This window comes from Coregonus clupeaformis, unplaced genomic scaffold (assembly GCF_020615455.1).
Source record: "Coregonus clupeaformis isolate EN_2021a unplaced genomic scaffold, ASM2061545v1 scaf0073, whole genome shotgun sequence".
NCBI classification, from domain to species: Eukaryota; Metazoa; Chordata; class Actinopteri; order Salmoniformes; family Salmonidae; genus Coregonus; species Coregonus clupeaformis.
In genome coordinates, this window is record NW_025533528.1 from 92,049 (window position 1) to 236,227 (window position 144,179).

General features: G+C 43.1%; 3 protein-coding genes across 3 annotated transcripts in view; all 3 read right to left on the reverse strand.

Moving 5' to 3' along the window:
* Positions 1-20,345: 20,345 nt before the first annotated feature.
* On the reverse strand, positions 20,346-76,926 carry LOC121531196 (hyaluronidase-5-like). Its single transcript, XM_045213021.1, has 5 exons — positions 76,017-76,926; positions 75,676-75,797; positions 65,445-65,718; positions 20,691-20,734; positions 20,346-20,402 (listed from the first exon to the last, which is right to left on the reverse strand). The coding sequence occupies exons 1-5, from the start codon at positions 76,924-76,926 to the stop codon at positions 20,346-20,348; spliced, it is 1,407 nt and encodes a 468-aa protein (XP_045068956.1).
* Positions 76,927-87,683: 10,757 nt separating this feature from the next.
* LOC121531195 (hyaluronidase-4-like) lies at positions 87,684-99,358 on the reverse strand (the record flags this gene model as incomplete). Its single annotated transcript, XM_041836458.2, has 4 exons — positions 99,278-99,358; positions 90,728-91,724; positions 88,678-88,767; positions 87,684-88,019 (listed from the first exon to the last, which is right to left on the reverse strand). Coding segments are annotated over exons 2-4 (1,416 nt in total), but the record flags the coding sequence as incomplete, so codon positions are not given.
* Positions 99,359-142,637: 43,279 nt separating this feature from the next.
* The window catches only part of LOC121531379 (hyaluronidase-like), a 16,480-nt gene continuing 14,938 nt past the window's right edge, over positions 142,638-144,179 (reverse strand). The window contains exon 4 of the mRNA XM_041836616.2: positions 142,638-143,259. Coding sequence (XP_041692550.1) covers positions 142,801-143,259 — 459 coding nt within the window. The 3' untranslated portion in view covers positions 142,638-142,800. The remainder of the gene's footprint in view (positions 143,260-144,179) is intronic.

Below are 144,179 nucleotides of genomic sequence, written 5' to 3' on the forward strand. Positions count from 1 at the left end.
AGCGTCCTCTGAGTCAGGGCGTGACACTTGTAGCCCATTCCAGCCTTGTGTAGGTCTACAATCTTGTCCCTGACATCCTTGGAGAGCTCTTTGGTCTTGGCCATGCTGGAGAGTTTGGAATCTGATTGATTGATTGCTTCTGTGGACAGGTGTCTTTTATACAGGTAACAAACTGAGATTAGGAGCACTCCCTTTAAGAGTGTGCTCCTAATCTCAGCTCGTTACCTGTATAAAAGACACCTGGGAGCCAGAAATCTTTCTGATTGAGAGGGGGTCAAATTCTTATTCCCCTCATTAAAATGCAAATCAATTTTGTGTTTTTCTGGATTTTTTTGTTGTTATTCTGTCTCTCACTGTTCAAATAAACCTACCATTAAAATGATAGACTGATCATTTATTTGTCAGTGGGCAAACGTACAAAATCAGCAGGGGATCAAACACTTTTTTCCCTCACTGTATGTATGACAGCATAATTTCCGAACACAAAACAGGATATATTATAGGAATTATATTCACTGTTCTCCCTTGACTTACCCAGAGAGCATTCACTGCAAATATAGAGTTTTAATGCCCCCTACAGTTACTTTACACTATCAGCAGGAGTTTCATTTACGTTTCCTTTTTTCATGTTTTGTTCCGATCCATTCTGAAAGTCTGGCCAGGTGTGGCTACTTTTTTATGAATAAATATGTATTTTCAAATGCAGGAGCAACAGCCGGGCCTCAAAGACGTAACATAGTATACATAAATCTGTGACACTCAAGGCTAATACTAATTATGTTATGTTACGTTTTGAATGGTTAAGACAGAAGGTTACTTAAGCCAAAAATGAAAGGCGGGTGGTTGTTTGGTGAGGATGGATAGGCATATAACACAAACATCTAGCATATAACACGAACATCTAGCAACCTTAACCCTAACCTTAACCCCTAACCTTAACACCTAACCCTAACCCCTAGCCTAACTAACGTTAGCCACCTACTCGTAATATATCATACGTATTACAAATTCGTAACATATTGTACAAATTGCAATTCATAACATATCATATGAATTGTAATTTGTAACTTATCATACTAAATGGAGGGAGGCAGATTCAGTGGCGTACCGCAAGGTCTGAGCGAGGGACCAAATTTAGGACATTTTGGGATGGAAAACAGCTTCCTACAATTCTACATATTTTGTCATGGGGCACAGAGAAAAATGTGCAGTTTATAGCTAATGTCATACTATTCTACACATTTTGCAATGAGGCTGAGGGGATTATGCATTTTTAAAGCAAATGTTCTGCTATTCTACACATTTTGCCATGAGGGGAGAATATTTTGAAGTTTACAGCGAATTTCCTGTAATTGCCATGACATGTTCATATGCTATCTGGGGAGGGGGGCCGACCTTCTCGCCTCTCTTCCTGTGGAAGAATCCCTACGGCTCCTGAAGCGCTCATCCGCAAGACTAGAATATTTGTTTCCTACTTAACTGTTCTCAGGCGAACCATGAAGTTAACGCTCCAGTGGTAGCTAGTGTCACATGGCTAGCTATCGAGACTTGGTGAGCCCACGCTGAAAAGCGAGCTAGCCACATTCAATGTCAAACTCTAACACCACGTGGTTCACTCTGACTAGCACATTCTACCTGGAGAGGTAGAATTGCTAGCTCTTCTCTCGTCAAAAGATAGGGAAAACCCACGCATTCTCTGGATAGCTATGTGTTAGCTGGCTAGGCTATTAGCCCACAAAACGAATGCTAGCTAACTTAATAACACACTAGCTACCAATCTGCAATATTTAACAACATGGCTAGCTCTCTAGAAAGCAAACTAACCACGCTAGCATTCCTACCTGCACATTCTGTTGCATAAGCATTGCTTACCTGCCCAGAACCTACGTTCACTCATTTGTGCGGACTAGACTGACCGGTTTGGCCTCTCAGCATTACACTTGTGGAAGATTTCCTACATGAAGACGAATACCCATGCTGTTCCCTTCAGCTAGCACTGTGCTATCTAGCTAACACCTACACTAGCCCAACACGGCTATAGCGTTTATACACAGTGCTCCCTTCAGCTAGCCATTAGCCACGAGGCATCTAATAAGCTAGCTCACACCTGTCAAGGCTTATTCGCAGCAGGCACTACTGGGTTAGCAGGCCTTTTTTTCACAAGTTAGGGACATAGGAAGGGTAACCATGGCCCAACATGACTCCCCGGTTAAACAAATGATGGTCACTGCTACCCCGCCTGAGGCAGGCACTTGAATCCCCACACTCTTGAGCTGGTGGCTCAAGGATGCTGAGAAGCCAGCTGCTACTGGCTCTTCCACCTACATAGAAACGTTTACTTGTTTTATTGGCTAAACTAACAATTTACACCTCACGTGCTATGGTCAAAAGAGACTATCAAGACTGAAGAAGCAATTTATTCACGCTGTTTTCTTTGGCTAATGCGATGCTAGCTATAGCTAGGCTATTAGCCCACTGGGTGAACACTAGCTAGCTAACACAAAAGCCTCACGACTAAGCTTCAACTGGCACATACATAACCCGGTTATCAACACTTTTATCTCAGAGTTTTTATGGGCCCCGTACCACATGGGAAACAAACGTGCTCAGGCAGTTCTCGAACGAGTCCTGCAAGTTTTGTAAGGTTTTACCAGGTACCGGCCCGTGCTAGCTTAGGCTATGCTAGCTATTAGCCCTGACGGCGAACGCTAGCTAGCTAACCACAGTCTAGCATTGCTAGCTTAGAACTCGTATTTTGTTGATCTAGTATTAAGTTGCTTTGTGCCTACTAACCGAACCAGTCCCACCAGAAGAGGCGTGCATAACTATTCACCCCCCCAAAGTCAATACTGTGTAGAGCTACCTTTTGCAGCAATTACAGCTACAAGTCTCTTGGGGTATGTCTCTATAAGCATGGCACATCTTGCCACTGGGATTTTTTCCCATTCTTCAAGGCAAAACTGCTCCAGCTCCTTCAAGTTCGATGGGTTCCGCTGGTCTACAACAATCTTTAGTGATACCACAGACTCTCAGTTGGATTGAGGTCTGGGCTTTGACTAGGCCATTCCAAGACATTTAAATGTTTCCCCTTAACCCACTCCAGTGTTGCTTTAGCAGAATGGCGCCGGAGAAGATGGCTGCCGTTTTACAACCCTCTAACCAATTGTACTATTATGTGTGTTTTTCCGCGTTATTTGTAATTTATTTTGTACAAAATGTTTCTGCCATTGTCTCTTATAACCAAAAAGAGCTTCTGGATATCAGGACAGCGATTACTCACCTCGTATTGGACCAAAACATTTTCTTCAACAAGGTGGCAGCGAAGGATATCCTACAGACACCCGACAAGGCCCAAATCCCCGTCATTTCAATGAGAAAGAGACAGAGATATCGTGGACGTAGGTCGGGGTGCCTTGTAAGGATCCGATGTCGAGCGAGTAAACTGCCTCCCCCATCAATTATATTAGCCAATCTTCAATCATTTGAGAATAAATTGGATGACCTAAGATTACGGTTATCCTACCAACGGGACATTAAAAACTGTAATATCTTATGTTTCACCGAGTCGTGGCTGAACGACGACATGGACAACATACAGCTAGCGGGCTATACGCTACATCGGCAGGATAGAACGGCTGACTCTGGTAAGACAAGGTGTGGCGGTCTGTGTATTTTTGTAAACAACAGCTGGTGCACAAAATCAAATACTAAGGAAGTCTCTAGGTTTTGCTCACCTGAGGTAGAGTATCTTATGATAAGCTGTAGACCACACTATTTACCAAGAGAGTTTTCATCTATATTTTTCATAGTTGTCTATTTATCACCACAAACCAATGCTGGCATTAAGATTGCACTGAATGAGCTGTATAAGGCCATAAGTAAACAGGAAAACGCTCATCCAGAGGCAGCGCTCCTAGTGGCCGGGGACTTTAATGCAGGGAAACTTATATCCGTTCTACCTAAATTCTACCAGCATGTTAAATGTGCAACCAGAGGAAAAAAAAAACTCTAGACCACCTTTACTCCACACACAGAGACGCATACAAAGGTCTCCCTCGCACTCCATTTGGCAAATGTGACCATAACTCTATCATTTTGGGTGGCAGGTAGCTTAGTGGTTAAGAGCGTTGTGCCAGTAACCGAAAGGTCGCTGGTTCTAATCCCCGAGCCGACTAGGTGAAAAATCTGTCGATGTGCCCTTGAGCAAGGCACTTAACCCTAATTGCTCCTGTAAGTCGCTCTGGATAAGAGCGTCTGCTAAATGACCAATGTATGTAATGTATTTTTATTTTATTTTTATTTTATCCTGATTCCTGCTTATAAGCAAAAACTAAAGCAGGAAGCACCAGTGACTCGGTTAATAAAAAAGTGGTCAGATGACGCAGATGCTAAGCTACAGGACTGTTTTGCTAGCACAGACTGGAACATGTTCTGGGATTCTTCAGATAGCATTGAGGAGTACACCACATCAGTCACTGGCTTCATCAATAAGTGCATCGATGATGTCGTCCCCACAGTGACTGTATGTACATACCCCAACCAGAAACCATGGATTACAGGAAACATCCGCGCTGAGCTAAATGGTAGAGCTGCCGCTTTCAAGGAGCGGGACTCTAACCCGGACGCTTATAAGAAATCCCGCTATGCCCTCTGAAGAACCATCAAACAGGCAAAGAGTCAATACAGGACTAAGATTGAATCGTACTACACCGGCTCTGACGCTCGTCGGATGTGGCAGGGCTTGAAAACTATTACAGACTACAAAGGGAAGCACAGCCGCAAGCTGCCCAGTGACACGAGACTTCCAGACGAGCTAAACCACTTCTATGCTCGCTTCGAGGCAAGCAACACTGAAGCATGCATGAGAGCACCAGCTGCTCCGGATGACTATGTGATCACGCTGTCCATAGCCGATGTGAGTAAGACTTTTAAGCAGGTCAACATTCACAAGGCCGCAGGGCCAGACGGATTACCAGGACGTGTACTAACTTACGTTAGCCACCTACTCGTAATATATCATACGTATTACAAATTCGTAACATATTGTACAAATTGCAATTCATAACATATCAAATGAATTGTAATTTGTAACTTATCATACTAAATGGAGGGAGGCAAATTCAGTGGCGTACCGCAAGGTCTGAGCGAGGGACCAAATTTAGGACATTTTGGGATGGAAAACAGCTTCCTACAATTCTACATATTTTGTCATGGGGCACAGAGAAAAATGTGCAGTTTATAGCTAATGTCATACTATTCTACACATTTTGCAATGAGGCTGAGGGGATTATGCATTTTTAAAGCAAATGTTCTGCTATTCTACACATTTTGCCATGAGGGGAGAATATTTTGAAGTTTACAGCGAATTTCCTGTAATTGCCATGACATGTTCATATGCTATCTGGGGAGGGGGGCCGACCTTCTCGCCTCTCTTCCTGTGGAAGAATCCCTACGGCTCCTGAAGCGCTCATCCGCAAGACTAGAATATTTGTTTCCTACTTAACTGTTCTCAGGCGAACCATGAAGTTAACGCTCCAGTGGTAGCTAGTGTCACATGGCTAGCTATCGAGACTTGGTGAGCCCACGCTGAAAAGCGAGCTAGCCACATTCAATGTCAAACTCTAACACCACGTGGTTCACTCTGACTAGCACATTCTACCTGGAGAGGTAGAATTGCTAGCTCTTCTCTCGTCAAAAGATAGGAAAACCCACGCATTCTCCGGATAGCTATGTGTTAGCTGGCTAGGCTATTAGCCCACAAAACGAATGCTAGCTAACTTAATAACACACTAGCTACCAATCTGCAATATTTAACAACATGGCTAGCTCTCTAGAAAGCAAACTAACCACGCTAGCATTCCTACCTGCACATTCTGTTGCATAAGCATTGCTTACCTGCCCAGAACCTACGTTCACTCATTTGTGCGGACTAGACTGACCGGTTTGGCCTCTCAGCATTACACTTGTGGAAGATTTCCTACATGAAGACGAATACCCATGCTGTTCCCTTCAGCTAGCACTGTGCTATCTAGCTAACACCTACACTAGCCCAACACGGCTATAGCGTTTATACACAGTGCTCACTTCAGCTAGCCATTAGCCACGAGGCATCTAATAAGCTAGCTCACACCTGTCAAGGCTTATTCGCAGCAGGCACTACTGGGTTAGCAGGCCTTTTTTTCACAAGTTAGGGACATAGGAAGGGTAACCATGGCCCAACACGACTCCCGGTTAAACAAATGATGGTCACTGCTACCCGCCTGAGGCAGGCACTTGAATCCCCCACACTCTTGAGCTGGTGGCTCAAGGATGCTGAGAAGCCAGCTGCTACTGGCTCTTCCACCTACATAGAAACGTTTACTTGTTTTATTGGCTAAACTAACAATTTACACCTCACGTGCTATGGTCAAAAGAGACTATCAAGACTGAAGAAGCAATTTATTCACGCTGTTTTCTTTGGCTAATGCGATGCTAGCTATAGCTAGGCTATTAGCCCACTGGGTGAACACTAGCTAGCTAACACAAAAGCCTCACGACTAAGCTTCAACTGGCACATACATAACCCGGTTATCAACACTTTTATCTCAGAGTTTTTATGGGCCCCGTACCACATGGGAAACAAACGTGCTCAGGCAGTTCTCGAACGAGTCCTGCAAGTTTTGTAAGGTTTTACCAGGTACCGGCCCGTGCTAGCTTAGGCTATGCTAGCTATTAGCCCTGACGGCGAACGCTAGCTAGCTAACCACAGTCTAGCATTGCTAGCTTAGAACTCGTATTTTGTTGATCTAGTATTAAGTTGCTTTGTGCCTACTAACCGAACCAGTCCCACCAGAAGAGGCGTGCATAACTATTCACCCCCAAAGTCAATACTGTGTAGAGCTACCTTTTGCAGCAATTACAGCTACAAGTCTCTTGGGGTATGTCTCTATAAGCATGGCACATCTTGCCACTGGGATTTTTTCCCATTCTTCAAGGCAAAACTGCTCCAGCTCCTTCAAGTTCGATGGGTTCCGCTGGTCTACAACAATCTTTAGTGATACCACAGACTCTCAGTTGGATTGAGGTCTGGGCTTTGACTAGGCCATTCCAAGACATTTAAATGTTTCCCCTTAACCCACTCCAGTGTTGCTTTAGCAGAATGGCGCCGGAGAAGATGGCTGCCGTTTTACAACCCTCTAACCAATTGTACTATTATGTGTGTTTTTCCGCGTTATTTGTAATTTATTTTGTACAAAATGTTTCTGCCATTGTCTCTTATAACCAAAAAGAGCTTCTGGATATCAGGACAGCGATTACTCACCTCGTATTGGACAAAGATTTTTTCTTCAACAAGGTGGCAGCGAAGGATATCCTACAGACACCCGACAAGGCCCAAATCCCCGTCATTTCAATGAGAAAGAGACAGAGATATCGTGGACGTAGGTCGGGGTGCCTTGTAAGGATCCGATGTCGAGCGAGTAAACTGCCTCCCCCATCAATTATATTAGCCAATCTTCAATCATTTGAGAATAAATTGGATGACCTAAGATTACGGTTATCCTACCAACGGGACATTAAAAACTGTAATATCTTATGTTTCACCGAGTCGTGGCTGAGCAACGACATGGACAACATACAGCTAGCGGGCTATACGCTACATCGGCAGGATAGAACGGCTGACTCTGGTAAGACAAGGTGTGGCGGTCTGTGTATTTTTGTAAACAACAGCTGGTGCACAAAATCAAATACTAAGGAAGTCTCTAGATTTTGCTCACCTGAGGTAGAGTATCTTATGATAAGCTGTAGACCACACTATTTACCAAGAGAGTTTTCATCTATATTTTTCATAGTTGCCTATTTATCACCACAAACCAATGCTGGCATTAAGATTGCACTGAATGAGCTGTATAAGGCCATAAGTAAACAGGAAAACGCTCATCCAGAGGCAGCGCTCCTAGTGGCCGGGGACTTTAATGCAGGGAAACTTATATCCGTTCTACCTAATTTCTACCAGCATGTTAAATGTGCAACCAGAGGAAAAAAAAAACTCTAGACCACCTTTACTCCACACACAGAGACGCATACAAAGGTCTCCCTCCCACTCCATTTGGCAAATCTGACCATAACTCTATCATTTTTTTATTATTTTTTTTTATCCTGATTCCTGCTTATAAGCAAAAACTAAAGCAGGAAGCACCAGTGACTCGGTTAATAAAAAAGTGGTCAGATGACGCAGATGCTAAGCTACAGGACTGTTTTGCTAGCACAGACTGGAACATGTTCTGGGATTCTTCAGATAGCATTGAGGAGTACACCACATCAGTCACTGGCTTCATCAATAAGTGCATCGATGATGTCGTCCCCACAGTGACTGTATGTACATACCCCAACCAGAAACCATGGATTACAGGAAACATCCGCGCTGAGCTAAATGGTAGAGCTGCCGCTTTCAAGGAGCGGGACTCTAACCCGGACGCTTATAAGAAATCCCGCTATGCCCTCCGAAGAACCATCAAACAGGCAAAGAGTCAATACAGGACTAAGATTGAATCGTACTACACCGGCTCTGACGCTCGTCGGATGTGGCAGGGCTTGAAAACTATTACAGACTACAAAGGGAAGCACACCCGCAAGCTGCCCAGTGACACAAGACTTCCAGACGAGCTAAACCACTTCTATGCTCGCTTCGAGGCAAGCAACACTGAAGCATGCATGAGAGCACCAGCTGCTCCGGATGACTATGTGATCACGCTCTCCATAGCCGATGTGAGTAAGACTTTTAAGCAGGTCAACATTCACAAGGCCGCAGGGCCAGACGGATTACCAGGACGTGTACTCCGAGCATGTGCTGACCAACTGGCAAATGTCTTCACTGACATTTTCAACATGTCCCTGACTGAGTCTGTAATACCAACATGTTTCAAGCAGACCACCATAGGACACTAAGATAACCTGCCTAAATGACTACCGACCCGTAGCATTGACGTCTGTATCCATGAAGTGTTTTGAAAGGCTGGTCATGGCTCACATCAACACCATTATCCCAGAAACCCTAGACCCACTCCAATTTGCATACCGCCCCAACAGACCCACAGATGATGCAATCTCTGTTGCACTCCACACTGCCCTTTCCCACCTGGACAAGAGGAACACCAACGTGAGAATGCTATTCATTGACTACGGCTCAGCATTCAACACCATAGTGCCCTCAAAGCTCATCACTAAGCTAAGGATCCTGGGACTAAACACCTCCCTCTGCAACTGGATCCTGGACTTCCTGACGGTCCACCCCCAGGTGGTAAAGGTAGGTAACAACACATCTGCCACACTGATCCTCAACACGGGAGCCCCTCAGGGGTGCGTGCTCAGTCCCCTCCTGTAATCCCTGTTCACCCATGACTGCATGGCCAGGCACGACTCCAACACCATCATTAAGTTTGCCGACGACACAACAGTGGTAGGCCTGATCACCGACAATGATGAGACAGCCTATAGGGAGGAGGTCAGAGACCTGGCCATGTGGTGCCAGGATAACAACCTCTCCCTCAACGTGACCAAGACAAAGGAGATTATTGTGGGCTACAGGGAAAAAAAAGAGGACTGAGCACGCCCCCATTCTCATCGACGGGGCTGTAGTGGAACAGGTTGAGAGCTTCAAGTTCCTTGGTGTCCATATCACCAACAAAGTATCATGGTCCAAACACACCAAGACAGTCGTGAAGAAGGCACGGCAAAGCCTATTCCCCCTCAGGAGACTGAAAAGATTTGGCATGGGTCCTCATATCCTAAAAAAAATCTACAGCTGCACCATCGAGAGCATCCTGACTGGTTGCATCACCGCCTGCTATGGCAACTGTTCAGCCTCCGACCGCAAGGCACTACAGAGGGTAGTGCGTACGGCCCAGTACATCACTGGGGCCAAGCTTCCTGCCATCCAGGACCTCTATACCAGGCGGTGTCAGAGGAAGGCCCTCAAAATTGTCAAAGACTCCAGCCACCCTAGTCATAGACTGTTCTCTCTGCTACCACACGGCAAACGGTACCGGAGTGCCATGTCTAGGTCCAAAAGACTTCTCAACAGCTTCAACCCCCAAGCCATAAGACTCCTGAACAGCAAATCATGGCTACCCAGACTATTTGCACTGCCCCCCCACCCCATCTTTTTATGCTGCTGCTACTCTTTTAATTATTTATGCATAGTCACTTTAACTCTACCCTCATGTACATATTACTTCAACTACCTCAACTAGCCGGTGCCCCCGCACATTGACTCTGCACCGGTACCCCCCTGTATATATAGCCTCCCTACTGTTATTTTATTTTACTTCTGCTCTTTTTTTCTCAACACTTTTTTGTTGTTGTTTTATTTAACTTTTTATTAAAAATAAATGCACTGTTGGTTAAGGGCTGTAAGTAAGCATTTCACTGTAATGTCTGCACCTGTTGTATTCGGCGCATGTGGCCAATTCAATTTGATTTGATTTGATTTGATTTGAGCAGTATGCTTAGGGTCATTGTCCTGCTGGACAGACTGAAACAGGTTTCCCTCAAGAATTTCCCTGTATTTAGCGCTATCCATCATTCCTTCAATTCTGACCAGTTTCCCTGCCGATGAAAAACATTCCGATAGCATGATCCTACCACCACCATGCTTCACTGTGGGGATGGTGTTCTCGGGGTGTTGAGAGGTGTTGGGTTTGCGCCAGAAATAGTGTTTTCCTTGATGGTCAAAAAGCTAAATGTTTGTCTCATCTGACCAGAGTACCTTCTTCCATATGTTTGGGGAGTCTCCCACATGCCTTTTGGCAAACACCAAACATGTTTGATTATTTTTTTCTTAAAGTAATGGCTTTTTTCTGGCCACTCTTCCGTAAAACCCAGATATGTGGAGTGTACGGCTTAAAAGTGGTCCTATGGACAGATCCTCCAATCTCAGCTGTAGAGCTTTGCAGCTCCTTCAGGGTTATTTTTGGTCTCTTTGTTGCCTCTCTGATTAATGCCCTCCTTGCCTGGTCCGTGAGTTTTGGTGGGCGGCCCTCTCTTGGCAGGTTTGTTGTGGTGCCATATTCTTTCCATTTTTTAATAATGGATTTAATGGTGCTCCGTGGGATGTTCAAAGTTTCAGATAAAAAAATGTATAACCAACCCTGATCTGTACTTCTCCACAACTTTTTCCCTGACCTGTTTGGAGAGCTCCTTGGTCTTCATGGTGCTACTTGCTTGGTGGTGCCCCTTGCTTAGTGGTGTTGCAGACTCTGGGGTCTTTCAGAACAGGTGTATATATACTGAGATCATGTGACAGATCATGTGACACTTAGACAGACTTTATTTAACTAATTATGTGAGTTCTGAAAGTAATTGGTTGCACCAGATCTTTTTTAGGGGCTTCATAGCAAAGGGGGTGAATACATATTGTCACGCCCTGACTCTGGGGACTCTTATTTGTTGAGTCAGGGTGTGATTTTCTATGTTGTGTTGTTCTATGTTATAGGTTCTTGTATGGGTATTTCTATGTTGGCCGGTGTGGTTCCCAATCTGAGGCAGCTGTCGCTCGTTGTCTCTGATTGGGGACCATAATTAGGCAGCCTATTGGCACTAGTGGGTTGTGGGATCATGTTCTGTATGAGGTTTGTTGTATTACCTAAGGACTTCACGTGTCGTTACTTTATTGTTTTGTTGTGTGTTATTAGTGTAAATAAACATGTTTGCATATCACGCTGCGCCTTGGTCTGACCCGTTCATCAACGAACGTGACAGAAGATCCCACCAAACGAGGACCAAGCAGCGTGCCCAGGCGGAGCGAAGGGCCATGTCACAGGTGGGCAAGTTGTGGTCATGGGAAGAGATATTTGCGGGGAAAGGACCATGGGCTAAGGTAGATTCCCAGGCAGGAGAGGAGCAACGGCAACACGGAGGAGGCCGGTCAAGGAGGAAGCCCGAGAGGCAGCCCCAATAAAACAATTTGGGGGGGCACACGGGGTGGTTGGCGGAGCCTAGGGTTAGAGCAGAGCCAACTCCCCGTACTCACGCGAGAAGGCGTATGACTGGGCAAGCTCTGTGTTATGTGGAGCTACGTACTGTGTCACCAGTGCGCCGGCACAGTCAAGTACTTCCTGTGCTTGCACCACGCACGTGCCGTGCGAAGATGGGCATCCAGCCAGGACGGGGTGTGCCGGCTCAACGCTCCTGGTCTCCAGTACGCCTCCTCGGTCCCGCATATCCTGCGCCAGTTCTACGAGCTGTATCGCCAGTATGCGTGCACAGCCCAGTGCGTCCTGTGCCAGCGCCCCGCACGTGTAGTGCAAAAGTGGGTAGCCAGCCAGGACGGGTTGTGCCAGCTCTCCGCTCCAGACCTCCAGTCCGCCTTCGTAGTAGTCGGTCCGGCCCGTTCCTGCTCCTCGCACCAAGCCAGTGGTGCCGCGTCGCCAGCCCGGTCCGGCCTGTTCCTGTCCCTCGCACCAAGCCAGTGGTGCGCGTCGCCAGCCTGGCCCGGCACGTTCCTGCTCCTCGCACCAAGCCAGTGGTGCCGCGTCGCCAGCCCGGTCCGGCCTGTTCCTGTCCCTCGCACCAAGCCAGTGGTGCGCGTCGCCAGCCTGGCCCGGCCTGTTCCTGCCCCTCGCACCAAGACAGTGGTGCGCATCGCCAGCCCGGTCCGGCCTGTTCCTGCCCCTCGCACCAAGCCAGTGGTGCGCGTCGCCAGCCCGGCCCGGCCTGTTCCTGCTTCTCGCACAAAGCCAGTGGTGCGTGTCGCCAGTCCGGCCCGGCCTGTTCCTGCTCCTTGCACCAAGCCAGTGGTGCATGTTCCTAGTCCAGTTCGGCCCGTGCCTGCTCCTTGCACCAGACCAGTGGTGAGTGTGTCCAGTCCGGCACGGCCTGTGCCCGTTCCACCGGTGCCTAGTCCGGCACCAGTCAGCAGCTCCAGTCCGGAGCCAGAGCAGTCCGCTCCACCAGTGCCTGATCCAGCTCCGGTAAGCTGCTCCAGTCCGGAGCCAGAGCATCCGCTCCACCGGTGCCTGATCCAGCTCTGGTCAGCTGCTCCACTCTGGAGCCAGAGCAGTCCACTCCACGGGGGTCTAGTCCAGCTCCGGTCAGCAGCTCCACTCCGGAGCCAGAGCAGTCCGCTCCACCGGTGCCTGATCCAGCTCCGGTCAGCGGCTCCACTCCGGAGCCAGAGCAGTCCGCTCCACCGGGGTCCAGTCCAGATCCGGTCAGCGGCTCAACTCCGGAGCCAGAGCAGTCCACTCCACCGGTGCCCAGTCCAGCTCCGGTCAGCGGCTCCAGTCCGGAGCCTGAGTAGTCCGCTCCACCGGTGCCCGGTCCAGCTCCGGTCAGCGGCTCCAGTCCAGACCCAGACGTCAGCCCCTCTCCAGGTTTGGGATCTCCCACACCAGGGTCCAGACAGGGCTTGGAGTATAGTGGGAGGAAGGAGGGGGGAAGCAGCGCGCCGAGGTCCAGACCAGACCAGGGGCGCAACAAGGAGGCTGAGAATAGGTTGTTGTCACGCCCTGACTCTGGAGACTCTTATTTGTTGAGTCAGGGTGTGATTTTCTATGTTGTGTTGTTCTATGTTATAGGTTCTTGTATGGGTATTTCTATGTTGGCCGGTGTGGTTCCCAATCAGAGGCAGCTGTCGCTCGTTGTCTCTGATTGGGGACCATACTTAGGCAGCCTAGGTTGTGGGATCTTGTTCTGTATAAGGTTTGTTGTGTTACCTTAGGACTTCACGTGTCGTTAGTTTATTGTTTTGTCGTGTGTTTATTAGTGTAAATAAACATGTTTGCATATCACGCTGCGCCTTGGTCTGACCCGTTCATCAACGAACGAGACACATATTCACGCACCACTTTTCCGTTATCTATTTTTTTGAATTTTTTGAAACAAGTTATTTTTTTCATTTCACTTCACCAATTTTGACTATTTTGTGTATGTCCATGACATGAAATCCAAATAAAAATCCACTTAAATTACAGGTTGTAATGCAACAAAATAGGAAAAAATGCCAAGGGGGATGAATACTTTCGCAAGGCACTGTGTATTTTTATTAAGAGTAGCTTTAGTGTAGCTTAACTTCTTCCAGTGTGAAGTAATTGGTAGTTTGGTAAACTATGATTTTTGAGTAGCACTGGTAATTTGGCCATGATTACTACAAGGTTTAGATATCTGGCTAGACTAACTTACCTAGCAATCTATAAAATGTTAGATGATGGTTAATTGAGTACCTGTCAGTGACTGACATAACAAGAGGAAAACTGCTGATGCACTACCAAATTTGAAATTGCACGTTGTGTATTCTACTATCCTTATGCCCACAAATGGCACTGGGTTATCCGGGCCACGAAAAGGTCTAAAACAGGCTGTCTGTACCACTGCTAACCTAGCCTAGGTGAAATGTTCATGCGGCCTACCTCAGCTAGCACACCGCTAGTTTAGCACTCTTGCATAGTTCACATTACTTTCAGTCGTTTTTGTGCTTACTTACTTAACAGGCCCCACCTGCAAGGTTCTCCAGTCCAAGAGACTCAAAAGAACCAGGGCCCGGTTTCCCAAAAGCATCTCAAGGCTAAGTTCATCATTAGAACCATAGGATCATATGTTTCTTAGATTAACTTAGCCTTAAAGATGCACTCTTCAGAAATCACTTCGCCATTTCCTGGTTGGTAAAATTCTAAAAGTTCTCCTAATTTCAGTTTATGTGGCAAAACCAGCAAGTATAGTGTACAGAATCATTGTACCATCTAAACCGCTGTGAAATATATTTTCCATAACCAGAAATACTGTATTTTCAGCTGTTTGAAGCTGGTGTAAAAAAACAAAAGTAAAAGACGCAAAAACAAAACGTAAGATCAGGAAGCATAGAAATAGCGCACATAGAACGATCTACCGTTTCTTAGACTTGCTTTAAACGAGAATGACAGACCTATAACTCACATTTCTATGTGAATTTGGTCGGGTAGCCAAAAAGTTACATATTGGAGCTTTTTTTTATAAAAAGGGGTGACTCACCTTAAACACCACCAAAGGGCGCTTCGGCATCACTGGTGAGCGAGAGTCATCCAACATGTGGACGACTAGCCACAAGAGCAGAGAACTGGCGCACATACGCAGTCCAACCATGGGTCTTGTCCACAGTTACAAAGGGGTACAGACTGCAGTTTGAAGCCACCCGTTTTCAATGGGATAGCTTCAACAGCAAGTGGTGACTCAGTTTACATACTAGAGCAGGAAATCTCATCTCTATTGAGCAAGGAAGCAATCAGAGCTATACCTGTGGTAGAAAGCCAATCCGGCTTCTACTCCCTGTACTTCCTGATTCTCAAAAGGGGGAGAGGATGCGCATTCTGGACCTACGGGTGCTCAACAGCTATCTGAGAAAGCTCACATTCCTTATGCTTACGCTCAACATGCTGTCTCGCTCTATTCGTCAAGGCGGCTGGTTCACTTCAGTCGACCTACAGGACGCTTATTTTCACATAAGTATTCTGCAGCGCACAGGAAGTTTCTCAGGTTTGCCTTTCAAAAGGCACAGGTAAGAATACCTTGCTGTCCCCTTCGGGCTAGCACTAGCTCCCTGGACGTTCAGCAAGTGTGTGGAGGCGGCTCTAGCAACACAGAGTCAGGGGATTGGGAGCAAGACACAGCTTCCCTTGTAACCCACTAACCGAGTTAACGTTCAAGATCACACAGAAAATAGAATACCTGGAGTCCTCACACTAGATTCTCTATCGGACGGCGACATCACATCATTCCGACAGTGTCTCGGAGTGCTGGAGTTGATGGCGTCCACCATCTCAATAGTACTACTAGGACTACGGAGGATGAGAGACCTCCAGCATTGTGTATCTGCCCACCTCAATCAAAAGATACCAGTAACTACAGAATGTCTCTCTGCTCCCCGACATTGGAAGAACCTATCGATCTTTGTTTCAGGCACTCCTGTAGGGTTAGTATCAGCGAGGAAGGTGGTGACGACATACACATCATGCACAGGGTGGTGCACAGTTTTACGAGGAAAGAGCAGTAAATAGATTGTGGTCCCCACAGCTCCGCCACGCTCATATAAACTACCTCGAACTGCTGACAGTGTTCCTTTTATTGAAACACTTTCTGCCCTTCCTTTGGAATTGTCATATCCTGGTCAGGACAGACAATGACTGTGGTGGCATGCATCAACCGCCAGGGTGGCACTCGCTCCCCGCATCTACTGAAAGTGTTAGCGGACTTGTTGTTCAGAGTGAATCCCCTATACGGGGATTGGAGACTCCATCCACAAGTGGTGAGGGATGGACGCGTTGGCACACCCTTGGATGGTGCTGCTCTACGTTTTTCCTCCTCTATGTTTGCTGCTCACCACTCTACTCAGGAACAGGGCATATCCCTCATCTTGGTAGCCCCTCGATGGCCAGGAAAGTTCTGGCTAACGGAGATCACTCTCCTGCTTTACGACGAGTCCTGGCAGCTCCCATAACGCAGGGATCTTCTGACCCAAGCGAACAGGGATTCTGTAATAATTTTTTAACCCTAACCCTCATTCCACCCCTGGCCCGTGAGAGGTTGAATCTGAATGCAACTGGCTTGACTCTGAGTCATGGAGACTATCCAAAGTGCCAGAGTCCCTTCTACACGCTCAATGTATGAAAACAAGTGGATCCTTTTTGAGAAGTGGTGTGACCAAAAACAGATCAGTCCTAACCAATGCACTGTATCCGAGGTTCTATGCTTCTAGCAGGACCTTTTGGACAAAGGGAAGACTTTCTCCACTGTTAAGGTCTATTTAGATGCTATCTCAGCCCATCATATCGGCTTTGACAATAACACAGTTGGGAAACATGCTTTGTTATGTTGTTTCATGAAGAGAGCGCATCGCTTCCTCCCAGTCTCCAAGCCAATAGTCCCATCTTGGGACCTGTCTATTGTGCTTGATGCTATTTCACAGCAGCCTTTTGAGTCACTGGAAAGCGTGGAGATTAAATATCACTCCTTTAGGACCGCTTTACTGTTTGCCCTTACATCTGCATAGCGAGTGAGTGAGCTGCACGCCCTGTCAATTCACCATCCATGCCTACAGTTTTCGCGGGGTTATCCAAGGTGACCTTGTTACCTAACCCCACCTTTATGCCTAAGGTAGCGACAATTATAATTGCCTTCCACTCTTCACCTCTTCGGAAGAAGAGCGTCTCCACCGTGTATGTCCAGCAAGCACTTTGCACATTTACTTGGATAAAACAAGAGCTTTACACAAGAGCGGCCAACTCTTTGTTTCTGGGCACCTCCCTGCAAGGGGAGTCCCCTTTATCGTCTATGGCTATCCCACTGGATAGTGGAGGCTATTATATTCGCTTAAAATAGCAAGGGATTATAGCCCCCGGAGGGCTTGAGGGCTCATTCCACCTGAGGTATGGTTACCTCTTTAGCAATGTTCAAAGGCATCTCTTTACAAGAGATGTGCTTTGTTTGCTCTTTTCCACATTATGTATATCTCTGAAAGGGCTAAAAATAGCCCATATTAATATACAGTATGTAGCCTCATGAAATCAATAACTTGCTAACATCAGATTACAATATATTAGCCATTTTTGAGACTCACTTAGATCATTCATTTGAAAATGCAGCAGTAGTGACTGAAGAGTCAGGAATGCTTATGGGGACGGTGTTGCTGTATATATTCAGAGCCATATCCCTGTAATTCTTAGAGAAGATCTTATGTCAAGAGTTATTGAAATGTTGTGGTTGCAGGTTCACTTGGCACATCTAACGCCTTTTCTTTTGGGGTGTTGCTATAGGTCACCAAGTGCTAACAGACAGTATCTAAATAATATGTGTGAAATGCTTGATAGTGTATGTAATGTAAACAAAGAGGTCTACTTTCGTGGGGACCTGAGTATTGACTGGTTTTCATTAAGCTGTCTGCTCAAGAGGAAGCTTCTCACTGCTACCAGTGCCTGTAATCTGGTTCAGGTTATTAATCAACCTTCCAGGGTGTTTACAAACACTACAGGAACAAGATCATCCACATGTATTTTCACATTTATACTAATACTGTAGAACTTTGTTCTAAAGCTGTATACATACCCATTGCATACAGTAATCACAATATAGTGGCTATATACAGGAGAGCCAAAGTTCAGAAAGCTGGGCCCAAAACAGTGTATAAGAGATCATACAAAATATTTTGCTGTGACTCTTATGTGGATGATGTTAAACATATTTGTTGCTCTGATTAATAAAGAGCATCCAGACACTGCACTTGATGAATGTCACATACAGTGGGGAAAAAAAGTATTTAGTCAGCCACTAATTTAGTTCTCCCACTTAAAAAGATGAGAGAGGCCTGTAATTTTCATCATAGGTACACGTCAACTATGACAGACAAATTGAGAAAACAAAAGAAGAAAATCACATTGTAGGATTTTTAATGAATTTATTTGCAAATTATGGTGGAAAATAAGTATTTGGTCACCTACAAACAAGCAAGATTTCTGGCTCTCACAGACCTGTAACTTCTTCTTTAAGAGGCTCCACTGTCCTCCAGTCGTTACCTGTATTAATGGCACCTGTTTGAACTTGTTATCAGTATAAAAGACACCTGTCCACAACCTCAAACAGTCACACTCCAAATTCCACTATGGCCAAGACCAAAGAGCTGTCAAAGGACACCAGAAACAAAATTGTAGACCTGCACCAGGCTGGGAACACTGAATCTGCAATAGGTAAGCAGCTTGGTTTGAAGAAATCAACTGTGGGAGATATTATTAGGAAATGGAAGACATACAAGACCACTGATAATCTCCCTCGATCTGGGGCTCCACGCAAGATCTCACCCCGTGGGGTCAAAATGATCACAAGAATGGTGAGCAAAAATCATGAATGACATGCAGAGAGCTGGGACCAAAGTAACAAAGCCTACCATCAGTAACACACTACGCCGCCAGGGACTCAAATCCTGCAGTGCCAGACGTGTCCCCCTGCTTAAGCCAGTACATGTCCAGGCCCGTCTGAAGTGTGCTAGAGTGCATTTGGATGATCCAGAAGAGGATTGGGAGAATGTCATATGGTCAGATGAAACCAAAATAGAACTTTTTGGTAGAAACTCAACTCGTCGTGTTTGGAGGACAAAGAATGCTGAGTTGCATCCAAAGAACACCATACCTACTGTGAAGCATGGGGGTGGAAACATCATGCTTTGGGGCTGTTTTTCTGCAAAGGGACCAGGACGACTGATCCGTGTAAAGGAAAGAATGAATGGGGCCATGTATCATGAGATTTTGAGTAAAAACCTCCTTCCATCAGCAAGGGCATTGAAGATGAAACGTGGCTGGGTCTTTCAGCATGACAATGATCCCAAACACACCGCCCGGGCAACGAAGGAGTGGCTTCGTAAGAAGCATTTCAAGGTCCTGGAGTGGCCTAGCCAGTCTCCAGATCTCAACCCCATAGAAAATCTTTGGAGGGAGTTGAAAGTCCGTGTTGCCCAGCGACAGCCCCAAAACATCGCTGCTCTAGAGGAGATCTGCATGGAGGAATGGGCCAAAATACCAGCAACAGTGTGTGAAAACCTTGTGAAGACTTACAGAAAACGTTTGACCTGTGTCATTGTCAACAAAGGGTATATAACAAAGTATTTAGAAACTTTTGTTATTGACCAAATACTTATTTTCCGGGGGCTCAGCATCCGGTAGGGCAGGCAGAACGGGAGTTTCCTGGTGGAGAGCCAGACCCGATCACCAGGATGGAACACAGGAGCCTCACTGCGGTGGCGGTCTGCCTGATCCTTCTGACGGCGGACGACGAGCTGGAGCCTCACGTGGGAAGCGTTCCACACCTCCTCTGCCTGCCGGAACCACTCGTCCACTGCAGAAGCCTCGGTCTGGCTCGGAGTCCACTGAGCCAGGGACAGCTGATATCCCAGGACGCACTTGAAAGGAGTCAGCCCAATGGAGGAGTGACAAAGTGAGTTCTGGGCGTACTCCACCCAGGGAAGGATCCGGGCCCACTCCCCCTGTCGGTGACTCCTTAGGTGACTCCTTAGGTGACTCCTTCGGTGACTCCTTAGGAACCTCCCCAGGTCCTGGTTGGTCCTCTCCATCTGCCCGTTGGACTGCGGCCGGTACCCGGATGTGAGGCTGACCGTGGCCCCCAGCTTTTCCATGAAGGCTCTCCATACCCGCGATGTGAATTGGGGGCCACGGTCGGAGACGATGTCCTCCGGAAGGCCATAGTGCCGGAAGACCTGCTGTAACAGTGCCTCAGCGACCTGGAGAGTGGTAAGGAGACCAGTGAGAGGGATACAACTGCAGGATTTTGAGAATATGTCCACAACAACCATAACAGTGGTGAAACCATCAGATGTGGGAGATCAGTAACGAAGTCTATGGACAGATGGGACCAAGGCCGCTGAGGCAAGGGAAGGGGAAGAAGTTTTCCTGCTGGAATGTGCCAGGGAGAGTGCCGGGGAGATTTAGTTTGGGCACATATGGAGCAGGATTTGACGTAGCGGGCAACGTCCTGCGCCAAGGTGGGCCACCAGTACTTATCGGAGAGGGATTGGATAGTCCGGGTGATACCTGGGTGTCCAGTGAGAAGGGATATGTGTGCCCAGGTCAACATCTGATCTCTTACCCCCGTGGGGATGTAGATGTGTTCTGGAGGGCAGGTAGCAGGAGTGGGTTCCCTCTCCAGAGCCTGGCGGATGTCCACATCGGCCCATATCTCACCATCTGCTGGGACACTGCATTCTCCAACGTCTTACTCACCAACCCTCGGACACAGGGAACAAGACAACAACCACATAATACAAGCATACCCATACAGGCAATAACTGCCCCCAAAATTGTGGCTACTATGGTTTTCCATTTCCCAAACATTTCATCCAACCATCCGGTCACAGAGGTATTGATTCCAGAATTCTCAGCCCACTCCTCGCTTAAAGCTGTTAGCCCCGCCAGAGCTCTTGTCACAGAACCGTCTGGTGCTGTATTGTTGGGGATTAGTATGCAACAATGCCCCCCAACCATTCTACAGACACCGCCCTTCTCTGCCAGCAACACATCGAGAGCCAACCTATTTTGCCAAGTCATGAGTGAGGTGGCAGATAATTGATCTGAGATCCCCCTCACTGCATCTCTAGTCTGGTTCTGTCAGCGTCTGGGTGAAGTGGGGAAACGGAGTCAGGCGCAGGACACAGAACTGAGAGATAAATGGCTTTACTAGACTCAAAGTAAACCATAGCAAACCCTCCACGCAGGGAAGAGCAAAACAACAGCTCAACAGACGACGTAACAAAGAACAATCACGCACACACCCAGGAGGGAAAACAGAGGTAATATAGGGAAACTAATAAGCCTAATGAGTAACAGGTGTGAAAAATAAAGACAGAACTAGTGAGACACAGAAACATCGATCGGTGGCAGCTAGTACTCCGGTGACGACGACCGCCAAAGCCTGCCCGAGCGAGGAGGAGGGGCAGCCTCGGCCGTATCCATGACAGGTTCACAAATCGTTGTTGGTTGTAATATATATAATTAATCCAATCCTCATTTTTATTGATTGTTACCCACCAAAGGAACGTGGTAGTAAACCCTTCTCCTACTTGATTCATAGCTTTGTATTCATCCGGTACTCCCCTTGGTATCCCAATCGCATCAATCCAAATAGGGCTATTCTCCTTCTGGTCAAAACTCCTCCTATGTCTGTGTAACCCCTTCCTTGGTTTCTGGTGACTAATTCTGACTGGCTGAACCAGTAGAACTGGGGCGCAGATACCTCGCCACCCTTTTGGCAGTGTCTGCCTTATACGGCCTTTACTGGTACACGCCCACGATACATCGGTTACAGGGGCTGTGAGATTTAGTAGTTTCCCCTGTGCCTCTGAACCCAGATCATTAACATTAACTACTGATTTACATTCATTGAAATCTCCCAAATTCCTGGTGCCAATTCTTGTGTCTGTAACACTGGTACTCCCTCAGAGTTAGAGTGAACTGAGGTGGGTTAGCAGCATTTTTAAACTCGCCAACCCTATCCCTGTAAAGTTAACCTCTTTTTATTTAGATCCCAAATCCAACACACAAGAAAACATTGCCTGTGGCATTGGAGCAGTCAACATGGTTGGTCGCCCAAAAGCCCTGGCGGTGTAATTCGTCCCGTTCAACCAGAGGTTTTCATTAGGTGTGCCCTCTACTTCCCCTTGGTTTCTTTCTTGGAGGAGAAAATATTTCATGGTGGGCAGGTTAGTCGAATTGACTCCGTCAACCCTTGACTGATCTACTCAGTTTGGTGCTATTAATGGATTAACGACAGGACCTGGGGACTTCGTCTCTTTGGTTTATACCAATTGTAATCGCCGACAGGTATCCCGTCCGTATTCGTCCGCACAAGCCCAGTAAGTTATTTTCATGTCTTCTTTAGTGACTTTGTCTATTGTCACTACTATCTCCATTTTGGATGTCTTTATTCTTTTTTATCCCCCATCTGGACGTCCAGTCTCGCCCAGTTTCATATTCCCGTCCCCAAGTTTGTTTGAACACCTGAGCCCAGGAACAATCCATCGTGGAAGCTTAAATATAATGTGATGTTATCATCTAAAATTACTCGCTTACACGCGTCGATAAGATCCCTAACCTTCACTTTGAATCCTGCAGTCTGCCCTTCTCTGACTCCTATTTTGTAGGTCACTCGTCCTTTACTGTTGGTATGTTGGGTTGTTTCTCTTTTACTTCTTAACAATGATGGGGGCATAGTATAATTGGTGCCGGGAGGTGGTGGATCCTGATGTATCAAGAGAATTGCAGAGACTATGATGCAGCTCAGAGTCCCCCATATTCCCAAGAACCACCACCACTCTCCTGTCCTTAGTCGATCTGCTTGGTTCCACCCCATACTCACACCCCTAGGAACACACTACAGTGATGATAGGTTGGGGTAGGAGATCTTCGTTAACAGAGGTGATCCCCAGACCCTATCGGTTCAGTTCTTCTCTCTAACTCTGCGTGTGTTCAGTGGTGCTTGTGTGTGTTCCTACCTTTTTGCAGTGGTTATCTATTACCTGGTTAGAAAAATGGGACCCATTGTCGTAATAAATAGTTTCTGGTAATCCGAATCTTGGGATAATGTCTTGACATAATGCCTTAGCTACAGTTATGGCATCTGTCGAAGATGTAGAAAAAGCCTCTACCCATTTAGTATATTCGTCTATGATTGTTAAACACAATTTCTTCCCTTCACTCCGTGTTAATTCTATAAAATCAATTTCCAATTGTTGGAATGGGTATTTTGCTGGGGGATATCCCCCCTGGGCTGCTCTTTGTCTCCCTTGGTGATTATTCTGTGCACAAATGACACATCTTGAACAAAAATGTTTTAAGTCATTTGTTATTCCATATGCCACAAAGTGTTTTCTAATCTGTTCCACCATTCCCCCTGTTGACACATTCCTCTGCCCATGTGTCAATATTGCAGCATTTCTAAATAGTGCTTTAGGTCAGATTGGTACATTACCCTGGTGCCATATTCCGTCCTTGTACACTGCCCCTAGCTTCTTCTACTTCATTGTTTCTTTCAATGGTGCCCTAAAATGGCTATCTCGAAGCAAGTTCCTGTCTATTGTGGTTTCCTCTTTCAACTGTAACCTATCTATATGGTATGGCTTCAGGGCTACCTTTTTCGCTTCCTCATCTACTTTTCTGTTCCCTTTGCTGACACTGTATGAGCTTCACACTTACAGATTGGATTGGATTGACCTACACAACAGTAAAAAATGTGGACACACCTACTCATTCAAGGGTTTTTCTTTATTTTCACAATTTTTTACATTGTAGAATAATGGTGAATACATCAAAACTATGAAATTACACATTTGGAATCATGTAGTAACCACAAAAAGTGTTAAACATATATATGTTATATTTGAGTTTCTTCAAATAGCCACCCTTTACCTTGACAGCTATGCACACTCTTGGCATTCTCTCAACCAGCTTCATGAGGTAGTCACCTGGAATTCATTTCAATTAACAGGTGTGCCTTCTTAAAAGTTAATTTGTGGAATTTCTTTCCTTCTTAATGCGTTTGAGCCAATCAGTTGTTTTGTGACAAAGTAGGGGGGGTATACAGAAGATACCCCTATTTGTTAAAAGGCCAAGTCCATATTATGGCAAGAACAGCTCAAATAAGCAAAGAGAAATGACAGTCCATCATTACTTTAAGACATGAAGGTCAGTCAATACGGAAAATGTCAAGAACTTTTAAACTTTCTTCAAGTGCAGTCGCAAAAACCATCAACCAGAAACTGGCTCTCATGAGGCCCGCCACAGTAATGGAAGACCCAGAGTTACCTCTGCTGCAGAGGATAAGTTCATTAGTTACCAGCCTCAGAAATTGCAGCCCAAATAAATGCTTCACAGAGTTCAAGTAACAGACACATCTCAACATCAATTGTTCAGAGGGGACTGCGTAAATCAGGCCTTCATGGTCGAATTGCTGCAAAGAAACCACTACTAAAGGATGCCAATAAGAAGAAGAGACCTGCTTGGGCCAAGAAACACGAGCAATGGACATTAGACCGGTGGAAATGTGTCCTTTGGTCTGGAGTCCAAATTTGAGATTTTTGGTTCAAACCGCCGTGTCTTTGTGAGACACGTGTGGGTGAACGGATTATCTCTGCATGTGTAGTTCCCACCGTAAAGCATGGCTGGTAGTGTATGTTTTTCACTAACTGTCCCTGGGACATCAACTTAGTCAAAATATAAAACCCTGTTGTTTAACAATTCTCCTAAGACCTTCAAAAGTTTGGTGCTGGCTCATCAGCTCAGTGTTCCACATAATGTGAACAGGTTAATGGTTCAGATGACCTTACCCTCAACCTGTTAAACGAAACAACCTTCAATCATTACTCATTGTCCGTATCTACAGGGGGAAATGGGAGCTCATCCAGAGTTGGCAACTCATTAGTTTCACCATCCTCTGGAGGAGCAGAAAACATGATTGCTGCTGAAAATCTTATCAGCCAGAGAGGCACAGATCGCCTTACAGCATGTTAATAACATTTCACAGGGAAGAGAGAGAGAACACATGTTATAACCGTTTCACACCAACCTTAATAAGAATGAGATTGGGGCAAGGTTAGCCCAAGCTACAAACTAGTGGCTCTCCTCATATTTTAGGGGCATAAAAGCCTTGCCTTTCCAAATCATAATTATAACTATTTATAAATTATTCAACCCAAATGTAGAATGACAGTCCTTAGTGCTTCACGTTGGTTCTATCACTTTAATTTAAGACCCTCAACTTAGCACACACCGATACTGGCAGAATGTTCATTTTCTTTGTCATACAGTACATTAATCTAGCATTAACTTTTCTCATCACTTTTGGTAATGACAGATTGGTATCTCAATGCATTCTAAGTCTAAATTACTATACATTTCACAGTGTGCAGACCTCCACAATCAACCTGAGACAGTGTCTCCCGACCCCCCCCTGTCTCAGCCTCCAGTATCTATGCTGCAATAGTCTATGTGCCAGGGGGCTAGGGTCAGTCAGTTATATCTGGTGTTATTCTCCTGTCTTATCCGGTGTCCTGTGTGAATTTAAGTATTCTCCCTCAAATTCTCTCTCTCTCCCTCTCTCCCTCCCATCCCGGAGGACCTGAGCCCTTGGACAATGCCTCAGGACTACCTGACCTGATGACTCCTTGCTGTCCCCAGTCCAACTGGTCGTGCTGCTGCTCCAGTTTCCACTCTTCTGCCTGCGGCGATGGAACCCTGACCTGTTCACCGGACGTGCTACCTTGTGCCAAACCTGCTGTTTTCAACTCTCTCTCTCTACCGCACATGCCTCTAAATGCCCGGCTATGAAAAGCCAAGTGACATTTACTCCTGATGTACTGACCTGTTGCAACCTCTACAACCACTGTGATTATTATTTGACCCTGCTGGTCATCTATGAACATTTGAACATCTTGGAGAAAAATCTGTCCTTAATGGCCATGTACTGTTATAATCTCCACCCGGCACAGCCAGAAGGGGACTGGCCACCCCTCAGAGCCTGGTTCCTCTCTAGGTTTCTTCCTAGGTTTCCGCCTTTCTAGGGAGTTTTTCCTAGCCACTGTGCTTCTACATCTGCATTGCTTGCTGTTTGGGGTTTTAGGCTGGGTTTCTGTATAGCACTTTGAGACATCTGCTGATGTAAAAAGGGCCTCAGAAATAACATTTGATTGATTGATTGATTGATTGAGACCCCAAATAAACATTTTTGGATGAGCCTAAATCAATTATGGGCACGGTTGACCTCCCCCCTCCGTCCTGGCACAACCATCTGGTGTTTGTTCATGTTCTTCTTCACATAGCGTTTCAGTTCGTCCTCCTAATGGTACATGTTCAAAGTGGATGGCCCTTGATAATGTCTCTCACCTGAGCCGCCACTGTCCTTTACAGTCCATTATGTCTTTGTCCATTTTCCTACCAGTACACCAGCAAGTTTGGATGGGATCTCTCTCCATGCTCACTCCACGTGGACCCATGTCGCACTCCTTAGAGAAAAAGGCATGAGAGAAAAGGCAGTTGATAGCTTCAGTTGTAGCTCAGTTGGTAGAGTATGGTGCCTGCAACGCCAGGGTTGTGGGTTCGTTTCCCACGGGGGGCCAGTATGAAAATGTATGCACTCACTAACTGTAAGTCGCTCTGGATAAGAGCGTCTGCTATATGACTAAAATGTAAATCTAAATGCAGTGTACAGGTTGCTGGCTTAGACTCATGTCTCAAGGTAGAAATGATGAAGGACCATATTCGCCATTACTTCAGCCAGTTAGGGGTGGTGAGGTTCACACTGTTCTCGGCAGAATTATCTTCCATGCATCTAGATACCATCTGTGGCCACCTTCGCCATAACCTCGAGAGAGGACAGACCAGAAGAACAGCTTAGTTTAGGGCATATCTGATTCAGGAAATCCAGATTTCTAAAATAAATGTCAAAGAGAATAACAACACACAGTTGAAATATTTCTTTTTCAGAAATTGCCTTATACAGTGCCTTGCAAAAGTATTCATCCCCCTTGGCGTTTTTCCTATTTTGTGGCATTACAACCTATAATAGTTAAATAAAGTCCACCTGTGTGCAATCTAAGTGTCAAATGATCTGTCACATGATCTCAGTATATATACACCTGTTCTGAATGGCCCCAGAGTCTGCAACACCACTAAGCAAGGGGCACCACCAAGCAAATGGCACCAGGAAGACCAAGGAGCTCTCCAAACAGGTCAGAGACAAAGTTGTGGAGAAGTACAGATCAGGGTTGGGTTATAAAAAAAATATCAGAAACGTTTAACATCCCATGGAGCACCATTAAATCCATTATTAAAAAATGGAATGAATATGGCACCACAACAAACCTGCCAAGAGAGGGCCGCCCACCAAAACTCACGGACCAGGCAAGGAGGGCATTAATCAGAGAGGCAACAAAGAGACCAAAGACAACCCTGAAGGAGCTGCAAAGCTCCACAGCGGAGTTTTGAGTATCTGTCCATAGGACCTCTTTAAGCCGTACACTCCACAGAGCTGGGCTTTACTTTAAGAAAAAATAAGCAAACACGTTTGGTGTTCACCAAAAGGCATGTGGGAGACTCCCCAAACATATGGAAGAAGGTACTCTGGTCAGATGAGACAAAAATTGAGCTATGTCTGGCGCAAACCCAACACCTCTCATCACCCCGAGAACACCATCCCCACAGTGAAGCATGGTGGTGGCAGCATCATGCTGTGGGGATGTTTTTCATCGGTAGGGACTGGGAAACTGGTCAGAATTGAAGGAATGATGGATGGCGCTAAATTCAGGGAAATTCATGAGGGAAACCTGTTTCAGTCTTCAAGAGATTTGAGACTGGGACGGAGGTTCACCTTCCAGCAGGACAATGACCCTAAGCTTACTGCTAAAGCAACACTCGAGTGGTTTAAGGGGAAACATTTAAATGTCTTGGAATGGCTTAGTCAAAGCCCTGACCTCAATCCAATTGAGAATATGTGGTATGACTTAAAGATTGCTGTACACCAGCGGAACCCATCCAACTTGAAGGAGCTGGAGCAGTTTTGCCTTGAAGAATGGGCCTAAGTCCCAGTGGCTAGATGTGCCAAGCTTATAGAGACATACCCCCAAGAGACCAGCAGCTGTAATTGCTGCAAAAGGTGGCTCTACAAAGTATTGACTTTGGGTGGGGGAATAGTTATGCATGCTCAAGTTTTCTGTTTTTCTGTCTTATTTCTTGTTTGTTTCACAAAAAAAAATATTTTGCATCTTCAAAGTGGTAGGCATGTTGTGTAAATTAAATGATACAAACCCCCCAAAAATCCATTTTAATTCCAGGTTGTAAGGCAACAAAATAGGAAAAATGCCAAGGGGGGTGAATACTTTCGCATGCCACTGTACTCCCCTATCATCTTGGCGATCTCACTGCAGAGTTACAGGTCAGGGAGTTAGAGGGCTAATCCTCAGGGAGAAATTCCAACAATCTAGCAGACCCAATTTGGTGAGATTTGTTACACAACAATAGCAATTCTAATTCATATAAAACTAGCGGAGGGGAAAACTTCAATCCCTCTGTCTTACTTCTTCAAATTACTAAGATATTGCATTATTGGATTGCTATCTGAAAGCCAATTACCATTCACTTTGTTACTTTCACTAGTCTCCATATCTGTTTCCCTTAACTTGGACTTCATTCCATACAGGAAGACCTCAATCACTACTGCTTAAACACACAAATCACTCTCATACAACATTCTGATTTTCCCCCTATTTCAAGGTTTAAAACAAAACAAAACAAACATGATAACTTTCTCCATATTGGAAGGCATTGTTTTCATTATAGTATACCTTCAAAAAGTTACTCTATATTTTTATTACCAATCTCTGTTGGATATTCACTTTCTGCTTCAATATTTATTAAATGTCTTACATTTTAAGATTCATATGTAATGCTTTGGAGGGATCAATATATATTAACTGGGTTGCACTGTCTATCAGTCTCCTGTAGCTGGAACGCTCCGTACATAATAAGTCTGGCACCTGAGACAGCAGGGAAGCAGATGCAGTCTCCATTTTGCCTACTCACAAATTGGTTTAGAACATCATCATTTGAGATATCAATGAAAACTCCATCGGGAGTACAATACATTTGAGCCTTTTAAGTTTATTTAACAAAAAATCATGTTCAACACTCATCAGTTCTATTTAACAGGGTATGGGGTTTATTACTAAATGTATTACCAGGGTGGAGGAAATCTCATAATCGTTTATAGTTTTTATTGGTTAGGGGTAAGACAATTTCACAACATATACCCAATACACACAAAACTAGTAAGGAATGGAATTTAAGAATATATACATATATGGACAAGCAATGACAGAGTGGCATGGACTAAGATACAGTAGAATATTATAGAATAGAATACAGTATATACATATGCGATGAGTAGTGCAAGATATGTAAACATTATTAAAGTGACTAGTGTTCAATTTCTTAAAGTGGTCAGTGATTTCAATAGGCAGCAGCAGCCTCTAATGTGCTAGTGATGGCTATTTAACCGTCTGATGGCCTTGTGATAGAAGCTGTTTTTCATTCTCTCGGTCCCAGCTTTGATGCACCTGTACTGACCTCGCCTTCTGGATGATAGCGGGGTGAACAGGCAGTGGCTCGGGTGGTTGATGTCCTTGATGATCTTTTTGACCTTCCTGTGACATCGGGTGCTGTATGTGTCTTGGAGGGCGGGTAGTTTGCCCCCGGTCATGCGTTCGACAGACCGCATCACCCTCTGGAGATTCCTGCGGTTGCGGGCGGTGCAGTTGCCGTACAGGGGGCGGTGATACAGCCCGACAGGATTCTCTCAATTGTGCATCTGTAAAAGTTTGTGAGGGTTTTAGGTCCCAAACCTCCTGAGGTTGAAGAGGCTCTGTTGCGCCTTCTTCACCACACTGTCTGCGTGGGTGGACCATTTCAGTTTGTCGGTGATGTGTACGCCAAGGAACTTGAAGCTTATCACCTTCTCCACAGCGGTCCCGTTGATCTGGATAGGGGGGTGCACCCTCTGCTGTTTCCTGAAGTCCACGATCATCTCCTTTGTTTTGTTGACGTTGAGTGAGAGGTTATTTTCCTGGCACCACACTCCCAGAGCCCTCACCTCCTCCCTTTAGGCGGTCTCGTCATTGTTGGTAATCAAGCCTACTACTGCTGTGTTGTCTGAAAATTTGATGATTGAGTTCGAGGCGTGCTTGGCCACGCAGTCATGGGTGAACAGGGAGTATAGGAGTTTCCTAAGAGCTAGTCGCGAGGCCGCCGTCTTCGTTGGCGCCAGTAGAACAGTAGTACGTCTACGTGTGGGTGTGCAAGTTGTATATTATTATTATTATTTCTATTGTTACTTCATCAGATCCCTAGTAACGCATTATACAAATATTATGTTACTTTATCCCTAGTAACCCATTATACAAATATTATGTTACTTTATCTCTAGTAACCCATTATACATTTGTGCTACATCACAAATTCCTCCTCTACATCAGTGTTCTATCCATACAGGGGTTTAAATATTCCTTGCGTTCTATTTAACAGCATATTCGGAAATAGTACTCTCTTCTTTCATATCTCCATACAGAATCCCTATTTAACGTTATAAATCTTTAGGTTTTCACCTCCACACCGCAGCAGCAATCACAGCACAGCAGCCCGAGAGGTACACTGTCAGCGCGTGCTGTAGGTGGGTGCAGTGGTGGAATCAAACGCAGGACACAGACGGATAGTCCAACAGACTTTAGTGATCGCCAAACACGGCAATAGGTCAACTCTTGCCCGAAGGCGAAATACGCACGAAGGTGAACAAAACAAAAGCGCACAAACAGGTGCGTAAATACTCCAACAGTGGAGGGAAGCTCAACCGAGCGAAATACAGGAAATCACGCCCTATACACGAATGACAAAAATCAATAACACACAACACTAGACAAACACAACGAGAAACTTATAGAACACTAATTAGGCTAAACAAGAACAGGTGTGACAACAAACAGACAAAAGCAAACGAACATGAAACATACAACGGTGGCAGCTAGTATTCCGGAGACAACGAACGCCGAAGCCTGCCCGAACAAGGGAGAGAGGCAGCCTCGGCCGAAACCGTGACAGTACCCCCGCCTTGACGCGCGGCTCCAGACGTGCGCCGACTCCGGCCTCGGGGACGACCCGGAGGACGCGGAGCAGGGTGCGTCGGGTGCCCACGATGGAATTCCGTCAGGAGAGAGGGGTCCAAGATGTCTCTCCTCGGCACCCAGCACCGCTCCTCCGGACCGTACCCCTCCCACTCCACTAGATACTGGAGACCCCCATCCGACGTCTCGAATCCAAGATGGACCTCACAGTGTACGCCGGTGCCCCTCGATGTCCAATGGGGGCGGAGGAGTCTCCCTGATCTCACTTTCTTGGAGTGGGCCAGCTACCACCCGGCCTGAGAAGGGACACATGGAACGAGGGGTTAATACTTTTATATTCAACAGGCAGTTGTAATTTGTAACACACCTCGTTCAACCTTCCCAGGACTTTAAATGGCCCTACAAACCGCCGACCCAGTTTCCGACAGGGCAGGCGGAGGGGCAGGTTTCTGGTAGAGAGCCAGACTCGATCACCAGGTGCGTACACCGGTCCCTCACTGCGGTGGAGATCGGGCGCTCGCCTTATGACGTCGGAGGGGCCCGCTGCAGGTGGACGTGTGCAGCGTTCCATGTCTCCTCCGAGCGCCGCGCCCACTCATCCACCGCAGGAGCCTCGATCTGGCTCTGCTGCCAAGGTGCCAGAACCGGCTGGTAACCCAGCACACATTGAAAAGGGGTTAGGTTAGTGGAGGAATGGCGTAGGGAATTCTGGGCCATCTCGGCCCAGGGAACGTACCTTGCCCACTCCTCCGGCCGGTCCTAGCAGTATGTTCTAAGAAACATACCCACATCCTGGTTCACGCGTTCCACCTGCCCATTACTCTCCGGGTGGTAACCCGAGGTGAGGCTCACCGAGACCCCCAACCGCTCCATAAAGGCTCTCCAGACCCTGGAGGTAAATTGGGGACCCCGATCAGACACAATATCCTCGGGTACCCCGTAGTGCCGGAACACATGGGTGAATAGTGCTTCGGCGGTTTGCAGGGCAGTAGGAAGGCCCGGCATGGGGAGCAAATGACAGGCCTTAGAAAACCGGTCCACAACGACCAGTATAGTGGTGTTCCCCTGTGAAGGAGGAAGATCAGTAATGAAATCCACCGAGAGGTGAGACCATGGTCGTTGTGGAACGGGCAGGGGTAGTAACTTACCCCTAGGCAGATGTCTAGGCGCCTTACACTGGGCGCACACCGAGCAGGAGGAAACATAAACCCTCACATCCTTCGCCAACGTGGGCCACCAGTACTTGGCACTAAGACAGTGCACTGTCCGGCCGATACCAGGATGTCCAGAGGAGGGTGACGTGTGAGCCCAATAGATCAATCGATCCCGAACCTCGACCGGAACGTACTTCCGACCCTCAGGGTATTGCGGTGGACTAGGGTCGGTGCGTAACGCCCGCTCGAGTTCAGCATCGACCTCCCACACTACCGGTGCCACCAGACACGACTCCGGCAGTATGGGAGTGGGCTCCACGGACCTCTCCTCCGTGTCATACCGCCGAGACAGCGCATCTGCCTTACCGTTCTGTGACCCAGGGATGTACGTGATCTTAAATGTAAACCTGGTCAAGAACATATTCCATCTTGCCTGGCGAAGGTTCAGCCTCCTCGCTGCCCGGATGTACTCCAGGTTACGGTGGTCCGTCAAAATGAGGAAAGGGTGTTGAGCCCCCTCAAGCCAGTGCCTCCACACCTTTAGGGCCTGTACCACGGCTAACAGCTCCCTGTCCCCTACGTCATAGTTCCGCTCCGCCGGACTGAGCTTCTTAGAATAAAAAGCACAGGGGCGGAGTTTAGGTGGCGCGCCAGACCGTTGTGAAAGCACGGCTCCTAGACCGGCCTCTGACGCGTCCACCTCTACCTGGAACGGCAAAGAGGGATCCAGATGCGCCAGCACCGGGGCCGAGGTAAACAGGTCCTTCAGCCTCCCAAACGCCCTGTCCGCCTCGGCCGACCACTGCAGACGCACCGGACCCCCCTTCAAAAGAGACGTGATGGGAGCTGCCACCTGTCCAAAACCCCAGATAAACCTCCTGTAGTAATTTGCAAACCCCAAAAACTGCTGCACCTCCTTCACAGTGGTTGGTGTTTGCCAATTACTGCACGGCCGACACCCGGTCTACCTCCATCTTCACCCCTGACGCAGACAACTGATACCCCAAAAAAGGAGACCGACTCCTGGAAAAACAGACACTTCTCTGCCTTAACATACAGGTTGTGCTCCACCAGCCTCCGCAACACTCGGCGCACCAGGGCCACATGCTCGACACGGGTAGGCGAGTACACGAGAATGTCATCTATGTACACAACCACCCCCTGCCCCTGCATGTCCCTGAAGATCTCATCCACGAATGATTGGAAAAATGACGGAGCGTTCATCAACCCGTATGGCATGACCAGATACTCGTAATGGCCCGAGGTGGTACTAAAGGCTGTCTTCCATTCATCGCCCTCCCTGATGCGCACCAAGTTGTACGCGCTCCTGAGATCTAATTTAGTGAAGAAGCGCGCCCCATGCAATGACTCAGTCATGGTCGCAATCAGCGGGAGTGGATAACTGTACTTCACCGTAATCTGATTGAGACCACGGTAATCGATGCACGGGCGCAAACCACCATCCTTCTTCTTCACAAAAAAGAAACTTGAGGACGCAGGGGAAGTGGAAGGCCGTATGTATCCTTGTCTCAGAGATTCGTCTATGTAGGTCTCCATAGCTTTTTTCTCCTCTTGAGACAGAGGATACACATGGCTCCGTGGGAGCGCAGCTCCTGCCTGGAGGTCTATCGCACAATCTCCCTGCCTATGGGGTGGCAACTGCGTCGCCCTCGACTTACTAAACGCAATAGCCAAATCCCCATACTCAGGGGGAACGTGCAATGCGGGCACCTGGTTTGGACTCTCCACCGAGGTAGCCCCTACGGAAACGCCTAAACATCTACCCACATACTGGGCAGACCACTCCATCAGAGCCCTCTCCTGCCACGAAATAGATGGGTTATGGGTACTCAACCAGGGCATGCCCAGCACCACCGGATACGCAGGAGAGTCAATCAGAAATAGCTGAATCATCTCCTGATGACCCCCCGCGCACACATCCTAAGTGGCGCAGTGACCTCCCTGATCAAGCCCGCACCCAACGGACGACTATCTAGGGCATGAACGGGGAAAGGGACATCAACAGGAAGAAGGGGAATCCCTAAAGCTAAACAAAACTTCTTATCAATAAAATTCCCAGCCGCGCCTGAATCTACCAGCGCCTTATGCTGGGAATGAGGTGCTACCTGTGGAAAACGCACAGGTATACAGAAATGTGCAACAGAGAGCTCTGGGTGAGTGGGGCGCCTACTCACCTGGAAGGAATCCCCAGTGCGGGACCTGTCGTCCTCTCCCCTAGGAGGCCATCCCCAGCACCTAGCCGCGGTGTGTCCTCCCCGACCACAGTTGGTGCAGGGGATGGACCCCTAGTAAGCCGAGCCCTCCTCTCTCTAGCGCCAGCGCCCCGAGCTCCATGGGGCACGGCTCGGAGGCGCTGGAGGGTGAAATGGACGGACCCCCCTCGGGACGTCCGCGGGTAGCTAGCAGGTTATCCAGCCTGATGGACATGTCGACCAATTGGTCGAACGTGAGGCTGGTGTCCCTACAGGCCAGCTCCCGCCGGACGTCCTCTCGTAGACTACATCTGTAGTGATCGACGAGAGCCCGATCATTCCACCCTGCATCTGCCGCTAGAGTCACGGATTCGAGGGCGAACTCCTGAGCACTCCTCCTCCCCTGCCGGAGGAAGACCAGACGCTCCCCCGCCGCTTTCCCCTCCGGGGGATGGTCAAACACCGCCCTGAAGCGGCGGGAGAACTCCTCGTAGGTCATGGTGTCCGCGTCGATCCTCCTCCACTCCGCGTTGGCCCATTCCAACGCCTTCCCGGACAGGCAGGAGATCAGGGCGGACACGCTCTCATGTCCCGAGGGCGCCGGGTGCACGGTGGCCAGGTACAGCTCCACCTGGAGAAGGAAACCCTGGCACCCAGCCGCGGTTCCATCGTAAGCCCTCGGGAGCGAGAGTCGGACTCCTCGGGGTTCCGGTGCGGGAATAGGCTGACTGGCCGATGGTGCTGGCAGGGCGGGTGGCGGTGGAGGCGTCCCCCAGCCTCTGATGGTGGTGATCACCTCCTGCAGTGCGGTCCCCATCTGCAGGATCTGGTCAACTTGTTCCCGGACCCTGTCCTCCAGCGTCGCCTGGGCTGCTGCGGCTCCTGCTGATTCCATTTAAAAGGTGTGTTATTCTGTCAGCGCGTGCTGTAGGTGGGTGCAGTGGTGGAATCAAACGCAGGACACAGACGGATAGTCCAACAGACTTTAGTGATCGCCAAACACGGCAATAGGTCAACTCTTGCCCGAAGGCGGAATACGCACGAAGGCGAACAAAACAAAAGCGCACAAACAGGTGCGTAAATACTCCAACAGTGGAGGGAAGCTCAACCGAGCGAAATACAGGAAATCACGCCCTATACACGAATGACAAAAATCAATAACACACAACACTAGACAAACACAACGAGAAACTTATAGAACACTAATTAGGCTAAACAAGAACAGGTGTGACAACAAACAGACAAAAGCAAACGAACATGAAACATACAACGGTGGCAGCTAGTATTCCGGAGACAACGAACGCCGAAGCCTGCCCGAACAAGGGAGAGAGGCAGCCTCGGCCGAAACCGTGACATACACATATCTTTCAATGGCTTCTCCTGTCAGTGTTCACTACCTGTAGATCGATGGGCAGTGGTGGACAGAACCCCTAGATAACGTTATAGATCTAAATACTCATCTCACAGAACTGGCTGGGGTATTCATTCTTTCATGCACTCAGTAATCTTCTTTCACACCGGAGATAGTCCCCTGACAGCTCTCATTCACTCAGTCATTTATAGCTACATTTCTCAATCAATCTATTATCCAAATTCCAATCTTAATAGCAATCATTTGATTCCATTTATTCTCCAAATTTAAATCAGCCAAATTTAAATCTTAATAGTAATCATTTCAAAATTTCAATCAATCTTTTTGTCCAATCAGCTTAATATCCAAAATTCAATCAGCTTAGTATGTCATATCTCACAATCACACAACTTTCACATCCACATTCACTCAGTACTATTCCCAAACACACTCGGTAATCTCCCTCAGTACCCCATGTGCATCGTCAACAATTATCTTGTCGTTACTTGCTATGCACCATATGTATCTTCATTTTACATATAAAATAGCACGAGTGCACCTTTTGCTATTCTCTACCAGTGGCTGCAGACCACATAGACATTTATCTTTTAAATGCCTACAGACAGCTGTCAGCAGGGCATGGTACCGTTACTTGCCCTCGCTGTTGTCTTCTCTCTAAGACTAGCTCTAGCCTTCTTCCACGTCATATGTATATATATATATATATATATATATATATATATATATATATATATATATATATACAGTGGGGAAAAAAAAGTATTTAGTCAGCCACCAATTGTGCAAGTTCTACCACTTAAAAAGATGAGAGAGGCCTGTAATTTTCATCATAGGTACACGTCAACTATGACAGACAAATTGAGAAAAAAAATCCAGAAAATCACATTGTAGGATTTTTAATGAATTTATTTGCAAATTATGGTGGAAAATAAGTATTTGGTCACCTACAAACAAGCAAGATTTCTGGCTCTCACAGACCTGTAACTTCTTCTTTAAGAGGCTCCTCTGTCCTCCACTCGTTACCTGTATTAATGGCACCTGTTTGAACTTGTTATCAGTATAAAAGACACCTGTCCACAACCTCAAACAGTCACACTCCAAACTCCACTATAGCCAAGACCAAAGAGCTGTCAAAGGACACCAGAAACAAAATTGTAGACCTGCACCAGGCTGGGAAGACTGAATCTGCAATAGGTAAGCAGCTTGGTTTGAAGAAATCAACTGTGGGAGCAATTATTAGGAAATGGAAGACATACAAGACCACTGATAATCTCCCTCGATCTGGGGCACCACGCAAGATCTCACCCCGTGGGGTCAAAATGATCACAAGAACGGTGAGCAAAAATCCCAGAACCACACGGGGGGACCTAGTGAATGACCTGCAGAGAGCTGGGACCAAAGTAACAAAGCCTACCATCAGTAACACACTACACCGCCAGGGACTTAAATCCTGCAGTGCCAGACGTGTCCCCCTGCTTAAGCCAGTACATGTCCAGGCCCGTCTGAAGTTTGCTAGAGTGCATTTGGATGATCCAGAAGAGGATTGGGAGAATGTCATATGGTCAGATGAAACCAAAATATAACTTTTTGGTAAAAACTCAACTCGTCGTGTTTGGAGGACAAAGAATGCTGAGTTGCATCCAAAGAACACCATACCTACTGTGAAGCATGGGGGTGGAAACATCATGCTTTGAGGCTGTTTTTCTGCAAAGGGACCAGGACGACTGATCCGTGTAAAGGAAAGAATGAATGGGGCCATGTATCGTGAGATTTTGAGTGAAAACCTCCTTCCATCAGCAAGGGCATTGAAGATGAAACGTGGCTGGGTCTTTCAGCATGACAATGATCCCAAACACACAGCCCGGACAACGAAGGAGTGGCTTCGTAAGAAGCATTTCAAGGTCCTGGAGTGGCCTAGCCAGTCTCCAGATCTCAACCCCATAGAAAATCTTTGGAGGGAGTTGAAAGTCTGTGTTGCCCAGCGACAGCCCCAAAACATCACTGCTCTAGAGGAGATCTGCATGGAGGAATGGGCCAAAATACCAGCAACAGTGTGTGAAAACCTTGTGAAGACTTACAGAAAACGTTTGACCTGTGTCATTGCCAACAAATGGTATATAACAAATTATTGAGAAACTTTTGTTATTGACCAAATACTTATTTTCCACCATAATTTGCAAATAAATTCATTAAAAATCCTACAATGTGATTTTCTGGATTTTTTTTTCTAATTTTGTCTGTCATAGTTGACGTGTACCTATGATGAAAATTACAGGCCTCTCTCATATTTTTAAGGGGGAGAACTTGCACAATTGGTGGCTGACTAAATACTTTTTTTCCCCACTGTATATTCCGCACACACTCTATATATATATATTTTCTGTTGTATTTTTGACTTTATGTTTTTTTTACCCAATATGTAACTCTGTGTTGTTGTTTTTATCGCACTGCTTTGCTTTATCTTGGCCAGGTCGCAGTTGTAAATGAGAACTTGTTCTCAACTGTCTTACCTGGTTAAATAAAGGTGAAATAAAAATAAAAATAAAAAATATGCATCTTCAACGTTCCTCTATACTCTTTACAGTCGCCATAGTCTACAGTATCTCTACAGTATCTATAGTTTCGCGTATCTATAGTCTCTCAGTGTCTGTAGTCTCAGTAGTTTATATAATCCTAAATGCTATGGTCTCTATAGGCTCTATTGCCGCTTCCCATACATATAGAATAGCACCTCGTGCTATTACTTAAGGCTTGTGGTACCCTCTTATATATCTTTATGTTTAGTTTAATTGGTTTAATAATTTATTTATTGTTTTATACAAATTCATTTAAATTGACTTACTGAAATTAGTTGCCGTCCCTCAATTGTTTGATGATGATGTGTCTCCTCCTGGGCAGCTTACAGTAGGGTCTGGGTGTGTCCTCGTCCTCTTTTGGGCGTGTCCTCGTCCTCACTTCATAAAATGCGACACTGGTTTTCCTCGCAGTTGCAGCAGATGTCTTATATACAAGTTATAATTGCATGATTTAGCATAATTAATTAATCATTACTGTTTTGTTTCATTCATGTGACCGACCAATACTGGTTCATAACATGTGACAGACCTCACGAGGATTCGTCTCTCTAAGCTGAGACCTTGGAACTGAGATATCTTCCGTTCTCAAAACAAAGGTATGGGTGTACTGCCAAATTGTAGCTACTGATAGTGAGGACTTGTTCAGTCAGTCACTTGCATGAACACAGAAATTGGTTTATAGAAAAGCACAAACATAGAACATAGAAATGTATAGAATAGAAAAGCACCAACATTAAAATCTCCATCACAATACTTCTGACAGACATGTTGCATTGGACTTTTTAACATTCCCTGAAGGCATGGATTATTATAACCTAATGAAAAATGAACCTGGTAATCTAATTTAATTTACTGCAGGCCTAAAACCTATGGGTTTAACCTTCTGAATGAATGGTTATATTGAGGATAGAAGCCGCCTCTTAATGAGTTCTGAGAGCCTATCCATTACCCAACTAAATAATATGAATTTATTTAGCCTAATTGTTTTATTGACTACAGACAGTAGGCTATTATTGCTAAAAAATTGAAAATTACAACAAATTAAATCCAAGTACTCCAATGTTTTACATTTCTAACTCAATATCACAGACCAGATTTGCCCTATAGAAAAATGCATTAATACAAATATATTAATAAATTATTAACCCTGCATTATACTTGTATAAAAGCCCACTTAGATATGAATTTAGAATCCTCAAAATTGTATTAGATCTACAAGGACATTTTATTGATCTGCCAGTATTTTAATTTAGTGATTCCGGTAAACTCTTTCATGTTTCCTTTTATGTGTCCTACCAGTTATTATTGGATTATTCACTATGGCAACCACTAGTTAGTATAAAAATGAAACTTATTTCTCAGTTCGGTTGTTTTTCGTGGAGATCAGACTGTTTTCATTTGCAGGGATATTTGTGAATTTTTGACCAAATGTAAGTCAAAACTGTTCTGTTATTCCAAGGATGTGTAACCGAAGAGAGATACCACGAGTGGACACAGAATACCAACTGGGATGATTCCCGAGGCAAATGTGGCTCTTTTTATATCGAATTCAATAATATATCTGTACCACTGTAGATGCTGTGTTTATATTTACAGTAAAGATGGACAGCTGGAGGCATTTTGAAAACATGTTTTCAAACACTTGTTTTTCACAAGTGTAGCAGGTTGTGAACTCTGAAAACAACGTTTCTACTCCGAGAATGAGAATGGTTAATGACTGTAATTAATACATTTATTCAATACATTGGAATACAAAAGAAGCCATCTACTCATGATGGGCTATTAGCAGGACAATAATTAATTTACAAAAGGATAGTCTAATAGCTAGGCTAGGTGTGAAGCATCCCCCAACTTGCAATGTATTCGATGCTTAAGTATGGCCCTGTCCATCGTCCCTTTGATGCGGTGAAGTTGTCCTGTCCCCTTAGCAGAAAAACACCCCCAAAGCATAATGTTTCCACCTCCATGTTTGACGGTGGGGATGGTGTTCTTGGGGTAATAGGCAGCATTCCTCCTCCTTCAAACACGGCGAGTTGAGTTGATGCCAAAGAGCTTGATTTTGGTCTCACCTGACCACAACACTTTCACCCAGTTCTCCTCTGAATCATTCAGATGTTCATTGGCAAACTTCAGATGGGCCTGTATATGTGCTTTCTTGAGCAGGGGGACCTTGCGGGCATTGCAGGATTTCAGTCCTTCACGGCGTAGTGTGTTACCAATTGTTTTCTTGGTGACTATGGTCCCAGCTGCCTTGAGATCATTGACAAGATCCTCCCATGTAGTTCTGGGCTGATTCCTCACTGTTCTCATGATCATTGCAACTCACGAGGTGAGATCTTGCATGGAGCCCCAGGCCAAAGGAGATTGACAGTTCTTTTGTGTTTCTTCCATTTGCGAATAATCGCACCAACTGTTGTCACCTTCTCACCAAGCTGCTTGGCGATGGTCTTGTAGCCCATTTCAGCCTTGTGTAGGTCTACAATCTTGTGGGTAGGTCACCCTCTACTGGGGACTGCGAAAGCATTACATGTTAATCTTTAAAATAATAGACATTTAATAATTGGAAGCAGAAAGTGAATATCTAACAGAAATTTGAAATAAATATATAGAGTAACATTGTTAGGGTAGACCACCATAGTCCCTGTGCCCAAGAACACTAAGGTAGCCTTTCTAAATGACTACCGACCCGTAGCACTCACGTCTGTAGCCATGAAGCGCTTTGAAAGGCTGGTCATGGCTCATGTCAACACCATTATCCCAGAAACCCTAGACCCACTCCAATTTGCATACCGCCCCAACAGATCCACAGTTTATGCAATCTCCATTGTGCTCCACACTGCCCTTTTACACCTGGACAAAAGGAACACCTATGTGAGAATGGCATTCATTGACTACAGCTCAGCGTTCAACACCATAGTGCCCTCTAAACTCATCACTAAGCTAAGGACCCTGGAACTAAACACCTCCCTCTGCAACTGGATCCTGGACTTCGTGACGGGCCGCCCCCAGGTGGTAAGGGTAGGTAACAACACTCAGTCTCCTCCTGTACTCCCTGTTCACTCATGACTGCATTGCCAGGCACGACTCCAACACCATCATTAAGTTAGCCGATGACACAACAGTGGTAGGCTTGATCACCGACAATGACGAGACAGCCTATAGGGAGGAGTTCAGAGACCTGGCCGTGTGGTGACAGGACAACAACCTCTCTCTCAACGTGATCAAGACAAAAGAGATGATTGTGGGCTACAGGAAAAAGAAGAGGACTGAGCACGTCCCCATTTTCATCGACGGGGCTGTAGTGGAGCAGGTTGTGAGCTTCAAGTTCCTTGGTGTCCACATCACCAAAAAACTAACATGGTCCAAGCACACCAAGACAGTTGTGAAGAGGGCACGACAAAACCTATTCCCCCTAAGGAGACGGAAAAGACTTGGCATGGGTCCTTAGATCCTCAAAAGGTTCTACAGCTGCACCATCGAGAGCATCCTGACTGGTTGCATCACTGTCTGGTATTGCAACTGCTCGGCCTCTGACCGCAAGGCACTACAGAGGGTAGTGCGTACGGCCCAGTACATCACTGGGGCCAAGCTTCCTGCCATCCAGGACCTCTATACCAGGCGGTGTCAGAGAAAGGCCCTAAAAATTGTCAAAGACTCCAGCCACCCTAATCATAGACGGTTCTCTCTGCTACCGCACGGCAAGCGGTACCAGAGCACCCGTATACGGGACACCGATCCCGTAGAGGTTAATGAATATTTGATTTATTTGATTTATTGTGTGACATTATTGGGGTCTTTTTATTTTGGTTTTAAGATGCTGTACACAAATGACATTTTCAGAAGTTTCTATTGTCAGAGTTTTGGGTGCACACATAAACATTCTCTTGATTAGAAGAAATGTACTGAAAAACCCAATGTAAACCTGATACAAAAAAATGTTTGAAATGTTTGAAATATCTTTACATAATGTCTGAGGTAGAGTAAAACAAACACTCACTTAATAGGCTTGACTGACCTCTGACCTCTGTTCTGACTTCCTGGTGAGGCCTGATCACCATCACTAGAAAGACTGGAGACATTGGGTGAGATTTAAATGTGCTATGTAAACACTAATAATTAGAAGAAGTTTATAATTTATGAATAGTCCCATGTGTGATTCGGACCACAAGAAGATTGAGAGCACTGCCCCTGAATGAGGGACAACTTTCTCAGACTTTAGTTACATAGGATCTACTTTTTCCACCCTCTTCCTAACGCGGTCTACCCCAATATTAAATAACATTTAACCTTATTGATTGGATGATTTGCACTGCATGCTGTCAGCAAGCATTATTTTTGAAAAAATCAAACAATGTTTCTGCTGCCTCTAAAAAGGCCTATTTTACAATTTGAGCTGGGCCTTGTAAAGATCAATTGTTGGGCAGCTAGTTGAGACATAAACTCTTTTACTTTTCTCTTACGTAGTTCACTTTTAGCTGGAAAGTCACTTTCATATTTCTTGTGAACAGTTTTGAAATGCCTCTCGACATTTCCCTTCTTCGTTTGAATGGCAGATCAGACACACACATTTAGAATTTGTTGTGGTGAAAAGATAATCTTCCTCCCGCTCACTGTGAAAGTGGTAGATTTTCGGTTTCTTGCTGCTTGGTCCAGCAAAACATAACCGCAACTTCATCGAAAAAAAACATAGTAAAAAAACAACTACCACTGGAACAACAAATCATATTATGTTACAGGTCTCACAAGTGTGTAAATGTAAATGTACCAACTGCAGACGGTTGCTATGGTAGCGACAGTTTGGAAAACAAATGTAGCAACTACAGTGCCGCAGGTTGGTCCAATTTGATGTCAATCAAGCCGTTTTTTAAATATTTTGGCTGTGCAGTAATATTCGAGAAAGAAGCTAACCTGTAAGCAAAACATACGGTGCTTCAGAACTGTGGACCTCATTATTTTTAAACAGACTCGATGGTAACGCTGTGAATTGCCAAAATATATATTTTTAGTGTGCACATTTTGAAAACTTTTATGCGGTCTACTAGAAAAGACGTCCTGGGCACCAATGCCTTATGCGATACAATTATTTCCTTATGGAGTTATCAAGAGTTGTAATTCTAATTTGATTTGTTATTCTAATTTGTTCATTTTTTATTTAACAGGCATTGTTGTTGTTTTTTTAGACGAATGAATCACGATGTAAATCATGTGTGCAAAGGGGGAATTACCAGTCCCCTGGGGCCCTTTGGAAAATACGCAAATTGGTTTTCTTCACATGCCTGCCTGTAAAAGGAACAAATATTTGTTGGTAATAGTTGACAGTCACTCCAAACGGATTGAAGTTTTCTGTTGATGTTTTCTTTTCTTTTCTTTTGTTATTGCTTCAATAACAAATCTCACCAGATTGGGTCTGCTGGTATGTTGGGATTTCTCCCCAAGGGTTAGCCCTCTAACTCCCTGACCTGTAACTCTGCAGTGAGATCGCCAAGATGATAGGGGAGTACAGTGAGGGGAAAAAAGTATTTGATCCCCTGCTGATTTTGTACGTTTGCCCACTGACAAAGACATGATCAGTCTATAATTTTAATGGTAGGTTTATTTGAACAGTGAGAGACAGAATAACAACAAAATAATGATTTGCATTTTAATGAGGGAAATAAGTACTTGACCCCCTCTCAATGAGAAAGATTTCTGGCTCCCAGCTGTCTTTTATACAGGTAACGAGCTGAGATTAGGAGCACACTCTTAAAGGGAGTGCTCCTAATCTCAGTTTGTCACCTGTATAAAAGACACCTGTCCATATAAGCAATCAATCAATCAGATTCCAAACTCTCCACAATGGCCAAGACCAAAGAGCTCTCCAAGGATGTCAGGGACATGATTGTAGACCTACACAAGGCTGGAATGGGCTACAAGACCATCGCCAAGCAGCTTGGTGAGAAGGTGACAACAGTTGGTGCGATTATTCGCAAATGGAAGAAACACAAAAGACCTGTCAATCTCCCTCGGCCTGAGGCTTCATGCAAGATCTCACCTCGTGGAGTGGCAATGATCATGAGAACGGTGAGGAATCAGCCCAGAACTACACAGGAGGATCTTGTCAATGATCTCAAGGCAGCTGGGACCATAGTCACCAAGAAAACAATTGGTAACACACTACGCCGTGAAGGACTGAAATCCTGCAGCGCCCGCAAGGTCCCCCTGCTCAAGAAAGCACATATACAGTTTGCCAATGAACATCTGAATGATTCAGAGGAGAACTGGGTGAAAGTGTGTGGTCAGATGAGACCAAAATCGAGCTCTTTGGCATCCACTCAACTCGTGGTGGTTGGAAGAGGAGGAATGCTGCCTATGACCCCAAGAACACCCTCCCCACCGTCAAACATGGCGGTGGAAACATTATGGTTTGGGGGTGTTTTTCTGCTAAGGGGACAGGACAACTTCACCACATCAAAAGGACGATGGACGGTGCCATGTACCGTCAAATCTTGGGTCGTGGATGGGTATTCCAGCATGACAATGACCCAAAACACACGGCCAAGGCAACAAAGGAGTGGCTCAAGAAGAAGCACATTAAGGTCCTCGAGTGGCCTAGCCAGTCTCCAGACCTTAATCCCATTGAAAATCTGTGGAGGGAGCTGAAGGTTCGAGTTGCCAAACGTCAGCCTCGAAACCTTAATGACTTGGAGAAGATCTGCAAAGAGGAGTGGAACAAAATCCCTCCTGAGATGTGTGCAAACCTGGTGGCCAACTACAAGAAACGTCTGACTCTGTGATTGCCAACAAGGGTTTTGCCACCAAGTATTAAGTCATGTTTTGCAGAGGGGTAAAATACTTATTTCCCTCATTAAAATGCAAATCAATTCATAACATTTTTGACATGTGTTTTTCTGGATTTTTTTGTTGTTATTCTGTCTCTCACTGTTCAAATAAACCTACCATTAAAATTATAGACTGATCATGTCTTTGTCAGTGGGCAAACTTACAGAATCAGCAGGGGATCAAATACTTTTTTCTCTCACTTAAAATCTATGGCTAGGCCTGAAAATGGTTTTCTAGCAATGATCAACAACCAATTTGACAGAGCTTGAAGAATTTTGAAAAGAATAACGTGCAAATGTTGCACAATCCAGGTGTGGAAAGCTCCCAGAAAGACTCACAGCTGTAATCGCTGCCAAAGGTGCTTGTACAAAGTAGTGACTCAGGGGTTTGAATGCTTATGTAAATGAGATATTTCTGTATTTCATGTTCAATAAATTAGCAATACATTTTCACTTTGTCATTATTGGGTATTGTGTGTAGATGGGTGAGAGAAAAATATATATTTAATCCATTTTGAATTTAGGCTATATTACAACAAAATATGGAATAAGTCAAGGGGTAAAAATACTTTCCGAAGGCACTGTATATGCCTAGAATTATGCTTTGTTAATGTCAGTATTGCCTTGAACCTTAAATTGTATGCTTTGTATGTGAATCCATTTATTTAAAAAAGTTATTAAATAATACTTGCTTTGATATTTGCTTATCATGACCATTCCTTGATCTTAGTCACCTAAATGCATAGTACTTTATTGCACAGGGTTTTACTATAATGTTAAATGGAGTCAGATAAACATTTTAATAGGCTAATTGCATAGTCTTATCCTGAGTCGCATGTGAGGTATATATAATATGCATACAGTGCCTTCAGAAAGTATTCATACCCTTGATTTATTCCACATTTTGTTGTGTATAGCCTGAATTTTAAATAGATTAAACAGATTATTTTTCTCACCCATCTATGCACAATCATTACCAAAGGATCCAATCATTCTGGACCCCATTTTATTTTATATGCATCTTATAACAAGCCTATGTAATAACAAACGCACATACCCACGCACACACACACACAAACACATAACTTCTGGCCCTATAATGGAAAATCCAATAAATCATGTTCCATGTAAACACAATCCAAGCACTTTATCTCACTGCCCTTTACTTTTCACAGGAGTCCTGCTTCGCTGCCAGACACCACCTGGAGAACATCATGAATCCGTACATCTTGAATATTTCCACAGCAATACAGCTGTGCAGCAAAGTATTGTGTCAGGCGAATGGCCACTGCATAAGAAAGCACTGGGACAGAGACTAGTATCTACACCTTGACCCAGATACCTTCCAGATCAAGAGATACAAAACAGGCAAACTGGCAGTGAAGGGTAAAATGTCCAATATGAGATTAACTGGGTTGCTGACAGATGTGACTGTTTGTGCTACTCTGAGGAACCATGACTCTGAACTCCATCCCCAACTTTGTCCAAAGCAGTGGAACTCCCAAATAATTCCAACCGCTTCTCATTCTGGCTTCTATTGCCTTCAGTAATCAAGGTTTATCACAGGAGGCTGGTGAGGGGAGGATGGCTAATAATGGCTGGAATGGAGTGAATGGATTAGTATCAAACATATGGAAACCATGTGTTTGATACATTCCATTAATTCCGTTCCAGCCATTACTATAAGCCTTTTTTCCCCAATGAAGGTGCCACCAGCCGCCTGTGATGTACATGTATTGTGGACAAAAGGAGGTGCTGTGTTGTGCTGTCACTTGGATTTTCCAGAGCTTCTTGGGTTTATGTTTGGGATGCAAGTTTGGGTTGCTACTGTAGGTATGTGTCAATATTTTTGAATATACCAAAGGGTTATGTAAAAGACATGAACACACTGTACTTCAAGCTGGTGAAAATGCAAAAACATAACTGAAACTGCTGTGAAAAGTGTGAATATATTTGATGGTGATGTAAAAGTACAGGTGATGGTGAAAGACCATTTCAAAATGAAGACAAGAGCACAACAAGTGTGAATGGATATATGGACTAATAACTTAAGGTTACTTGCATAAGCCCAGTTCTCAGATAATATGAGTGAGATGTATCAGTATAGAGATTTGCTTGGGGGATCTACTACGAAGAACCCAATCTCACAACGTTTGTTGGAGATAGACAGGTTCGAGTGGTGAATGAGGTGAGCTCCTTCCTCCTTATAAGGCGCCACTCACCCACCCTCTGGTCATTCTCAAGCATGCCTCTATTCCTTGCGCTCTTACGAGCAGGGAAGTGCGGTGATATATCTCACTCATATTATCAGAGAACAGAGGTTACACAAGTAACCTTAAGTTCTCTTTCAAATACTTGTTTCAATGTATCACTATGGGAATATGGCCAACTCCTGTATCGCAGACATGCTCTCCGAAGCCAGGGTAGTCCCAACAGCATCACCACTCAGAGGCTCCGACACTGAGGACAGTATGCGCCAACCAAGGTTTAGTGGCATCTAGTCGCTAAAACCACAAACGTATGAGGGATGGCCCAACATGCCGCATCGCACATCTCTTTGGTATTTTGGTATTTTATTAGGATCCCCATTAGCTGTTGTGAAAGTAGCAGCTACTCTTCCTGGGGTCCACACAAAACATGAAACATGACATAATACAGAACATCAATAGACAAGAACAGCTCAAGGACAGAACTACATAAATAAAAAAATGGCACACGTAGCCTACATATCAATGCATACACACAAACTATCTAGGTCAAATAGGGGAATAGGGAAGAGGCGTTGTGCCGTGAGGTGTTGCTTTATCTGTTTTTTGAAACCAGGTTTGCTGTTAATTTGAGCAATATGAGATGGAAGGGAGTTCCATGAAATAATGGCTCTATATAATACTGTATGCTTTCTTGAATTTGTTCTGTATTTGGGGACTGTGAAAAGATCCCTGGTGGCATGTCTGGTTGGGTACAGTTGAAGTTGGAAGTTTACATAAACAAGTTTTAATGACTCCAACTTAAGTCTTTCAACCACTCCACAAATGTCTTGTTAACAAACTATAATTTTGGCAAGTCGGTTAGGACATCTACTTTGTGCATGACACAAGTAATTTTTCCAACAATTGTTTAAAGACAGATTATTTCACTTATAATTCACTGTATCACAATTCCAATGGGTCAGAGGTTTACATACACTAAGTTGACTGTGCCTTTAAACAGCTTGGAAAATTCAAGAAAATGATGTCATGGCTTTAGAAGCTTCTGATAGGCTAATTGACATCATTTTAATTAATTGGAGGTGTACCTGTGGATGTACAGTGAGGGAAAAAAGTATTTGATCCCCTGCTGATTTTGTACGTTTGCCCACTGACAAAGAAATGATCAGTCTATAATTTTAATGGTAGGTTTACTTGAACAGTGAGAGACAGAATAACAACAAATATATCCAGAAAAACGCATGTCAAAAATGTTATAAATTGATTTGCATTTTAATGAGGGAAATAAGTATTTGAACCCTCTGCAAAACATGATTTAGTACTTGGTGGCAAAACCCTTGTTGGCAATCACAGAGGTAAGACGTTTCTTGTAGTTGGCCACCAGGTTTGCACACATCTCAGTAGGGATTTTGTCCCACTCCTCTTTAAAGATCTTCTCCAAGTCATTAAGGTTTCGAGGCTGACGTTTTGCAACTCGAACCTTCAGCTCCCTCCACAGATTTTCTATGGGATTAAGGTCTGGAGACTGGCTAGGCCACTCCAGGACCTTAATGTGCTTCTTCTTGAGCCACTCCTTTGTTGCCTTGGCCGTGTGTTTTGGGTCATTGTCATGCTGGAATACCCACCCACGACCCATTTTCAATGCCCTGGCTGAGGGAAGGAGGTTCTCACCCAAGATTTGACGGTACATGGCCCCGTCCATCGTCCCTTTGATGCGGTGAAGTTGTCCTGTCCCCTTAGCAGAAAAACACCCCCAAAGCATAATGTTTCCACCTCCATGTTTGACGGTGGGGATGGTGTTCTTGGGGTCATAGGCAGCATTCCTCCTCCTCCAAACACGGTGAGTTGAGTTGATGCCAAAGAGCTCCATTTTGGTCTCATCAGACCACAACACTTTCACCCAGTTCTCCTCTGAATCATTCAGATGTTCATTAGCAAACTTCAGACGGGCATGTATATGTGCCTTCATGAGCAGGGGGACCTTGCGGGCGCTGCAGGATTTCAGTCCTTCACGGTGTAGTGTGTTACCAATTGTTGTCTTGGTGACTATGGTCCCAGCTGCCTTGAGATCATTGACAAGATCTTCCTGTTTAGGTTTGGGCTGATTCTGCGTTTTTCTGGATTTTGTTGTTGTTATTCTATCTCTCACTGTTCAAATAAACCTACCATTAAAATTATAGACTGATCATTTCTTTGTCAGTGGGCAAACTTACATAATCAGCAGGGGATCAAATACTTTTTTCCCTCACTGTATTTCAATGCCTACCTTCAAACTCATTGCCTCTTTGCTTGACATCATGGGAAAATCAAAATAAATCAGCCAAGACCTCAGAACATTTTTTGTAGACCTCCATAAGTCTGGTTCATCCTTGGGAGCAATTTCCAAACACCTGAAGGTACCACATTTATCTGTACAAACAACAGTACGCAAGTATAAACAGCATGGGACCACGCAGCCTTCATACCGCTCAGGAAGGAGACGCGTTCTGTCTCCTAGAGATGAACGTACTTTGGTGCGAAAAGTGCAAATCAATCCCAGAACAACAGCAAATGACCTTGTGAAGATGCTGGAGGAAACAGGTACAAAAGTATCTATATCCACAGTAAAATGAGTCCTATAATTGACAGAACCTGAAAGGCCGCTCAGCAAGGAAGAAGCCACTGGTCCAAAACCGCCATAAAAAAGCCAGACCATGGTTTGCAACTGCACTTGGGGACAAAGATCGTACTTTTTGGAGAAATGTCCTCTGGTCTGATGAAACAAAAATAGAACTTTGGCCATAATGACCATCGTTATGTTTTGGAGGAAAAAGGGGGTTGCTTGCAAGCCGAAGAACACCATCCCAACCGTGAAGCACAGGGGTGGCAGCATCATGCTGTGGGGGTGCTTTGCTGCAGGAGGGGCTGGTGCACTTCACAAAATAGATGGCATCATGAGGAAGGGAAATTATGTGGATATATTGAAGCAACATCTCAAGACATCAGTCAGGAAGTTAAAGCTTGGTCGCAAATGGGTCTTCCAAATAGACAATGACCCCAAGCATACTTCCGAAGTTGTTGCAAAATGACTTAAGGACAACAAAGTCAAGGTATTGGAGTGGCCATCACAATGCCCTGACCTCGATCCTATAGAACATTTGTGTGCAGAACTGAAAAAGTGTGTGCGAGCAAGGAGGCCTACAAACCTGATTCAGTTACACCAGCTCTGTCAGGAGGAATGGGCCAAAATTCACCCAACTTATTGTGGGAAGCTTGTGGAAGGCTACCCGAAACGTTTGACCCAAGTTAAACAATTTAAAGGCAATGCTACCAAATACTAATTGAGTGTATGTACATTTCTGACCCACTGGGAATGTGATTAAATAAATAAAAGCTGAAATAAATCATTATCTCTACTATTATTCTGACATTTCACATTCTTAAAATAAAGTGGTGATCCTAACTGATCTAAGACAAGGAATTTTTACTAGGATTAAATGTCAGGAATTGTGAAAGACTGAGTTTAAATGTATTTGGCTAAGGTGTATGTAAACTTCTGACTTCAACTGTAAGTTTGTGTGTCTGAGCTGTGTGTAAGTTGACTATGCAAACAATTAGGAATTTAACACATTAATGTTTCTTATAAAAAGAAGAAGTGATGCAGTCAGTCTCTCCTCAGCTCTTAGCCAAGAGAGATTGGCATGCATAGTATTTATGTTAGCCCTCTGATTACAATGAAGAGCAATACATGTTGTTCTGTTCTGGACCAGCTGCAGCTTAACTAGGTCTTTCTTTGCAGCAGTCGACCTCACGACTGGACAATAATCAAGATAAGACAAAAGTAGAGCCTGCAGGACTTGCTTTTTGGAGTGCGGTGTCATAAAAGCAGAGCAACTCTTTATTGCGGACAAACCTCTCCCCATCTTTAGAACCATTAAAACTATATGTTTTGACCATGACAGTTTACAATCTAAGGTAACAACAAGTAATTTTGGCTTCTCAACCTTTTCAACAACCACGCCATTCATTACCAGATTCAGCTAAGGTTTAGAACTTAGGGAATGATTTGTACCAAATACAATGCTCTTCGTTTTAGAGATGCTCAGGACCAGTTTATTACTGGCCACCCATTCCAAAACAGACTGCAACTCTTTAATGGTTTCAGTGACTTCATTAGCTGTGGTTGCTGATGAATATATGGTTGAATCATCAACATACATAGACACACATGCTTTGTTTAATTCCAGTGGCAGGTCATTGGTAAAAACAGAAAAGAGTAGAGGGCCTAGAGAGCTGCCCTGCAGTACACCACACGTTACATGTTTGACATTAGAGAAGCTTCATTAAAGAAAACCCTCTGAGTTCTATTAGATAGATAACTGCCATATCTTGGATTCAGAGTTTTCTCAACAACCGGTTATGGTCAATTATGTCAAAGGCTGCACTGAAATTTAACAGTACAGCTCCCACAATCTTCTTCTTATCAATTTCTTTCAACCAATCATCAGACACATGTTGAGTGCCCTTCTCTATAAACATGCTGAAAGTCTGTTGTCAATTTGTTTACAGAGAAATAGCATTTTTTTCCAACAGTTTGCTAAGAGCTGGCAGCAAGTTGATAGGTCTGCTGTTAGAACCAGTAAAGGCCGCTTTACCACTCTTGGGTAGTGGAATGACTTTGGCTATCCTCCAGGCCTGAGGACAAAGACTTTCCTCTAGGCTCAGATTGAAGATTTGACAGATAGGAGTCAGCTACCATCCTCATTAGCTTTCCATCTAAGTTGTCAATGCCAGGAGGTTTGTCACCTCTCCCACACTAACTTTACAAAATTCTAACTTGCAATGCTTTTCTTTCATTATTAGTTATTTTTTTGCATGAGTACGATGGCTCACTGTTCATTGTTGGCACTATGCCAATGAAGTAATCATTAAAATAATTGGCAACATCAAATGGTTTTGTGATGAATAAGCCATCTGATTCGATGAAAGATGGAGTTGAATTTGTCTTTCTGCCCATAATGTCATTTAAAGGACTATTTTTTTTATTTTTTACATCATTCTTTATATTATTGATATTGGCTTCAAGAATACCATTATTTTTTCATTTTGTCGAGTTTAGTCACATAATTTCTCAATTTGCAGTAAGTTAGCCAGTCATATGTGCAGACAGACTTATTAGCCACTCCTTTTGCCCCATCTCTTTTAATCATACAGTTTTTCAATTCCTTATCAATCCATGGCGCCTTAACAGTTCTAACAGTCAGTTTCTTAACAGCTGCATGTTTATCAATAATTAGAAGAAGCAATTTCATAAATTAATTGTCACGCCTACTCCCGCTCCCTCTCTCCAGCGCTCAACTTCGCCGGCCCTGGCAACCATTATTACGCACACCTGCTCCCCATCATTACACACACCTGGACTTCATCATCACCTTGATTACCTTCCCTTTATTTAGCCCTCAGTAGCCTCAGTCATCAGGCAGTATTGGTTTGTTTTCATCCTCAGTACACATCCCCTGTTTTGTTCATTTGCCTTGCTTCATTGTTATTAAACTCTCCTTCTGCACTTCCTTCGTGACTCCCTGTGTATACGTGACAGAATACTGCCTCGCATTATGAAAGCAGCAGAGGAAAAAAAACATCTTCCAGAAGGTCAAGGAACAGGGTCATCTACTCCAACACCATGACCAGCTGGCGCAACTGGATACGGCCATGGAGAAGGTCCTTCGCGTTCTCCACCGCCTCGACACCACCAGCGAGGCTCTCCATACCCCTATCAGAGGGCCTCCTATCACAGCGAGCCAGTCCCCCAGCCTATCCAGCCGTCCGCCCAGGTCAGCGATGCCCTACTGTCCCTTCCAGAGAAGTATGACGATACTCCATCAAAATGCTGTGGCTTCCTACTCCAGTGCTCCCTCTATTTCACCCATCAGACGGGAGCCCCCACCATCGAGAGGTCCAAGGTTGCCACGGTCATTTCCCTGCTGACTGGATGGGCGTTGGAGTGGGCTACGGCAGTCTGGGAGAGAGGAGCGGAGGAGCTGGGTTCCTATGAGAGGTTCAGGGCGGTCTTCGACCATCCTCCAAAAGGCTGAGAGGGAGGTGAGCGACCTCCAACTCCAGCAGGGTGCCCAAGGTTAAGGCAGGCAAAGAGTCGTAATCCAAATCAGAGTCAGGCAGGTACAGGACAGCAGGCAGGATCAGGGTCAGGACAGGCAGAAAGGTCAGAACTGGGAAGACTAGGAAAAACTAAAACTAGAGCACAGGGAACATGCTGGTAGGACTTGACAGAACAAGACGAACTGGCAACAGACAAACAGAAAAGGCAGGTATAAATACACAGAAGATAATGGGGACAAATGGGAGACACCTGGTGGGGGGTGGAGACAAGCACAAGACAGGTGAAACAGATCAGGGTGTGACACCTACAGTGTTTTACTATTGAAATTACAGAAAAGTCTTGCAGTGCATGAACAAAGAGATGCCTTCTAGGACAGAGGCCTAGAAGCCTAGGAAATTAGAAAATATAATGCAACCGTTCTCCGATGGACAGGATAAAGGATTTAATTAAATTTATAACATCTGAAGGTGTAACTGTTCCAAACCAAAACCAACCACCATTGACGAATCAAACGATACCAAGTTTACAGTAACCTGATCACCCAGGCCCATTCTCCACAGGGTGTCACAGCGTCTAAAGGCTTTTGTGAGAGATGAAACCAATGTAAATAAGACAGAATTCCTGAGAGGACAATAAAATCCTTTGCATAGAGTCATTTAGAGTTCAACCTGTACAGATACAAGTTACCACAGAGATCATACATCCATATAGATCGCTTCATAGTTCTATTCAGAGGACACGTTTTAGAAGCTACCAAACATGGCTGCTGCAGGATAATTCTATAACACATTCCAGTAATCAGTCCTCTGGATAATGTAGAGAGAGAGAGATACATTTTGGCCCCTCAGAGGGGGGAAGGGCATACTGAATTGTGTTTTGTGTTTTGTTGAGCCATTTGCCATGCCGCCGGAAGTGACAGAGAGCACATACATTAGGACTGAGCCTACAGGGTTCAAGTCTGGAGACTGAGATGGCCATTGCAAAATGTTGATTTCGTGGTCAATTAACCATTTCTTTGTGGATTTTCATGTGTATTTGGGATTGTTGTCTTGCTGGAAGATTCACTTGTGGCCAAGTTTTAGCCTCCTAGCAGAGGCAACCAGGTTTTTGGCTAAAATGTCCTGGTACTTGGTAAAGTTCATGATGCCATTTACCTTAACTAGGGTACCAGGACCAGTGGAAGCTAATTAGCCCCATAACATCATAAATCCACCAGCATATTTTATAGTAGGGATGAGGTATTTTCTGCATTGTTCTTTCGAAGGCCAAACCCACTGCAGGTATGAGTGGCCAAAGACCTCTATTTTCGTGTCATATGACCATAGCACTGGTTTCAATCCAAGTGCCAAATGCTGTTGGCACTTGGCAAACTCCTGGCGGTGCTATGGTCAGGTGACATGAAAATAGAGCTCTTTGGCCACGCACACCAATGATGGGATTGGCCTTCAAAGTAACAATGCATATGCAGAAAATACCTCATTCCTACTATAAAATATGGTGGTGGACAATGATGTAATGCAGTTTCTCTGGAATCCAGCAAGGTCAGAGTTCACCCCCCTAAAATAGTTTTTTTTTTTTTATGCGTCAGCCAGACAGCCACTCACAAAGGTTAGGCTACCAATCTCTGTCCATGGCACTGAAATTGTGACATGTCTATGCGTCTGCCTATCGAATCAATGATAGGCTTTTTGTGATACCAGGGCATGTAGGCTATAGCTTTGCTTTAGCTAATGGATAAAAATGTTTATTGGTAGGCCTATTTGGTCGTAATTTTTGTTCATGTTAAGCCTATACATTTCACAAAGCTATACATGGTGTCGCTGGCTGGAGGCAATAATGTAATTACTTGTTCAGTAATTACAGTTTTTCTCGATTGCTAAGACACATTTCTTGAAAGCTGCTCTCCTTTTCTCTTAACTGTGAACACAAAACCCAATTTTCAAGCTACATTCACAAAACCTCAGACTCTTCTTGCAAAACCAAACTTTCACCTCAAAACAGTTCAATCTGTGCTCAAAACTGAACTATGTTGTCAAATCGTGCCCCGAGTCAATCAAAATTAAAAACACTACTGAACAGTCACTAAACACTACGTAGAAAAATAGAAAACACAATGCTCAGGACATGAAGCTGGAGAAATAAATGTTTATTGTTCACTGTAGGCTAAATGCATGTTGCAAAACAAAAAAATCCTGTGCATTTAGCACTTGTACAAAAAGACAAAACAGAAATCTTGTGCATTTACATGTAGCACTTGTAAAAACAAACAGAAATCTTATGCGTTTGCCACAGTAAGCCCATGTAAAAATAAAGTACAAAAATATACAAATAAGTGCATTACTCAGCCACAGCATCATGTCTCCGTACTGGGTCAGGCCACAGGACTTCATCCACATCACAGGCCACATTTTGTCTGGCCAGGCAATGGGGGAAAAAACCCCTGGCATGCCGTATCCAGGCTTGGCATGCCTCCACACCTATGTCACCACAGGCAAGTCCCATGGCTTGCAGGAGATTTACCCTGGTGTAAGGTTGGCGTTCATATACCTTCCACAGCCATGAGGAGAATAATTCCTCAATGGGGTTTAGGAAAGGGGAGTACGGTGGAAGGCAAAGATTGATAAAACCTTGGTTCATATTGTACCACTCTCTAACCTGGAGGGCTCTGTGAAAACTCACATTGTCCCAAACAACAACATAGATGGGATGCTCATCCTGCTGCCCTAACAAAGCATCTCGCATGTGATTGAGGAAAATGAGGAGCTGGTGAGTGTTGTAGGGCCCCAGGTTGGCATGATGGTGGACAACCCCATGATTGCTGATGGCAGCACATAATGTGACATTGCCACCACGCTGCCCAGGAACACCAATCACATTACGGCCTCTCCTTCTCCTTTTGGTGAGATTAAACCCAGCTTCATCCATGTAGATGTATTGATGGGGTCTTTCCATTGCATCCAGTTGAAAAACCCTCTGTAGAAATAGATATAGTTTTGTAAGTGATACGGAAAAAGTGATTTAGGCCACTACAGTAAATCACTACTTAGAGTAATCAACATTGAATGTGTCTGGATATATGCCAACCTGTACATACTGGAATCGTTGCTCTTTGACTCTGTCTGAGTTGCGATCAAAGGGCACTCTGTATAGCTGTTTCATGCGCAGAGGCTGACACTGTTGATACCCTCAAAATTTAAATGGTCCTCAATGATCTTCTGCTGAATTTCGCTCAGTTTAATGGCATTGTTCTCACGGACCATATCAACAATTAGGGTCTCTTGGTGTGGGGAGAACATACCTGTCCTCCCACCCCCATGTGGCAGTCTTTCAATTCTACAAAAAGAGAACATGGAGTTACAAAAAATATACATGGAATACTAGGCCTACAAACAGTTAGACCAACCCTCCATTACAATACTACAGTACATTGGTACAGTGATGTACTGAAACATATATTTACTTACAGTATACTGTGGTACAGTATATAGTATGTCATACAGTAATTGCTGTCAACATTTACATACTGTACTACAATGTCAAAAAAAGGTAATTACCTGTTCTCTTCTCTAAATCTTCGGATTATGGTGGACACAGTGAATCTACTGATGTTTGATTGTACCCTTTGTCCAGCCTCCCTCATGCTCATACCATGGACAAGAACATGGTAAATCACAGTAGCTCTGATTTCATCAGATATTACTGTTCTTTGTCATCGCTGACCACCTCGACCACCTCGACCTCCTCTCACACGAACTCTTCCTCTCAGATTTCTATCCATTGTAGGGCCTCACAAACTAGTGCTCTCTGAACTGGCTTACTGTATATGTTCCCTCACATCATTAGCCACAAGTGTGATCAATTTTGAGTTGTTGTGTTCAAGTGGTGACACCTGTGCTCTAATTGTGTTTGACTTTTGTCACCTGTGCTCACCATTATGCAGCACGGGTGCATCACAATGAAAATGTGTTGGCAAGTTATGTCTAAACAGGTGAAAAGTGCTTATGGTTTTGCCAAAAGAGTGATTGATTCAATCAGTGGGTTCAGGCAACTGAGCATTTGGTTCAGACAATAGGGTTTAGTGTTTTAGCAATTGAGAAAAACTGTAAAGTTGGAAATTCAAACATTGCAGATTGTAAAATAAATGTTCGATACAATATCATACTGATCAGCAACCAATTGTAGAAAAATAAAAATACAACTGTCCTGTATAGCCTGCCTGAACCTGCATGACATGAGCCGTCCTCACACTCTCTCCCATCTTGGATAGAAAGCTTTTATGCGTAAAACCAGTCTATTAATTCCAAATAATACAGTCAGTCGACCCTCAAAACACTAGCTTACTAAGGATTGTTTCATTATGCAGTGTAAATAAAATAATAATATGCCATTTAGCAGACGCTTTTATCCAAAGCGACTTACAGTCATGCGTGCATACATTTTTTTTGTGTATGGGTGGTCCCGGGGATCGAACCCACTACCTTGGCGTTACAAGCGCCGTGCTCTACCAGCTGAGCTACAGAGGACCACAGTGTAGCCTACTATCTATAGCTGTATACTGTATTTAGCTGCTATTTAGCTGCTATTTATAAACCTTTTATACCAATTACACATCAAATAGCCTAACAAGGGGAAAAAGTAGTCGGCTAGAGGAACATTTTTGCCACTATTTAGTATTGAACTCAGCAGGTTTTGTCTGGCTAATAGCTTACGCAAATGGGCTGCAATCAAGGTAAGTTAAATCCAACGTGAGAGACTCCCGTGGTCCTCTGAAGTCCTCCTGAGACATTGTGCATTATATGCCCATTGCGCTGCACACAATTTAACCTTAGTCTTGAATGATGAATGCCAAGATATACAGTACCAGAGATTAGATAAGGGCTTGTTGATATTGCAACCACACAACTCAAACACCGGTTCAGCAGTATGAAGAAAATCGCAAACAGTTTTTTAGTTTGAGCCCTCAAGAACTGTTGTCCACTAAAGATGATAATCTGTCCAGTATCCAGACGACCTGTCCTATAAAGTGAATCACTTTCAGTAACATGTTGAAGCTGGCAGTTAAGGAGAATGCGAGAGGCTCAATTAAAGATGCTGCAGAACTGCTGTATTTGAATCACCTCTCCCTTCTGCCCAGTTTCATGGATGTTGTTACGGCAATCAAGCTGTTTTTAGCCATCCCTTTAACTTTCGCTTCTGCGGCGAGATCGTTTTCTAAACTAAAACTCATAAAGAACTACCGTATTTTCCGCACTATAAGGCGCACTTAAAAGCCTTTAATTTTCTCAAAAAACGACAGTGCGCCTTATAATCCGGAGCACCTTATATATGGATCAATTGGTTAATTGGTTGATCCATACTGGTTGTACACGGCGCTCAAGGCGCTCTGTCAAAATGTTTCAGTATGAAAAACCAATAAAAACAATTTAATAATAATGAAATGTTTCAGTACGACTGGTAAACTACAAAGCCGCACCGCTTGCAGCATTACGGCTACCGTAGTCAGTAAACACCGGTACTGTGCTTACTCACAGTCCCACACCACTTGTGTGTGTATAAAGACCCCAAAATTGTTGTCAGAATGCTTAATAAAGTTTGACTTTATCTGACTGTTTTGTTGACATTCCCTTTAGCACAGCTCCATCTAGTGGATGCATAACGCAACCCCAGTCAAACGTTTGACTGCAGTATCTTCTATTCTATGGGCCTTATAATCCTGTGCGCCCTATATATGAAAACAGTTCTAAAACAGGCCAATCATTGAAGGTGCGCCTTATAATCCAGTGCGCCTTATAGTGCGGAAAATACGGTACCTAAGAATGAAGCATTAGGCTCTCGGTCTGATATGCGCTTTTGAACGCCTTCAACGTACATTTCTCCTGTGTCCTCGTCCACATAAAGGAAGAGGCTGAAACAGTCGGTGTAGAAAATGGAGATGCTTTGGTTGGCAGACTTCAAAGTGCTGCTCACTACTAACTGAAAGTGGGAGAGGTCGAGACCCATGCCAAATCTGGTCTTGCAGAGTTCTGTGGGAGAGTTTCACATGAAGAGGAAGGGGTAGTCAGGATCTATGGGTGGGTCTGTTTTGGGTAGCGCCCAGTTGAGTCATGAGAAAAAAACATTGCCGTCCACGAAAGGAGACTCTGTGCCTTGTTCCTTGAAAATGAGAAAACAGAGCAAAATCAATCAGTTATTGCGAGTACCATATTTTCCGCACTATAAGGCGCACTTAAAAGCCTTTAATTTTCTCAAAAAACGACAGTGCGCCTTATAATCCGGAGCACCTTATATATGGATCAATTGGTTAATTGGTTGATCCATACTGGTTGTACACGGCGCTCAAGGCGCTCTGTCAAAATGTTTCAGTATGAAAAACCAATAAAACCAATTTAATAATAATGAAATGTTTCAGTACGACTGGTAAACTACAAAGCCGCACCGCTTGCAGCATTACGGCTACCGTAGTCAGTAAACACCGGTACTGTGCTTACTCACAGTCCCACACCACTTGTGTGTGTATAAAGACCCCAAAATTGTTGTCAGAACGCTTAATAAAGTTTGACTTTATCTGACTGTTTTGTTGACATTCCCTTTAGCACAGCTCCATCTAGTGGATGCATAACGCAACCCCAGTCAAACGTTTGACTGCAGTATCTTCTATTCTATGCGCCTTATAATCCGGTGCGCCCTACAGTGGGGAGAACAAGTATTTGATACACTGCCGATTTTGCAGGTTTTCCTACTTACAAAGCATGTAGAGGTCTGTAATTTTTTATCATAGGTACACTTCAACTGTGAGAGACGGAATCTAAAACAAAAATCCTGAAAATCACATTGTATGATTTTTAAGTAATTAATTTACATTTTATTGCATGACATAAGTATTTGATCACCTACCAACCAGTAAGAATTCCGGCTCTCACAGACCTGTTAGTTTTTCTTTAAGAAGCCCTCCTGTTCTCCACTCATTACCTGTATTAACTGCACCTGTTTGAACTTGTTACCTGTATAAAACACACCTGTCAACACATTCAATCAAACAGACTCCAACCTCTCCACAATGGCCAAGACCAGAGAGCTGTGTAAGGACATCAGGGATAAAATTGTAGACCTGCACAAGGCTGGGATGGGCTACAGGACAATAGGCAAGCAGCTTGGTGAGAAGGCAACAACTGTTGATGCAATTATTAGAAAATGGAAGAAGTTCAAGATGACGGTCAATCACCCTTGGTCTGGGGCTCCATGCAAGATCTCACCTCGTGGGGCATCAATGATCATGAGGAAGGTGAGGGATCAGCCCAGAACTACACGGCAGGACCTGGTCCATGACCTGAAGAGAGCTGGGACCACAGTCTCAAAGAAAACCATTAGTAACACACTACGCCGTCATGGATTAAAATCCTGCAGCGCACGCAAGGTCCCCCTGCTCAAGCCAGCGCATGTCCAGGCCCGTCTGAAGTTTGCCAATGACCATCTGGATGATCCAGAGGAGGAATGGGAGAAGGTCATGTGGTCTGATGAGACAAAAATAGAGCATTTTGGTCTAAACTCCACTCGCCGTGTTTGGAGGAAGAAGAAGGATGAGTACAAACCCAAGAACACCATCCCAACCATGAAGCATGGAGGTGGAAACATCATTATTTGGGGATGCTTTTCTGCAGCGGGGACAGGATGACTGCACCGTATTGAGGGGAGGATGGAATGGGCCATGTATCGCGAGATCTTGGCCAACAACCTCCTTCCCTCAGTAAGAGCATTGAAGATGGGTCGTGGCTGGGTCTTCCAGCATGACAACGACCCGAAACACACAGCCAGGGCAACTAAGGAGTGGCTCCGTAAGAAGCATCTCAAGGTCCTGGAGTGGCCTAGCCAGTCTCCAGACCTGAACCCAATAGAAAATCTTTGGAGGGAGTTGAAAGTCCGTATTGCCAAGCGACAGCCCCTAAACCTGAAGGATCTGGAGAAGGTCTGTATGGAGGAGTGGGCCAAAATCCCTGCTGCAGTGTCTGCAAACCTGGTCAAGACCTACAGGAAACGTATGATCTCTGTAATTGCAAACAAAGGTTTCTGCTTTTCTAATGTATCAAATACTTATGTCATGCAATAAAATGCAAATTAATTACTTAAAATCATACAATGTGATTTTCTGGATTTTTGTTTTAGATTCCGTCTCTCACAGTTGAAGTGTACCTATGATAAAAATTTACAGACCTCTACATGCTTTGTAAGTAGGAAAACCTGCAAAATCGGCAGTGTATCAAATACTTGTTCTCCCCACTGTATATATGAAAACAGTTCTAAAATAGGCCATTCATTGAAGGTGCGCCTTATAGTGCGGAAAATACGGTAATATGTTTGAGCAGTATCAATAGCAAGCACATTCAACCAAGATACAACATAGGTAAATGTGTTCTATACTATCTACTTGCCAGGCTGTGGTTAGGTTTTCTTTTCAAAGCAGAAGTATTGTTTTTGTTTGATGCCATTTCGGCAAATACAAACATAACTCACATCATTGATCAGCAGTGTTCAATTCAATTTAAATAACTTGCATTTTCCTGTGAGGGAACATCTTGAATGGAATGAAATATACAACAAAACACAGCACAAATTGTAAAAATAGAGGCAATACGAAAAATTTGAAAAATGCTGTAACTGTGATTGCTCAACTGCCTAAACTTCCATTCCCTCCACATTAGAATTAAGAATAATATGAATGTCCATTATGGTAAGGGAGACCAGGGTTGGTTGTCACACTTTCTACTCTCTTGTGTATTTCTCAGCAACAGTATACACTGAGTGTACAAAACATTAGGAACACCTTCCTAATATTGAGTTGCACCCACTTTTGCCCTCAGAACAGCCTCAATTCGTCGTGGCATGGACACTACAAGGTGTGAAAAGCGTTCCACAGGGATGCTGGCCCAAGCTGACTCCAATTTTTCCCACAGTTGCGTCAAGTTGGCTTGATGTCCTTTGGGTGGTGGCCCATTCTTGATACACATGGGAAACTGTTGAAAATGTTTAACCAGCAGCGTTCCAGTTCTAGTAGGTGCGCCTGCCACCTACTACCATACACTGGTCAAAGGCACTTAAATATTTTGCTTTGCCCATTCACCCTCTGAATGGCACACATACACAATCCATGTCTCAATTGTCTCAAGGCTTAAAAATCCTTCTTTAACCGGTCTCCTCCCCTTCATCTACACTGATTTAAGTGGATTTTACACATGACATCAGTAAGGGATCATAGCTTTCACCTGGATTCAATTTGTCAGTCTATGTAATGGAAAGAGCAGGTGTTCCTAATGCTTTATAAGAGAACGACCAAGGTCTTGGGTTGACATGGGGACCGTTTTATTCTCATATCTTTTTCCAACATGGAGTTGTAAGCCACGCTGTCCACTTGTGACAACCAGCCCCATCGCTAGGTTGGATGTCACACAGTATAGAGTTGGTTGTCACAATGTTTGCTAGTAGCTTATTCCTTTTGTAACAGGAAATGAAACAATATAGCATAGCTTTTCTTGAATCGAATGATATTCCTAAATACATTCAGCATTTTATGCCTTGAGAATAACTTTTGACATTTTGAGTAAATGTTTGTTTGTATGCATGTGTTTCAAATCAAATCAAATTGTACTGGTCACGTACACATATTTAGCAGATGTTATTGCGTGTGAAGCAAAATACTTGTCTTCCTATACAGTTGAAGTCGGAAGTTTACATACACCTTAGCCAAATAAATTTATACTCAGTTTTTCACAGTTCCTGACATTTAATCCTAGTAAAAATTCCCTGTCTTAGGTCAGTTAGGATCACCACTTTATTTTAAGAATGTGAAATGTCAGAATAATAGTAGAGATTTATTTCAGCTTTTATTTATTTCATCACATTCCCAGTGGGTAAGAAGTTTACATACACTCAATTAGTATTTGGTAAAATTGCCTTTAAATTGTTTAACTTGGGTCCAACGTTTCGGGTAGCCTTCCACAAGCTTCCCACAATAAGTTGGGTGAATTTTGGACCATTCCTCCTGTGTTTGTAGGCCTCCTTGCTCACACACGCCTTTTCAGTTCTGCCCACAAATTTACTATAGGATTGAGGTCAGGGCTTTGTGATGGCCACTCCAATACCTTGACTTTGTTGTCCTTAAGCCATTTTGCCACAACTTTGGAAGTATGCTTGGAGACCCATTTGCAACCAAGCTTTAACTTGCTGACTGATGTCTTGAGATGTTGCTATAATATATACACATAATTTTATTTCCTCATGATGCCATCTATTTTGTGAAGTGCACCAGTCCCTCCTGCAGCAAAGCACCCCCACAGCATGATGCTGCCACCCCCGTGCTTCACGGTTGGGATGGTGTTCTTCGGCTTGCAAGCAACCCCCTTTTTCCTCCAAACATAATGATGGTCATTATGGCCAAACAGTTCTATTTTTGTTTCATCAGACCAGAGGACATTTCTCCAAAAAGTACGATCTTAAGTAGGAAACCCTGCAAAATCGGCAGTGTATGAAATACTTGTTCTCCCCACTGTATAAGTGAAATAATCTGTCTGTAAACAATTGTTGGAAAAATCACTTGTGTCATGCACAATGTAGATGTCCTAAACGATTTGCCAAAACTATAGTTTGTTAAAAAGAAATTGATGGAGTGGTTGAAAAACGAGTTATAATGACTCCAACCTAAGTGTATATAAACTTCTGACTTCAACTGTATAAATACACTACCAGTCAAAAGTTTGGACACACCTACTCATTCAAGGGTTTTTCTTTATTTGTAGAATAATAGTGAAGACATCAGAACTATGAAGTAACACACATGGAATCATGTAGTAACCAAAAAAGTGTTAAACATATCAAAATATATTTAAGATTTGAGATTCTTCATATAGCCACCCTTTGCCTTGATGACAGCTTTGCACACTCTTGGCATTCTCTCAAGCAGCTTCATGAGGTTCTCACCTGGAATGCATTTCAATTAACAGGTGTGCCTTGTTAAAAGTTAATTTGTGGAATTCATGTCTTTCTTAATACGTTTGAGCCAATCAGTTGTGTTGTGACAAGGTATACAGAAGATAGCCCTATTTGGTATAATTTTTGATTTGTCAACTAACGTGAATTCAATGTGAAATCAACAAAACATTTCACCATGTCATTAGACTTATGTTAAAAGTTGGTTGAAAAAAATATGAAATTCCCTTGCGTTGATGACTTTTAACGAATCCAATCAGTTTTCCACGTTGATTCAACGTCATCACATTGACTGTTTTGGTTGAAATTACATGGAATCAACGTTGATTCAACCTGTTTATGTGCAGTGGGAAGGAATGATTTGTCCCTAGTATCTTTCCCTCTATATGCTTGGTCAGCTCAAGTTGGAAATTCACTGCTGAGTAATTGTAGATACTTAGCCAGTAATTTAATCATATCTTAACTAAATATGTTAAAACACACTATTTCTTCAACGTAATCATCCCAGTACCATTACTCAAAGCACTTAAAAACGTTGGGGTTATTGGGTTAAAGGTTACAGGCTCTGCATACTTTCCAAAGGATACCAAATAATACTCACAATTTTATTTTGACACAAATATGTAATTTTTTACTTTAGTGATCCAGACCTATAGTGCAGGATTCCCCCCCCCCAAATACTGTTAATCTAAAAATGAGAAACTTGATTAATGGCTTCAATCATATACACATACCCTTACTGTGAACGCAACAAAGTGTATGTTTTTTAATTAGTCAGATTTTCTGAGAGTGAAACCCCAGGGAGGCTATACTTGAATAACCATAGGGTTCATGGGATGTGATAAGTGGGGTGAACAGCTACTGCCTGTGTAGCACTGGCAGGTGAACTTGTCTGCTAAAGTGAGGAGGTCAGCGGAGGAGGGTATTCCGATGGCCACGAACTTCCCCTGGGACTTTAGGAGGCGGAAGTTGTCCAGGTTCAGGTGGAGGTAGTCATTGGAGTTGTAGTCCTTTCTGACACAGCGGCCATTGCCCTGGCAAAGGACGTCACTACAGAGTTTGGTGGCAGCGGTCACGTTAGCGATGTATGGGTTGAGGGTGGAGGTCAGGTATGTGGATAATGCTTCACATGAAGCCTGAAATGAGAAAGAAGGGGGCTACAAATAGATATGTCATATCCAAGTGATGTACCTCCTGACAACATGTGGAAGCTGATATGATAAACATAAACATGATTTACTTTCCGTTTTTTACATAAATAGCAATTGGGACATTGTGCCATCATTGTTCAGCATTTCCTTACAGGAAGAAAACATGAATTTCACTTGTGAACATGTGATTTAATGTGAAGTTAATGTGATAGCAGGTGACAACATGTGAAGCAACGTGATAACATAAAACTACACGTGACAATATGTGAACACATGTAAAATAAATGTGACAACATGGGGAAGCAAAATGTCAACATGTGATAACATGAAACTAGACGTGACACCATTTGAGCACATGCGAAAACACGTTCTCGTGAAATAAATGTGAAGACATGGGGACCCAAAATTTCAACATGTGATACCATGTGAAAACCCAGGTGTCAAATGTCATTTAGAATATTTTACTTTCAAAGGCAAAATTGACGTTAATTCAATTTAAATAGTCATGGTCCCCTGCAAGTTTTGTCTAGTTCCCGGTTTGTTCCAAGGATGTCCCAAAGGACATTTCTAGGACATTCTTAAAACGTTGAGTCAGGGTGCACTGGGGGTTTTTTTTCTAGTTGTGGTGAAAATATGGTAAATCTACAACTAGTTACTGTATTTTTACAGCTAAAGTGAGGTGTTAATGTTGAAGGTTAGTATGTTGATTACAACCTCACTTAGATTTGAACTCACAACCTCTTGATTGCTAGCTACCTGAAGTTCCTTCTGCCCCACCAGGACTGTGGACAGAATGAAGATTGGCAAGAATACATTTCTGCACTTTGCCTAAAGTTGCATTAAAAATAAAGTTAATATATACAACAACTTTAAGGTGTTATTTCTATAAAATGTATTCTCATTTAAATTACTGTAAAATCTTTGACTGTGACTAAGCCTTAAAATGGGATTTGAACGTATAACCTCTTGGTCCCTAGCAACCTGAAACAGGGGGCCTGAAACCTGCTACAGTGCAGCTACCCCACCAGATCCGTGAAAGAGATATGGCCACAGACTTATTGGCAACAATGCATTTCTGCACTTTGCTAAAAGCAGCCCAGAATCAAGTAAATAATTGTCCAATTATCAGTTTGTGCCATAAGCGCATTTAAAGTATCCTATAAGTTTAAATGCAATTGCAAGTGAGGCATGCCAAGTTACTGTAATTTGCAGGACAGGCCAAAAAGTATCCAAGTGCTTTGCGATTGACAGTAAATGAATAGCAAAATACTAATACAGTATCCTATTACTGTAGAAATTGACAGTATAATGACTGTAAAATTGACCACAAAATTAACAGCAATGAAATCCACGTGAAAATGTGTTTTTGTAACACTTCACATGACATTTCAGATGTGAAAACATGTGTTTTTGAAACACTTCACATGCAATTCCATGTGTTATCACTGTTCAGCTAAAATATGACCCCAACTGGGATTTGAACTCACAACCTCTTGATTTCAGATACACTGATCTTTGTGATGCACAAAAAAGTATATATAGTGTTCCCCTAAACATGCGTTACCTATAATACATCAAATCAAATCAAGCTTTATTTATACAGCACATTTCAGACATGGAATGCAACACAATGTGCTTCACATGAAAAAAACTGATAAAAAACAATGAAATATTTACTACACAACAAACACAAGATAAAAACCTAAAGAATCACAAAAACTAAAAAGCACCCTAAAGAAAGCTACACATATGTGTTTTAAGATCTCTTTGAAATATGTCCACAGTTTCGGCCCCCCTAAGGGTCTCTGGCCGGCTATTCCAGAGGCTGGGGGCATAATAACTAAATGCTGCCTCTCCATGCCTCTTGGTCCTAGGCTTTGGGATAGTTAAAAGGCCAGTGCCAGAGGGACATTTTACATTTTAGTCATTTAGCAGACGCTCTTATCCAGAGCGACTTACAGTTAGTGAGTGCATACATTATTATTATTTTTGACTGGCCCCCCGTGGGAATCGAACCCACAACCGGTGTAATGTGTGCTCTTCGTCTGTTCTTGTTTTGCAGTTGACCAATGGCTTTCTTGGGTAGACCAGACAGGAGAGCATTACAGTAGTCAAGCCTGCTTGTAGTAAAAGCATGGATGAGTCTCTCTGTATCAGCCTGAGCGAGAAACGGCCGCACCTTGGCAATGTTCCTCAGGTTGTAAAAAGCTATTTTGGTCACATTCCTAATGTGTGATTCTAAATTTAGTTCAGAATCGAAAATAACACCTAGGTTTTTTACCTGGTGTTTTATCTTTATTGCCTGATTCTCTCTCTGTGCTTTGGCTCCAACAATAAGTACCTCGGTCTTGTCTTGATTTAGCTGAAGGAAGTTGTGAGCCATCCAAGTATTTAAATCACTGATACAGTCTAATAATTTATCAGTGGAGCGAAACTCCTCTGGTGACACAGAAATGTACAGTTGTGTATTTCATGTGTAGCAGTGAAAATCAATGCTGTGCTTTCTGGTAACGCTGGCATATATAAACATATAGACTAAACAGTACTGGACTCAAAATCGAACCTTGTGGAACAACACATGTGAGATGCATTTTCTCTGAGTTATGTTCACCAAGGGTGACAAAAAACTCTGTCCATAAGGACACCATGGTCAACAGTATCGAATGCAGCACTTAAATCCAAGAGTAGAACAGAAAGCTGTTTGGCATCTGTGTTGGCTCTAAGATAATTTACCACTTTAGCTAAGGCTGTCTCTGTACTGTGGTGGGCACAAAAACCAGATTGGAATTTTTCCTAAATACAGTTTGTATTTGTGTTTGTATTTATTAGGGATCCACATTAGCTGCTGCCAAGGCATCACATATAAAACAAATGATAAAACAGTACATCATATAACATTGTTACACCACTACATATCTACAATACAAAATGTATAATACCACCATAAAACAATATTACAATGTCTGTGTGTGTAGAGTGTGTGCTAGCGCTTGTGTGCGTATGCGTGTCTGTACCTTTGTGTGTGTCTCTTCACAGTCCCTGCTGTTCCATAAGGTGTATTTTTACCTGTTAAAAAAAAAATCTGAATCTACTGCTTACATCAGCTACCTGATGTGTAATAAAGTTCAATGTAGTCATGGCTCTATGCAGTACTGTACGCCTCCCATAGTCTGTTCTGGACTTGGGGATTGAGAAGAGACCTCTGGTGGCATGTTTTGTGGGGGTATGCATGGGTGTCCAAGCTGTGTGCTAGTAGTTTAACTTCTACGGGATCGGTGTCCCGTATACGGGACGGTTGAGCTAACATGCGCTAATGTGATTAGCATGACTGTTGTATGTAACAGCAAACTTTCCAGGACATAGACATGTCTTATATGAGCAGAAAGCTTACATTCCTGTTAATCTAACTGCACTGTCCAATTTACAGTAGCTACTACAGTGAAAAATACCATGTTATTGTTTGAGGAGAGTGCACAACAAAAAAATTTAACGTATCACGGCAACTGGTTTGCTACATTCACCTCTGAAGATAAATAATGTACTTACGTTCAGTAATCTTGCTTTGATTTGTCATCCTAAGGGTCCCAGAGATAAAATGTAGCATAGTTCTGTTTGATAAAATCAATTTTTATATTAAAATGTAGGAACTCGGTTCTACAGTTTGAACCACTGCTGTCTCTGGCTCCACACCCACCCTGCCCGGCTATCTAGATGTGTGAACGTTAGTGTATAAGCTAATGACCATCATGTATGACATTCCTGGGAGTGTGTAAATGTACATTTTGTATTACCATACCATTTTTGTATGTTCTCTATAGTTATGTACTTGAAAATGAATCAATTGATCAATTCGGCACTTTTGGGCAGACTTGATACAAAAAAAATGCTTCACTGGATCAATCTGAAACTTTGCACACACACTGCTGCCACCTAGTGGCCAAAATCTAAATTGCGTCTAAACTGCTATATTATATTGTGGCCTTTCTCTTGTATTTCAAAGATGATGTAACCAAAAAAAAATAGAAAACACATGATTTTCTGTTTGTATTATCTTTTACCAGATCTAATGTGTTATATTCTCCTACATTAATTTCACATATCCACAAATGTCAAAGTGTTTCCTTTTGAAATGGAATCAAGAATATGCTTATCCTTGCTTCGGGTCCTGAGCTTCAGGCAGTTAGATTTGGGTATGTCATGTTAGGCGAAATTGAAAAAAACGTTCCGATCCTTAAGAGGTTAAACAGACAGCTCGGTACATTCAGTTTGTCAATACTTCATACAAAAAAAAGTAGTTATGAAGTTAATCTCTCTTCCACTTTGAGCCATGGGAGATTGACATGCATATCATTAATATTAGCTCCCAGTGTACTTTTAAGGGCCAGCCGTGCTGCCCTGTTCTGAGCCAATTGTAATTTTCCTAAGCCCTCTTTGTGGCACCTGACCACAATACTGAACCGTATAAGGACCTGCCTTGTTAAAAAGGCAGAGCAGCACTTTATGATGGACAAACTTAAATTTTAGTCATTTATCAGATGCTCTTATCCAGAGCAACTTACTGGAGCAATTAGGGTTAAGTGCCTTGCTCTAGGGCACATCGACAGATTCTTCACCTAGTCGGCTCGGGGATTAGAAACAGCAACCTTTTGGTTATTGGCACAATGTTCTTAACCACTAAGCTACCATCTTAGCTACTGTTGTATCAATATGTTCTGACCATGACAGTGTACAATCCAGGGTTACTCCAAGCAGTTTAGTCACCTCATCTTGCTCAATTTCCACATTATTTATTACAAGATTTACAGTGCATTCGGAAAGTATTCACACCCCTCGACTTTTTCCACATTTTGTTACGTTATAGCCTTATTCTAAAATTGATTAAATTGTTCAATATACACACAATACCCCATAATGGTTTCATCAGACCAGAGAATCTTGTTTTCATGGTCTGTGAGTCTTTAGGTGGCTTTTGGCAAACTCCAAGTGGGCTGTCATGTGCCTTTTACTGAGGAGTGACCATCAAGGCCTGATTGGTGGAGTGCTGCAGAGATGGTTGTCCTTCTGGAAGGTTCTCCCATCTCCACAGAGGAACTCTGGAGCTCTGTCAGAGTGACCATTGGGTTCTTGGTCACCTCCTTGAAAAAGGCCTTTCTTCCTCGATTGCTCAGATTGGTCGGGTGGCCAGCTCTAGGAAGAGTCTTGGTGGTTCCAAACTGCTTCCATTTAAGAATGATGGAGGCTACTGTGTTCTTGGGGACCTTCAATGCTGCAGAAATTTTTTGGTACCCTTCCCCAGATCTGTGCCTCGACACAATCCTGTCTCGGAGCTCTACGGACAATTCCTTCGACCTCATGGCTTGGTTTTTGCTCTGACATGCACTGTCAACTGTGGGACCTTATATAGACAGGTGTCTGCCTTTACAAACAATGTCCAATCAATTGAATTTACTACAGGTGGACTCCAATCAGTTGTAGAAACATCTCAAGGATGATCAATGGAAACAGGATGCACCTGAGCTCAAGTTCGAGTCTCATAGCAAAGGGTCTGAATACTTATGTAAATAAGGTATTTCTGTTTTTTATTTTTAATGAATTTGCAAACATTTCTAAAATACAGTTTTAGCTTTGTTATTATGGGGTGTTGTGTTTAGATTGATGAGGAAAAGTTTTTATTTCATCCATTTTAGAATAAGGCTGTAATGTAACAAAATGTGGAAAAAGTCAAGGGGTCTCAATACTTTCCGAATACACTGTAGTAGAGGTTTAGGGTTAAGTGAATGATTCATACCAAATACAATGCTTTACATTTTTGAAATATTTAGGATTAACTTATTCCTTGCGAACCATTCTGAAACTAACTGCAGCTCTTTGTTAAGCGATGTAGTCATTTCAGTCGCTGTAGTAGCTGACGTGTATAGTGTTGAGTCATCCACATACATAGACACACTGGTTTACCCAATGCCAGTGGCATGTCGTTAGTAAAGAAGGAAAAAAGTAAGGGGCCTAAACACTAAACAGCTGCCCTGGGGAATTCCTGATTCTACCTGGATTATACTGGAGATGCTTCCATTAAAGAACACCCTCTGTGCTCTGTTAGATAGGTAACTCTTTATCCACAATATAGCAGGGGGTGTAAAGCCATAACACATACATTATTCCAGCAGTAGTCTATGATCGATAATGTCGAAAGCCGCACTGATATCTAACAAAACAGCCCCCCAATCTTTTTATCATCAATTTCTCTCAGCCAATCATCAGTCATTTTTGTAAATGCTTGTTGAATGTCCTTCCCTACATAAACCTATACGCATGCTGAAAGTCTGTTGTCAATTTGTTTACTGTAAAATAGCATTGTATCTGGTCAAACACAATTTTTTCAAAAAGTTTACTAAGGGTTGGTAACAGGCTGATTGGTCGGCTATTTGAGCCAGTAAAGGGGGCTTTACTCTTCTTGGGGAGTGGAATGACTTTTGCTTCCCTCCAGGCATGAGGGCACACACTTTCCAGTAGGCTTAAATTGAAGATATGGCAAATAGGCTATTATCTTCAGTAATTTTCCATCAAGGTTCTCAGACCCCAGTGGCTTGTCATTGTTGATTGACAACAATAATTCTTTCATAGTATCATTTATTTTGATTTAGTTTAGTCACATGATTTCTCAATATGCAGTACGTTTGCCAATCGGTTGCGCTGCCAGACTTACAGTGGGGAAAAAAAGTATTTAGTCAGCCACCAATTGTGCAAGTTCTCCCACTTAAAAAGATGAGAGAGGCCTGTAATTTTCATCATAGGTACACGTCAACTATGACAGACAAATTGAGGAAAAAAAATCCAGAAAATCACATTGTAGGATTTTTTATGAATTTATTTGCAAATTATGGTGGAAAATAAGTATTTGGTCACCTACAAACAAGCAAGATTTCTGGCTCTCACAGACCTGTAACTTATTCTTTAAGAGGCCCCTCTGTCCTCCACTCGTTACCTGTATTAATGGCACCTGTTTGAACTTGTTATCAGTATAAAAGACACCTGTCCACAACCTCAAACAGTCACACTCCAAACTCCACTATGGCCAAGACCAAAGAGCTGTCAAAGGACACCAGAAACAAAATTGTAGACCTGCACCAGGCTGGGAAGACTGAATCTGCAATAGGTAAGCAGCTTGGTTTGAAGAAATCAACTGTAGGAGCAATTATTAGGAAATGGAAGACATACAAGACCACTGATAATCTCCCTCGATCTGGGGCTCCATGCAAGATCTCACCCTGTGGGGTCAAAATGATCACAAGAACGGTGAGCAAAAATTCCAGAACCACATGGGGGGACCTAGTGAATGACCTGCAGAGAGCTGGGACCAAAGTAACAAAGCCTACCATCAGTAACACACTACGCCGCCAGGGACTCAAATCCTGCAGTGCCAGACGTGTCCACCTGCTTAAGCCAGTACATGTCCAGGCCCATCTGAAGTTTGCTAGAGTGCATTTGGATGATCCAGAAGAGGATTGGGAGAATGTCATATGGTCAGATGAAACCAAAATAGAACTTTTTTGTAAAAACTCAACTCGTCGTGTTTGGAGGACAAAGAATGCTGAGTTGCATCCAAAGAACACCATACCTACTGTGAAGCATGGGGGTGGAAACATCATGCTTTGGGGCCATTTTTCTGCAAAAGGACCAGGACGACTGATCCGTGTAAAGGAAAGAATGAATGGGGCCATGTATCGTGAGATTTTGAGTGAAAACCTCCTTCCATCAGCAAGGGCATTGAAGATGAAATGTGGCTGGGTCTTTCAGTATGACAATGATCCCAAACACACCGCCCGGGCAACGAAGGAGTGGCTTCGTAAGAAGCATTTCAAGGTCCTGGAGTGGCCTAGCCAGTCTCCAGATCTCAACCCCATAGAAAATCTTTGGAGGGGAGTTGAAAGTCTGTGTTGCCCAGCGACAGCCCCAAAACATCACTGCTCTAGAGGAGATCTGCATGGAGGAATGGGCCAAAATACCAGCAACAGTGTGTGAAAACCTTGTGAAGACTTACAGAAAACGTTTGACCTGTGTCATTGCCAACAAAGGGTATATAACAAAGTATTGAGAAACGTTTGTTATTGACCAAATACTTATTTTCCACCATAATTTGCAAATAAATTCATTAAAAATCCTACAATGTGATTTTCTCGATTTTATTTTCTCATTTTGTCTGTCATAGTTGACGTGTACCTATGATGAAAATTACAGGCCTCTCTCATCTTTTTAAGTGGGAGAACTTGCACAATTGGTGGCTGACTAAATACTTTTTTTCCCCACTGTATTTGCCATACCTTTTGCCTCATCCCTTTCAACCATACAATTTTTACATTTCTCATCAATCCAAGGGGATTTAACAGTTATTACAGCCATTTTCTTAATGGGTATATGCTTATTAGTAACTGGAATAAGCAATTTCATGAATGTCTCAAGTGCAGCGTCTGGTTGCTCCTCATTGCACACCACAGACCAGCAAATATTCTTTACATCATCAACATAAGAATCACTACAAAACTTATTGTATGACCTCTTATACACTATATTAGGCCCAGCCTTTGGAACTTTGGTTTTCCTAGATATGGCTACTATATTGTGATCACTACATCCTATGAATTTGCATACTGCTCTCCTTGGTGAGGTTTAAAGGTGCCAGATCAGCTTGGCAAATGGCTGACAGATAGCCAGACACCTCCCCCCTTCTCCCCCACAGGAGAGGAGGGGGGGAGGGGGGGGGGGGGTTTGACTTAACAGGTTTTTTGACTTAACATAAATAGTTTGCAGAAAATGACTCCTTTTGGTCTCCATTATGGGAAGAAAGACATCTCTTTGTTACAGAGAGACTCTTGCTGCCTAAAAACTCTAACATCAAAAGATTGGACATTGGAACATTGTTGTTGAGATCCAAATGTTTGGTATGGTCGGTGGGGATCTAAAGAATAATCATGTTATATTGTTTATTGTTTTGTGATGTTATTAAGGATGGTATTACTAAATAAAAAGTGAAAGTGTACACATTTCATTGATCAGGTTTGCATCTAAATGTTGTTTAAAATATATGATTAAGTATGAGAATACGTTTGTAAGATAGCAATGTAATTTTAGCCTTCTAAATGAGAATTGTTTTTCATAGAAACTTTTGCCAGTCAGTAACCACGCCCAAGTGAGCACAGACATTGGGTCGGCGTGATGGAGCGCCCCTTTTTCCCCGAGGATAAAAGCCTTGGGAACTAAATTTACATTTAGACCAGGAAGCGTGGAGAGTGGCAACTGCACGTTTAGAATGGTTCGAACTTTGAATGAGAAAGACCAGCCGACGTGAAGCGCAAGCTTACGTTACAAATCAACAGATTTTTCACCTTGTCGGCTCAGGTATTTGAACCAGCAACCTTTCGGTTACTGGCCCAACACTCTAACCCAAGGATCGTCAATCCTGTTCCTGGAGAGCTACCATCCTGTAGGTTTTCCCTCCAACCCTAATCTAGCGCAACTGATTCTAATAATTAGCTGGTTGATAAACTGAATCAGGTTAGTTATAACTGGGGTTGGAGAGAAAACCTACAGGAGGGTAGCTCTCCATGAACAGGGTTGGCGAGCCCTGCTCTAACCGCCAGGCTGCCTGCCGCCCTGCCAAGATCATCACATGTGAGGTGTTCCAAAAACATATGATTTTACATGTGCAAAATGTGTAAATGTCACATGAAATCATGTGATTTTTCTGTAAGGGTACTGCACCACCACTCAAAAAAGCTTTTTAGATTGAAGTATTCAATTACATTTAAATAATTTCATTTTCCTGTGAGGGAACTTCTTGTGTGAAATGATACATACAACAAAACATAGTACAAATTCAATAAGTGTACTTAATATGTTATCATGGGACATAAAATAAGAAATGTGGAGAGGTGTATGTGAGATTACCTTGTCAGTATAGTCGGCACTGGCCCCCCAGAGCACTGACCCGGAGGCCCCCAATGCTGCACTTTCTCCAATACTTCTGATCAGATCCTCCTGGGAATGACAGACATACAGTATGACAGAAACTCCTGCATGAAACTCACCTGAAGTCAAAATACATTTGTAATAATGTGTGCACTGCATGTCTTGATAATGTTCTTGTGAGTTATCGGCATTTAGTGACCACACGTTTTAATAGCACAAAGCTAAAGATAACATAAAAGTCTATTGAAATTGCATAGCAATTTGAACTATTAAGTAATTGAAATCTAATGCCCTCACCGTACTGAGAAACTTGTGGTCACGGAGTGGGCGTGAGTACACATAGATGGGCACAGTGTAGGGGCGTTTGGGCAGAGCTGCCACCCTCACTGCCTCCTGAACGCGGTTTCGGACGAAGAGCGCCACCTTAGAGCTGTTGTTCAGCGATGCAGGCAGGTAGATTGAAGGGTATAGAGCCGTGCTGGACTCCCAAAGCCACAGAAGCTCGTCGTTCTGGCTCTTGGTCTTGTCGGAGCACTGCCCTGTGTAGTCTGGCTTCTCCCAGCCATAGTTGTAGCAGTCGGGGAACAGATAGAACCCCCATTGCTGGATGGGCCGCTGGCTGATACCTAGCATCATTGTTCCCTCCATGTACTTGCGGGCTGCAGTCTGAAACTGCTTCTTGGCCTCAGTGGTTGCTTGTGATGGGGACAAAGAGGGGTCCTTCTCTCGAGCGTAGGCGATGGACAGTTGACGGTAAATATCCTTGGACCCCCAGTTTCTGTCCCACAGGGGGCGCCATTCTTCCCAGTCAATGACAGCCAGACCCGGGGTTGTGTAAGAGGGGATATACTGATTGATGTCACCATAGGCCTTAATAAGGTGGGCCGTCAGGTTGCCCTTTTGGGGGATGCCGCCATTGAACTGGCGATGGTGGTTGGGGTCAACGTAAGGGTACAGGCCCAGGCGGTCAGAGTAGAACAGGGTGAGGAACTGACCAGGAACAGCAGCAGGCGTGGTCACTGCCTTGAAGGACCAGGTGTCCAGTGGGATCTCCAGCCTCTTGCATGCAGGGGTCGGGGCATTCCATATACCCACAAAGGGATAACCGTCAAACAGTGGGGGCTCCGTTGTAGGTAGGGGGGAGACGAAACTAAGACACACCAGAAGGGAGAGGGCAAGGGTGGGGAGTAGCTGTGGCGTGCACCTTTTCATCTGGGTGAACTGGTCCATCGTGACTACTCTGTGAAAAAAATACATAAATACATGTATGTGGCCACTGGCAGTGGAGGAATATGACTTCCCAACAATCTCTGTATAGCTACAGTGAGGTACTGTATTATGTGTCTTTTCAGCTATCTTTAAACCTTACAGCCAGTGCAGAGAGAAAATGTACTAGAGCCAGTGGTGGCAGTTATTAGAACTTTTAGTACATAAGCTGTTGATGACAATGTTCAAGTATTACAAAGTCGGATGACAGACTAATATTACGGATATTACAAAGAAGCCAAAAGACAGCCTACTAGTACTTACCTGTGCGTAATAAACATTTGGAGTGCACAGGCAGAGTAGAGAACACATATTTTTATACCATGGGGGTAATCTATTCCATTTGATGTCATTTTGGGTCAAGTGCTCGTTAAACATGGTCCTGTTTGTTGTACATTGTGATTTATCATTCAAGAGCTTTTTCCGTGGTTCCATGAATGACTGTTATTGACTATTTAATAGACTGATTAGAGAGAGACGGGTCAGAGCAAGGACATGCAACGGTTCATATTTGCAGAATTTCAGTCTGGCTGTCAAGGTATACTTGTCTCTGGTATCTGAAAATTACAGGAGATTATGTATCACCTGTTATTGTAAAGCTATTGCTCAACGTTTTGAGAAACCTCTGGTCTAGACAGAATTCTTGACATATGAAATGGGAGAACAAAAACCTAGTATTATAGGCCTAAGTTCCAAAGCTGGGCCGATTGGATAATATACCCTATGCATTTATACTGTCACGTTCTGCAAATCAAACATTTTCCATGACCTAATAGATAAAAACGGGCACATTAAGAATGTCATTTTCATTTTTTTGTCCTCTGGATTGGAGCAAGTTGCGGACACGTCAGGCTCCGAATCAGGTTGCAGGCTTTGGGGCGAGAGAACAGTTAAGTGCTATCATCAAGCAGCTACCACACTTATGTCAACCAGTACAACAGGTCCTGTACATTTCTGTGAAACTATTGTTTTTACTGTTATCTGGTCTCCTATTTCTTTTCTGTACTCAGGAAAACACAGATGCCCTTCAAGGCACCTGACCTCTGGAGTGTGCGGAGGATATCAGTGTTTGTCTGCAGTTATCAGCCTAATATACACTGTTACATTGCATGCGTGTAAGAGAGAGAATGTGGCCAAATAATCATACAATAGAATCCAAACGTTAAGGATCACTTTAAGGGTAATTTAAAACCTCTTAAGGATCGGACCCTTTTTTTCAATTGTCGCCTGAAATGACATACCCAAATCTAACTGCCTGTAGCTCAGGACCTGAAGCAAGGATATGTATATTCTTGATACCATTTGAAAGGAAACACTTTGAAGTTTGTGGAAATGTGAAATTAATGTAGGAGAATATAACACATTAGATCTGGTAAAAGATAATACAAACAAAAAACATGTGTTGTCTATTTTTTTGTTTTGCTCCATATAATATTGCAGTTTAGGTGCAATTTAGATTCTGGCTACTAGATGGCAGAGTGTGTGTGCAAAGTTTCAGATTGATCCAGTGCAATACTGGACTATTTTGTATCAAGTCTGCCCAAAAGTGCCGAATTGGTCAATTGATACATTTTCAAGTACATAACTATAGAGAACATACAAAAATTATATGGTAAATCAAAATGTACGTTTACACACTCCTAGGAATGTCATATATGATGGATCATTAGCTTATACACTAACTTTCACACATCTAGATGGCTGGGCGGGGTGGGTGTGGAGCCAGAGACAGCAGGGGTTCAAACTATAGAACCCAGCTCCTACATTTGAATATAAAAATTGATTTTATCAAACAAAACTATGCTACATTTCATCTCTGGCACCCTTAGGATGACAAATCAGAGCAAGATTACTGAATGTAAGTACATTATTTACCTTCAGAGGTGAATGTATCAAACCAGTTGCCGTGATACGTTTTTTGTTGTTGTACACTCTCCTCAAACAATAGCATGATATTTTTTCACTGTAGTAGCTACTGTAAATTGGACAGTGCAGTTAGATTAACAAGAATGTAAGCTTTCTGCCCATATAAGACATGTCTATGTCCTGGAAAGTTTGCTGTTACTTACAACAGTCATGCTAATCACATTAGCGCACGTTAGCTCAACCGTCCCGTATACGGGACACCGATGCCGTAGAGGTTAAGGGCTACTAAGGGCTAATTTAAGGGCTACTAAGGGCAGATAATCTTGGAGAATCGTCATTGATACATTGTCAATTGGAAAATAGTCACCCATGGTTCTTGATATCAGCATCCATTTACTATAATTGTATTAAGTTACTTCAATTAGGAGGAAAATGGAGAGACAAATTAATGTGGGCAAAATGATTGACATTTTTGGTAACACTTTATTTTAAGATGCACATATTACCTACACATTTGTAGTTTATAAGTGAGTATACAAGTAGCTAATAAGGCCTTTATTATGTCTTATTAGCCATATATAAGGCATTCATTTGTGTTTTTTCTTATTCAAACATTAGAAGTAATGTGTTAATTGCCAATCCTTAATAACCTCATTGTTAGTCATAATAAAGACATATTAGTATTTAATAAAGAGCAAGTTACACAATAAACAGACTCATAGTATGCTGTCTCAATGTAGAACTAATACAAGCGTAGTACCTTTACATGTGTTCCCTATACTAAAGTGCTACCTTAAATTCTATAAGACATTGACATATACACTGCTCAAAAAAATAAAGGGAACACTTAAACAACACAATGTAACTCCAAGTCAATCACACTTCTGTGAAATCAAACTGTCCACTTAGGAAGCAACACTGATTGACAATAAATTTCACATGCTGTTGTGCAAATGGAATAGACAACAGGTGGAAATTATAGGCAATTAGCAAGACACCCCCAATAAAGGACTGGTTTTGCAGGTGGTGACCACAGACCACTTCTCAGTTCCTATGCTTCCTGGCTGATGTTTTGGTCACTTTTGAATGCTGGCGGTGCTTTCACTCTAGTGGTAGCATGAGACGGAGTCTACAACCCACACAAGTGGCTCAGGTAGTGCAGCTCATCCAGGATGGCACATCAATGCGAGCTGTGGCAAGAAGGTTTGCTGTGTCTGTCAGCGTAGTGTCCAGAGCATGGAGGCGCTACCAGGAGACAGGCCAGTACATCAGGAGACGTGGAGGAGGCCGTAGGAGGGCAACAACCCAGCAGCAGGACTGCTACCTCCGCCTTTGTGCAAGGAGGAGCAGGATGAGCACTGCCAGAGCCCTGCAAAATGACCTCCAGCAGGCCACAAATGTGCATGTGTCTGTTCAAATGGTCAGAAACAGACTCCATGAGGGTGGTATGAGGGCCCGACGTCCACAGGTGGGGGTTGTGCTTACAGCCCATCACCGTGCAGGACGTTTGGTATTTGCCAGAGAACATCAAGATTGAGTCTGGAGACGCCGTGGAGAACGTTGTGCTGCCTGCAACATCCTCCAGCATGACCGGTTTGGCAGTGGGTCAGTCATGGTGTGGGGTGGCATTTCTTTGGGGGGCCGCACAGCCCTCCATGTGCTCGCCAGAGGTAGCCTGACTGCCATTAGGTACCGAAATGAGATCCTCAGACCCCTTGTGAGACCATATGCTGGTGCGGTTGGCCCTGGGTTCCTCCTAATGCAAGACAATGCTAGACCTCATGTGGCTGGAGTGTGTCAGCAGTTCCTGCAAGAGGAAGGCATTGATGCTATGGACTGGCCCGCCCGTTCCCCAGACCTGAATCCAATTGAGCACATCTGGGACATCATGTCTCGCTCCATCCACCAACGCCACGTTGCACCACAGACTGTCCAGGAGTTGGCGGATGCTTTAGTCCAGGTCTGGGAGGAGATCCCTCAGGAGACCATCCGCCACCTCATCAGGAGCATGCCCAGGCGTTGTAGGGAGGTCATACAGGCACGTGGAGGCCACACACACTACTGAGACTCATTTTGACTTGTTTTAAGGACATTAAATCAATGTTGGATCAGCCTGTAGTGTGGTTTTCCACTTTAATTTTGAGGGTGACTCCAAATCCAGACCTCCATGGGTTGATACATTTGATTTCCATTGATAATTTTTGTGTGATTTTGTTGTCAGCACTGTAACGATCCCGGCAGTCTGAGTCGGGTCCTGTCTGTGGACTAGTTTTTCTGCTCGTGATCTCCAGTTTCCCGAGGGTTCTGGAACGCTCCCTGCCTGGTTGCCGGGCAACGTTGCTAGGCGGGAGCTCTCTTGATTTCCGCACCTGCATCCCATCAGCAATCTGCACACCTGGTCCTGATCATCACCCTTCTTAGGCTCTGGCCTAACATCCATTCCCTGCCGGATCGTTAGCCATGAACAGTAGGTGTTCTGTGTATCAGTTTAGAGCGTTCTAGCGTGAGTTTTGTTATTTTGTACTTTGTTGAGTTTTTGTGTTCTTACCTCCGTTTTTGTTCCACCTGCAGTCACACGTCCGGAACCTTCACCCCACCTCTGCCTGATGGTCGGCGGCTGCCGAGCCATCACTGGACCCAGACTGCACCCCCAACTACTCAACCACGCCGCCCGCTCTGTCCCTGGATTATACTGCACCTTTTGTCGTATCTAATAAACCCTCACCTTCGTTCAACTCTCCTTGTCCTGGTCTGCTTTTGGGTTCTGGCTGAGGGAACTGTGACAGATTATTTCATTCATTCAGATCTAGGATGTTGTCACGTTCGGTGAAGGACTGGTCGAACCAAGGCGCAGCGTGATATGCATACATGTTTATTTGACTATTAAACACATCGACAAAACAACAAACAAAACATGAAGTCCAAGGCAGCACAACACAACATACCTTAACTGGAACAAGATCCCACAACCCACTAGTGCCAATAGGCTGCCTAAGTATTGTCCCCAATCAGAGACAACGAGCTACAGCTGCCTCTGATTGGGAACCACACCGGCCAACATAGAAATACACAACATAGAACATACACACCCTGACTCAACATTTAAGCGTCCCCTGAGTCAGGGCGTGACAGTACCCCCCCAAAGGTGCGGACTCCGACCGCACAACATAAACATAACAGGGTAGGGGCCGGGTGGACATTCCGCCTCAAAGGCGGATCCGGCTCCGGGCGTGACAACCACCGATTCTCCGCCTCCCTGTTGCGCCCCTGGTCTGGTCTGGATCTCGGCGCGCTGCTTGCCCTCTCCTTCCTCCCACGAAGTACCAAGCCCTGTCTGGACCCTGGAGTGGGAGACCCCGAACCTGGAGAGGGGCTGACGTCTGGGTCTGGACTGGAACAGCTGACTGGTGCTGGACCCGACGACGGTGGAGCGAACTGCTCTGGCTCCGGAGTGGAGCCGCTGACCGGAGCTGGATCAGGCACCGGTGGAGCGGACTGCTCTGGCTCCGGAGTGGAGCCGCTGACCGGAGCTGGACTGGACCCCGGTGGAGCGGATTGCTCTGGCTCCGGACTGGAGCAGCTGACCGGAGCTGAACTGGGCACCGGTGGAGCGGACTGCTCTGGCTCCGGAGCGGATCCACTGACCGGAGCTGGACTGGACCCCGGTGGAGCGGATTGCTCTGGCTCCGGAGTGGAGCAGCTAACCAGAGCTGGATCAGGCACCGGTGGAGCGGACTGCTCTGGCTCCGGAGTGGAGCAGCTGACCAGAGCTGGATCAGGCACCGGTGGAGCGGACTGCTCTGGCTCCGGAGTGGAGCAGCTGACCGGAGCTGAACTGGGCACCGGTGGAACAGGCACGGGCCATGCCGGACTGGACACACGCACCACTGGCTTGGTGTGAGGAGCAGAAACAGGCCGGACCGGGCTGGCGACGCGCACCACTGGCTTGGTGCAAGGAGCAGGAACGGGCCGTACCGGACTGGCGACGCGCACCACTGGGCTGGTGCGAGGGACAGGAACAGGCCGTACCGGACTGGCGACGCGCACCACTGGCCTGGTGCGAGGTACAGGCCGGGCCGGGCTGGCGACGCGCACCACTGTCTTGGAGCGAGGAGCAGGAACAGGCCGGACCGGGCTGGCGACGCGCACCACTGACTTGGTGCGAGGGGCAGGAACAGGCCGGGCCGGGCTGGCGACGTGCACCACTGGCTTGGTGCGAGGGGCAGGAACAGGCCGGGTCGGGCTGGCGACGCGCACCACTGGCTTGGTGCGAGGAACAGGAACAGGCCGGACCGGGCTGGTGACGCGCACCACTGGCCTGGTGCGAGGAGCAGGAACGGGCCGGACCATACTGCGAAGGCGGACTGGAGGTCTGGAGTGGAGAGCTGGCACAACCCGTCCTGGCTGGCTACCCATTTTTGCACTACACGTGCGGGGCGCTTGCACAGGACGCACTGGGATGTGCAAGAGCACTGGCGATACAGCTCGTAGAACTGGCGCAGGATACGCGGGACCGAGGAGGCGTATTGGAGACCAGGAGCGTTGAGCTGGCACACCTCGCACCAAGCCAGTGGTGCGCGTCGCCAGTCCAGCCCGGACTGTTCCTGCCCCTCGCACCAAGCCAGTGGTGCGCGTCGCCAGTCCAGCCCGGCCTGTTCCTGCCCCTCGCACCAAGCCAGTGGTGCGCATCGCCAGTCCGGCCCGGCCCGTTCCTGCTCCTCGCACCAAGCCAGTGGTGCGCGCCGCCAGCCCGGCCCGGCCCGTTCCTGCTCCTCGCATCAACTGTTCAGAGGGGACTGTGTGAATCAGGCCTTCATGGTCGAACTGCTGCAAAGAAACCGCTACTAAAGGACACCAATAAGAAGAAGAGACCTGCTTGGGCCAAGAAACACGAGCAATGGACATTAGAATGGTGGAAACTTGTCCTTTGGTCTGGAGTCCAAACTTGAGATTTTTGGTTAGTGTTCAAGACTGTTGGAAAAGCATTTCAGGTGAAGCTGGTTGAGAGAATGCCAAGAGTGTGCATAGCTGTCATCGATGCAAAGGGTGGCTATTTGAAGAATCTCAAATATAAAATAGATTTTGATTTGTTTAACACTTTTTTGGTTACTAGATGATTCCATATGTGTTGTTTCATAGTTTTGTTGTCTTCTCTATTATTCTACAATGTTAAAAATAGTAAAAATAAAGAAAAACCCTTGAATGAGTAGGTGTGTCCAAACTTTTGACTTGTAGTGTGTGTATATATATATATATATATATATATATATATATATATACAGTGGGGAAAAAAAGTATTTAGTCAGCCACCAATTTAGTTCTCTCACTTAAAAAGATGAGAGAGGCCTGTAATTTTCATCATAGGTACATGTCAACTTTGACAGACAAAATGAGAAAAAAAATTCCAGAAAATCACATTGTAGGATTTTTTATGAATTTATTTGCAAATTATGGTGGAAAATAAGTATTTGGTCAGTAACAAAAGTTTCTCAATACTTTGTTATATACCGTTTGTTGGCAATGACACAGGTCAAACGTTTTCTGTAAGTCTTCACAAGGTTTTCACACACTGTTGCTGGTATTTTGGCCCATTCCTCCATGCAGATCTCCTCTAGAGCAGTGATGTTTTGGGGCTGTCGCTGGGCAACACGGATTTCAACTCCCTCCAAAGATTTTCTATGGGGTTGAGATCTGGAGACTGGCTAGGCCACTCCAGGACCTTGAAATGCTTCTTACGAAGCCACTCCTTCGTTGCCCGGGAGGTGTGTTTGGGATCATTGTCATGCTAAAAGACCCAGCCACGTTTCATCTTCAATGCCCTTGCTGATGGAAGGAGGTTTTCACTCAAAATCTCACAATACATGGCCCCATTCATTCTTTCCTTTACACGGATCAGTCGTCCTGGTCCCTTTGCAGAAAAACAGCCCCAAAGCATGAAGTTTCCACCCCCATGCTTCACATTAGGTATGGTGTTCTTTGGATGCAACTCAGCATTCTTTGTCCTCCAAACACGATGAGTTGAGTTTTTGCCAAAAAGTTCTATTTTGGTTTCATCTGACCATATGACATTCTCCCAAACTTCAGACGGGCCTGGACATGTACTGGCTTAAGCAGGGGGACACGTCTGGCAATGCAGGATTTGAGTCCCTGGCGGAGTAGTGTGTTACTGATGGTAGGCTTTGTTACTTTGGTCCCAGCTCTCTGCAGGTCTTTCACTAGGTCCCCCTGTGTGGTTCTGGGATTTTTGCTCACCGTTCTTGTGATCATTTTGACCCCACGGGGTGAGATCTTACGTGGAGCCCCAGATCGAGGGAGATTATCAGTGGTCTTGTATGTCTTCCATTTCCTAATAATTGCTCCCACAGTTGATTTCTTCAAACCAAGCTGCTTACCTATTGCAGATTCAGTCTTCCCAGCCTGGTGCAGGTCTACAATTTTGTTTCTGGTGTCCTTTGACAGCTCTTTGGTCTTGACCATAGTGGAGTTTGGAGTGTGACTGTTTGAGGTTGTGGACAGGTGTCTTTTATACTGATAACAAGTTCAAACAGGTGCCATTAATACAGGTAACGAGTGGAGGACAGAGGAGCCTCTTAAAGAAGAAGTTACAGGTCTGTGAGAGCCAGAAATCTTGCTTGTTTGTAGGTGACCAAATACTTATTTTCCACCATAATTTGCAAATAAATTCATTAAAAATCCTACAATGTGATTTTCTGGATTTTTTTTCCTCAATTTGTCTGTCATAGTTGACGTGTACCTATGATGAAAATGACATGCCTCTCTCATCTTTTTAAGTGGGAGAACTTGCACAGTTGGTGGCTGACTAAATACTTTTTTCCCCCACTGTATATATATATATATATATATATATATATATTTTTTTTTTATATTTTTTTTTTACACATATTGTGGGGGTCGTGGAGCAAAAAGGAGGCCACCTTTGTGTTCGTGAGAGTCTCATCTTTCCATAGAGAGATTTTTGGGATGACAAACATCGCTGTATCTTTGCCACCTTCCACCGCAGTTGCGGAAGGCCGCCATAAGCGGATGTGGTGGATTGAGAAACAGCCCATGCAACAGATATTTCTGTAGCTTAAACTAACAGATTTTTATGGGGATTTTTTTATTATGGTACTTAGATTGACGCATCGGTTCGTCAATAGACTCTAGGGGTAAGGATTGGCCAGTTACACATGACTTATAATGTTCGTATAAAGAAAACACTTAATAAAGGCCTAATATATGACTAATAAGATGTAATAAAGACCTTATTAGCTACTTATATACACACTTACAAACTACAAATTAGTGTCTAATATGTGTCCCTTAAAATAAAGTGTACCATTTTTATTTTATTTTTTGCAGTGCATTTACATTCAAGCAACACTTTTCACATGTTGCATAGTCCTTGTATATTTGTTTTACTATCTTGGAATCTTTGAACAAAAAAAGGTACGTGCGGTTTACACAAAAGCACAACATGGCTACTATGGCTGAGATGAGTAAATTACTGTGAGCCATCATCACTTCACTTGATACACTTAATATACTGTATGTGCCAACTCCTTTGCCTGTCAATCAACACTGATGTGATTCTGAGATTAAATCATCCACTTTGAGTCAATGCTCAATGCTCAAAAGTAGACATAATGATACATATATGAAATGTTAATGAAGTATGAACTACTTATATGAACCACTTATTCATACACATTACGCATCAACAAAAAGTTAGCAAAGCATCCAAAATAAATCTGCCTTACATTGCTGATAGATCAGTTATCAGACTAGCCTTTAGACAGAACATTTGTAGTACATTGTACAGTGCCATCATGCATTGGTAAACAACAACATGAACAAAGCTGGCAAGATTTGAAACATTTCTGCTCTTTCCATTCAAATAACATATAGTCCATATGTAACCAGTGACATATAATGGTTTTATATTCCAGTATAGTATGAAAATTGTACATAAATAATTTTACACAGTTTCACACATTTCAAGAGTAACCTGGGTAGAAGACAGTCACTTTGGTGTTGCAAAAAGATTTGCTTCTAAGTGTCCTGATTAGTATTGACAAAGTACTAAGGAGGAAAGGCAAAGGGTGTTGAGATTACATACCTTGTCTTTTCAATTGCTGGTTAGTGTTACCCACTGCCTATCTGAGCTTCAAGCTTCAATGTCAGAGTAATAAGTAAGGTTTTGGGTTCTTTTTGAACTGTGAATCAATGAGATGTTCAGTCTAAATATAACTTTGCTTGAACACCAATGTTTGCAAAAAGGTGTGGGAAAGACACAACTGGCAACCTGTTTGCAAAAAGGTATGGGAAAGAAACAACTGGCAACCTCCATAGCACCTATGTTGCACAACATACTTATATGTTGCCTATTACACAGTGTTCCATGTTGAAGGCCATGTGGCCCATACTACATTTTCGATAAAGATACACCAATTTGATAAAGGCTTTTTCAAATTGCGCAGTGTCTTAGAATTGTTCTACTTTATTGTTCCTTTATTAGTCAAATTAGATAATCTATTCAAATTAATTCTCATTCAATGATAGGCTTACCATAAAAAAATGAACACATTTGAGTTGTGTAAATACCACGCTTATTGCTATATGAAACTGCACAGTATTAGGGGAGATTGGAGCAAGACTCCCAGATACCTTTTCATTGTCAGTGCTTACAATGATACCAATAGTGATAGCGGTGAGGTGACAATTAATAGCTAGGAGAAGTTCAATAGGAGGAGCAACACCATCAAGCCAAGTGTGTTCCCAGTTTGTGGAGCGGCACTTTCCCTCTGCTCCTCCTCCCTGTCCTCCGCCTCTCCCCCCTCCTCCACCTCTCCCCCCTCCTCTTCCTCCTCTTCTTCCACCACCTTGTTCAGGCTATCACACTTGTCCCCGGCGTGTCCCTCATAGCAGTGACAGTGGAACCTCTTGGCCAGTAGTTGGAGCTCATGCTGCGAGTGCCAGCCTGTGACCACAAAGTCCCCGTCCCCCGAGGGCTGAATGTGGTAGCTGTCTCTGCTCAGGTGGAGGTAGTACGGGGAGTGGAGGTCCTTACGGACACAGCGGCCGTTGCTCTGGCACAGGAAGTCACTGCAGACCTCTGCGGCCCGCGTCACATTGGTGATGTACTGACCCAGGCGGAGGTTTAGGAAGGACTTCACCTTTGTGCAGTTGTGCTGGAGATGGGTGGGGGGGGGTGGGGGGTTAGCAAGAAAGAAAGAATAACTAAGAGAAAGTCAAACGACTGATGGCATTGTGCAATTCACAATAATCTGTTGAAATATTTACTTTAGCGAATGCTACCCTACTGTTAGAACTATTCTCTGTGGGTTGTCAGCTATTGTCAACCAACTATTGTCTCCCTCTTTATCTTTATAGCAGTATGCCTTTTTTCCTGATTTTTGAAATACTTTCTACAGCAACTCAAGCTCCAAGAGAAGAATGTTTGGAATACATTTAGGAATGCATGACATTTCTTCTCAAAGCCTCATTTTGAATGGCAGATGTACACAGGCCTTGGAGGTGTTGACAGCTAAAATAAGTCAAAACAAAATGAAATAGATGTACAGCAGATGTTCAACTATGCTGCCCCTAGGGAGCACTTTATTTTCATAGCTTTAATTAAGGATTTTCCTTTGTAAGAACTGTTAATTGCCTTATCGCCAGTCTCTTTAGCTCTACTCTATTCTAGCTTGTGTAACACTTGGATAGTCAAACTGTAACAGTAATTATATATTATTCAACGGGTGGGCCTAATCCTGGAAACTGATTGGTTAAAATCGCATTCCAGCTGGTGATAGATCATATACAGTAAAGTTATATAATGAGACTCACTTTGGATGAAGTGAGGTTGAGGTCTCCCCAGATCACAAAACCAGCCGCACCCAAAGCAGCACTCTCGCCAATGGTGTGGATCAAGTCTGTCTGCAATACACACACAGACACGCAACCAGGATAATTACACCACATTCTGAACTTCTTTATGGAGCCACAAGATGGTGCTAATGGCTCCTCAAGAGAGGCAGGATTGCCTGCACACAACTGATTAGACATTACACTAAATAGTGTTGACTGCTGAGAGGAACAGAGAATGGCATGATAATTTAAATAAATAGTTAAGAAATAAATTATGTCTAAACTGATCCTGTATATAAAACACGGGTTTGTAGTATGGAGTAATTACAGCCCCATTTGGATCATCAGACCAGTATCCTTTCTTTCTTTTCTTTCCAAAACTATTGTGCGTGCCGTCTTTAGCCAACTCTCTTGCTATCTCTCTCAGAATGACCTTCTTGATCCAAACCAGTCAGGTTTCAGGACTGGTCATTCAACTGAGACTGCTCTTCTCTGTGTCACGGAGGCTCTCCGCACTGCTAAAGCTAACTCTCTCTCCTCTGCTCTTGTCCTTCTAGACCTGTCTGCTGCCTTTGATACTGTGAACCATCAGATCCTCCTCTCCACCCTCTCCGAGCTGGGCATCTCCGGCGCGGCTCACTCCTGGATCGCGTCCTACCTGACCGGTCGCTCCTACCAAGTGGCGTGGCGAGAAGCTGTCTCCGCACCACGTGCTCTCACCACTGGTGTCCCCCAGGGCTCAGTTCTAGGCCCTCTCCTATTCTCCCTATACACCAAGTCACTTGGCTCTGTCATATCCTCACATGGCCTCTCCTATCATTGCTACGCTGACGATACACAACTAATCTTCTCCTTTCCCCCTTCTGATAACCAGGTGGCGAATCGCATCTCTGCATGTCTGGCAGACATATCAGTATGGATGACGGATCACCACCTCAAGCTGAACCTTGGCAAGACGGAGCTGCTCTTCCTCCCGGGGAAGGACTGCCCGTTCCATGATCTCGCCATCACGGTTGACAACTCCGTTGTGTCCTCCTCCCAGAGTGCGAAGAGCCTTGGCGTGACCCTGGACAACACCCTGTCGTTCTCCGCTAACATCAAGGCGGTGACCCGATCCTGCAGGTTCATGCTCTACAACATTCGGAGAGTACGACCCTGCCTTACACAGGAAGCGGCACAGGTCCTAATCCAGGCACTTGTCATCTCCCGTCTGGATTACTGCAACTCGCTGTTGGCTGGGCTCCCTGCCTGTGCCATTAAACCCCTACAACTCATCCAGAATGCCGCAGCCTGTCTGGTGTTCAACCTTCCCAAGTTCTCTCACGTCACCCCGCTCCTCCGCACACTCCACTGGCTTCCAGTTGAAGCTCGCATCTGTTACAAGAACATGGTGCTTGCCTATAGAGTTGTGAGGGGATCGGCACCTCTGTACCTTCAGGCTCTGATCAGTCCCTACATCCAAACGAGGGCATTGCGTTCATCCACCTCTGGCCTGCTGGCTCCCCTTCCTCTGCGGAAGCCTAGTTCGCGCTCAGCCCAGTCAAAACTGTTCGCTGCTCTGGCACCCCAATTTTGGAACAAGCTCCCTCACGACGCCAGGACAGCGGAGTCACTCACCACCTTCCGGAGACATTTGAAACCCCACCTCTTTAAGGAATACCTGGGATAGGATAAAGTAATCCCCCCCCCCCCTAAAAAATAAAATAAAAAAAATATTAAAAAAATTGTAAAGTGGTTATCCCACTGGCTATAGGGTGAATGCACCTATTTGTAAGTCGCTCTGGATAAGAGCGTCTGCTAAATGACGTAAATTTAAATGTAAATGTATGTATCATGAAGTATAATGTTTTGTTTTTGCCCAACAGCAATACGCTTGGTGGCCTTGATGATTAGTTAATTTGTTGAATCAGATATGTTAATGATGGTCTGGATAAAAAAACAGCACATCCTGTAGCTCTCCAGGACCAGATTGATAACCAACTGGTCACCTGATTTTAGACCTTTGGGTTACTAAGTATAGCAGTCTTACCGTGGTGAGGAAGGCCATAGCCTCATCCCTGTACCCTAGGCGTGTGTACACGAATGTGGGCAGCTCAAAGTCGTGCGAGGTAAGCCCAGCTATCCTCAGAGACTCTAGCACCCTGAACTGGGAGAAATGGAGGTTGCTGACACTGTCTGTTTGACTCTTCCTGATAGCCACTGAGGGGAACAGTGCTGTGCTGCTATTCCACAACCAGAGCAGCTCGTCATTACGCAGGCTCTCCAGCAGGGGGCAGGAGCCTGTGTAGTTGTGCTCATGCAGGTTGTAGTTGTGGCAATCTGGGTAGAGGTAGAAGCCCCAGAGTCCGTTGGGGCGAAGGCGCGTCCCTAGCTGGACCGTCCTCTGCATGAATGCCCGGGCGCTCTTCTCAAAGCGTTTTCGCGCCAGCTCCTCGATTTCTGATGGCGTCACGTTGACATAGGCCTGTGCGATCAGCTCCCGGGACTGGCGTCGGTAGATGTCCTTCTTGTGCCAGTTGCGGTTCCACTGGGGCCGCCAATACTCCCAGTCGATGACTGCCAGTCCGGCAAAATCCTCAGAGGGGATAAAATGGTTGATGTCCTTGTACGTCTTGAGGAGGTGGGCCTCCAGGCTGCAGTTCTGGGGGAGGCCTCCGTTGATGGGGATGCCATGGTCCGTGTAAAAAGGGTAGAGGCCCAGCCGATTGGCATAGAAAATGGTGACATTCTGGCCAGTGCGGACGACCCGCGGACTGCCACTGATGTGGAAGAGGTGCTCCAGGTTGGCCTGGACATTGTACTTGACAGTGCACAGGTCCAGCGGTGCGTTCCAGGCAGCAATGAAGGGCTTGCGGCCCAGCAGGGGCAGCTTGGCGGGCTTCTGGCCGAAGGCGGCGTGAAAAAGTAGCAGGAGCCAGGAGCAGGTAAGGGTGCAGGCCACAGGCACGACGTGGTGATGTTGGCCACCGCTGACGGGCAACATGAGCATCCTGGGGCTTGATTCAACTGGAGGAGCCATCAATCATCTTGGAGAGAAAAAGGAAGAAGAGCGAGAGAGAGTAAGAGAGTGAATGATTCAGACAGAAGAAGAAAAGAGAGAGAAAGGGAGGGAGAGAGGGAGTGAATGATATAGAGTGTTGACGAAGAGAGAAAGAGCAGGAGGGTGAGGAAGAGAGAGAGAGAGGGGCAGAGTGAGTGAGAAAGGAAGACAGAGGACATTACAGATCATAGAGGCCATTTTAGGTTAGGAGTTGTTTTATCATATAGTGTTTCACAACAATGTTAATCGGCTTAAAGAATATAAAATACTTTACAGCAATGTTAATCAGATTACAATATAGCCTTTACGACAGTGCAGGATGTTTCCACAGAGGTGAAGAGTTTGCACCTGTGCTTGAAGTTTGCTGCTGTTAAGTTTGCGACGAGTCAGTAAGCAAGATGAGTGATTAAGTGAGTGAGTGAGTTTCTGTTTCTATTTCATTTATTAGCAATAGACATGTTTCATACACAAACTGGAAATACAGAATTCCTAGTGTAGTCACCATAAATAAATCAGAATGTTGGCCTGCATGTTGCCAAGACGCTTACAGATCCGAGGTCATAGGCAGGATGTCAGTTGACACCCAGGGATCTGACTAAACCATGGGTTGGGCAGATTGCTCATGTCCTCACCACATCTAGCTGTACCCTGGCCAGAGGGAAGCCCACATAGCCATAATCATGCCTGCCCAGCCGCCAAATGCCTTTTCCTAAAGCTTCATCGCTTTAGGAAGAGGCATTTAACAGTGTTTAACGACAACTGCTCCCAGCATTGTACCTGCTGATTTACCTGTTTGAGTCAGTCTCAAGCCCAGAATAAAGTACCAGTAATGTCACGCCCTGACTCAGAGGACGCTTGTATGTTGAGTCAGGGTGTGTATTTTCCTTGCTGTGTTTTGTTCTATGTTTTGAATCTAGTATTTCTAGATCTATGTTGGCCGGTGTGGTTCCCAATCAGAGGCAGCTGTCGCTCGTTGTCTCTGATTGGGGACCATACTTAGGCAGCCTATTGGCACTAGTGGGTTGTGGGATCTTGTTCCGTGTAGGTATGTTTTGTGTTCTACCGTGGACTTCACGTTTCGTTTGTTTATTTTTTTTTCAGTTGTTTATTCATTATAATAAACATGTACGCATATCACGCTGCGCCTTGGTCCGTCCCGTCTGTAAACGAACGTGACATGTAACACATACAGTATCTTAAAAAGGCAAAATAGAGAGTTAATGGAATTAATTGTAACATTACATGATAACTTCATATCATGCTTCATAAGTCATATAAAACAATGTGTTACGGTGTACAGTTTCTTACCTCCCGCTTATAGATGGATAAGTCAACACCCAAGCCACAAGCAGTACTAATGTCACCTGCTGAACACCCCAGCCCCCCCCACTAGGTCAACCCTCTTACCTTGGTCTTGGGTTGAAAACATTGTTTCATCCAAATATCCAATGAACAAACTAAAGTCCCCTTCTTTTTTGTATTATTCTTTTTTTTGTCTTTTGTTTTTATTATAAAAAATATCACATTCATTATATATAAATAAAACACAATCCAATACCAAATAGCAGCAGGTACAATTATTAGCAGAAAATGCAGTTAATGTACAGTTAGCATTATAACTTGGAGACAAATAGCAGCAGAAACAATTTCATAATACAGTTATATTTTCAGAGCTTCGAATCAACTAGTACAATTATTATAATGTATTTTTTGTATTTTTTTGTATATTTGCTGGGTCTCAGGATGCCCGGACATCTTTTAAAAGCTTTTTGCAATTAAGGACTGTAGAGGAGACCAAACTTTCAGGAATGTGGGACTGCGATTCTGTAAGTTCATTATACATTTGTTTAATGCCAAAAAATCTGCAACTTGTTTTACCCACAATTGCAAAGTGTGTGGGTTTTCATTTTTCCAACACATAACAATATATTTCTTTTCAAAGTATGAAATAGTTATCAGCAACCTTGTCTTGTCTGAGTCAAGCTTAATATTTGGCATTTGATTAAGGAGGTAAATGTTTGGAGATTATACCAATTCTATATCTAAAATTATCTCAGCGAATGTATGAATAAAACAGCAGAAATCCATTAGCTTATTTCGTTGCCAAAATACGTGCAGAAAGGTTCCTTTTTTGGTCCTACATTTCGGGCAATTTGGTGAGGTGTCTGGGAACATACTTAAAAAAGTAAAACTTGAAAATGAATTTGTAGTTAGATTCCTTAATATAAAAAGTAATAAGTGGGTATAGTATCTTATTACAGATCTTAAGCCATACCTCATCAAATTTTTCAATTTTTAGTTTAGCAGACACTCTTATCCAGAGCGACTTACAGTTAGTGAGTGCATACATTTTTCATACTGGCCCCCGTGGGAATTGAACCCACAACCCTGGCGTTGCAAGCGCCATGCTCTACCAACTGAGCCACAGGAGGCCTACAGTACATCTTAGTTATTGTTACTGTGATGGATACAGTACCAGTCAAAAGTTTGGACACACCTATTCATTCAAGGGTTTTTCTTTATTTTTACTATTTTTTAGATTGTAGAATAATAGTGAAGACATCAAAACTATGAAATAACACATTTGGAATCATGTAGTAACCAAAAAAGTGTTAAACAAATCAAAATCTATTTTATATTTGAGATTCTTCAAATAGCCACCCTTTGCCTTGATAACAGCTTTGCACACTCTTGGCATTCTCTAAACCAGCTTCACGAGGTAGTCACCTGAAATGCATTTCAATTAACAGGTGTGCCTTCTTAAAAGTTAATTTGTAGAATGTCTTTCCTTCTTAATGCGTTTGAGCCAATCAGTTGTGTTGTGACAAGGTAAGGGGATATACAGAAGATAGCCCTATTTGGTAAAAGACCATGTCCATATTATGGCAAGAACAGCTCAAATAAGCAACGAGTAACGACAGTCCATCATTACTTTAAGACATGAAGGTCAGTCAATCCTGAAAATTTCTAGAACTTTGAAAGTTTTTTCTTCAAGTGCAGTCGCAAAAACCATCAAGCGCTATGCTCCTGTCAATCGCTCTGAATAAGAGCGTCTGCTGAATGACTAAACTGTAAATGTATTTTCACGCATAATAGAGAGACACGTGATCATATACAAATGTAAGCAAGGTTTTAAGTTATTATGTTTTAGTCAAATATGATATCTGTTTGGGCTTCTTGCGGTCAATTCTCAGTCTACAAATTATTTGTAATTATGTTCCGGCCCCCCGACCATCCGCTCAAGAAGAAATCGGCCCGCGGCTGAATCTAGTTGATGATCCCTGGTCATGGGGTTGATTGGGTGATGGTCAGATCCTTGATGTATGGGTACACCTAATTTACATTGACATTTAAATCCCCCCATCGACATTAATGTATGGTGTCAGGATTTCAGCGAGTGATGCAAACTGCTTTTACACTGTCATTTGTTTATGACCTCACAAGTGTTTTTCTTTGCCATTACTTCCCTGTAGTTTTAATTTTACGGTAAACATTTTGTGAAAAAGAGCTGCTTTCAAATTTTAAAGACAGCCTTTGCTAGAGTTGGAATTCAGCAGTATATAATGACTGGCACTAAAAGGAGCTTTCCATTTCAGCTGATGAGGGAAACCACTTTTTCTGAATGATGTTTGAAATCTTGCAGGGGGATGGGGATCAATGTAGACTACTGATTCAGTCTGCTCGGGGATTGGTGGTGGTGTGTGTGTGGGGTGGGGTGGGGTGGGGGGGTGTACATCACAGGAGGTTGGTGGCACCTTAATTGGGGAGGACGGGCATGTGGTAATGGCTGGAGCGGAATAGGTGGAATGGCATCAAATACATCAAACATATGATTTCCATGCGTTTGATGCCATTCCATTCGCTCCATTCCAGCCATTATTATGAGCCGTCCTCCCCTCAGCAGCCTCCTGTGGACATGCTTCCAGACACACAGACTCCTTTAGACAGACACCACACTTATGGAACTAATCACCAGTAACCATGGTGATAATAACAATGTATCTCAACTTTATTAGTTCCAGAATCAGAAGGTTGAACTGTGTGAGTGAGTGAGTGAGTGAGTGAGTGAGTGAGTGAGTGTGTGTGTGTGTGTGTGTGTGTGTGTGTGTGTACGCATTGCGGGGAATAGGGGGGATGAAGGACAACAGAGGAATCCCTTGGTGTTTATGTTATTGAGTGGAAAATGCCTGGCTGAAAGCTGAAAGACCCTTTTTTCTGAGGCTCTGGCGTCTAGTGTATAACCAAGAGCGGGAGAGATTAACCACATCCTGTGAAATCAGTCTATTCCTTTTCAGTAAGCCCCATGGGTTAACTTTATTGTATATTACATACAGTTGGTACAAACTGTTTTCAGTACAGTTTGTTTTAGACTATAATAGGAATGGGTATAATAAATATGAGTTGTTTAATTGTACATTACCTGTCTTAATGATCATCAATATTGACTAACACTAACATTGACACTAAGTGCAACCAGTTTAGACATTTTGGTGAGAGAATGAATAATATTTGAATAAGTGCAATTCAATGCCTTTTGTAGATGTTCTTGTATGTTATAACATCATAAACATGCCTTTTCCAAGAGGAAGCAACCACAGATTTTGTGTATCGGAAGGAGCATGTAAGTTTGGCGGACTTATCTTCACTGCCCGGAAACCATAGCCCTATCTGGTAGCAATTAAGATAAGAGTTTGTTGATGACTGTGGTTTACATAGAACCCTTCTGACCAACATAAACAACTTTTAAAACTAATACGTCTCTGTTCTAGCCAATACTTTTTTAGATTTTTTTTGACAATTTAAAATACATAAAAATGTTACACCCGGCAAAAGATACATATACCAAATAGTGTCAAGGATATAAACACAGTAAAGTCAAAATGCTTGCTTCCATTGTGGTCCTCTTTGTAGGCAAGGGCAGCAAAAACAAGTGACATGGGCAACAATGTCCAAATATTTACAGATATAGTGGGGTCGAAATTATTGACACCCTTGATAAAGATGAGCAATAACGACTGTATGCAATAAATCATTCAAATACTGAGCTATATTGTATTGTCAAACAAATGGGGGAAATGATATTATTTTATACTTATACTGTTGCTCAGAGAAAGAGATTTTGTTTGACAAGTAATATTTGTTTTTCTCTCAAAAAGGTAGGGGTCTAAATGATTGATTCTTATAAATAAAGTAGTATTTGCTGCCATATTCCTAGCATGTAATGACTACATCAAGCTTGTGACTGTACAAACTTGTTGGATGCATTTGCAGTTAGTTTTGGTTGTGTTTTAGATTATTTTGTGCCCAATAGAAATTCATGGTAAATAATGTATTATGTCATTTTAGAGTCACTTTTATTATAAGAATAGAATATGTTTCTAAACACTTCTACATTAATGTGGATTAATTATGAGTGAGAACGTTACAGAGGGTCAAAGATCATACCCCCAAGACATGCTAACCTCTCACCATTACAATAACAGGGGAGGTTAGCATGTCTTTCGGACCCCACTGTATACACACTTAGCAAGTCACTTAATAGCGCAGGGTGGTTTACATCATTAACCAAGCCCTGCAGGAGTGTTTGAACCTCTGACTGGCAGAAACAGTTTTTATCGCAGTAGGGAGTTTTATATACCACTGCCGTATATAAAAACATGGTCTGCCCAGTGCAACTCTTAGCCTAATGGTGGAATGGCATCAAGTACATCAAACATATGGTTTCCATGGCACATCTACCTAGCCTAATCTTAGAACCAAATAATAATGACTCCATTTTCTCCAAATGAAGAGACAATTTGTTATCGGACAGCCAGTTACTGATACTGTCCAGTTATGCACTAAGATGGTTTTCTACCATACTCTTGTCTTTGTGTGAGACCGAAAGAGCTTCGTTTTCTGCATTCAAAAAAGCTGACACTAACAAGCTGGAACAAGCTCTTTTCATATATTTTATATACCATCTACGATTCACAATCATTGTTTAATCATCCCTGCATACCTTACTCAATGTTTATATATGAAAGCACGAGTGTTGGAACATCTATTGGATCACGAACTCTCACTGTAAACTCAAATGTAAACTTCAAGTGATTTGTAGGAGATATCGTGACTAGAGATGTTTATTCCATTTCAGTTTCGAAATAGGTTGGAGCAGCACCCAGCATAACCAGGGGTACTGAGAGGGGGGGATTGAGAAATGCTGAGCTAATATACTGTATTTTATTGGTTTGAGGTGGATTGTTCCCTGCAGGATGGCTAAAATAGCTGGATGACCTCAGAGAAACCATAAAGACAGTACTTTTGGTGATTAGATCAGCTGACCACAGCAATTTTGTTTTCCCAAGGACAGAGAAAGGAAACATAAAAGGAAATGTAACAGACAGACAAACAGAAATTGAGAGCAAGAACAAAGACATATAGAGAGAGAGATAAAGAGGGTGCGAGAGAGAGAGAGAGAGAGAGAGAGAGAGAGAGAGAGAGAGAGAGAGAGAGAGAGAGAGAGCGAGGGAGGGGAAGAGAGAGGGGGAGAGAGAGAGAGAGAGAGAGAGAGAGAGAGAGAGAGAGAGAGAGAGAGAGAGAGAGGGGGGGGAAGAGAGAGAGAGAGAGAGAGAGAGAGATAGCTAAATGTAATTGTAAGACAGAGCACAGGATGAGAGAGAGAGGTGGCAGACAGACACAGAGATTAACGCAACACCTCAGGTTGTGCCAGTACCTTTACCCCTCGGTGAACTGTTCCCTACAGGAAGCAGCCCAAACATTGTCAACACAATCGGTCAGTCCTGCAGCGTGTCTGGCCCATCTCTCTGCTTGTGTGGGGGCATAACTCATCCCTCGTCACTATTATCCCAGAGAAGCGCTTCATCCACGAGCCAAAATCCCCTCAGGTATTTAGTTAACTATCTCTCCCCTCAGAGGCCGTTGTTAATACTCTTATTTTTGACCCAATAGGAGGCATTCTTACTGTTTGGTTTTAAATGTGTGAAGAGAAGATGAAAAAATATGTAACCCTATCTGCAACCCTAAATAAAATGACAATTTAATTCCACTGTTAAACATGCTTGTCTCACCAACCTCACACTCATCTCTTACCTTCCCGTTTGAACTTTGAAATGTCTCTTTTATGTTCGGCATTAAGTATGAACATGAACAAAGATGCCAGACATTAAAAGATGTTGTAGGGACGAGAGCTGTCTAAAACACAGTGACTGACTTGTAGTGTGTAGTAGTGTCCCCCCAGACACACCCCCTGGACTGGCCCGAAAACAGAACGTTTCCCATGCTACAATGGCATCCTTAAGGCCACCTCTCCCTGCCACTGTAGAGTGTATTCAAAAATACCTGTGTTATCTAGAATGCTGTGATCCAAGTCACGCTGCTGTTGTGCCTCTACAACAACTTTTGACCTAAGTTGGAAAGCTGTTTAGTAAATGCTTAGAGTTTAAAAACACAAGTTATTTGTTGTTCCTTTTATATTACATGGTTTGTTTGGTGTGTTAGGGCCATGTCAGAATATGACAAATCAGAAAGATCTCTCACCTGTAGATTCTGCATGGCGACCATCACTATCAGCCAATCCAGGGGGGGCACAGGGATTGTGCCCTTCTCCATCTGTCCCACACTCTGGCATTCCTTTACTCTGTCTGACACACAATCCACCCACCACACTTATATACAGTGAAGGAAGAGAGCAAGGGAGAGAGAGCAGGAGGGGGAAAGAGAGAGAGTTTCCTGTGACGGAGGAGAAACCACCACCAAGCTTGATCTTACACCACAACACAGCGATTAGAGTTGGGAGGGAGGGAGGGAGGAGTGGAGGAGGAGAGAAGGATGAAGGGAGAGAGAGCATAGCCTTAAATCCCATTGACTGATCTGAATGTGTAAGTCTGATCCTCTCTAGAACTTCTTACAATCATCCACATCAATCAGTATTAGCCGGTCAACGTAGGGATGAGTGTGAGTGTGTGTGTGTGTGTGTCTATGTGCATGTGTGTGTGTGTTTGAGGGTCTCCTGGCACTCGTGTGAGCGAATGTGCTTTCATGTCGCAGAATTAGCCAACCTTTGTTGTGGGACAACCTCTACAGCGAAAGGTACAGTAGAATGAAAATGTAATAGTACGCATTTTAAGCAGGCAATGTGCTTTGCAAGTTATACTTGCTTTATTTAGTGTGTCATTGGGCTAATTAATTGCTATTGCATACACACCCTGTCATTTAACTTGGCTTTACCATAAGATTCCAATGGTTAACCACACTAATTTATCATGAGAAAAAGGAAAACCCAAACAGCGTTTGCTGAACACAGTTTTCAGTAACTTCCGTCAAATTGTAAAATGTGTTCTAAGTCAATGTACACATTTCACCACATATTATATCACAAAAATGAACCATATGTGAAAGCACTTTTACAACTATTACAACCAACATTTTAAAATCTGAAGTGAGTATAGTTATTGGCCTGTAATACAGTATCAAAGATCCACAGGCTGTGAGTGCCTATACATCTAAGTTCCTTGTAAAACAAACATTTATTGAGGTAAGATATAATAAATGTTTGTTTTGCTGTAGATACTATTCATCCTCTGTATGACCTCATACTCCTTAATCCTCAGTTTACCATTTTAAAGTTTTTAATTTTACAGGGATATTAACTAAAATATTTCCAGGAAACATAATTTATTTTCAAGTGTTCTGCTATTACATGTTGATAGACAAGGAAAACCTTTGTACGTTGTGATCCTTTGTAAGTTAAGGCAACCAATGAGGGACTATGACATAATGTTGACATCTAATGAGGACTGATAACAGGTTGTAGGCCTGGGCATTCAGAAAGCCAATAGGAGGCAGTATCAGCTATGATGGCTGTAATTAGATGGATGCATTTCATATTGTGAGTAGGAGTAATGAGTGTTGCCGCGTTCAAGTGCTATCAGAGTTATCAGGAGCTCCTAGTTCCCAGTGGGAAATTTCAATTGAATGACCCTCCAAGTCGGAATTACAAGTGGGAAACTCAGAGAAAATGTTGTTACCCGAGTTTCCGAGTTGTGACGTTTCACAACTGACCTTTTACCTTTTCATCGAAAAGATGACAACAAATCTGTGTTGGACAATTACAACCTTATCAATATGGATAATGTAGCTAGTCTGACCATATTGTAAATGTTAAGCAAGCTAGCTAACTTTATTATTAGCAATGTTAGCAAGCTTTTCAAGCTAGCTAAAATCTTATAATTTGAAGACTTGTTCCAAATTCAAAAGCACTTGAACACAATCATGTTCGACTTACCACTTCCCAGTTCTCAGTTTCCTATTTCCCACTAGCATGTGGAGTCAACATGTTTCTGAAGAGAGAAGGAAACCCAACATTATAGGAACAAATCGTCTCCAGCATTGTTCAGCTTGTTTGTGTCCAGTACTGTAGTTAAGAGCTATTACAATGCAAAACTTGTGTCACAATGTGTCAATGTAACAATACCATTACAGATGTAGGATCTTAAATTTGATAACCCTGTTGCAGGAGAACCTTCCTACAATACAGGAAATGTAAAACTTGTAGTGTATTTTAGGTTTTAAAAAGCATTCTGAAGTTTGTAATTTCGACTTTGAAATTTCAGATTTTAGTTTCCCCATTAATTATAATCCACATAATAAGAGGTTCACATATCTGCACCAAAACATATTACAAATGGCAATGAGTCTTAAATAAGGAAAGACATACACAAGTAATATAATATTAATCCATCAAGAACTTTATCAAAATAACTTTATTGAGGGGAATACATTGTCTCATTCAAACCTGAAAACAAAGTGCAAGTTACAGTACATCGAAAATTGGAATTACAAAATAATATAAGAATAAGGCATATAATAATGTCACATTCGTTGAGAGACGGGTCAGACCAAGGTGCAGCGTGGTATGCGTATGTTTATTAGAACGAATAAACACTCGACAAAAACAACAAACGCAACGTAACGTGAAGCTCACTATTGCTACACACAAGCCAAACAAGAGACAAAGATCCCACAACTAATGTAGGCAAAATGGTTGCCTAAGTATGATCCCCAATCAGAGACAACGATCGACAGCTGCCTCTGATTGGTAACCACACCGGCCAACATAGATCTAAACATACTAGATCTCCACATAGAATTACACATTACATAGAATACTCACACCCTGACCAAACCAACTAGCGAACTCTATGTCAGGGCGTGACAAATAACAATAATTGGCTTTTGCAACTTCAATTTCTTCTGTACATACATTCAACAAGGCCTATATACACGAAGAGTCAGAATGGGAACAAATGAAAAGCATGCAAGGGAGGCGAAATGACCAGTGACAATCTGAGCTACTGGGTGAAGACTAGGAGTCCCTTTACTAGTGCCTATGTCTGCAATGACTCACTCACTGGAGAACCACAACCTAACACCATTTTGGTCCCCTATGATGCAATACTGCTTTCCCTTGCATTCTGGTGCAACAGAAACAAACCACGTCATATCCTTCTTTCTATCTTTCCTGTAACAAAGCCAACAATTTCTAGAGTAGTCCTCCAGTAAATTGAAATTCACCTAGGCTCAACTAGGCTGTGAGGGTGAGGATGTGATTATCCCTCAGCCTTTTCTGCAGCCTCAGCAGCATGTTGTCCAGTCTCTCCATCCCCTGTCTGTCCTTGACACCATGGGTACATCTTCTATTGACTGCCTGGTGCACTGGTATGATGTTTACAGTATTGTCCTCATCAGAAATGTCTGAGAACTGACAGTCCACCAATGTCCTACAGACAGACGGAGAGGGAGAGAGAGAGTATTTAAAAAACATAGACCTAATATACATTATATATTGTGTAGGCCTAACAGTACACAACAATAATACATCATTGACAGTTACAGTGGCTTGCAAAAGTATTCAACCCCCTTGGCATTTTTCCTATTTTGTTGCCTTACAACCTGGAATTAAAATAGATTTTTGGGGGGTTTGTATCATTTGATTTACACAACATGCCTAAGACTTTGAAGATGCAAAATATTTTTATTGTGAAACAAACAAGAAATAAGACATCAAAACAGAAAACTTGAGCATGCATAACTATTCACCCCCCAAAGTCAATACTTTGTAGAGTCACCTTTTGCAGCAATTACAGCTGCAAGTCTCTTGGGGTATGTCTCTATAAGCTTGGCACATCTAGCCACTGGGATTTTTGCCCATTCTTCAAGGCAAAACTGCTCCAGCTCCTTCAAGTTGGATGGGTTCCGCTGGTGTGCAGCAATCTTTAAGTCATACCACAGATTCTCAATTGGATTGAGGTCTGGGCTTTGACTAGGCCATTCCAAGACATTTAAATGTTTCCCCTTAAACCACTCAAGTGTTGCTTTAGCAGTATGCTTAGGGTCATTGTCCTGCTGGAAGGTGAACCTCCGTCCCAGTCTCAAATCTCTGGAAGACTGAAACAGGTTTCCCTCAAGAATTTCTCTGTATTTAGCGCCATCCATCATTCCTTCAATTCTGACCAGTTTCCCAGTCCCTGCTGATGAAAAACATTCCCACAGCATGATGCTGCCACCACCATGCTTCACTGTGGGGATGGTGTTCTCGGGGTGATGAGAGGTGTTGGGTTTGTGCCAGACATAGTGTTCCCTTGATGGCCAAAAAGCTCAATTTTAGTCTCATCTGACCAGAATACCTTCTTCCATATGTTTGGGGAGTCTCCCACATGCATTTTGGCGAACACCAAACGTGTTTGTGTTACACCCCTGAAAAAGGGAAGAAATAATCACGAACGTGACGCAGTTATGTTTCCTCACTGACAAATTTAGTGTAATGAGAAAAAGACCGCGATTCCCCCAGGAAGTTGGGTGGAGACCAGAGCAATCGATCTCAGGCTCATAGATTAAGAGCATTTAGTAGATCACAGATGAACACTTTTACCCTTAAATTAGGCACCACAAACTAAAGTAGTCAATATAACATTTACACATTCCTCTTACAATATTAACCCTTTGACTCTTGACGGATTTTAAACACATTTATGCATTTTATCAATCTCTATGAACTAGTACTGGATGCATTATCTTTTTAACCTTAGATATTTTAAGATCCTTACATACCATGAACTTACTAATACTTTTTAGTGTATAACAGGCTATGAATATGTCCTTTAACCTGTCACACTCTCCCGACAAAATAAATGTTGTCCCAACATTACCAACATTATCTTCTTAAACAGTCTATAAGCACTGGACGTAGAAAATCCTCTTCTGTAAGCTAGTCCTTGAGCAGAGGTCAAAGTTCACAGTTCAAATAGAACCAAGAAGTTATATTCACAGTCCATATCTGTTGACCAGCTGTATAAACAGTCCATAAGCAGTCTTTTCTCATACTATTGTCAACAGTCCATCAGTTTTAATGATCTATATGCATAGTCTGCTAATTGTCTTGTGAAAGTCTGTGAAATCAGTCAGTAGTCCATGGTCAAACATGTCAACTCTGTCTGTGGCCTCAAGTTTGCTGAAGTCCATACATGTAGGGTGGCTGAAGGTAATATCGCTGTAGTGATGGCAGCCATGGAACCAGTCCTGGTGCAGGGTAGACAGGGAACAACTGTGGCTGTGGCTGTATACTGTAGCAGGAAGGGATACCAAGCTGATCATAGGTGATACGTCTTGGAGGGTGTCTCTCTCTTTGTGGCAGCTGGTAAGCTGGTTCCTCAGGTTCAGCAGCAGCAGTTAATGAAGGAAAGGCACTTAGTGGACGATCATCAGGCACATTTTCAGCAGGCAAGTTCATCTCCTCAGCAGGCAGTTCTTTAACTGTTGTTTTCTCCTCCAGCTGATTTTCAACAAGCGGCTGTGCTGGTAGCATATCAGGAACTGGCACCGCAACTGTTTGTTTCACTGGTGGGGGCCTGTTTTCCGACTCTCTCGCTGGTTCAGCATACCTCTCAGGTACTGTAGGAAATGTGGGGACCTGTAGCGGCTCATGATGAAGGTCATATTCATCCCCGCTGTCTTCATCAGAATCTAGAGGCTGTGATCCAGGCTGATGTCTCTTTTTCTTACTTTTGTCATCTTTAGTCATTTCTGGTTGTCTCTCAAAAGGTAAGTGGTCACAGGACATGAGCAGGTTTCTGTGCAGGACCCGGGAGCGTCCCCTACCCTTTTCTGGTCTCAACTCATAAATCGGCAGGTCTGAACCCATTTGTCTCACTACTGTGTGAATTTGATCTTCCCAATAGTTACGGAGTTTGCCTGGTCCTCCTCTTGGTGTCAGGTTTTTAATCAGAACTCGCTCGCCAGGCTGTAGCACTGAACTCCTAACTTTAGTGTCATAGTACTTCTTACTTCTTTCAGCAGCTTTCTGAGCATTTTCTTTTGCAATGGCGTATGCTTCTTCCATTCCTCGTTTCCAGTTCTCCACGTAGTCTCGCTGGTTACTGGAACCTGCCTCTGTGCACAATCCAAAGAACATATCAACTGGAAGCCTGGGTGATCTCCCAAACAGAAGATAAAATGGTGAATAGCCAGTCACTTCGCAACGGGTGCAGTTATAGGCATAAACCAGTTTGTTTAGAGACTCCTTCCAGTTTGACTTTTGTGTCTCAGTTAGTGTCTTTAGCATTTGCAACAATGTTCTGTTCATTCGTTCCACTTGACCGTTCCCCATCGGGTGGTAGGGTGTTGTTCTGGACCCGGCCATGCCACTGAGTTTCTTTAACTGATGGAACAACTGATTTTCGAATTCTCCCCCCTTGGTCATGGTGGATGCGGAGGGGAACCCAAACTTCAGGGCAAAGTCATTGAAGATGAGATTTGCAGCAGTTTTCCTGACTTTGATGTGGTGGCGTAGGCTTGAGTGAAACGTGTAAAATGGTCAACAATCACGAGGATGTACTCATATCCCCCTTTGCATCTGTCGAGATGGAGGAAATCTATACATACCAGTTCAAATGGCTGTGTTGTCACAATGTTTGTCAGAGGAGCTCTTGTTTCATGGCCTGGCTTTTTCTGCTTGACACAGCTACAAGTTTTAGTCACATAGTGCTCGATGTCAGATTGCATATAAGGCCAGAAGAAGCGGTCACGTACTAGTGATACAGTGCGGTCAGTACCTTGGTGTCCCATGTTATTGTGCAACTCTTCCATCACTTTACCTTTGTACTGCTCTGGTAGAACTAACTGCTTGCGGGCTGTAGTGATTCTGTAAAGAATACCATCACTGTCGATTGTCAATTTGTCCCATTCTCTGAATAGGCATTTTGTCTTTGGACTGAATTCCTTTTGCTCTTTAACTGGCGGTTTGGAACCAGACAGCTTGAAATCGAGCACAGGACGGATGACCGGATCAGACTCTTGTGCCTCTCTTATCCCCCTCTTTTGGGATCGAGCTGATTGTTGCTGTAGTTGTCTCACCTTCAGCTGATACTGACATAGATGCAGCTGAAATTGACCAAGGCACAAAAGGCTCTTTCTGTACCTCTACTGCTTGTATAGTGGCGGCAATGGTGTCTGGTGGAAGCTCCTCAGAACATTCTCTCATCAGTGACTCTACATCCAGTGGCATCCTCGACAAAGCATCTGCATCACCGTTCTCTCTGCCTGGCCTGTACTTTATTGTAAAGTGGAAATCAGCCAATTCTGCAACCCACCTGGAAGTGGTTGCGTTCAGTTTTGCAGTAGACAGAATGTAGCTCAGCGGGTTGTTATCACTGTATACAGTGAAGGTCGGAGCATAGTACAAATAATCATGGAACTTATCAGTGATTGCCCATTTTAGAGCTAGAAATTCTAGCTTGCCAGAGTGGTAGTGATAGTTCTTCTCAGCTGCTGTTAAGGTTCGAGAGCCATAAGCAATGACCCTAAGCTTCCCATCTTGCTCTTGATAAAGAACTGCTCCCAAGCCTTGGTGTGACGCATCAGTGTGTACAACAAATGGCTGAGTGAAGTCAGGGAAACCTAAGACTGGTGGGTGAAGCAGACACTCAATCAGCTGTTCAAGTGCCTGTTGATGCTGGTCAGTCCACAGGATTGGCTTGTTTGAGGGCACCACATGACTTACTTTCTTTGTTTTTGCTTTCCGTGGGTGGTCAGGTAATTTCTCTGAATCTGCTTTCAGGAGGTCATACAGACAGCTGGCCCTCCTAGAAAAGTCTTTGATGTACTGTCTGTAGTAAGTGAGTAAACCAAGCATTTTTCTGAGCTGGCCCACAGTCTGTGGTCTGATCTCTTTCAATGCTCTTACTGCTTCAAAATCGGCTGGGTCAACTTTGCTGCCGTCTGCAGACACTATTCTGCCCAAATAACGGACCTGGGGTTTAAAGAGATCACACTTACTTGGCTTGAGTTTGATGCCATACTCTCTGAGACGCTGCAAAACCTTTTGCACATCATTCACATGGCTGTCGAAAGTTTTACTGAAAACTAGCGTGTCGTCCAGATAAGGAATGCAGATGTTGTCCCGGAGCCCTTCCAAACATTCCTCCATACAACGCTGAAAAGCTGCAGGAGCGTTCATGAGGCCGAATGGCATACGTATCCACTCATAGAGTCCCCATGGGGTCACAAATGCTGTCAGTGATCTGCTTTCTTCAGAGATGAACCCTTGGTGATATGCTTTTCCCCTGATCTAAAAGGGAGAACCAGGAATTACCACCTAAACTGTCCATGATGTCCTGGACCCGAGGGATGGGCTGGCGGTCGGGATGTGTCTTTCTGTTCAGGTCTCTGTAATCTATACACAACCGGAGGGTCCCGTCCTTCTTCCTAACGCACACGACAGGTGAAGAATATGAAGAGTTTGACTTCCTAACCCAACCCTGGGCTATGAGGTCATGAAGGTAACCCTTCATCTCCTGATACAGTGGCCTGGGCACTGACATGTATGTGCGCTTGACTGGTTCAGAGTCCTTTAGAGAAATAGTCATTTTCAATCGTTCAATGCAGCCAATGTCATTGTCTGATCTGGAGAAGGAGTGACACTCTTCTCTAAGCATTTTCCTAACAACCTCTCTCTGTTCTTCGGTTAGGTGACTTAAACCTACTGGTGGATCCCACTGTTCAGTAGCAGTACATGGAGTTTGAACACTAGTGTGATTCACTGTGGCTGGGGTGACAGCTTTTTCAAAGACTTGGGCAGGTAACACAGTCATAATGGTTTGTACTGTACCGATTATGGTGCGTCCCTAGCAGAGCAATGTCGTGGTCAGTGGGGTTAGAGACATCAAGCATGACAACTGGAAAAACACCTTTCTTAACTCTGACTAGTGTGTCAAAGAACTCAAGTTCATCTGGCCACTGCGGGTTCAGGTCTGGCTGGAAAAGCATTGTCATGTCATCTTTGAAAGGCTGGGAAGCTACCCGGCACTCAATCTGAATGCTACTGTGTTTTGGTACAGCAACCTTCTCTTTCTTGGTCTTCACTGCGTATTCATCTGTCTGTTCTGCGCTAACAGCCTGTATAAAAGCCCTCACCTTATTTCTTTTGAGGCTTGGGAAAGCTTTTTCACTGTACTGTACCGTTTAGTCTTTTCGGTCATTGTCAGGATGTGCTCAATAACATTGAAACCTATGATGGGATGAGATAGGTGACAGCCTTTCATTACCAGCACTGGGATGATCAGTTCCTTCGTTTGGTCAGTTTCAGAGGCTAGCCGAAAAGTTGTTTCAATCCATCCCAGGTACGGCATTTCAGTCCCATTTGCTGCCGTCAATCTTAGATCATCAGGTGAGTCCAGAATTTCTGAAACATCCCTCAGCCTTGCGTTTGGGAGAGATTCCGCTTTCCATCGTTCATCAATGACCGATACCTGAGAGCCTGTGTCCCATAGAGCTTGGAGGTGGTGGCGATTCAGGTGACACTCAACAAGGCACTGTCTACCGACTAGCGAGGTGACCTTATGGGGGTGGCAACCTTGAGCTAGGGATGGTAAAGAGTGGGCATTTTCTTCTGTACAGGAAAGCTTTTCACAGGTAGAGTCCATTTTCAGGTGAGTGCATTTTTCCTTATGTTTAGTCCAATGTTGGTTTTGACATCCTTTGGAACAGTACAGTGTCTCTTTACATGATGAACATTGTTTCAGGTTCTCAAATGAATCTTCTCTGGCACAATTTGCACATTTCTGGGACTTTTTGGTAGCTACGGTTAACACTTGTCCCTCAGCGGTAACCCTTCCCCGTTTAAAGGGGCCTCTTTGGATGGTCTGACTCCCGGATTTTACATCCAGCTTGAAAATGTTCCCCACTCCCACATCGGAAGCAGTGTGTGCAGCGTGCATCTGTTCTGGCCTGCTGGCAGACAAAACACCTCCTTGGAGCTTGAGCAGAGCGGTTGGTATACAGGTTAGGTGCATATTGATACTGCGCAGGGTCAGGTGCTTGGGGCTGACTGTAGTTGCTGTAATACTGCTGCTGGGAAACAGGTGGCTGGGGGGTCCCTATCTGGCCTCCTAACTGGAAGTGGGGCATGGGCATAAGGCGATGACTGAAACATAGGCTGCTGTAATGTCTCCTTAATCTGAGCAATCTCTGCACTGAGACCTTTTAGGGAAGCTACACCTGTCTTAAGTTCAGCTAACTCTGTTAACAGTTCTCGCGGGTATCTTAGCTTTGGCTTCCTTCACAGGACACTTTGCAGATGGCGTATCTTCTAACTGAACTACACTTACAGTTGTAGCAGGCTGTGGGGCATTAAAACGCTTTTTGTTTCGTCTTTCTATCTCATTAGCACAAGCAATGTTAAGCTTCTCTAGCAAAACCTCATCTGATGTTTCGCTATCAAGCAGGAGAGGCTGCATGTCTATCCTGATACTGTCACTCTGGAGACCTGTAAGGACTGTGTGTAAACACATGCGCTGGACTAGAGCAGGGTCATACTTAAGCCCTGATTCTGACTCCTGGGACGCAAATAGTACTTTCTGCCTCAAATCTAAGACGCGCATCAGGAAGCTTTGAGGGGTCTCCTTGCTATGCTGTGCTTCTGAAGCTAGCTGTTTGTAAAGCTCTGTTGCACTCTTCTCTTGGAAGTGGGAACTCAGGATGCATCTAAGTGTGGGAAGAGTTAGCTGGGGTTTACCTTCCAAGTAGCTGCGTAGCTGTGAGCCTGGAGAAATAGCCCTGATTACTGCGTCTACTATTTCTACCTCAGGATAGCCTCTGTTAAGTCCATTCTCAATCTGATGGGCAAGGCTGGAAAAAGTCAGTTTATCTTTCTGGCCCGGTTCACCTATCTGACCAGAAATTTTTTAACTCTTTGCGCCAGTATGAGCCGGGCTGTGCACTGGGTGAGAGCTGCATGCTCCTCTGAAGATGGGCAGGGGTTGGGGCTGGCGCAGAGAATCACTGGCTTGGTCTGCAGTACTCTGCTCAGTTCCCACCCCTTGTTGTGGGGTTACAGTTCTCAGTCCCTCTATTCTGTGATGTGTTCTGGCTGTTTCAATATCATGGTCAGTTTGCCCTGTCTTGCTATCTATGCCACTGATCATCTCTGTCATTTTGTCTTTAAGTAACAATAATTCCGACATGCCGCCATCTTCTAACTCTGCAACTTCCTCTCTTTCAAGGAACATCATAATGTGAGTCATCAGTGATATGCGGGATTTGTCTTGAACATCTCTTCTCTGTTCGCCTGATATGTCAAGGAAATCACATACGTCTAGTAACTTGTCTTTAGTCAGGGTGTGCAATTCTCCTACTACCTCTTCCTGTAGTTCTTCCAAGGCGGTTGTCATGTTGACAGGACAGGAGGAACCTTTACTGTGCAGGAGTTGACTCTGAATTAGATGGTCCTTACTGTCTCTGATGGTCTCTCAACGGCCTCAGTTGACACGTACTTAACCACCAACTTCCAGCTCCCCTCGAACAGCAACACTTTCCTCACTGCAGCCTGCCTGGGTTGTTATGTAGGGATTTAGCTGGCTCGGAATTCAGCGACCAGGATGTGGAAGCCGGACATCTGAGCAGCAATCTCAGCGGAGCCTCCAAAATGTTACACCCCTGAAAAAGGGAAGAAATAATCACGAACGTGACGCAGTTATGTTTCCTCACTGACAAATTTAGTGTAATGAGAAAAAGACCGCGATTCCCCCAGGAAGTTGGGTGGAGACCAGAGCAATCGATCTCAGGCTCATAGATTAAGAGCATTTAGTAGATCACAGATGAACACTTTTACCCTTAAATTAGGCACCACAAACTAAAGTAGTCAATATAACATTTACACATTCCTCTTACAATATTAACCCTTTGACTCTTGACGGATTTTAAACACATTTATGCATTTTATCAATCTCTATGAACTAGTACTGGATGCATTATCTTTTTAACCTTAGATATTTTAAGATCCTTACATACCATGAACTTACTAATACTTTTTAGTGTATAACAGGCTATGAATATGTCCTTTAACCTGTCACATTTGCTTATTTTTTTCTTTAAGCAATGGCTTTTTTCTGGCCACTCTTCCGTAAAGCCCAGCTCTGTGGAGTGTACGGCTGAAAGTGGTCCTATGGACAGATACTCCAATCTCCGCTGTGGAGCTTTGTAGCTCCTTCAGGGTTATCTTTGGTGTCTTTGTTGCCTCTCTGATTAATTCCCTCCTTACCTGGTCCGTGAGTTTTGGTGGGTGGCCCTCTCTTGGCAGGTTTGTTGTGGTGCCATATTCTTTCAATTTTTTTATAATGGATTTAATGGTGCTCTGTGGGATGTTCAAAGTTTCTGATCTTTTTTTATAACCCAACCCTGATCTGTACTTCTCCACAACTTTGTCCCTGACCTGTTTGGAGAGCTCCTTGGTCTTCATGGTGCCGCTTGATTGGTGGTGCCCCTTGCTTAGGGGTGTTGCAGACTGGGGCCTTTCAGAACAGGTGTATATATACTGAGATCATGTCACAGATCATGTGACACTTAGATTGCACACAGGTGGACTTTATTTAACTAATTATGTGACTTCTGAAGGTAATTGGTTGCACCAGATCTTATTTAGGGTCTTCATAGCTACCTTGCCTTGTTTTTTGGCTGACTGTCTACTCATTTCACAGACTTATCTCTTATCAATAGTTTCTTACCGTACAATTTTTTTCCTGATTTCAATGACAAAGCTGTCAAAGTTGTGAGAAATGTTTCAGGATTCAGCATTCATTCACACTGATAGTCAGTCAATTAGCCCATGTCAGCTACAATTTTTAGATTGCTAAGTTATTTTGTCTAAACTTGTTATCATGTTCGAATTGCCGGCTAGGGGGCCCCCATTGTTTTTGTTAGTCAGTCTCACTCACATACCATATTAAAAACTGCAAACATTTCTCCTACCCTATGGCAAAATGTGTATAATTGCAGGAAATGTGTCCTAAAATGTAGTCCTTAAAATTGAACCCTACTGAATTTGGTATTGATATCTCAATAAACAAGGAAACTATTAACAACTCATTCTTTGCATATGTAACGCTAATTCTCAAAATCCTTTGCAATCATCTTCTCAATATGTCAGATTCACTCCAGATTTTGTATTTAGATGCATTACATCAGTCTTTAATGGTTTTAAGAAATAACAGTTGCTGCATTCAAATATGGCTGCACTGTACATATAGATGCAGGTTAGCACATATGCTAAAGCTAAAAATACTTTTAAAACTTATTCTCATAAGTCAAATTGACTCCTGATGTAGTATATAGACTAAATGAATTAGCCTCTAATGAATTTGAGAATGATTAGCTGCTGCATTCAAAGTCGGCCACGCTACACCACTAGATCGCACCATATCACACCAGGGCTATAAGAACTGATAGACATTGGACCATGAAATTTGGTATATGTGACTCGTTTCAGGAAACTAGGCGTATGTCGCGCGTCACTACTTCACATGAGAGCCATTTGAACATAAACATGTTTTTTTTAATCAAAATGCATTTTTTGGCAGTAATGCCTTCTGGAACATGTGAACTTTCATGTGCATAAATAACAAACGTGTATGCCATCTGTAAATACGAATAAAATTGGTAAATTACGAGCCTAGTTGGTTTAGCCACAGAAAAAGACAGCAACCTTCCCACTAGCCATGATTGGCTGAGATAATGAGTGGGCTGGACATGCCGAGAGATCAAGTTTTGAAATCAGTGGAAGTAGAGTATGATAGCTAAGGAGATGGAGAAAACACCTGTCTCCAGATTACATCTTCAAATTAAGGGCAACCATGGCATCCATGACAGAGAGGGAGAAGCGTCTATCCATGTATACGGGTAAGATAGTCAGGCTAGCTACATTTTCAGATATTACACGTTTCTAATTTTGTCAGAAAGTCATTTTCATTTCAAGTTAAAGTGTACTGTTAGCTAGCTAGTTAACGTTACATGTATGATCTGTGTAGTAATATTATTCATATCTCAGAGCCATTTGCTTTGCTAGTTATAGCCTAATGATAGCTAGCTAACATTCAACCTGGATGGTTAGCTACTTGCAGATTCATGCAGCTAGTAACATCATGAGTTGGGATTATGGTTCATTGTTTAGCTAGCTAGCTAAACATGTCTTAACAAAAGACTCCACTATGCAAGCAACCATTTCAATAGAATGTTCTTGATGTCAATGCGACAACAGTTAATAGACGTAGCTGGTAAATTTGCTCTGGCTATCTACTCGGATTTCAGAGTACTCTCGTCTGAGTGTGCCAGAGCACAGAATAACTGTCAAATTTACGAACACTCAACACCCGTTGAATATGGCCAGTGTCAATAAACGTTGGCAAAAAAGCATAAATTGTTGCCAGCACCAAAGGTGCAGTCACCAACTCTCTGCATCACATAAAAACAGCCTAACCAGCTCTGTTGGGGCGAGTAAAATGGCAGAGTGAGCTGTTCTCTCATTTGTGTCTGGAAGTTGCTAGCAAGCTAGCCAACTTTAGCCAGTTAGCTTGTGTGCTTGACTGCTGTTGTTAGGACTGAACGCTCAGATCAAATGCTCTGAATCTACGAACGGACAATCTGACAACGCTCTGAGTTTACAGGCGGAGCTATAGTTTAAGAGGGTGTGAACGATGCTGAATGGGTGTAGACAAAGAAGAGCTCTCCAGTGGGTGTACTAAAACATTCAAAGGCCATTTTTTCAAAAGTGAAGTTACAAGTTCATCAACTTACAAAGCATAATTACTTTCCCATTGTTCGTCAACTGTAGTGTATGATATACCATTTTCTAGCTCTGAGTCTCTACTTTTATCCAATGTAAAAAACACCCAAAAAATTTTTGCTACATAAGAATGAATCGAACCGTTCAGTCACATATGTCCTTAGAAGATTACCTGCTCCATTCAAAGATAACCAACCTACAGCACTAGACTAAACTTCACTTGCATCATCCTTGTGGTATTGAGAGAGAAACATGGTAATGCTTTCACTGATTCCACATAAAGGAAGATAGTGCATTCGGAAAGTGTTCAGACCCCTTGACTTTTTCCACATTTTGTTACGTTACAGCCTTATTCTAAAATAGATTAAATCAGGAGTCATGTGGGACCACCGAAAAATATGGCAGCACTTTAGAGCGCTCCTAATACCCGCATGTAAATACTGAAATTCAACGGCATACATTTTCATTTTTGTCTTAATATATTGACTTGAAGTACAGTTTAATATAAAGATTATTTACATTTTGAAACATCCGGCTAAAGTGGCGTTATTGGAATGGCTATACATGCTAAAAACGTATTCAAGCCTAACACGTGGTATTCACAGAAGGTCACATCGACCAGCAAACAAACAGCAAGTCCTCCCGAATCCCCCCACCAAGACATGAATAAACATGTAAACCCAGATAAATCGGTAAATCTGAAGGATCTATTTGAGCAAATGGGAAAGATGAACACGATTTTGTTGGATGTTGCATCCGATGTCTCCACGATAAAAACAACAACTACCGAGCTAAAGGAAGAAGTTGATGCGATACAAGAGAGGATGGATGGGGCAGAGGGACGGATTTTGACAGTGGAGGATGCCATCTCCCCTCTGGAGAAGGGTAATGAGAATCACGAGAAAATGCTGGACATATTGTGAAATCGTGTCGAAGAACTTGAGAACAGAAGTAGGAGAAATACGGTGAGATTGGTTAATCTGAAAGAGGGGAGTGAGGCTGGCGGTGGACTAATCTCGTGTGTACAGAATATCATTGCAGAAGGATTTGGATTTGACGACAGGCACGAATTCGAAATTGAACGAACCCATCGCAGTTTAACCATGCCTGACGAGAATGGCCCACGAGAATGGTTCTCATCCGCTTCCTAAACTCTACAGCCTGGGACAAGGTACTTAAAGCAGCTAAATAAAAGGGTGGCGTTCAGTGGGAAGGCCGCCAGCTGTCTTTTTTCCTGGACCTGTCCAAGGATCTGGCAATAAAGAGGAAGACGTTTGCAACAGCGAAGAAACAACTACACAAGAAGAACGTCAGGCACACACTGGCATTCCCAGCGACCCTGCTCTTTACTTGGAAGGGAAATAAAATAATTTTCAAGGACAACGTGGAGGCAGAGAGATTCTTTCTAGAGCCAGGTGTTTAGCCTAGATAAAGAAGAGGAGACAAGGTAAAATACAAGTTCAATTGTATGCCGTTGTGAAGGTAGCCTATCTGTTTGCGGGACTCTGGGGAGTGTTGCTAATTTCGCATTTCAAGAGCCTTACTTTTTTTTATATATATATATATATATATATTATTATTATTATTTTTTGTTTATTTATTTAGCAGACGCTCTTATCCAGAGCGACTTACAGGAGCAATTAGGGTTAAGTGCCTTGCTCAAGGGCACATCGACAGATTTTTCACCTAGTCGGCTCGGGGATTAGAACCAGCGACCTTTCGGTTACTGGCACAACACTCTCAACCACTAAGCTACCTGCCGCCACTAAGCTACCTGCCGAATTTTGAGTTGAGACTGCAGGGTATTTTCTGCAGCATCAAAGGCAGTTCTGTGATGATTGGCTATTGGTTTTCTATGTTTTTTACACTGTTTTATTGTACAGCTGGAGCATATATTGTGAAATGTTATATAATGATGTTCATTAGAGTTCGCGTGTGTTAAATGGGACACGTCACAGGCTATAACTACTCAGCGCAAATATGGCTAATGGTTATGTAAACATAATCTCTTGGAACATAAATTGTTGTGGTAACCAATTGAAGAGGAAAAAGATTTTGACATATTTAAAATCAAAACTGGCTAATATTGTGTTCATACAGGAATCACATTTAACAGATACAGAGGCACTATAATTTAAACGAGGCTGGGTTGCAGAAGTGTATCATAGCTCATTTAATTCCAAACAAAATTGGGTGATTATTCTGATAAGCAAAATACTTAATTTTGTAATGTTTAAGCAACACTCTGATGAGTTTGGCAGGCTATAATAAATGGGATTAAGGTAGTGTTATGCAACATATATGCTCCCAACAAGGAGGACCCCATTTTTTTTCATGAGGTCAAAGTTATACTGGGAAATATGGAGGGCAGGTCATCCTTGCTGGAGACTTTAACCAAGTGATGGACAATATGAGTGATAGAAGTATATTTACAGGTAACTCCACGCCAAAGGATAGACTTGCAACACATATGATAGCAGAAGATATGGGCCTTACAGACATATGGAGATTAGTCCATCCTAATGATAGAGAATATACTTGTTTCTCCCACTGTCATAAAGCACACTCAGGGAATAGATTTATTCTTGATATCTAATTTCATGGTTAATAATGTGATTAATTGCAAGATTGGGCCCATTGCCCTCACATATCACGCTATACTAGAGTTACATGTTTATGTAAACTCTGAAAATGTGAGGAAGGGTAGATTTAGACTCAACACCATGCTATTACAGGATTAGATATTTAGCCAATCACAAGCAGATGATCTTAGATCCTTTTTTGAGATCAACATAGGCTCAACTGAAAAGATTTCCACAGTATGGGAAATCTCTAAAGCATTTATTAGAGGGAAAATAATAGCACATGCGTCCAAAAAGAAGAGAGAAGGGGCTGAAGCAGTAAAAAGATTAGAAACATAGATATGTGTCTTGGAAAGGGATTTGGCAAGACATTTCCAAGATAGCACATTTCAAATCGCCTGCAAATTGAAATTTCAGTTGCACAAAATGTATAACAAAAAGGCAGAATATGCATTGTTTAGACATAGAACCAGTTTTTATGAGGTATAGTGAGTGAAAAAAGTATTTGATCCCCTGCTGATTTTGTACGTTTGCCCACTGACAAAGAAATGATCAGTCTATAATTTTAATGGTAGGTTTATTTGAACAGTGAGAGACAGAATAACAACAACAAAATCCAGAAAACGCATGTAAAAAATGTAAAAAATTGATTTGCATTTTTATGATGGAAATAAGTATTTGACCCCCTCTCAATCACAAAGATTTCTGGCTCCCAGGTGTCTTTTATACAGGTAACGAGCTCAGCTTGTTACCTGTATAAAAGACACCTGTCCACACAAGCAATCAATCAATCAGATTCCAAACTCTCCACCATGGCCAAGACCAAAGAGCTCTCCAAGGATGTCAGGGACAAGATTGTAGACCTACACAAGGCTGGAATGGGCTACAAGACCATCGCCAAGCAGCTTGGTGAGAAGGTGACAACAGTTGGTGCGATGATTCGCAAATGGAAGAAACACAAAATAACTGTCAATCTCCCTCGGCCTGGGGCTCCATGCAAGATCTCACCTCGTGGAGTTGCAATGATCATGAGAACGGTGAGGAATCAGCCCAGAACTACACAGGAGGATCTTGTCAATGATCTCAAGGCAGCTGGGACCATAGTCACCAAGAAAACAATTGGTAACACACTACGCTGTGAAGGACTAAAATCCAGCAGCGGCCGCAAGGTCCCCCTGCTCCAGAAAGCACATATACAGGGCCATCTGAAGTTTGCCAATGAACATCTGAATGATTCAGAGGAGAACTGGGTGAAAGTGTTGTGGTCAGATAAGACCAAAATCGAGCTCTTTGCCATCAACTCAACTCGCCGTGTTTGGAGGAGGAGGAATGCTGCCTATGACCCCAAGAACACCATCCTCACCGTCAAACATGGAGTTGGAAACATTATGCTTTGGGGGTGTTTTTCTGCTAAGGGGAGAGGACAACTTCACCGCATCAAAGGGACGATGGACGGGGCCATGTATCGTCAAATCTTGGGTGAGAACCTCCTTCCCTCAGCCATGGCATTGAAAATGGGTCGTGGATGGGTATTCCAGCATGACAATGATCCAAACCACACGGCCAAGGCAGAGGGGTCAAATACTTATTTCCCTCATTAAAATGCAAATCAATTTATAACATTTTTGACATGCGCTTTTTTGGATTTTTTTGTTGTTATTTTGTCTCTCACTGTTCAAATAAATCTACCATTAAAATTATAGACTGATCATGTCTTTGTCAGTGGGCAAACGTACAAAATCAGCAGGGGATCAAATAATTTTTTCCCTCACTGTAGGTGAGAAGACAGGCAGGCTACTAGCAAGACAACTAAAAATGGAGAACACTTCTAATGGAATCCCAGCAATTAAGAAGGGCAATAAGATGGTGACCTCATCCAAAGAGATAAACAGTGTGTTTCATCGTTTCTATGAAGATTTACATACAGTACCAGTCAAAGGTTTGGACACACCTACTCATTCAAGGGTTTTTCTTTATTTTTACTATTTTCTACATTGTAGAATAATAGTGAAGACATCAAAACTATGAAATAACACATATGGAATAATTTAGTAACCAAAAAAGTGTTAAACAAATCAAAATATATTTTATATTTGAGATTCTTCAAATAGCCACCCATTGCCTTGATGACAGCTTTGCACACTCTTTTACCAAATAGGGCTATCTTCTTAGAGTTACTAGGGTTTTGGACCTGACTTTTGTAAATGGATAGGGGTCCTCTATTCCAATCCTAAATGAACAGTATTTACAAATATAATTATTATGTCTCCTTTTTGTAGTCTTTCCCTAGGCACAAGACAGGGTTGCTTGCTCTCCCCTCTACTGTTTACCATAGTTTTAGAGCCTCTTGCGACAATGATAAGAACAGATCCAGAAAGTAGGGGTATACATGGAGGAGGAAAAGAACACCAGCTGCTTATGAATGCAGATTATCTGATCCTCTGTACCACGATTACTTTATTGTATTGAATCATATTCTAGTATGTCAGGCTACAAAATTAATTGGAATAAGTCGGAAGCAATGCCAATTAATGTCATATGTTACTCTGGAACCGTTTAGGAAGAAGTTACTACTGGGATGAAATATCTGGGTATTAAGTTGAGCTCAAATTTGGAGGAAGTGATGGGACTAAATTTTGAGCCACTACTAGTCAAGATTAAGACCAATTTAGAAATATGGTAAAAGATAGAACTTTCTTTATGGGGAAAGATCAACATGATTAAAATGGTTGTGGTCCCACAATTTAATTATATCTCTGCAATGTTAACTTTGAATATTCCAGACTGGTACAGGATTAATAGGAAGAGGATGTGCTCACCAAGGGATGTAGAAGGCTTGGCTTCACCAGATGTTAAATTGTACAATTTATCATTTGAAATGGCTAAATTTGAGAATTATTGGGGCAAAAGGGATGCTGGCTTGGATTGGATAACAATAGAACGGGAACTAAGTTATCCTTTCACCCCTGTTGATACTCTGTCATACAGTCTTACAGGGGAGAGGTCTGTTGAAACTCCCACCCCAATTTTGTTACACTCAGAAGAGGTGTGGAGAACAGTACACAAGATATGTGGAATTTCACATCTAAAACAAGGATACTCATCACTGTGGCAGAATCCTTGGCTACGGATAGGAAAGAAGTCTGTGTACTGGAAACAGTGGCTAATGAAAGGAATTCATACTATAGGTGATCTGTACCAGAGCATATGAGCGGAGTGGAGCGGTGAGAATCTCAGCTCCTCGCTCACGGAGCTGTTCACCCCTCCGCTCCCCCCGCTCAAAGCCACATCAGGCCAGTCCGCTCATTATCGCTCAGCGCTCAACGCAGTTTGCATCGCGCTCCACTCAAATCGCCCCCCGCTCACTCCAAAAAAAGAACAAAATCTGCATGTATTTCACTTTTAGCTTAAACCACAGCCTTAGTTTATCTCCCCGAATTTGTTGCGTACAGACTCATCTCGGATTATCCATTCTGTCTTGAAACGGGGATCTAACACTGACGCTAAAATGAGATGTTAATCAGTATAGTATATTCCATAGCGAATTGACACGTTGTTTGCCAATGTTTCTGCAAAAGCAGCGATGCCCATTGGAAGTGCAGCGTGAGTGTAATCGGTGAGCAGGGATTTGATTTCTGTGACAGCAGGGAGGATCATCCCCAGGTTCCCCAGTTCCTTCTGCATTTTGTCTGTGAGATCTGCTAGTGGTGTCAGCACACTGACAAGGTGCGTCAGCTGCCGTACTTGATTCAGGGTGATGTTAGCAACATTAGACTTGAGTTTGTTTTGCCATAACGGGTCTTTTTGGAACAACCGGATGAACGACTGAATCATCCGCAGCTGGCTGCTCCATCGAATGGCGCAGGCATTTGTGGGGCGGACACCTAATTGGTCGGTTTCCTCTGTGCTCTTTCGTACACTTTTCACCAGGTGCCCGACTTTCACTAACAGCCTATTAATGTTGTCGTGCTCGTTAAAGGCGTTTTTGATCGCCAGCTGAAGCATGTGAATGGGGCATCTCAGATGTAAATTTGACAAAGTAAAGTACTGATTTATCATAGTTTCTTGGGGGGGGTGTAGCCCGGTTGAGCTGCGCTGGCGAAGTGTTGCATCCCTTCGCGTTCTCCTTTACTCAGCGGTTCATAGTCCATGAAAATCATTTTAAAAAATGCTACATCCAGCTCTCTTTTTCTCTCCCTTGTTATGGTTAGGCCTTTGCGTGCAGTGAATAAACTTTTGAATTCCCTTTCTCTTGTTGCTGCTGCTGCTCCTCTCGCTCTATAAAATACAAATTCATGGACGACACAAATTAAATTAAACAGATGGATTCTGGGTCAGGCTTGAGCATGCTTCAGACTCGTGGTGTGAGCGAGCGAAATTGGAGCGGGACATAGGGCGACGCTCCGTCCTTTTAAAAATGCCGCTCTGCGCTCTGTTCAAAATCCGTCCGCTCACGCTCCACGCTCGCTCCCGCTCCACTCCGCTCATATGCTCTGATCTGTACAATGAAGATGTTTTAATGTCATACTCAGATTTGGTACACCAATATGATGTGGGAGACAAGGGACATTTCTGGAAATATTTACAATTGAGAGAATGTTTGTTAACCGGCTATCAACAAAATCCAGGAAAGAACCCATTAGCTGAGTATTTGGAATTACCCAAACATAAAGCAGAAATCCTTTACTCCATATTTAGTCATCTGCAGAGTAAAGACTGTAAAAACCTCAGAACAATATGGCAAATTGACCTTAAGTTTGAATGATACCTGGTTGAAGATCTTGTCCAGCTCAGGGAGGAACATAAGGGAAGCCAGGGGGAAACTTACTCAATATAAGATACTACATAGGTTTTATTGGACCCTAACAAGCCTTCATAAGATGGGTCTGACCAACAATTCTCTGTGTTGGAAATGCCAAAAAGACTGGGACATTTTTACACGCAATATGGGAATGTACAGTTGTATTCAAAAGATTTGAGAATGACACAAACATTAATTTTCACAAAGTCTGCTGCCTCAGTTTTTATGATGGCAATTTGCATATACTCCAGAATGTTACGAAGAGTGATCAGATGAATTGCAATTAATTGCAAAGTCCATTTGCCATGTAAATGAACCTAATCCCCCAAAAACATTTCCACTGCATTTCAGCCCTGCCACAAAAGGACCAGCTGACATCATGTCACTGATTCTCTTGTTAACACAGGTGAGAGTGTTGACGAGGACAAGGCTGGAGATCACTGTCATGGTGATTGAGTTAGAATAACAGACTGGAAGCTTTAAAAGGAGGGGGGTGCTTGAAATCATTGTTCTTCCTCTGTTAACCATGGTTACCTGCAAGGAAACACGTGCCATCATCATTGCTTTGCACAAAAAGGGCTTCACAGGCAATGATATTGCTGCTAGTAAGATTGCACCGAAATCAACCATTTATCGGATCATCAAAACTTCAAGGAGAGTGGTTCAATTGTTGTGAAGAAGGCGTCAGGGCGCCCAAGAAAGTCCAGCAAGTGCCAGGACCGTCTCCTAAAGTTGATTCAGCTGCGGGATCGGGGCACCACCAGTGCAGAGCTTGCTCAGGAATGGCAGCAGGCAGGTGTGAGTGCATCTGCATGCACAGTGAGGGGAAGACTTTTGGAGGATGGCCTGGTGTCAAGAAAGGCAGCAAAGAAGCCACTTCTCTCCAGGAAAAACATCAGGAACAGACTGATATTCTGCAAAAGGTACAGGGACTGGACTGCTGAGAACTTGTGGTCAATCCTCAAGAGGCGGGTGGACGAACAAAAACCCACAAATTCTGACAAACTTCTAGCATTGATTATGCAAGAATGGGCTGCCATCAGTCAGGATGTGGCCCACAAAGTAGGGGTGTATATGGAGGAGGAAAAGAACACAAGCTGCTTATGTATGCAGATTATCTGATCCTCTTCAGTCTGTACCACGATTACTTACTTGTATTGAATCATATTGTAGTATGTCAGGCTACAAAATGTATTGGAATAAGTCGGAAGCAATGCCAATTAATGCCATATGTTACTCTGGAACCGTTTAGGAAGAAGTTCCTACTGGGATGAAATATTTGGGTATTAAGTTGAGCTCAAATTTGGAGGAAGTGATGGGACTACATTTTGAGCCACTAGTAGTCAAGATTAAGAAAAATTGTAAAAGATACAACTTTCTTTATGGGGAAAGATCAACATGATTAAAATGGTTGTGGTCCCACAATTTAATTATATCTCTGCAATGTTAACTTTGAATATTCCAGACTGGTACAGGATTAATATGAAGAAGTTGTGCTCACCAAGGGATGTAGAAGGCTTGGCTTTATCAGAAGTTAATTGAGCAAAATAAATAACAATGTAAATAACAATATGGGGATGATGTAGTTGGGTGGGCTAATTACAGATGGGCTGTGTACAGGTGCAGTGATCGGTATGATAGAGTGCTACAAGATCGGAATGTTAGTTTCGTATCAAACTCTCCTCTCATGCGACCAGGGGACCACCCCACACCCCACCTTCCTCCATCTTATCCACCCCAATTTCTCAGTGCCCCAGCTCACAGACGTCCTTTGTATGCAGTCGGTTTGGAGACAAGCGTCTTCCCAACAAGCGAGAGTCTGGGGGTGGGTGGTGGTTATGAGCATTTCAGCGAAAACCACATTCCCACAGTCAAAGGGGTGGGATGATTATTTTGGCCTGGGGTTGAAATACTCGCTCCAGACTCCAGATTCACTATACCACCACCTTGGATGAAAGGCTGTTTCTTGACATTAGAGCCAATAGCTCACTCTCTAACTTCCTCTCTCTCTGGTTCGAAAATGTACATGTCCATTGAACATGCTATTTGAACTGAATTATCATGTTTGTGTGAACATATGGCATGTGTTATGATTATGTCCAAGGTTTTACCATAATGGAATTGGGCTTAAGATACCTTGCCTATCTAATACTATAAAAGTATAAGGAAAACGGGCATCTCTCGCAGTGTCTTGATGTCCAACTAGTTATAGTTAGCATCCTGTACCTGGATACATTACTCTAGTAAATCCTATGTTACCTTTCAACGGACAGCTGGCTGAGGAAAGGTTATGTCGACCCTCTGATCAATTGAGTGAATTTCCCAACCTAGATGTCACGATAACAGATTACCTTTCACCTTTCAGGGCCTTAGGAAAATATCCAACATGTTGAGGCTGGGAAACAGTGCTCTGAGTGAGGACACCCAGACCCATGCAGATTCCATTCATCATCAACACTGGATGTGGACCCATACCACAGAGACTTGGTCAAGGAAAAGACCAGTACTGAACACATAACCCAGCACTAACCCAAGTTTTGGTCTCTCTCTCTCTCTCTCTCTCACAGCAATTATATCCACATTTTTGTAATTTTCCAAATCAGCAGAATGTTTATACTAAAGGAATAAACATTCTTCACAAGGCTCCAAAGACTTCTTTGCTACACTAAACATGATTTTGAATGTTGTTTGCATGCTACGAGTGGGTGTTTCCTACACCCTGAATTACTATCCTAGGCCTTCACATCATACAGATGGTTTTGAATAGTCTGCAATGCCCAGAAAAAGCCAACAAGAAAATCTGACAAGCTGGTCTGGGTGCTTCATACCAGTTGTTTGCATCTGTAAAGTTGTCACGATCGCCGTTACAGGAAGCGGACCAAAGCGCAGCGTGTTGCACGAACATGATGCTTTATTTAATTAAAGCGAAACACGAAACAACAAAACAAATAACGATTCGTGAAGTCCACAGTGACAATGACTGACTAGGAACAAAAACCCACAAACACAAGGTGAAAACAGACAGTTTAAATATGGCTCCCAATCAGAGACAACGAGCCAACAGCTGACACTCGTTACCTCTGATTGGGAGTCACTCAAACAAAGAAATACAACAACCTAGAACAACCCAACCAAGAAACAGAACACAAAGAAACGAACACACCCTGGCTCAACATACAGAGTCCCGGAGCCAGAGCGTGACAAAAGTGGTATTTTGTCTGCTATTAGAAACTTTGATGACCTCACCCCGATGACAATTCACTCCTGTAAAACTATGAATCACCTTTATAGTTCCATCTTTCCTTATTTCACACCTATTGTGAAGAGCATCTGATTGTTTTTAACAGGCTTTGTAAATGCATTAAGGTTATCGATGCATTCCTAATGCTTCCCAAACTGGTGGTTTGTAGAAAGAGTTATCAAGACTCCTCTCTGACTCTCTATCTTGGCCAACACAGATTTTACGGTTAAGGATTGCAAAGTGTCAGCTAAACCTGTTTTCTCTAGAGTAAATAAGCTGTGTAATGATAATGATGATGTGTCAGTCTTTAGCACTAAATGCTGCTCATTAAGGAAAATAGTAAATAATAGTCTCTTCCTGCTGAAATCAACTATAGATTTATGTAGGCGACAATTAGCAATGACGGGTGTGTAGTGTGAGATGGGCCTCTTGGTTTTTGTGCAAACATTTCCAGCGTCACATTACCTCTGCAGTCTCCTCCTCTCCTCTACAGTAATTACCTCAAACAGATAACAGATGAGCCTGATAGTCAGACCGCAGAAATGAGAGACCAACAGATAAACACACACACAATACTAAATTGTCACCCAGTGCTGTATGCTTTGTCTTGAGACCCCCTACTCTCTCATAAAACTGTTAAAATCAGGGTTTTTGTGTTTTGTTGTTTGATGAAAATATCAGGACAAATTAGGACTCATGTTGGCAATAATATAAGCTTTAGTTAGCCCCCTGAGCTGTCAATCACCATAACCCTTTAACAGTGCTGAACACAGAGAAATGTTAAACTCGTTCACACACTTAAGGAGTAGTTTACTATTTCACAACTTGTTGTTAGATGGTTCCTCACCCTGAAAGTAGTCTATGGGCCAGGATAAACTGTAATCCATGGTTCAGTTCTTTAAACAGCCATTACATAACTTCAGCAACTGCTAGCTAAAAATCAATGGAAGTGATCAGGGCATGTGAGCATGTTTTAATTTTATTTTTTATGGCCAAATCACCTTTAAGTAACATCAAACCAATGATGGAGTTGATTTCAGGTGATTTGGACATACTTTTTAAAAACATGCCCAAATGCCCCATTACTTTTATTGATTTTTAGCTAGCGGTGGCTAAAGTTAACTGAAGTTCGTAATGGCTCCTTAACAGTTTCTACCCCCAAGCCATATGACTGCTGAACACCCCCTTTTGTTTTTACACTGCTGCTATTCACTGTTTTTATCTATCACTTTACCCTACCTACATGTACATATTATCTCAATTACCTCGACTAACCTGTACCCCCCAAACATTGACAGGTACACCCTCTATATAGCCTTGTTATTGTTCTTTTTTGGTGTTAAATTTTAAACTTTTGTTTATTTAGTAAATATTTTCTTAACTCTTATTTTCTTAAAACTGAATTCACGGTAAGGTCGACACCTGTTGTATTCGGCGCATGTGACAAATAAAATTTGATTTGATTTATCAGCAGACTATTATAGTAGCTAGGCTTATGTTGTATCCCTCCGAATCCAGTTTGGTATGATTATAGTGGTGATGAGGATGAGATACCCAAAAGTTATGGAAATGAGATAAGGATTCAATTTTCTATCAGAAACACATGCACACACGTGCTCAAGTGTAACACATGGGGATGTATGAAACTTACTCCTCAGCATGAAGTGTCCGCACTTGCGCCAATGAATAGGTAGCTTGTGTTGCAGACTGGTAAGACGCTTCAGGAGGGCGGTCACGTGTGCTAGCACGGCAGAGGTCTCGAGTTCGCGACAGGTATGGGCTGAATCGAGACGAAGTGGTGCTCACTAAGCAAGCAGCGCGACGTCCTTAAACTTTACACACACACGCTATTCCTTCGACGTATCCCCAACGTGTATGGGGTCATATGGTCTTCGTTGCCTTTTTGTTGGGTGTTTCTTTCCTGTCTTCCCCCCTGTGGGTCTGTCTTTGCTTGTATTGGATGTGACCTTCACACTCTACCAAAAGTCAAAGAGGAATTCTATAATCTACAGATCCTGTAGCCTATTCCTGTTACTGGATCTGTCTGCAGCCAAAAGTACAGCTGCTAGGTGTGTCCTGCCACCCTTGAACCTCCGATAGTGGGTGTTCAGAATGTTCTGTACTGATTCATGATTGTTTCAAGACTTATAAATGAACGGAGACTCAAATAAACATGTTCATCTCTCACAAGGTAACAGTTTATGTATTGAACAAGGACATGGTGTTATTTTCTGTGTGTCTGCGGTCATATAGACCTATAGTCAGCATTAATGTTGATGTTAAGATACTTGAGACAGACCGCTTCTAGGTTTATTTTACCTCTCCTGGAAGGGAAGTCTTAAATCTGGGAGTTATGGGTTAGGGTTTGATCTTAAGACAGCAGAGGTGTGCCTGATTATATTATGCACCCAATCCAACATTGTAAGCAGATTTTCAATGTCAAGGTTAGGGAACATTATGGTTATGTAGTTAGGCTGACTTGACATTGATTCTAGTACTTCCTAAACATGTAAATATAATCTAAAGGTTTAACAATGACATTGTAAGTTCAGGCAATTCATGTTGGTTCACTTTTACTAAGGGGTACAACAAAAATTTGTAAAGATCAACTTACCAAATTTGTTTTAAAGGATGGCTGTGGTATTGATGTAGTGGTCCCGTGTGGCTCAGTTGGTGGAGCATGGCACTTGCAACGCCAGGGTTGTGGGTTCGATTTCCATGGGGGACCAGTATGAAAATGTATGCATTCACTAGTGTTAGTCGCTCTGAATAAGAGCGTCTGCTAAATGTCTAAAATGTAAAACAAATAAAAATGGTCCCCTTCAACAAGGCCTTTTCCTCTGGCCAAAACTGCTTTCTTAATAACACTGTCAAAACAACCCCTCCTCCTTCTTATTACCCAACAAGCTTATGGATTCACACCATCAAAACCACTCTCACCCTGTGCATGTGGGCCTCCCTTTCCCATGTGATAGCCCCATGTGAGCAGCAGATTGGCATTTATTGTCATGAATCTTGCCCTGGAGTCGTAACATCTGATTTAAAACCTGACCCCAACCTTAACCTTAACCCAAACCTTAACCACAATGCTAATTCTAATACCTAACCCTAACCTTGTATTAACATTTTTGTTTTCATGATTATATACATTTTTGTTGCAGCTGGCCCATCTAGCGGAAATCACTCAGTCCTGCCTCCAGGGCAAGATTCATGACAATAAACGTCAACCTGCATGTGAGCCATTGTTTGTTCACATGACCATGTACTATTTTTGAAAACCTGTGTGACTCACTTGAGTTTTCATTGTCACAATTAAATATATATGTTTTTACTGGCTGATTAAGTGTTACAGTAGGGAATTGGGTCTAATGTATGGGTCTAATGTATGAGAAGGATAAATCAGCTGATTATAGTCTTAGGTACAGTCATTTACTGCCTGAAACATACGTTTTCATCACCAATTGAAAATTCGCCCCACTGAGACACTTTGTTGATTTATATTTAAAATAAAACTTAGAATCTATGTATGTTTTGATGACTTTTTATACATTTGAGTACCCAGATAATGTAAGTTGAATAACAATGAGGAACAATGGCCACAAACAATGGGCACAAACTGGTTAATTTAATGTTGTTTCATCGTAATTTGTCAACGTATTGTGACGTGGAATCTAATTTATGTGGAAAATACCTTGGATATGAAAAAAGTAATCAATGTAAGTACAGAACATTTTATCCTCAAAACAGGATTATGTCATCATGGTAACCAATTTTCAACATAGACAAACATTGTATAAAATATGTTGAATTTGTACCTTTGAAATAACGTCAGATCTTCAACTTAATATCCACTAATTCGCAGCACCTCTGACTGGAGAGTTGATCTATAGAGCTATCCCTTCAGTCTCCCATTCAGGGTTTTAACCAAGCCCTGCTTAGCTTTGATATGTGTCACTGACTATTACCAAAGATTATGGATATACTCACAAGATACATGTCTCTCCGCCCTAACAATGGGAGTCATCCTCCACAAAGTGGAACCGTGGGTTGTCTAGCTCCCGCCTATCCTTTCTTTCGATTGGTGGACACATCTCATTATTGTCATAGTTATTGAATATTCGATGAGGGTTGTTGATGTCAACCACCTGTATTCAATGTAGAGAGATGCTATGCTACTAGCCTCATGCCATGAATCTCGAGACAACTCCGATATCAAGTTGCCAGGATGTCACGTGTCCTACTTATATCAGAACACTCGTAACAACTTATATTTCATCAAATAAACCTCACGTAGCAAATAAGCCATACATTTATTTGTTGACCAAATTCCACACTCTCTCATTGACCTCCATACAAAAACTCCTGGGCGAAACAACAAAGAAACGCCAGCTGCTCGAGGGAGACAGATTTTCTGCCGAGTTGGGCCTTTCTCTTCCTCTCTCTTCCTCTTCCTCTCTGCTATTATCAATGTGCTATCATGAGAATGATCTTTGAGAGATCTCCACTTAAAGATGCACTAAGCAGAAGTCACTCCACCATTTCCTGGTTGCTAAAATTCTAATAGTTCACCTAATTTCAGTTTATGTGACAAAACAAGCAAGTATAGTGTAAAGAATCATTGTACCATCTAAACCGCTGTGAAATATATATTTCCATAACCACAAATATTGTACTTTCAGCTGTTTGAACCACCTGTATAGTGTACAAAACCGAAAGTAAAATATGAAAAAATGAAACTTAAGAACGGGAAGCATAATTGGCATTTACAGTGGGGGAAAAAAGTATTTAGTCAGCCACCAATTGTGCAAGTTCTCCCACTTAAAAAGATGAGAGAGGCCTGTAATTTTCATCATAGGTACACGTCAACTATGACAGACAAAATAAGTCCAGAAAATCACATTGTAGGATTTTTTATGAATTTATTTGCAAATTATGGTGGAAAATAAGTATTTGGTCAATAACAAAAGTTTCTCAATACATTGTTATGTACCCTTTGTTGGCAATGACACAGGTCAAACGTTTTCTGTAAGTCTTCACAAGGTTTTCACACACTGTTGCTGGTATTTTGGCCCATTCCTCCATGCAGATCTCCTCTAGAGCAGTGATGTTTTGGGGCTGTCGCTGGGCAACACAGACTTTCAACTCCCTCCAAAGATTTTCTATGGGGTTGAGATCTGGAGACTACCTAGGCCACTCCAGGACCTTGAAATGCTTCTTACGAAGCCACTCCTTCGTTGCCCGGGCGGGGTGTTTGGGATCATTGTCATGCTGAAAGACCCAGCCATGTTTCATCTTCAATGCCCTTGCTGATGGAAGGAGGTTTTCACTCAAAATCTCAAGATACATGGCCCCATTCATTCTTTCCTTTACACAGATCAGTAGTCCTGGTCCCTTTGCAGAAAAACAGCCCCAAAGCGTGATGTTTCCACCCCCATGCTTCACAGTAGGTATGGTGTTCTTTGAATGCAACTCAGCATTCTTTGTCCTCCAAACACGACAAGTTGAGTTTTTACCAAAAAGTTATATTTTGGTTTCATCTGACCATATGACATTCTCCCAATCCTCTTCTGGATCATCCAAATGCACTCTAGCAAACTTCAGACGGGCCTGGACATGTACTGGCTTAAGCAGGGGGACACGTCTGGCACTGCAGGATTTGAGTCCCTGGTGGCGTAGTGTGTTACTGATGGTAGGCTTTGTTACTTTGGTCCCAGCTCTCTGCAGGTCATGCACTAGGTCCCCCCGTGTGGTTCTGGGATTTTTGCTCACCGTTCTTGTGATCACTTTGACCCCACGGGGTGAGATCTTGCGTGGAGCCCCAGATCGAGGGAGATTATCAGTGGTCTTGTATGTCTTCCATTTCCTAATAATTGCTCCCACAGTTGATTTCTTCAAACCAAGCTGCTTACCTATTAAAGATTCAGTCTTCCCAGCCTGGTGCAAGTCTACAATTTTGTTTCTGGTGTCCTTTGACACCTCTTTGGTCTTGGCCATAGTGGAGTTTGGAGTGTGACTGTTTGAGGTTGTGGACAGGTGTCTTTTATACTGATAACAAGTTCAAACAGGTGCCATTAATACAGGTAACGAGTGGAGGACAGAGGAGCCTCTTAAAGAAGAAGTTACAGGTCTGTGAGAGCCAGAAATCTTTCTTGTTTGTAGGTGACCAAATACTTATTTTCCACCATAATTTGCAAATAAATTCATAAAAAATCCTACAATCTGATTTTCTGGATTTTTTTTTCTCAATTTGTCTGTCATAGTTGACGTGTACCTATGATGAAAATTACAGGCCTCTCTCATCTTTTTAAGTGGGAGAACTTGCACAATTGGTGGCTGACTAAATACTTTTTTTCCCCACTGTACATTACTCTTACTGAATTTCCACGTGGGCGAGGATATTGGACATTTACTCAAAGCCTATTGGATGATAACTTGTTTTTAACTAGGACAGAGGAATTTATAACAGAATTTTCCTGACATAACATAGTTACAGCAAATCCCCTTATTGTATGGGACACTTTTAAATGTGCCTTTAGAGGCCATGCAATTCAGTACTCATCTCGAAAATAAAAGCAATTTAGGTCAAAAGATTCCATACTAACAAAGGAAATAGAAGTTCTAACAGAACAGATAGATAGCAATAAAAATGTAACATAGAGGCTCAGAATAAATTAGAGGAAAAACAAAAAGAAATTGAGAAACTTATTCAAGAAAGATCAAGTGTAATATATTATTAAAATAAAGCAAACTGGATGGAATATGGGGAAAAATGCACCAAATTCTTTTTTAATCTTCAACATAGAAATGCTATCAAAAATAATTTACTGAAACTGGTTACAAATGACGGAGTCACCCATGATTCACCAAATGATATTTTGAAGGAGGAAGCAAAGTATTGTTTTCTTTTCAGTCTTCTCCATCTCCTCTAACTGAAGCTAATTGTAGAGATTTATTTTATATTGATAATGTAAAATTAACAGCCATACAGAAAGACTCATGTGAAGGTGAAATTACAGAGGAGGAACTTCTGGATGCAATTAAAGAATTTAAGTCAGGGAAAACTCCAGGGTTGGATGCCATACCAGTCGAGGTATACCAAACCTCTTTTGATATACTCAGAGGACCGTTATTAGCATGTTTTAACCACTCCTATGTAAATGGTAGATCATCAGACACTCAAGAAGAAGGTCTGATTTCATTATTACTGAAACAGGATACAAGTGGGAAATATAAAGATCCAGTCCATTTAAAAAACTGGAGGCCCCTTACACTTCAGTGTTGTGATGAAAAATTCTACCAAAATGTATAGCGCATAGAATTAAAAAGGTATTGTTGGACATTATTCATTCTAATCAGACAGGTTTTTTACATGGACGATACATTGGAGATAATATAAGGCAAGTACTGGAAACAATAGAACACTATGAACAATCTGGGAAACCAGGCCTGCTATTCATAGCAGACTTTGAAAAGGCAATTGATAAAGTATGACTGGAGTTTATATATAAATGCCTGAAGCATTTCAATTTTAGAGAATCTCTTATAAAATGGGTTAAAACCATGTATAGTAACTTTAGGTGTAAAAGAGTAAATAATGGCTATTTCTCAGAAAGTTTTTAAACTATCAAGAGGAGTAAAACAAGGTTGTCCACTATTGGCATATCTATGTATTATGGCCATCGAAATGTTAGCTTTTAAAATCAGATCCAACAATAACATCAAGGGATTAGAAATCCATGGCTTAAAAACAAAGGTGTCATTGTACCCTGATGATTCATGTTTTCTTTTAAATCCACAACTTGAATCCCTCCACAGCCTCATAGAGGATCTAGACACATGTTCTAACCTCTCTGGATTACAACCAAAGTATGATAAATGTACTATATTATGTATTGGATCACTAAAAAATACAATTTATACATTACCATGTAGTTTACCAATATATGGTCTGATGGTGATATCCCAAATGAAATAATTGATCTCACTCCAATACATTTTAATAGAAAGTTAGCAAAAATAGATAAGATCTTGCTACCATGGAAAGATAAATACCTGTCTATTTGTGGAAAAATCACCCTGTTTGACTCAGTAGTTTTATCCCAGTTTACCTATTTGCTTATGGTCTTGCCTAACCCTAGCGAACAGTTTTTTAAATTATATGAGAAAAAAATATTCCATTTTATTTGGAACGGCAAGCCAGACAAAATTAAACGGGCCTATTTATATAATGAATATGAATTCGGAGGACAGAAATTATTAAATATTAAAGCATTAGACCTATCACTAAAAGCTTCAGTCATACAAAAGTTATACTTAAATCCAAACTGGTTCTCTAGCAAATTAGTAACATTGTCTCACCCAATGTTCAAGAATGTCCTTTTTCCCTTTATTCAGATTACAACCTCTCACTTTCAGTTATTTGAAAAGGAAATAATCTCCCAAATATCACTATTTCTAAAACAAGCCATAGAAAGTTGGTTGAAATTTAAAATTTAATCCTCCAGAAACGACAGAACAAAAAATGCAACAAATATTGTGGTTAAACGCAAATATACTAATTGATAGAAAACCATTATTTAAAAAAAAAATGTTTTTAAAAGGTATTTTCTTCGTAAATGATATTATAGGTAGGACTGGTGGAGTTATGTCGCACATCAGCTAACAAAAACAAATAGAAATGTCTGCTCTACCCAAAATTACAACCAAATAACTGCAGCATTACTGCAAAAATGGAAGAGGAAAGTGGAAGGGGGAAAAAGTAAGGAACTTGTCTGTCGGCCCTGCATTAAAGAACATAATTGGTTAAAGAACATTGCGATAAATAAAAAAGTATACCAGTTTAATTTAAGGACCAAAGGATTGACAGCCGTCCCATATAGATTGCAAAATAGTTGGGAAGAGATTTTTGATGTACCGATTCTATGGCATAGTGTTTATGAACTGATACGCAAAACGACGCCGGATTCAAAACATAGAATTTTTCAATTTAAATTATTATACAAAATTCTTGCTACCAATAGAATGTTCTTTATATGGGGGATACAATCTTCACAGATCTGCAGATTTAGCTGCGAAGAGACAGAATCATTCGAACATTTGCTTTGGTACTGTCCATTTGTAGCTTGTTTTTGGTCACAGGTCCAGGAATGGCTGAAGGATTGCAATATTTACCTGGAGCTAACCCTGCAGATAGCAATACTGGATGATCTGAAAAGTCATAGTCAATCGATCAATAATATAATAATACTTTTAGCAAAAATGTTTATTTTCAATTTACAATCTGTAGAATCAATGAGAATAGAAGGGTTCAGAACTTTTGTGAAACATCACAGTAAAGTTGAAAAATATATGGCAAATAGAAATCCAATAATGATGGTGTTAAGAGATAGATGGGAGGTGTTGAATGGAGCTGAAGGATGGGACTAATAACAGTTAACAACAACTAATAACAACAAGATAACTAATGTAAAGCATAATGTGTCCATAATAAGTATATACAGTGGGGAGAACAAGTATTTGATATACTGCCGATTTTGCAGGTTTTCCTACTTACAAAGCATGTAGAGGTCTGTAATTTTTATCATAGGTACACTTCAACTGTGAGAGACGGAATCTAAAATAAAAATCCAGAAAATCACATTGTATGATTTTTAAGTAATTAATTTGCATTTTATTGCATGACATAAGTATTTGATACATCAGAAAAGCAGAACTTAATATTTGGTACAGAAACCTTTGTTTGCAATTACAGAGATCATACATTTCCTGTAGGTCTTGACCAGGTTTGCGCACACTGCAGCAGGGATTTTGGCCCACTCCTCCATACAGACCTTCTCCAGATCCTTCAGGTTTCGGGGATGTCGCTGGGCAATACGGACATTCAGCTCCCTCCAAAGATTTTCTATTGGGTTCAGGTCTGGAGACTGGCTAGGCCACTCCAGGACCTTGAGATGCTTCTTACGGAGCCACTCCTTAGTTGCCCTGGCTGTGTGTTTCGGGTCGTTGTCATGCTGGAAGACCCAGCCACGACCCATCTTCAATGCTCTTACTGAGGGAAGGAGGTTGTTGGCCAAGATCTCGCGATACATGGCCCCATCCATCCTCCCCTCAATACGGTGCAGTCGTCCTGTCCACTTTGCAGAAAAGCATCCCCAAAGAATGATGTTTCCACCACCATGCTTCATGGTTGGGATGGTGTTCTTGGGGTTGTACTCATCCTTCTTCTTCCTCCAAACACGGCGAGTGGAGTTTAGACCAAAAAGCTATATTTTTGTCTCATCAGACCACATGACCTTCTCCCATTCCTCCTCTGGATCATACAGATGGTCATTGGCAAACTTCAGATGGGCCTGGACATGCGCTGACTTGAGCAGGGGGACCTTGCGTGCGCTGCAGAATTTTAATCCATGACGGCGTAGTGTGTTACTAATGGTTTTCTTTGAGACTGTGGTCCCAGCTCTCTTCAGGTCATTGACCAGGTCCGGCCGTGTAGGTCTGGGCTGATCCCTCACCTTCCTCATGATCATTGATGCCCCACGAGGTGAGATCTTGCATGGAGGCCCAGACCGAGGGTGATTGACCGTCATCTTGAACTTCTTCCATTTTCTAATAATTGCGCCAACAGTTGTTGCCTTCTCACTAAGCTGCTTGCCTATTGTCCTGTAGCCCATCCCAGCCTTGTGCAGGTCTACAATTGTATCCCTGATGTCCTTACACAGCTCTCTGGTCTTGGCCATTGTGGAGAGGTTGGAGTCTGTTTGATTGAGTGTGTGGACAGGTGTCTTTTATACAGGTAACGAGTTCAAACAGGTGCAGTTAATACAGGTAATGAGTGGAGAACAGGAGGGCTTCTTAAAGAAAAACAAACAGGTCTGTGAGAGCCGGAATTCTTACTGGTTGGTAGGTAATCAAATACTTATGTCATGCAATAAAATGCAAATTAAATACTTAAAAATCATACAATGTGATTTTCCGTCTCTCACAGTTGAAGTGTACCTATGATAAAAATTACAGACCTCTACATGCTTTGTAAGTAGGAAAACCTGCAAAATCGGCAGTGTATCAAAAACTTGTTCTCCCCACTGTATGTATACATAAAAAAGTATTTAGTCAGCCAGCAATTGTGCAAGTTCTCCCACTTAAAAATATGAGAGAGGCCTGTAATTTTCATCATAGGTACACGTCAAATATGACAGACAAATTGAGAATAAAAATTCCAGAAAATCACATTGTAGGATTTTTAATGAATTTATTTGCAAATTATGGTGGAAAGTAAGTATTTGGTCACCTACAAACAAGCAAGATTTCTGGCTCTCACAGACCTGTAACTTCTTCTTTAAGAGGCTCCTCTGTCCTCCACTCGTTACCTGTATTAATGGCACCTGTTTGAACTTGTTATCAGTATAAAAGACACCTGTCCACAACCTCAAACAGTCACACTCCAAACTCCACTATGGCCAAGACCAAAGAACTGTCAAAGGACACCAGAAACAAAATTGTAGACCTGCACCAGGCTGGGAAGACTGAATCTGCAATAGGTAAGCAGCTTGGTTTGAAGAAATTTTATTTTATTTATTTCACCTTTATTTAACCAGGTAAGCCAGTTGAGAACAAGTTCTCATTTACAACTGCGACCTGGCCAAGATAAAGCAAAGCAGTGCGATAAAAACAACACAGAGTTACATATGGGGTAAAAAAAATAAAGTCAAAAATACAACAGAAAATATATATACAGTGTGTGCAAATGTAGCAAGTTATGGAGGTAAGGCAATAAATAGGCTATAGTGCAAAATAATTACAATAGTATTAACACTGGAATGCTAGATGTGCAAGAGATTATGTGCAAATAGAGATACTGGGGTGCAAAAGAGCAAAATAAATAACAATATAGGGATGAGGTAGTTGGGTGGGCTAATTTCAGATGGGCTGTGTACAGGTGCAGTGATCGGTAAGGTGCTCTGACAACTGATGCTTAAAGTTAGTGAGGGAGATAAGAGTCTCCAGCTTCAGAGATTTTTGCAATTCGTTCCAGTCATTGGCAGCAGAGAACTGGAAGGAATGGCGGCCAAAGGAGGTGTTGGCTTTGGGAATGACCAGTGAGATAAACCTGCTGGAGCGCAGACTACGGGTGGGTGCTGCTATGGTGACCAATGAGCTAAGATAAGGCGGGGATTTGCCTAGCAGTGATTTATAGATGGCCTGGAGCCAGTGGGTTTGACGACGAACATGTAGTGAGGACCAGCCAACAAGAGCGTACAGGTCACAGTGGTGGGTAGCGTGTGGGGCTTTGGAGACAAAACGGATGGCACTGTGATAGACTACATCCAATTTGCTGAGTAGAGTGTTGGAGGCTATTTTGTAAATGACATCGCCGAAGTCAAGGATCGGTAGGATAGTCAGTTTTACGAGGGCATGTTTGGCAGCATGAGTGAAGGAGGCTTTGTTGCGAAATAGGAAGCCGATTCTAGATTTAACTTTGGATTGGAGATTCTTTATGTGAGTCTGGAAGGAGAGTTTACAGTCTAACCAGACACCTAGGTATTTGTAGTTGTCCACATACTCTAGGTCAGACCCGTCAAGAGTGGTGATTCTAGTCAGGTGGGGGACTGTGGGATCAACTGTGGGAGCAATTATTAGGAAATGGAAGACAAACAAGACCACTGATAATCTCCCTCGATCTGGGGCTCCACGCAAGATCTCACCCCATGGGGTCAAAATGATCACAAGAACGGTGAGCAAAAATCCCAGAACCACACGGGGGGACCAAGTGAATGACCTGCAGAGAGCTGGGACCAAAGTAACAAAGCCTACCATCAGTAACACAATACGCCACCAGGGACTCAAATCCTGCAGTGCCAGACGTGTCCCCCTGCTTAAGCCAGTACATATCCAGGCCCGTCTGAAGTTTGCTAGTGCATTTTGATGATCCAGAAGAGGATTGGGAGAATGTCATATGGTCAGATGAAACCAAAATATAACTTTTTGGTAAAAACTCAACTCGTCGTGTTTGGAGGACAAAGAATGCTGAATTGCATCCAAAGAACACCATACCTACTGTGAAGCATGGGGGTGGAAACATCATGCTTTGGGGCTGTTTTTCTGCAAAGGGACCAGGACGACTGATCCATGTAAAGGAAATAATGAATGGGGCCATGTATCGTGAGATTTTGAGTGAAAACCTCCTTTCATCAGCAAGGGCATTGAAGATGAAACGTGGCTGGGTCTTTCAGCATGACAATGATCTCAAACACACCGCCCGGGCAACGAAGGAGTGGCTTCGTAAGAAGCATTTCAAGGTCCTGGAGTGGCCTAGCCAGTCTCCAGATCTCAACCCCATAGAAAATCTTTGGAGGGAGTTGAAAGTCCGTGTTGCCCAGCGATAGCCCCAAAACATCACTGCCTTAGAGGAGATCTGCATGGAGGAATGGGCCAAAATACCAGCAACAGTGTGTGAAAACCTTGTGAAGACTTACAGAAAACGTTTGACCTGTGTCATTGCCAACAACGTGTATATAACAAAGTATTGAGAAACTTTTGTTATTGACCAAATACTTATTTTCCACCATAATTTGCAAATAAATTCATAAAAAATCCTACTATGTGATTTTCTGGGAAAAAAATTCTCATTTTGTCTGTCATAGTTGAAGTGTACCTATGATGAAAATTACAGGCCTCTCTCATCTTTTTAAGTGGGAGAATTTGCACAATTGGTGGCTGACTAAATACTTTTTTCCCCACTGTATTTAGACAATACCCTAATAAGATATCATCATGTAGAAATATTAAAATGAAATTTTTAGGCTAAAGTTTGGCAACTTCATATAATAATATAGCACGTCAATATTGGCAGAACATTGCAGTAATGTTTTCAGAGCCACTTCCATTCCATCATGTCATAACATTACAGAATAACTTTATAAGACTCTTGCAGGAATGTTTGTTGTTTGTTGTTAGGTGTTATTAATAACATCTCCTCCATCAACATTAGCTGAATATTCCAGGAATGTTTTCTCAGAATATATTTAATTGCTCACACATTGTATTACTGCAGTATGTTCTGAGAATGTTACTGGAACATCATGTCAATAACATCATACTACTGTAGTAACTTTATGAGGGTTACAGGTGCAATATTTAAATGTATATAATTTCATATTCCGTTCATATATTTTAAATTCATTATTTCACACATTGTTGCTGTGGGCTGCCACGCAAAAGAAGAAGAAACATTTTAAAGAAAAAAACATTACAAAAGGTACATAACTATAAAGTATTGATCAATTTGATCATATTTTAGAGTTTAAGTAATAATACATTCTGTATATACAGGAAAAGAAAACAAGGAGGAAGTTAGGGCCAATTTCATAGTAAAATGTTTCCTTGGTGTTAAATACAGTCTGTGAACAAACTCAAAATGTATAAATTGATGGTTCGGATTATGGGATGCTAAAGTTATATTTTTCCATATTCTGTTCCAGTTAAAAGGTTATTTAGATTCACTTAGATCTGTAGACCATACTTTTGTATTGGCTACCTCTGAATAAACCTCTGAATATGAGCTTTCCAAAAGTTGTTTATATACTATAGAGATTAGTCCTTTCGGTAACCCAGATAATTTACATATAAATCCCATCATTGGATGGTTCGGTAGTTGGGTTTCCCAAGGTACTCCATAGGCCAGCATAGCTGACCCAAGTTGTAAATATAGAAACAAGGAGTTAACTGGTAATGTGTATGTGTTTTTAAAATCTTGGACTGTTCTCAAACCATTATGGGCCAAATAGAAATTGTATGAGCAACAATAGGACCAAAGCGTAGTTTACATTGTTTAAGGGATATATCAGTGAAGACCACCTCTTCCAGGGCAATAGGAGACACCATATTTCTCTCTATACTCAGCCTGGGGGGCGGAAGAATCATGTCTAAACCAATTTAGGATGGGGCAAAATGTTAGTGCCTGGAAATACGATTTAAAGTTTGGTACGTATAGTCTTTCCCTCTTTGTAAGTTTGTTCATTTTTATCCTGGATCACTTACCTTGCCATATACATTTTGAAACCGCACTATGAATTTTATCCCAATAGCCAGAAGGGGGAAACATGGGAAGGACTGACTCAGAAATTCAGCCGTGGCAAAATATTCATTTTGACAATAGATATTCTGCCGGTTAAAGCAATTGGGATGTTAATCCATCTACTGAGGTCAGATTTAATTGATTTGTGCGTTATGTTAAAGTTTCTGGCAATTGTTTTATCTAAGGCAGGAAATATATCTACTACCAAATATTTAAAATTGGAATGATTGGGGCAGATTTTTCAGAACCTATTCAATTGAATCCAGACATAATTGCTGAAGTTTGTTCAGGGATGTTTTTGGAACATCATGTCATATTGTCACACTATATCTTCATGAGACCATTGTAGGAATATTCCCTGCTTGTTGTTGTGGTTGTTTTGAATAACATTTCCATCAACATTAGCAGAACGTTCCTGTAATGTTTCCACACAACCACTATTGCTCCCACATTTTGTTGCGCCAGTAAGTTCTAAGTACATTACCACAATGTTGTGTTATTATATTCCCTGGCGACCTAATGTGAACCTTAGGGGAATGTTCTGTGGTAGTTTTTACAGATGTTGAGCACAACAATTTAGTGAATGTTAGGAGCACATTCCAAGAACATTTCATTTCAAACATTTTTTAGAATATATATTTGGTGATCAAAAATGTTTGTGGGATGTTATCATCCTAATGTCAGCCAGAACTTAATAGGAATGTTAGCTAATGTCCTGGGAATGTTCCCAGTTTGCTGGGTAGTCCTCTCTCTACAGCAGTCCTTCTCAAATAGTGGGGCGCGCCCCCCTGGGGGGGCTCGGAGCAATGCCGGGGAACATGCTTTTTTTTGCCGCAGGGAGTAGGGTTTTTTTGCACCGAACAAGAGCACACAGCACAGAGCAGGATATATGAAGTGCAGATAACAAACCCTTAAGAGACACCATGGAAAAATATTTAACAGGGATGAAAAGAAAGGCGGAGAGAGACGGAGATAATGAGACAAACGTAAGTCTCCCGAAAGCTAAGATGAGGAAATATGACGAAGCGTATGTAGCGCTTGGCTTCACTGTGACTACGGTGGGAGACGAGGAAAGACCGGTATGTTTACTGTGTCTAAAAATGTTGGCAGCGGACAGCATGAAGCCAAATAAATTAAGGCGTCACTTAAAGACATTACACCCCAATCACGCTGATAAGCCGCTTGAGTGTTTTCGGCGAAAACGTGCAGAATATTACCAACAATCGTCCCGCTTTGTGAATGCTACTTCAGTAAACCAGCGAGCACTGTTAGCATCATATAAGGTGGCGTACCAAATTGCTCAGTGCAAAAAAAAACACTCCATAGCAGAGGAGCTGATACTGCCTGCAGCATTAGACATGGTCTCTGTCATGCTGGATGACGCAAGTGCTGCAAAAATAAAAACTATCCCTCTGTCCAATGACACTGTCGCCAGACGTATAAATGACATTGCTAACGATCTTAAAGAACATCTGGTAGATAAACTCAAAGACAAACGTTTTGCCTTACAGTTCGATGAAGCAACTGACAGCAACAAAGACTGTTTGTTTATCGCTTATGTACGTTTTGACATGACAAACTCCCTGTGTGAGGATCTACTTTTTTGTAAATATGTCAGAGACAGAGCCACAGCTGAAGAGCTATTCAAAATGCTGGACTGCTTCCTGACTGAGAATGGGCTAAAGTGGGAGAACTGCATTGGTGTTTGCAGTGATGGTGCACAGACCATGGCAGGGATGAGAAAAGGACGTTGGGCACTCATCAAGAAGGTCTCACCTGATGCTGAGTGGAGACACTGTGTTATACACAGAGAAGCACTGGCATCAAGGCACCTTTCCTCTGAATTAAGTGAGGTTATGACTGACATTGTAGGTGTAGTCAATTTTATAAAGACCAGACCACTAAAAACAAGAGTCTTCTCTGCTATCTGTGAGGAGATGGGAGCTGAACATCAAGCGGTGCTGTTTCACAGTGAAGCAAGGTGGCTGTCATGAGAAACTCTTGTCCCGAGTTTTTGAGCTCAGAGAGCAGATAAGAATGTTTTCGGAGCAGGAGCACAAGTATGACCTCGCAGAAAAATTTAGTGATGAGAACTTCCTGGCAAAACTGGCCTAACTGAGTGACATATTTGGAAAGCTAAATTAACTAAATCTATAGCTTCAAGGGAAAGATAAACACCTCCCTCAGGTCACAGACAAGATCAGCTCTTTCACTCGAAAGCTTGCAATGTGGGGCAGGCGACTTGATGAAGGAAATACTGATTCATTCGAGAACCTGCATGAATTTGTTGACACTACTGACTATGATGCCACCTCAGTGATTCCATATATTAAGGAGCATATTTCATCACTGATGGGAGTCTTTAAAAAGTACTTCCCTGAAAACAGTTCCCAATATGACTGGGTGAGAGATCCTTTCAATGCACCAGCTCCAACTGGTTTCAGCTCTGCAGAGGAGGACCAGTTCATTGATATCACGTCTGACTCCACATTGAGACTGAGGTTCACATCACAGACACTGAGTGAATTATGGCTGAGTGTAGAGAGGCAGTATCCACTCTTAGGGCAGAGGGCCATGGGCATTCTTCTTCCTTTTGCAACATCTTATCTTTGTGAGACTGGCTTCTCTGCTGTTGCTGCACTGAAGACCCAAGTACAGGTCCCAGCTAAACATTGAGCAGGAGCTGAGAGTTGCAGTATCATGCTTCAAACCCCGCTTCGAAAAGCTGTGCACTGCAAAACATGCTCATTGTAGCCATTAATCCTGACTTCCTCGTTTTGATTTTAAAAAATCAGCACAAATTGTTTTATTCATTTTTGTTTTATAGGTCAAAGTGTTTCATATATTGTGCTCCTGAGTTAATGTTGCTGATCAATTTGAATTTATTATTATTTATTGAATATTTTATTTTATTTTTCAGTATCAAATGGTCAAAAAATGTTTACAGTTTAAATAAGAATTGATTTTTTTTTTTACATTTTAGGCAAATTGATGCACTTTAAGTATTTTCTGTTACAGACTAAAAAACAATGTTAATAAAGTTATTCTTTGTTGTAAGTTGATCTATATTTCTTTCTTTTTTCTTTTCTTGTTTTCTTTAATGTTAATAAGGATACAATGTTATGCAGAGGTGTACTTATAACTATTTTATAGACAAATGATACTATTTACAGTCGCGGCGGAGAGTTTGGGGGTGCGAAATGTTTACTTCTTCCTAGGGGGGGCGTAACAGAAAATAATTGAGAAGCACTGCTCTACAGTATCAAACACTTGATGATGAGGCAGAGGCCAAGGAACATGATGACACACAGACAGGAGAAGTGAAGTGACAGGATGACCAGTATGTCCCCTAGCAGGCTGTTGTCCCTGGGTCGGGGCATGGGAGGGAGCGGTGGCATCTGGGGCATCTCGCAGTAGACCCCCGTCCAGCCCTGGTAGCACTGGCAAGTAAACTTGTGCTTCATGTCCAGGATGTCGTGGTTGTTAAGATGGCCGCTCACGTGGAAGCGGGGCCCCCGGGGGCCCAGGTTGCTGCGAATGTGGAAGAAGCGGGGGTTGAGGTGGAGGTAGGCCCCTGAGTCGAGGCTCTTCCTCACACACTTGCCGTTCTTCTTGCACAGGGCTTTGCTGCACAGCTTGGCGGCTGAGGTGACGTTGATGACATAGTGGCCTAAAGGGCCGTCAATGTACTTCTTCACGGTCAGGCAGTTTCTCTGGAGGTGCACATAGACAGGCAGAGGCACAAACACAATGTGATGCACAGCATAAATACACAGCATAAGTAAAGGTGTCTGTGAAAGTGTAACAAAAAATAGGCCTGCAGTTCACTGGAAATAATAGTTATGTTGAAAGAACCTTCCTTATGTCACCCACAGTATGTTTATTTACTTCATGCACTAACTATCCCTTGAATTTCTTCTCTTTTTTTCTCTCCATTTTATTTCCTCTAAAACTGGAATGGAGGGAATCAAGGCTTAAAATGTTTCATCTAGTACACAGGATGAGCTTGGTAAAAACATATCGGGTCAATTGCAACCAACAGGCAGAACTTAACGTGCAGCTGCGGGTTAGCGCTGGATTTCCTAAAACGCTACTAATGAGAGATTACATGCACCAGCGTGTTAAAACAAACTTGCTTGCAACCGAAACCCACAAGAATAAACCAGCAGATCAGTTGATCTCCCGTTGTTACTGTGTCAAACGAGTTAGATACCAGACAGCTTTGTCTAGGTTCACAACTCCTGGCCCCAATGAAATAGCAACCAATCATCGGTTGACAAAATTTCATGACCGCCACAGCCCTAATCAGGAACATTGAAAATAGCATGGCTGGTAATTCATCAAAAATAATTATTGGAAGAATATAGGCCCAGTGAATTATAAGAAACTTGAGTAAAGTAAACTCGAGTAGAGTATAATTCAGTACAGCACAGTAGAGTACAGTACAGTACAGAAGAATATAGTTCAGTACAGTACAGTAGAGTACAGTACAGTACAGTACAGTTGAGTACAGTACAGTAGAGTACTATACTGTACTGTACTCTACTGTACTCCACTGTACTCTACTGAACTATACTCTACTTTCCTGTACTGTACTGAACTGAACTATACTCTACTCGAGTTTACTGTACAG

Bases quoted from the DNA above. Each gene is read 5' to 3' on its own strand.
- LOC121531196 (XM_045213021.1), bottom strand. From the start codon at position 76,926: ATGGACCAGTTCACCCAGATGAAAAGGTGCACGCCACAGCTACTCCCC. The intron at 65,719-75,675 runs GTAATCTCACAT...TTCTCATTTCAG, and splicing joins GTGCCGACTATACTGACAAG to GCTTCATGTGAAGCATTATC. The intron at 20,735-65,444 runs GTAGCTGTTCAC...CCTGTGTCCGAG, and splicing joins CTGCCAGTGCTACACAGGCA to GGTTGGTGAGTAAGACGTTG.